Source organism: Eulemur rufifrons, chromosome 8 (genome assembly GCF_041146395.1).
Source record: "Eulemur rufifrons isolate Redbay chromosome 8, OSU_ERuf_1, whole genome shotgun sequence".
Taxonomy (NCBI): Eukaryota; Metazoa; Chordata; class Mammalia; order Primates; family Lemuridae; genus Eulemur; species Eulemur rufifrons.
The window spans coordinates 70,745,465-70,889,643 of record NC_090990.1 but is presented as its reverse complement, the minus strand read 5'-3'; the positions used below and the strand labels follow the sequence as shown (position 1 = coordinate 70,889,643).

The following is a 144,179-nucleotide window of genomic DNA, read 5'->3' as shown; positions in this document are numbered from 1 at the left end:
TTCTCTTTCCTTTTCCTCAAACCACTTGTTCTCTTTCTTGGTTCTCACTGATTCAGCCTTGGGCACAAGTACTGAACTTTCAGTAACATCATAAGAATTAAAATGATGTGGTGGCTCAAGCCTATAATCCTATCACTCTGGGAGGCCAAGGCAGGTGGATCGTTTGAGCTCAGGAGTTCGAGACCAGCCTGAACAAGAGCGAGACCCCGTCTCTACTAAAAATAGAAAGAAATTAGCTGGACAACTAAAAATATAGAAAAAAATTAGCTGGGCATGGTGGCACATGCCTGTAGTCCCAGCTACTTGGGAGGCTGAGGCAGAAGGATTGCTTAAGCCCAGGAGTTTGAGGTTGCTGTGAGTGAGGTTGAGGCCACAGCACTCTAGCCAGGGTGACAGAGTGAGACTCTGTCTCAAAAAAAAAAAAAAAAAAGAATTAAAATGAGATAATATATGGGAGTGCATAGCATGATGCCTGGCCCATAGTAACTACTTGGTTAATGGTAATCATCCCAACTCTTGCCTATTTCTTAAATATCTCAAAACTTACTCCTGTCTGAGAGCCTTAGAACTTTCCACTCCCTCTGCTTACAATGTTCTTTCCCAGTCTGGGTCCTTATCATTCGAGTCTTAGCTCAGAAGGCCCCTCACCACAGATGCCTGCTACAACCACCTATGTAAAGTAACAAACCCCATCCCTTCTTACGCTTGCATGATCTCGCTTATTTCCTTCACAGCAACTGTCACATCCTGAAATTGCTGTTTGTTTATTTGCTTGTTGGCTTTTTATTCTCACTGCAATGCAGATTTGGTCAGAGCAGAGACCTTGTTCTCCTTGCTCCTTGCTCTGTCACCAGCATCCAGAGCAAGGCTGGGCACAGAGAGGTCCTCGGTATTGACTGAATGAGTGATCACTGTTTTTTTTCAACCAACATGAACATGGCTTCACTTGACACTGATCTAGTTTAAAAAGCTCTTAGAACTGGAAGGTCTCTCAGGAGATGTTCCAGTCCTGTCTCTGGGGTCTCCCTTTGTTACAGATCAGGCAAGGGAAAGAGACTCCTTTACAGCACGGACAAGTTAAGACTTAACCACAATGAATCAGACACCCAGCCCCTGAGCATAAGAGGCAGGGTAAATAACTATTCATATAGTCAGCCTCAAACATCCAGAAACATTAAAGAATCTTTTCATCCCTTACAGGGATCTGAGTAATTAATCTGCATAGAGATGAAACAGAAGTAGAGCTATAGCCAAGGGCTAAGAACTTGGTACCCAGCCCACAGCAGTGCAAAAAAAAAAAAAAAAAAAGAAAAGTGTTAAAACCCTATGGAGGATATGCAGAGGCCAGAAATGCCCACCTGGAAGATTTGTCAAATACTTCAGCCTGTCTTGAAGCCAGAGTCTGGTTTGTCTACCTCTGACTTTGATAGCCCCTCGAGAACTGAAATTTATGAACAAATGCATATTGGACACTTTCTATATGCAAAGCAAAGGATGGAAATTAAATGACTATTTCCAGTTGATCTCACTCCTGGATTTACCCCAAGGAGCTTGGAGGGCCCTGTCCTTTCACAGTTGAACCTCTGGCTCTTCAGAGACCCTGGGCCAATTTTTGTAGAAAAAAGCCCAACCGGGCAGGCTGCAGGATGCCTTAATTCTCTTCAACTCTTTGGTTGCTTGCCCCCTTAAGAACTGAGACACAGCAAATATCACTGTAGGGAGAAGAACAAAGAGTTTGGAGTCAGATGGGCACAGGTTTGTGCTCCACCCACCACGGAGTATCAACCAGGACCTCAGACAACTTACATCAGCCTGCCTGTGCTTCAGTTTCCCACTTTTAAAACAGATCTGCAATACTTTTCTTACCAGCTTTACATAAGGACTAAACAAAACTGCAGTGTTTAACATCCCTGTCAAAGGCCTCATGCCAAGTATTCATTTCCTTACATTACGTGGGAGAATGGCAATTACCTCTAAGCAGGGGAACGTGGTGAGGGGAAGCTTCCCACAGCTCTGCTCTTGGAGAAAATAGAAAGGGAGAGACAAGAGGAGGATATAAAAGTGACTAACCTAGGAAGAGATGACATCTGAGTTATCAGGTAGGATGAAATTACTTCGGTTCATCATCATTAATAGAAGTCCTCAGTACAGCACAGTGACTCTTCTTGGGTTTTATATTCAGAAAACCTGGCTTCTTGTCTTAGCTCTGCTGCTTGCCAGTGGTTGGGGCAAGTTTCTTCACTTCTCAGGTTTTTTATAGGTAAGATGGGTTTAACAATACCTGCCTTTCAGGAGTTCTTAGTTATTGAAGTGAGATGTGGGATAGAAGGCACCTGGCTCCCAGCCAGACTTTTTCTTTTTAAAGACAGGGTCTCAATCTATCACACAGACCCTGGAGTGCAGTAGCATGATCATAGCTGACTGTAAGCTCAAAGTCCTGGGCTCAAGCGATCCTCCCACCTTGGCCTCCCAGAGTGCTGGGGTTATGGCCCTGAGCCACTGCACCCAGCCGCCGGGCAGACTCTTATATGTAGTAGCTCTTCCTAATCAGTTGAGATCTGTGTGAGAGCCAAGGGAAAACTTCGCCTTTGCCCTCTGAAGGTGTGCTGAAAATCAACTGACAAAAGGCAGATTAATAGGAGATAAAACATATACATTTATTAGTGTGCACAAGGGAAAGTCACAGAGTGCTTACCCCCCACCCATGTAGTGTGGTACAGCTATTCATATACCCTTCTTAGAGGAAAAAGGGAGATGGGGATGATTTTAGGGATTAATAAATGATTTTTAGGGTAATTTAATGGGTTTGAAGAACACATAATGGCCTGGGACAAAGTCTGTTGGGCCTGCAAAGCAAACAATGATTGGTGACAAAAGTCTATCCAGGTGCGTTGACAGACTTCAGTCTTTTTTCCAGGGATATGAGTTTAGCTAATGAAAACTCGGGGAAGGGATCAGAGATAATTGGTTTTTTCCTTGGGCAGATCCAGATTTTAGACAGACAAGGGAACTTCAGAGAACAACTTCATCCTGTGCTTTGGGAGAAACAGGATTGAGAGGGTAGGGTAGGGTGTCAGAGAGACCTTGAGGCTTCTTCTTCAGTTCAGCATGTGAAAGCACCGTATTTTGGGGCATTGGTTACTGAGCCCCAACAGAAAGAGACGAGCCAGCTGGAGGCTTTATTGCACAAGTCGTCTTCCTCAGTCTAGGCCCCAGGCTGCCAGAGCAACCATGATCAGCAATACTGCTGGTTTCCACAACAGGAAAAAGATAACATGGTGAAGCCTCTTGACTTTTACAGCTTCCACTCACATTTCATTGGCCAAAGCAAGTGACATGATGATACCTTCCAGTGGGTAGGAAATTACAATCCGCCCCATGTCAGGAAGGAAAGAGAACAAGAATATTTGCGGGCCGGGCGCGGTGGCTCACGCCTGTAATCCTAGCACTCTGGGAGGCCGAGGTGGGCGGATCGTTTGAGCTCAGGAGTTCGAGACCAGCCTGAGCAAGAGCGAGACCCCATCTCTACTAAAAATAGAAAGAAATTATATGGACAGCTAAAAATATATATAGAAAAAATTAGCCGGGCATGGTGGTGCATGCCTGTAGTCCCAACTACTCGGGAGGCTGAGACAGGAGGATCCCTTGAGCTCAGGAGTTTGAGGTTGCTGTGAGCTAGGCTGACGCCATGGCACTCACTCTAGCCTGGGCAACAAAGTGAGACTCTGTCTCAAAAAAAAAAAAAAAAAAAAAAAAAAAAAAAAAAAAAGAATATTTGCGAATAACCCTAATGACCACTGTAGTTAGGGAGCAAAGACTTGGGAAAGATTTAATTATCTCTTTTCCCAGAGAAAGATTTGCCATGAATTAGCTTGTTGAGAATTGGCACATTACCAAGGATATGTTTCTTTTTTAATGAAAATAAATGATTAGCGAATAATCTTGCTGAGTTGTTGTACTTTGTGCAATGTTTTCCGTTGCCATGGCCACTGCTGAGTTTAACCACCCTGGGTTAATTTCTGTAGCCTTCTTTATTATAGTCATGAAGAAATTGCATTTTCTTCACCTGTGGATCTCTTCCTCTCTTCTACATGATAAAGGTATACCTCCTTTATACTCTTCCTACTCACATTTTGAAACCCTAAATTTCTGAGAGCACCAAAAAAAACGGAACACTCTATCTGAAAGGATGGGTTTGAAATGGCCAACGTTTTTATGCACCTTTCCCACTGGTTGTTTTTTCTTGTGACCCAGAAATGCAAGAAAATGTTGTTTCCTTTTCAATTTTTAATATGCAGTTGCTTCTCAGATTGTTCCTCTGTAGGGAGCCTTCCTAAAACTCAGGGGTGTGTCAATTAAATTATCCCAAATCTTAGTGGTGTAAAAGAATGATAGACATTGGTATTTCTCACAGTTTGTGTGGGTCAGGAATTCTGGAGCAGCTTAGCTCAAAGTTTTGGCTTGGAGTCTTTCAAGAGGCCGCCGTTAAGAGTTCAGCCAGGCTGCGGTCATCGGACGGCTGGACAGAGGCTGTACGGTGTGATTCCAAAGACGGCTCATTCCACGCGGAAGAGTTAGTGCTGACTGCTAATAGGAGGCCTCAGTTCCTCCCAACAAATGGCCTCTCCACAGGGCTGTTTGAGGCTCCTTTATCCTGAGAGTGACCCAAGAGAAGGGAAGGCAGAGCTGCAATGTTTTTTATGACTGAAGCTCAAAGTCACACACCGTCACTTCTACAGCATTCTATTGCTCCTACAGGGCAGTGTGGAAGGGCCTTATACAGAGATGTGATAACCAGGAGGCAAGGATCACTGGAGGCCATCTTGAATGCTGGCTACTGCAAAAATTAAGGCAAGAATTCTCTCAATTCCTCTCAAGTCTACCCAAATATAAAAATGAGAATTACTGGATGGAGTGGCTCACACCTGAAATGCCAGCACTTTAAGAGGCCAAGGTGGGAGGATCATCTGAGGCCAGGAGTTCAAGACCAGCCTGGACAACATAGCAAGACCCTGTCTCCACAAAAATCTTTTAATAATTAGCCATGAGGTAACACAGCTGTAAAATTCATATACAAATTTTTTTGTGGATGTATATTTTTATTTCTCTTAGGAATAATCTTAGAAGTGGCATTTCTGGGTCATATGGTAATTCTATCTTTTTTTTAGAGTGGAGAATTTATTTATTGAGACAGAGTCTCAGTCTGTCACCCCAGGTAAGGTGTAGTGGCATCATCATAGCTCACTGCAAGCTCAAACTCCTGGGCTCAAGCAATCCTCCTGCCTCAGCCTCCCAATTAGCTGAGAGTACAGGTGTGTGCCACCATGCCCAGCTAATTTTTCTATTTTTAGTAGAGATGGGGTCTTGCTCTTGCTCAGGCTGGTCTCGAACTCCTGACCTCCAGTGATCCTCCTGCCTCGGCCTCCCAGAATGCTAGGATTACAGGAGTGAGCCATCACACCTGGCCAGGTAACTCTATTTCTAACCTTTTCAGGAAATGCCAGACTGTTTTTCAAACGAACTGAACCATTTTACATTCCTACCAGCAGTGTGTAAGGGTTCCAATTTCTCCACATCCTTGCCAACACTTTATATTATTTGTTGTTTTTATTATAGCCACCTTAGTGTATGTGAAGGGAAATCTCATTGTGGTTTTTTGGTTTTTGTTTTGAGACAGAGTCTTGCTTTGTTCCCTGGGCTAGAGTGAGTGCTGTGGCATCAGCCTCGCTCACAGCAACCTCAAACTCCTGGGCTCAAGCGATCCTCCTGCCTCAGCCTCTCAAGTACCTGGGACTACAGGTGCGAGCCACCATGCCCGGCTAACTTTTTGTTTCTATTTTTAGTTGACTGGCTAATTTTTTTTTCTATTTTTAGTAGAAGCAGGGTCTCACTCTTGCTCAGGCTGGTCTCAAACTCCTGAATTCAAGGGATCCTCCCGACTTGGCCTCCCAGAGTGCTAGGATTACAGACGTGAGCCACTGCGCCAGGCCCTCATTGTGGTAATGATTTGTATTTCCCTGATGGTTAAAGAGCATCTTTTCACGTGTTTATTGGTCATTAAATATCTTTTTTGGAGAAATGTCTGTTCAGGTCCTTCACCCATTTTTAGATTGGGCTCGGTGTCTTTTTTATAATGGAATTGTACGAGTTCTTTACATATTTTAGATACAAGACATTAGATATGTGATTTGCAAAATTTTTCTCTCATTCTGTGGGTTGTCCTTTCACTTTTTAATGATGTTTTTTGAAGCTCAAAGTTTTTAATTTTATGATGTCCAATTTATCTTTTTTTTTTTCCTTTTGTTGCTTGTGTTTTTGAAGTTATATTTTAGTGCTGTTTTGAAAACTATTTTTTTCTAGTTTCTTGTTCAGGGTTAGAAAAATAGTCTGATTTCCCTTTCCTGCCCCAAATTACTTAGAAGAGTAGAAACTAGTATTTACTGAGCACTTACTGTGTGCCAGCCTCTTGTTAAGAGTTTAGATAGCTTGAGTAACCAGCCCAAGATCTCAGAGATAGTAGGGATCAGTTCAGCTAACCTGACTCGAGAGCCCATACTCTCAACCACTTCACTCTCCACTGAATGTGTCTTTCTCATCTTGACATTCATTTCATTTTTGCAGGAGGAAAATGGTAACTGCTGTTGGTGTTGGACAAGTTACTCTTCCTCTGTTCTTTGTTCCTTTCCCTTCCCTGAGGTGAGTCCACTGCCCCACCCTTTCTAGGACTGCCAGAATCTACAAACTCTCCAACACACACATGTACTCATCCAAAAGGGCAAAACAACACCCTCATTCATGACACAGAATACTTAAAGCCCTGATGCCCCAATTGCAGTCTCTCCCTGACCCTTGCCCCACCCTAAACTTGCTGAGTCTTTTCCCTGGTTGAGAGAGTGGAGGGCTTGACAGCCAGGGGAAGTTTGGAGTCTCCTCAAAAGGGAATCCCACTCTGTGGCTTGCCTTGGAACCCACACTAAAGCCCTAGGTCAAAAAAATAAATTAATTAATTAAATAAATAAAATAGTTCAACTGTCGAATGAAGCATATTCATTCGGAGCAGTAGGTGACAAAAGCAGTCAGAGTACCCTCTCGGTTCTTCCTTTCACTTTGACAGTGTTGATGTTTAAACTTCAATTTTATCATTGTTGTAAATAAGTGAGGTCAGAATTAATCCAACAGGGCTGGGCGTGGTGGCTCAGGCCTGTAATCCCAGCACTTTCAGAGGCCAAGGTGGGAGGATCACTTGAGCCCAGGAGTTTGAGACCAGCCTGAGCAAGAGTGAGACCCCATCTCTACAAAAAATAGAAAAATTAGCCAGGCATAGTGGCAGGAAACTGTAGTCCCAGCTACTCAGGAGGCTGAAGCAGGAGGATTGCTTGAGCCCAGGAGTTTGCGGTTGCAGCGAGCTATGATGACACCACTGCAGTCTAGCTCAGGTAACAGAATGAGACTATCTCAAAGAAAGAATTACCCAACAGGAGCTCAAGAACTTCTTACCCCACACTCCACCCCCTGTTCCACCATATCCAATTGCCTAACAAATCCGTTTGAATCTACTTCAGAAATGTCCCTCAGCCTGCCTCTCCCATTTCATCCCTCCTGCCACTGCGTCATTTCAGATCCTTATCATCTCTTAGGTGGACTAACTGGTCTCATTTCTCAGTCCTTTCTTCAATCCAATTGAGTCAAATTGAATTATCTCTTCATGGTTGTCTTTCTCAGCAGATTATGAGATCCTTAAGATCGGAGACCAAAAATAATTAATTTCCCTAGAACCTAACATAGAACCTGCCATCTACAGGCATTTGTGAAAGAAATACTCAGTTTCATAATTTTCCCACTGCTTGCAAGTCTTTACCAAAAGGCCTTGTAATAAAAACAGTTAAATGGCATGTGACCCAGGCAGGCCAGAAATGCCTTCCTGGTCTGCTATGTGGATGGGCTTTGCTGGTACTTGGAGTGGAATCAAGGCAAAGTGGACATCTTATCTCTCATGATTAGGAGTCATCTGCTGGCCTGTGTAAGAGCAAAAAGATATAATACTTTTTCATCACCCATCACAAGGGTCATGGCCGACATCTATAACAAAACTCAGGTTAGCAAGAGAAAAGCATACCAAATTTATTTCACAAAGTTTTATGTGACATGGGAGCCTTCCGAAATGAAGACTCAAAAGACCCAGGGAAAGCTGGGTATTTTTATGTTTAGGTTTGGTTAAAAATGGACAGCCGTGTAGAAATGAGATTGGACGACAAGAGTATGATCTAATGGTAATAAACTGAGGGGGGAACCCAGCAAGACCTGTTTGTTCAGATTCTTCTTGGCCATCTGTCTAGCATTTCTTCCTCTGGGTAGGACCCCTGTCAGAGGAGAAGGGAGAAGGTCAAGAGTGACATTTCTAGGTTTTATGGCTTGCTTTGGGGGAGAGGAGGTCTAGTTTCTACGACAAACCTTGGGGAAGAGGAATTCTGGTTTCTATGACTCCCTTCAGGACAGGAGACAGGAGAGCAGGAGAAGGTTAGAAAGACCTTGCTTGTGAGGCCTTCCGATCTCCTTCAGTTCAAAGCACTCAGCACACGAAAGCACCATACTTCAGGGCATCGTGTTCTGAGCTCCAGCACCAGTGAGTTTCTCCTTATCTTAGTTGTGGTGGAGGGTTTGGCCTTAATCCCCCTCAGAGCCATCTCTGCAAGGGCCCAGCAAGTGATCAGGATATTTGCTTCCCAAATACATCCACATTCATTTTCCCAAGTTCAAACACCACCCGCACCCAACACTGTTAAAGGAGTAACCAAAGTTTTTCCAAAAAATATAGGTAAGTATTGCAAAATCATTCAGAGGACAGGGACCAACAATCATAACCCTATCCAAGTAACCTTCTCCCTACTACACCTGAGGACAGGTAGAGGTGAGCAGGCTGGAAAAAGCTCACAATTTAGGCCCTCAGGAGATATCCCAAATAGCTGCTACCTTGCTCTCTAATCCTATCACCCCAGGCCTCTGCTGTCCTCTTAGATCCTTTCTAACATCCTCATCACTTTGCCCTGGAAATCTGCCCATTCTGCCCCATTCCCCATAAAAGGAAGTGGTCCCAGTTGCTGCTGTCTCTTCTTATTAAGTGCAAAGATTAATGCCTTGGGCTATGCTGGATGTTAGGGGAAGATTTCCTCTGCCCAGCCTTCAGCTAGCTCTGCAGTGAGAGGAATTTGGGCCCGTCCTGTAGTGAACTGCTTTAAATGCTTTTCACTCTTGGGCAGTGAATGCTGATGGCTGGGGCAAGTTTCTTCCCAATTTACTTAAGGACAAATATTTCCCCAGGGTCAGTATTACTCTTCTTCCAAAGACAACGGGGGCCAGTAGCACAAGAGCAAAGTATTTTTCAGCCTTTTCTTTCTTTTTTTTTTTTTTTTAAGAGACAGGGTCTATGTTGTCCAGGCTGGCCTCCAACTCCTGGGTGCAAGATCCTCCTGCCTCAGCCTCAAGAGTAGCTGGGACTACAGGCTGCAAGCATGCTCTTTTTCATCCTATTGATATGCTCTTCTCCTAACCCTATTATTAAAACTCTGGCTTTATAGTGGTAAAGGAGTTTATGTTTCCTACCTGGACCTATTTGTTACAAAGGTCCCTCATTAGTTGAGAATGTTTACCTCTTACTGCAGGATTTGTTGATCCCACATCTCTTCCTAGGTGGAGTGCGGTGGGGAGGATCTCACCCTGCTATGGACAGAAACTAAGAAGTTTGCATACAGAATTAGCAAGGTAATTGTAAAGGCTATGTTTACAGATTCAGGGCCTACATCTATAAAGTGTCCTTAGGAAACTGATATCTTCAATTTCAAAGGAAATAGTGAGACTTCTAATTAACATGTGCCTTTTTGCCTAGGACCTAAAGACTCCTCTTCTTCCAGCTCACTATCTGCAAAATGAAAGGAATCAACCTAAAATTTCTAGCAGATTCGTAGAATTCACTGTAATTCAACTAACATCTACTGAATATTTGCTATGTGCAATATTGGGTGATGAAGATGCAATTTTGTGTCATTTAGGGAAAAATTCCCATGGTTTCTACAATGTTGCTTTGAGAAATAACAAGCTAGAACAATAGTTGATACAGAGTATTATTTCTTTTGCTATGTCAACCTAACAGCAAAGGAAAAAAATATTTTTCCAAAATGATTTATCTGAAAAACCCTAAACACTACTGGGGATTCTCATGGAATAGGTCGTTGTGGTTCAGAAGTTAATGGAAAAGCATTCCAAATTCTTTCTGTTCTTTCCTTCAATAGTGACTTCACTTAACCTTGACAGTGAGAAAGAGACTTCTTCAAGGAAAAACAGCTTTGAAAGGAAAAAGGAATTTAAACAGTAATTCAATCTTAACCATCTTTTCAACTGGAAATATGAGCATATAAACAGTGCCGGAAAATTGTATTAGAGGCATAGCTGGGGGAAAAAAATGTAATTTTTTCTTAAACTCCTGCACATGACAGAAATCATTCATGGGAATCAAAAAGGGAACCATCTTTGAGGGAGAAACACTGTATTTTACTAGTGGATCTTCAGAAATACCCTAACTTTCCACTTATCCCTGTTCTAAGAAATCATCTACCTCCATTGGAAAATTCCAGGCATAGGCAAGTCTATTTAACTTGCAGTATAATGCAAAACATCATCTGCCAGAGTATTTCCATCATTTATCCAAATAGCCTTTCTAAAATATGATACATTATTACCAAATATACTCTAAATTCTCAGATGCATTTGCCCATGTACCTTCATTCTAATGGCAGATTCTAAGTGAAATTTGCATCACCACATACAAACAAATGCATTAGAAGTCATTCTTTTTTTTGAGACAGGGTCTTGCTCTGTTGCCCAGGCTAGAGTGCGGTGGCGTCATCATAGCTCATTGTAACCTTGAACTCCTGGGCTCAAGAGATCCTCCTACCTCAGCCTTCCGAGCAGCTAGGAGTACAGGTGTACACCACCACAACCAGCTAATTTTTTAGTATTTTGCAGAGACAGGGTCTTGCTATATTGCCCAGGCTGGTCTCAGACTCCTGGCCTCAAGCAATCCTCCCACCTTGACCTCCCAAAGTGCTGGGATTACAGGCAGGAGCCATTGCACCCAGCCAGAAGTCAGTCATGCTTGATGATTTTCGCTTTTCTATTTACTGAAAATACAAGTGATTGGGTTTCTTTGTTTTTGGCTTTACATCCCAGGAAATGGTGTCACCTGCTAATTGTTGATCAAAACATAAATCTAGTTGGCACCCTTGATTTATCTTTCTCATCTCCCCTATATCCAATTCATTCATTTTTCCTGTTGGGTCTGTCACTAAATCAGAATCTAAGTCTTCTGCTTTTCTCCATCTCTGTTGCTACTGTCCTGGTCCAGGCCATCTACATTTTGCACAAGGACTACTAGTCTAGTCTCCTAAAATCTATTCTCCCTCCACTCTTACTCCCCTAAGATTCATTGTTCCCAGAGCTGTGGTTGATCTTCAAGAGTTTGAATTTGATTATGTTACTCTCCACTCCCTTGAAATCTCACAATGTTTCCCACTACATTAAAATAAAATGCAAGCTTCATGTCATGGCCTATAAAGCCTCATGTGATTTGGCTGACTTCTCTGACCTTATAGCATACCCCTTATCCCTCACTCACTGCTCCTCGCCTCTATAGAGCTGTATTTCTCTAATCCAAACATCATATTTTTCTCACCTCAGCACTTACACAATTGCTATTTCCTCTTCCTGGAACTCTCTTCTCTAGATTCTTTTCAATATCCTTTCTACCCAACATGTGGTCCATGGACTGAGCAACATAATCATCACCTGGGACCTTATTAGAAATTCAGACTCTCAGGCAAGACCCTTTACTTACTGAATCATAATCTACATTTTAACAAGATTCCCAGATGGGATGATTCACATGCAAGTTATAAGTCTCCACGTGATTGTCACCTCCTTAGAAAGCCTTAGCTGACACCCAGTCTAAATTAGCTTCCCAAATCACTCTCTATTGCACCACTTATTTGATTTTTCTCATGGCAAGTAACTTTATTTTTTTTTTATTTTTTTTTTATTTCATCTTATTGTTATGGGGGATACAGAATTGCAGGTTACATACATTGCCCATGTACCGCCTTTCTCCCCAAGTCAGAGCTCCAGGCGTGTCTGATCCCCAGGTAGTGTGCGTTGCACCCATCATGAGGTATATATCCCTCCCTTCCCCACCCCCCCTTCCCGAGTCAGCACCTTCAAGCGTTACCATTCCCCAAAGGGTGCGCAATGCACTCATTGTGTAGGCATACCCCCATCCCCTCCCCCACCCCCCACCTCAGTCTGATATCTGATTGGTGTCGTTCCCAGATGTGTATTTAGGTGATGATCAGGGAAACCAATTTTCTGGTGAGTACATGTGATGCTTGTTTTTCCATTCTTGGGATACTTCACTTAATATAATGGGTTCCAATTCTCTCCAGGAGGAACCATAGAGATGTCGTATCTTTATTATTTCTTATAGCTGAGTAATATCCATGGTATACATATACCACAGCTTACTAATCCAATCATGTATTGATGGGCATTTGGGTTGTTTCCACATCTTTGCTATTGTGAATTGTGCTGCTATAAACATTCGGGTACATGTGTCTTTGTTACAGAATGACCTTTTTTCCTTTGGGTATATGCCCAATAATGGGATTGCTGGATCGAATGGCAGGTCTACTTGAATCTGTTTAAGATACCTCCATAATGCTTTCCACAGGGGTTGCACTAGTTTGCAGTCCCACCAGCAGTGTATGAGTGTTCCTGTCTCTCCACATCCACGCCAACATGTGTTGTTTTGGGTTTTTATGATAAAGGCCATTCTCACTGGGGTTAAGTGATATCTCATTGTGGTTTTGATTTGCATTTCTCTGATGATTAGGGATGTTGAGCATTTTTTCATATGTTTGTTAGCCATTCTTATATCTTCTTTCGAGAAGTTTCTATTCATGTCATTTGCCCACTTTTTGAAAAGTTGGTTCTTTGAAAAGATAAACAAAATAGACACACCTCTGGCTAGACTAATCAAGAGCACAAAACTAAAATCTCTAATAACCTCCATTAGGAACATGAAAGGAGAAATCACAACCGATGCTACAGAGATACAAGATATCATCTATGAATTCTACAAAAATCTTTATGCACACAAACTGGAGAATGTGGAGGAAATGGACAAATTTTTAGAAACACATAGTCTTCCCAGGCTCAACCAGGAAGAAATAGAGTACCTGAACAGACCAATATCAAGAACCGAAATTGAAACAGCAATAAAAAACCTTCCCAAAAAGAAAAGCCCTGGTCCAGATGGGTTCACACCTGAATTTTACCATACATACAAAGAAGAACTGGTGCCCATCCTACATAAACTATTCTCCAATATTGAGAAGGATGGAATTCTCTCCAACACGTTCTACCAAGCCAATATAACATTGATACCAAAACCAGGAAAGGACACAACAAAAATAGAGAACTACAGACCAATTTCTCTCATGGCAAGTAACTTTAGATGAAAATATCTTATTTGTTAAAGTAACATCTTCATTGGTTTTTCCCTACAAAAGTGTGAGCTCCATGAAAGCAGGGGCTATGTTTATATTGTCCAGGACTATTTCACCACCATCCTAGCCTTTCTCATTAATAAATATTTGATGGATGAATGAATTGAATCTTAATGCTCAAAGACATGGTGGAATAAACCAAGTTTTGATTTCTGTCTATCTGGCTTTTTCTGACCAAATTATCAACCAGAAATATTAGGAGTCATATCAGTTGTTTTGGCACAAATGACTTGCGGCACCTTAATTAAACTTAGGGAAGGAAGGAGGAAAAGAAGGCTGGGCTCAGAAGATGAGATGGGAATAAATGAGATGGCATTGCAAAGGACTGCAAAGGCAAGTAAAGTAAGATCACAGTGTGCTCCCCAACAATTGTAAATTATGCTGGTTTCTCACCTGCTAAAGCTTATAAAACACTGAAGATAGAAGCTTTATATTTCCTATTGTATCACATGGAATACATCATCAATTAGTAGCCATTAAGAAGGAAAAGCATGTTAATAACATCAAATTAAGAAAATTAATCTCATGACAGACAACTTACTTTCCTCACTCATCAGCAAGCTAAAGGTGGAGTGTTGGTAGAATGTGCACATATGAACAGGGGAAATAAAAACAGGTGAGTTAGTTTTGTGTAGCATTTCCATTGTTCTGGTATGAACAAAATCCATATAAACATGCTTGAGCTACAAAATACAAATTGGGTAATTTCACTAATTCTGTGTAAAAGTTTATGCTCTTCTATTTGCATTTAAAAAGAACATTGTGCAATATACAGGTGAATGGTAAAATTTATGCTAATTTAAAATTTTAATTTTTCTTTACTTAGAATGACATTAAATAATCGATTAAAAAAACCACCATGACAAGTCGAAAGAAAGAACAAGGGAGAAAGGATAAAACTTTGTATTTCAGAAAATGACTTCTTTAACCTCTAAATTGCTACTAGCTACAGTCTGCAAGGGGCTTTTCTTAAAGGAGCCAAACCTTCCTTATTACCCGCAAAACCATCAAAGCACATTTTAAAAATTTATTTTTTAGAGACAGCGTCTCACTCTGTCACTAAAGCTGGAGTGCAGTGGCATGATTATCACTCACGATAGCCTCCAACCAACTCCTGAGCTTAAATGATCCTCCTGCCTCAGTCTCCTGAATAGCTGGGACTACAGGCCCATGTCACCTTGCCTGGCTAATTTTTCTTTGTTGTTGTTGAGACAAGGTCTCGCTATGCTACCCATGGTCTTGAACTCTTGGGCTCAACCAGTCCTCCCACCTTGGTCTCCCAAAGTGCTGGGATTACAGGCATGAGCCATCGTGGCAGGCTTTAAAGCACTTTTTTGAATGTACTGAACTGAGTATTTTCTTGTGTATGGTATTTCTCTTTAATATTGAGGTTGGCTCATTAATGAAGACTTCTGGGGGGAAGGAATAGCAGTGCAAAGCTTGAGAGGAGATTGCTCTCTGCTTGCTACAGGCTCAGATCAAGGTTAATCCAGGCGAGAACAACCTGGCAACCACTGGTTAGGTGTGTGGCTTTAAAGTTTAACTTGACACAAACAGTGCAATGCAGTTCAGGGGCAAGGTCCATAAAAAAACGTCCTGACACTTCTATCCTCTCATGTCTTTTTTTTTTTTTTTTTTTGAGACAGAGTCTCGCTCTGTTGCCCAGGCTAGAGTGCCGTGGCATCAGCCTAGCTCACAGAAACCTCAAACTCCTGGGCTTAAGCAATCCTTCTGCCTCAGCCTCCTGAGTAGCTGGGACTACAGGCATGCGTCACCATGCCTGGCTAATTTTTTCCATATATTTTTAGTTGTCCAGCTAATTTCTTTCTATTTTTAGTAGAGACAGGTTCTCGCTCTTGCTCAGGCTGGTTTTGAACTCCTGACCTCAAACGATCCTCACGCCTCAGCCTCCCAGAGTGCTAGGATTACAGGCGTGAGCCACTGCACCTGGCCTCCTCTCATGTCTTGATAACTCTGGATCACTGAGACTTTTAGGTTTTGGCCTCCATGGAGAGATATCAAAAAACATAAATGCTTTCTTTTCCTTTGGGTTCGATGGCACAAAACTAGTCAGCTAACTAAAACTATTCACAGAGCTTCCCAAGCACAAAGCCCTGAAGAGGGAAATAGAAGGTGAGGAGGAATTTCACCTGGAAGGTTGCATGATGGCTGGTAGAAAGCTTGGGATGTGAAGTCAGAGCCTTATTCTTATCAGCTGTGTAACTTGGGAACGTCATTCACTCTGTCTAGGCCTCAGTTTCCTCATCTATAAAGTGGGGTCAATGATATTTGCCCTGCCTGCCTAGTAAGGTGTTTTGTTTTGTTTTTGTTTGTTTGTTTTGAAATAGGGTCTCTCTGTTGCCTGGGCTAGAGTACAGTGGCATCATCAGTTCACTGTAACCTCAAGCTCCTGGGCTTACGCTATCTCCTGCCTCAGCCTCCCCAGTAGCTGGGACTACAGGCGTGCGCTACCACGCCCAGCTAATTTTTCTATTTTTTGTAGAGACAGGGTCTCGCTCTTGCTCAAGATGGTCTTTAGCTCCTGGCCTCAAGCAATCCTTCTGCCTTGTCCTCCCAAAGTGCTAGGATTATAGGTGTGAGCCACCACACCTGGCCAAGGTTGTTGTAAAAAGTAAAATGAGATCTTTTATGGGAAAGTTTTTTTTAACAGTGAAAGTATGCCCAAAGTTATAATATTATTAAGGATGAAGCATTCTGGAAAACATTTTCAAGTTGATGTATTTGGTCACTTAACAGATATTTATTAAGCACCTACCATTGGCCAGGTTCTGTTCTAGGTGATGGAGATAAATCTGTTAACAAAAACAGATATATCTATTTGTGTCATTTGTAGTTTGGTTAGCTAAGGATAGACACCATGGGAAAAAAGTAAAAGTGGGGTTGCAATTTCAAGTACAATAGTGTGGCAGATTGTTGTAACTGTGGTTCCTCATAAATCCCATCTTCCTATGTCCACACCCCTTTGAAAGGGACTCTGCTGTTCCTAACTTAACAGTCAGGAGCCAAGGCCCTGAGAGGCCTTGAAGCTTCCACCCTTGTCCTTTGGAAACATTCAAACTGCTGTGTGAGGAACTCTAGACTAGACCATGGAAGAATGAGATACCCCATGAAGACAGAGGCCTTGCTAACAGCAGCACCAAGGTCCCAGCCATGCACATGAGGCTGCCTTACATCCTCTGGTCCCAGTCGAGCTGCCAGATGAGTGCAGCCTCCTGGATGGCCCCAGTGACCCCAGCTGGCCCACAGCATTGTGAGAAATAAAAAATCAGTGTTTTTAAGAGAAGACCAGAGAAAACTTCTCTGAGAAGGTGATATTTAAACAATGACTTGAAGAAGGAGGCTGTTACAGACTGAATGTTTGTGTGCTCCCCAAAATTCTTATTTTGATGCCTTAACCCTCAGTGTGGCTGTATTTAGAGATGGGGCCTCTTAGGAAGAAATTAAGGTCAAATGAGGTCCTAAGGATGGGGTCCTGATATTATAGGAAGAGACACCATCGAGTGCTCCTTTGTCCGTCCCTCCCCCTAATGCACACACCAAGGAAAGCCATATGGGGACACGGCAAGAAGGCAGCTACTGCAAGCCAGGAAGAGAGCCCTCACCAGAAACCCAACCTTGATCTTGGACTTCCACCCTCCAGAACTGTAAGAAAACAAATTTCTGTTGTTTAAGCCACCCGGTCGACGGTATTGTCGTGGCAATCTGGGCAGACTAATGCAGAAGCCGTGCTGAGATCTGGGAGAGAGCATTCCAGGCAGAAAGATCGGCTGCACAGTAAATGAGGCAGGAATTGGAGGACACGGGGTCCGAGAGGTAAGGGGGTGTAAAATCAGTGGGCCATTTAAAGACTTTGCCTTTTACTCTGAGTTAAAAGGCAAGTCAGTACAGAGTTTTGAGAGGTATTATGACATGTTTTCAAAGGACATGCATTTCTGTAATATTTGACTTTTGTGTAATGATGAACATGTGCTACTTTTGTAATCAGGAAAAAAGACATCAGAATACTTAGAAGTCTACATAAGAATAAGCAAACAAGTACAAGCTGTGCCCTTTAATGCCAACACGTGGGTACAGAGGAAAAGGGGAGAGCAAGAGAGGAATAAAAGGGTGGGGGAGAGATTGCAGCTGATTAGAAGTACAAGTCCCTCCAGGCCACCATCCTTGAATTCTTGGAGAACTTAGATACGTGTCCTGTTCTTTGCACTGCACTCCCACTCTTCATTGCACCGCTGTACAATGGTGCCTGGCAAGAGAGGGGGCAGGGGGTATAGGTTGGGCAAGAACAGAAAACAAAGCGTGGATTGAATATTTCCTTGCTAGGAATCAAGTACATCTGATTTACTCCAGCACTTAGCACATTGCCTGGCTTAAACAGTGTAAGAGCTCAGTATTTTTTGAAGAAATGAACTGGCCTGACCAGTCTCCTTAAATAATTCTATCCCCCAGTGTCCCCATTTCCACCCCCTTTATTTGTTGGTACAACTGAATTCTAAAGGGGGTCTTTAAAACAAAGAGTTGGTGGAGTGGAGTAGATATTTCATATAATAAAAATATATAAAATAGCAAAAGTCTGCTACATTTAAGCCCTGCATGCCTCATGTTTCTAGTTTTAAAAATGCAACAAATTGAGCTGAACCTTCAAGTAAGGTTGAGATCTCATAGTTTCTCAGATAACCCTTTGTATCTCATCATCCTTTGTATCTAAGTGTGGACTGGGACTGGCAGAGTTAAAAAGGCAATGGAAAAGTTGTATGAGTTGCATTATCTTGCAAAAGCTAACTTCATACATATTAAGTCATTTACTCTACACAGCTATGCTGTAAAATAAATACTATCATTAACCCCATTTCACAGATGAAGCAAAAGCTTAACACCCATGTTAAGCCTTCAAGGAGGCAGTTCCAGTAGCCACCATACTCTGCAACTTCTCAGTTCCAATAACAAAGGGCAGGTGGATAAGCACTTTTCCCCTCTTTGGTAGGCAAAGGAATGGAAGTATAGTCAAAAATGCTCAATGCAAGCCTAGATGGATAGATAGTACTTTTTAAATGAGCATTCTGTCTAAAGTGTAAGTGTGCTTTGCTGTAACCAATAGATGCATTTCCTAAACAATGTGTGTAAGCCACTTTTTTTCTAAGTTCTAGAAGCTAACATTTTTTTTTTTTTTTGAGACAGAGTCTCGCTCTGTTGCCTGGGTTAGAGTGCCGTGGCGTCAGCCTAGCTCACAGCAACCTCAAACTCCTGGGCTCAAGGGATCCTCCTGCCTCAGCCTCCCGAGTAGCTGGGCCTATAGGCATGTGCCACCATGCCCAGCTAATTTTTTCTATATATTTTTGGTTGTCCAGCTAATTTCTTTCTATTTTTTAGCAGAGATGCAGTCTTGCTCTTGCTCAGGCTGGCCTCAAACTCCTGAGCTCAAAGGATCCACCTGCCTTGGCCTCCCAGAGTGCTAGCATTATAGGAATGAGCCACCTCAACTGGCCATCCAGAAGCTAATCTTAATGAATAGAAGATTCTTATTGTTTTGCAAATAATGATACCCTCAGTCATCTGTTCTATAAACTTGGGATTTTATGGAAAAGGTATTTTAAAAATAGGGCACACACAGATATGTTTAAAATGAATTCTTCAAAGGAAGCAAATGACCAACTATTTATGGTCACAGAGAGGATTTTTCATCTTCTTGAATAGACTAAAAAGGTTGAACACTTTTAGTCCCAGTGACCAGTCTTAGTACAAGTTCCAAGTTAACCAAAAAGAAATACAAAATATTAAGAAGCCCAGCAACAAATTGCTTACCCTGGTACAACTAAAACCGTCAACATTCCTTATTGTGTCCCCCAAATTCATGTGTTGGAAACTTAATCCCCAGTGCAATGGTGTTGAGAGGTGGGACCTTTAAGATGTGACTGGGCCATGAGAGTTCTGCCGTCACGAATGGTTTAGTGCTGTTGTCTCAGGAGTCAGTCCGTCGCTGCAGGAATGGGTTCCTGATAAAGGGCGAGTTCGGCCCTCTTGCTCTGGCTCTGGCTCTCGTGCCGTCTTGCCCTTCTGCCTTTCACCACGGGACGATGTGGCACGAAGGCCCTCACAAGATGCTGGCACCTGATATTGGACTTCCCAGCCTCCAGAACTGTGAAAAATAAATTTCTTTTCTTTATTAATTACCCAGGCTATGGTATTCTGTTATAGCAACACAAAGCAGATGAAGACAAGGACCCAATCCATTAGCCCAAGACAGAGTTCCTTGCAGCTATTCTTTGGAAACCTCTCTTTAGGCCTTTTTCCAGATGGGTCATTGGGTCTGACCCAAGTTTAGGGAACCACTTAGAAACAATCATAACCAACCAAAGAGGGTTCTTAATATTATAGTGTCTGAATACTCCAATTTGCTAAGAAAAATACACAAGTTAATAAATGTATAAAAAGCTGTTTGTGGACATTAAGTCACTGAAGACTTGTCTTTGCTGTCTTTTCTTTTGAAGGGAGAGAAAGGCACAATTAGTTCTTGCTTTATTTTTGTTGATGGACCTATCTCCAAAATATTTTAGAAACATTATTAATGAAAACCACTTAAATGTATTAAGCACTCAACATGCCAGGCATTGTACTGTTTCATACGTGTTAACTCATTTAATCTACACAGCTATACTATGAGGTAAGTACTATCATAACCCCCTTTCACAGGTGAGAAAGCAAAAACACACTCATGTTAGGTAACTTGCCTCTGTGGCGGCAGTTCCACCATACTCTGTAGCTTGTCAGGTACAATGGCAAAGCAGGTGGTTAAGCAGCTGGCAAGAGGCTCTGTTTATATACAGGGAGTTAAGTCTTAGGCTAAGCAAATTTATTTGACTTCATACAATGAGGAGGATTTTAGCAACTAAGAACTCAGTATGTGTTAACCCAGTACCACTTGTAACCTTCTCAAAAACAAGTGCAATGGATGTCAATTCATTGCAATTGAGCACACATGTTATTTGCTATGTCTTTAGCTCCGGCTGGTGGAATAACTAAGGCCATACTTAGAATGTGTCATTGGGCTAATTTCATTCCATAAACAATAAAATAACTGTTTACAATATTTTAAAACATCTCCACCCCTTTCCTGGCCTCTTCTGAGTTCCTTCTTACTGCTCTGTGAGATGACTTTCTTGGTCATTACTGACTCTAATTTTAGTCCTGGCAAATAAGATTCTCCTGCTTATGTTGATTGTATGAGTTACCTTGTAAAAGCTCTACTTACTTTTATACGGGGTCAAAAATACAAAACACACACAAATATTCCTCATATGACAATTCATGTTTTGGTTAAAGTTCACTTTGCCAAACTGAGCTCATTTGAGGTTAGAGGTGTTAGAATAAATTACAGTAGGTAAGGGAGGAAGAAAGACCCCCCCCCCAAAAAAAAAAAAAAACATCAAAACATCCTGGAAGCTTTGAAATGCAAATCTAGAGGAGATACATATGTACCAGCAGGGGTGGAAATGTTAGTTTCCTCAACTCCCTTCTTTCTTTCTCAATTCTAAGCCGTTTCTTCCATGTAAAACTGAGACTTTCCTCCCCACGGACCACAAATATTCTAATTCTTGTCCAAGCCCAGATGGTGGAGTACAGTGACCATCAACAGAAAAAGAAAGAGATCCATATGGCTGAAACAAATACTTTGAAAAAAATAAAAGGAAATGAAAAAAAATTAAAAAAAAAGAAAGAGATCCAGTAAAAATAAAGGGCAGGACGATGCAGGCGCCTAGTGCTGCCTGGGCTGGTAACAGCCTGAGAATCCGTGTTTGAAATGCCATGCTAGAAAAAAAAGTCACATCTGCCCAGAGGGCCTAGCAAATGTTAGTGTTTTCCTGCACCTACCTTTCTGGATCTGCTGAATGTCACTCTCCACCACATTGACTCTGCATCCAATAACTGAGACAGAGCTTTCTCATTTCTGAGTAAATGACCATGAGTAAAGATGGTCATGCCTTTAACATTTAGTGAGGGAAAATAGTTACGTTACCTTGGGTGGATTGCCCTTTCATGACTGTCAACAGCCCAACAGAGGAAACAAGTTGTAACACTAAGGACAGATGCTGAGACACATCAAAAACTTCTAATGCTAAAGAATGAAGAAAAATCATAGCTTGGGGCGTATTTATATAACCAGATGTCAATGGAGATTTCAAAACATCTTTTTGAATTGCTGACCGAGCACCAGTCTGCTGTGTAGTTTAGTAGAAGATCGTCTCTGGTTGTATGCATGCCTACATTTGAGGCAAGTATCTGCTATTGTGGGACTTACAATGTGGGACCACAGATAAGTTAGCCTATGTCAGTTTGTTCATCTCTTAAACGGGGATTATGCCTTTCTGCTAGTGGTCTTGTGAGGATTCAATGAGATATGCATCGCCCAATTTAGCAGTGCCCCACCTCCTGCCAGCTGAATGACGTTGGACAGATTGTCTACCTTCAGCTTCTTCATCTGTAAAATGGGGATAATTCACACCTCCTCAGTTAGCTGTGATATAAGTCAAGTGTCCATGTGGCACAGAGTTGGAGCTATCGCTACTTATGTTGCCCAATCCACTCCTAATGCCTTCTTCCACTTTCAGAAATGGAAACCTGAAAACACATGATCTCCTAAAAAACAGCAGTTACTTAGAATTGATAAATGGAAGGTGTAGACTTGAATTCATGTGTTAGCTACTCCTCAGGCAGGGATGAAAATGCTTTCTTCAACTAAATTTCCTGTCTACCATGATGATAAATTAATAGCAAACTAATATTATGCACCATTTATCTCCAGGGAGCACTAGGCACTGTGCTGGCATAATTTTCACAACATCCTGGGAAGAGGAGATAATGAGTGATTTAATCACCATCTTTAAGAAGATGAAAGGTTACCATTAGAATAATGACCAGATGTTTCTACAACCAAAGCCAGACGGTCAGTAGGTTTTGATTTGGCTTAAGCCCTTGGAGATATATTTTGAAGAGGTTTCCATCCAGGTAGTACCCCATTTCAAAGTTCTGAATTATGTGGCTACTATAGTTTTTCAATGGCAAATGGAAAAAATATATTTCTTTACATTATCTATGCAGCTTGGCTTAACACCTGTGTGATTCCTTTGAGCAGGTCTTCCCCCCAAAACTACTCTAGCCAATTTTCATGCTGGGCTATTTGGCACTTTCCCAGAAACATTCTGAAAAGGCTCAAAATGGGCAGGTTATCCCATGGCTGACAGAGCTGTAAGCAGCTAACCCAGACCCAGACCCAGCCTGAAGGTTAAACAATGGAATGGGGTTGTTTAGCTACTTGGGCACACGAAGGGTGTTGAGGGATATGCACTAGTACATATGCCATTGGGGCAGTTATAGGCCCTTCAAAACCTCACACTTCTGGGAGGATGATACATTGCCACCATCTCTTCAAGCAGTCAACAATGACAGTCTCCCACTCTTCTTTCCTATGGTTGCTATGGTGATGTGAACTGCATGGCTACCAGCAGGAGCAAATGGAGATGTGCAAGTTGGTTTAGGGCAGATGCACCCAATTCCTCTCCAACCAGAGCCCAGCAGAAGGCTGACAGGAGACCGAACTCGGTGGTGGTAGAAATACTAGCTCCTCTTGATGACTGGCTGATTTGTTCTTTTTTTTTTTTTTTTTTTTTTTGAAACAAGAGTCTCACTCTGTTGCCCAGGCTAGAGTGCCCTGTGGCGTTAGCCTAGCTCACAGCAACCTCAAACTCCTGGGCTTAAGCAATCCTCCTGCCTCAGCCTCCTGAGTAGCTGGGGCTACAGGAGCACACTACCATGTCCAGTTAATTCTTTCTATTTTTAGTAGAGATGGGGTCTCACTCTCGCTCAGGCTGGTCTCAAACTCTAGAGCTCAAGCGATCCTCCCATCTTGACCTCCCAGCCACCACGCCCAGCCTGATTTGTTCCTGATAGGTGTGTTATTTAGGACAATGCTCTTCAAACTTTAATATGCCTATAAACCCCCTGGATATCATTTTGTTAAAGATATAGATTTTGATTCAATCAATCTGAGAGGGATTTGAGATTCTGCATTTCTGAGAAGCTCCCATGTGATGGTGCTCCTGCTGTCCATGTATGGCAGTTTGAGTAGCAAGGTCCTTAGGATTTGTTGCACGGTATCACAGTAACCAAGTTAATTGTGGCTTAAATAAGATAGAAATTTCTCTTTCCTTCATGTGACCCTGCTCCTTGAAGTTGTCAGGGGCCCAGACTTCTATCGTGTTGCTATGCCACATCTGACATGTTGCCCTGGCCTGCAGTCTGAATTGGACTCATTTCTCTATCCAGTTTAAGCAGCAGGAACAGGGAAGGAGGACGACGTGTCCTTCCCTTTAAGGGCCTGATCCAGAAACCATTCATTCCACCTCCGTTCCTACTGCTTTGGTTAGAATTTAGTCACTTGGCCACATCTATCCCTAAATAAGTCTGGGAAATGGTTTTTAATACATATTTTATTCTGTTTCAGGTGCCCACTGAAAATTCCATTGCCAAGGAAGGAGAGAATGTTATGTTAAGGAAGGCTAACACTCTGTTGTCATTGAGGATAAAAGTAATAATACTAGTGTCATTGAGTGCTTACTATCTACCAGGGACAGTACCTTAAATGATTCACCTTGTCACCAAAAAAACCATTTGGTAGGCACCATTATTATTCCCTCTTACAGATAAAGAAACTGAGGCTTAGAGAAGCTACTTAGAAGTAGCTTCCTCACAGTTGTGCAGCTGGGTTTGAGGCAGGATTCAAATCCAGACATTCTCACCCCAGAGCTGGAGTCTTAGGAGTAAGGAAGGGCAGCCCATAGTGACAGCAGGCAGGGCTGGGCGGTTTCTACCATCAAGGCTTCCAGAGCAGTGGACAGGGGATAGATGAGACCATGGGATGAAACTTTCCAGGATTAACTCTAAGCAAAGCATCTCATGGATTTCCACAAGAAAGGTGATGCTTACCTGGGAGAATTTATACCTTCTATTTCCAGAGGTAAAAAGATGAAGACAGGACATCTGCCGTTGGCTTTGTGAGTGAACGGGTGTGTTCCCCTGATTTCAGCTGTGTGACTGTCCCGCCGGCTAGGTCAGATACGAGAGGTGGGTGGCTCGTGGCCTGCTGCTCTTCTGTCCCCTTAGCTTCGGCCTTCCCCCTCCCCTCAGCAGACACCACGCTGAATACCTGGTCCACTGGCCCTGCAGAGCCACAGCTGGCCAGGACCAGATGGGGCCGCTACTTTGTGTTGCAGTCACAGGTCAGAGGACATTTGAAAACTGGTTTCCTGGGGTTTGTTCTGTGTCCCTCCCTTCTTCTTTCATGAAAGGGGCTTTTTGTTAGTACAGTCTTTGTTTGGGGACTCGGCTGATAAAGGGACCATTTTATTGGAATGAATTACTAATGCAAGTGCTGCCAGAAACCAGAAACCTTAGGGAGAGAACAGCACTCTGGCTTTCATTCAGCAGGTGAATGAAATAGCTGTGGGGCGTTGGTCTCAAGGGCACTTTGGAGTTTGCTGCCATCAGCAACTCAGAGAGTTTGGTTACTGGTTGAAGTAGAGACGAGGGGACACAGTCAAAAGAAAGTACTAGAGGTAATATTAATAAATTATAAGACTTCTCTTTTTATATATGAAAAATGTCAAACGGTCAGGACCTGCTGGCCAGGAGTTACATAAAATGAACTCTTTCTGCCTTTTATTAAATTGCTAATTCGCTCCTAAGAATGGAGTCCCTGGAACAATTTGAACTCATCTCTCTGAACCCTTGAAAAACCTAATTCTCTCTGCTGCGCCAACTGAATGCTGGAGAAAAAAAGTCAAACAGCTACAAGTAAACCAGGTTCTCAGACTTTGTGGGACTCACCCAGACATGGAATATGCAGAGATACTTTAATTTTCTTCAGATGGGTGTTCAAGAGACTTTGGAGAAAGATAAGAAAATACTACAAAGCCAAAACTTGCACATTCTAACTTGTCCCCCCGTCTGGTGTGTGATGCCAACATAAATTCACAAGGACACACGGGTTGACAGTATATGTGGGTCAACAACTCTCTCATCTATTGTTTTGTTGAGACTCCAAAACCCAGTGTATTTAAAATCTGTTAGATGAATCAGCATTTCTCAGGAAATCTCTTTTAGAATATCTATAGTTCCAAACAGTGGCATGCAATGCGGCATTTCAATCAAGTGATTGTGAACTCTTCAGAACTCACAGAAATCATTAAAGGCTGAAAAGTTGACAGAAATTTGGGTAAGAGAAGATACCCCTTGATACTGTGCGAAGGCATCTAACACCAACCAGTCCTAAGTGACTGAACTCCAAGTACCGAGAAGGAAACAGGAGCCTGGCAAAGCCGCCCGTGGTCCAGCTTGCAGAGTGTTGCACAGATTCCAGCTCCTATAAAATGGCTCTTCTCTGAAAAGCAAGCTAAGCCAAGGGTGTCCTGTCACTTCTGCCCTTCAAAAACAACATGTACTTTTTTCAAGAAAGGAAGACAACTCATGGAAATGTGTATCTTAAATATGTGAGGCTGTTTATATGCCAATCATACTTTAATAAACCAGATTTTTTTTAAAGGAAGATAGGTTTCTTAGTCCTTAAAGCGAAGATCTTAAGATCTAGCCTGCTTATCTCACAATTAAGATGGTGAGGCATCCTTCTAAAAATGCTGTGCCAATTGAGGTGGTGGCATTACTAAGCAGGGAGAACAGTTTCCTATGTGGCTGGCAAAAAAGAAATATCTGGGCTGTTTACAGGCAGAGTTTCTAAGTACAAAACATCCCTGAAGCTCCTCTTTAAGTTCACCCTCACCCCTCCTATTACTCATTCACATAGATTCTACATACCCTCTACATTACAACTGTAACTAAACATTTCTATTATTATATTTGCACAAGTAATATTTATCTCCCCAATTTGCTATATAAAGCTCCATGTGGCCAGGGGCTGTGACTTATTCCAACACTAAATCTCCAATTCCTTCTACTGCCTAGGCACAAAACAGGTACATAATCAATACTAGTTAATATTAATGAAAACTGAGACAACTGAAAGATGTGTATACGGGAGAGAATTTGCTTATATAAAAAAATTGCCATTTTTCTTTGTCTGATTTTCTAAACTTGGGATTTAAAAAAAAAAAATAAGCTGGTCCCTTACTTTAAGCCTTTTGGGAAGAGAGAGAATGCTGGAGCTGGGGTCAGCTCCTAATTCGGCTACAGTGGCTGCAGCCTTTTCTATTAGTGATCGTATGTACTTCTCAGAGAGTTTATAACCTCTACAATAGGCAAAGATTCACCTCCATTGGCCACAGGCCTGTACCCCCAGAGTTCTGTTTTTTTGAAGAAAGCAAAGATATGAGTTTTATGTTTCCACATTCTCTGCAAAATCCTTCAAGCTGTGCTTAGGAGCAACAACAGAAAGTCCATTGTTTCATTAAGTGAGTCCAGTCTTGTACTGAGAAGACACTACTTTGTCATCCAGAGTGCCAAACATTTTTTTTTTTCTTGAAAAAATGCCCCTGAAGGAGGCCTATGAAACACCTGTTAACTAATAGTTAAATAAGTGGCAGGAAATTTTTTAATTTTTTTGAGACTGATTTAGACACTTTGTAAGTTAGATAAAGGACAACTGTCATCTAAAAAGTGTATATTCTGCCAGCATTTCCCTGGACACGACCCTGCCTAGATGCAGACAAACACAGGAAATACAGCTTGTCATTAAAATAAATAGGAAAAGTTAGAGTTTTCCAACTCCATGAACTAGAAGTCCTATTTTCATTCCCCACAAACACTATCACAACAGTGGAAAGGACAAAAAATTAAATACTTGCTTTGATTTTGTATTATCTTCCAAATAGTGATGTTGAAAAGTTGAGTTAATCAATAAGTCATTAAAATTTTTATTTTGGTTATAATTGAATTTATTTTTAAGAAACTTTTTCTATTATTGGCAACCCTATATTATTGGTAGAAAATTATACCATATAATCAGAACTCCAAACTATGAGGAAAAAACTATTATTAAGGGATGTGTTAGTTTTTCTTGTTATTACGTATTCTTAAAAATACAAAAAAAAAAAAAAAAAAAAAAACCCAACCCTCCAACAATCCACATATCTTTACTGCATTCCAGGTCTTCAAAATTATAAATCTACAACATGGGATTCTCAGAAGCAGCAGTATCAGTCAACTATTATAAGAAGTGCTTATTTGAGGTGCTTTAAATTAAAACAGGAAAGAAATCAATTTTAGCAAATTTAAATTTACAAATTTGGACCTGATGTGTCTGTCTTTAGTGGTCTGAATTAAAGTAATATTGCACCAATTAAGCAAAGTAAATCAAGACACCTCAAAAAAGGTGATATAGTAAGAAAATGTCAATTTAATCATTTACTTTAGCAGGCAAGCAATTTGTAAACATTCAGTAGCGGCAGCATCCAAGTTACAAACAATTTAAAAAGAACCAAGATTAGTGATTTTAATTTTTCCTTCCCTTTCCCCAAAAGAAAAAAAGAAAAAAGATTTGGAAATGAATGACTTAAAATCCTACAAACATCGAACATTCAGTTACGTCTTCTATCAGCCTTCTATGCATCATCCTCTGTGTTTTATTTTAAAAGATGTACCTACTCCTAAAATGCATTATCTTGCAATAACTTGTACGTGAGCGTTTGCAATTTAGGAAGTTGTTCCTGCACATGGCTGTGCACACACTATCTCAGTTTAAATCCCATTTGCAAAGGGAACATTTATGTCTTGGTTCAATGCTTCTTTGACTTCGAGTGGCAGGGTGTCAAAAAGGTGATCTTCCACAACAAGCCCGCTTTTCTTGAGCATTCGACACTGGCCCAGCTGGGCTGGCAGGCGGTCCAAGCAGTTCCCCTTCAGCTCTAGCTGAGTGAGCTGGGAGAGCTGACCAATCTTCTCTGGGAGGGAGGTGATGCAGTTTTGCCCCAGATTCAAAGTCCTCAACTTGACACACTTAAACAACTGTTTTGGCAGAATGTCCACTTTGTTCCCAGTGATATGCAAATGCTGTAGGTTCTGAAGCAATCCTATTTCTATTGGAATCATTGAAATGTTGTTGTAGCTTACATCTAAGCATCTGAGTTTCTGTAAACTAAATACTGCCACTGGTAAGGATTCGAGCTTGTTGTTAGAGAAATAAAGTGACTCCAAATTTTTGACATGGGTGATGGAGGGAGGAATGGTAACAATTTTGTTATGCCATAATTTTAAACAAGTCAGTCGTTTTAAATGCTGGAAACTGATGATTTCTTCAATTGTGCGTATGTTATTTGACTTTAAATCCAGTTCCTGTAAATTAGAGAGGCTGAAGATAGCATGTGGAATTCTCTCTAGTTCACAGTTCTGGAGTTCCAGCTCGGCGACATTCATCATTTTCTTAAGGCTGTTCAGTACCAAGAGTTTAGTGCCGTCATTATGAATGACTAACTTTGTAAGATGTGGAGCCACATCTGTAATGTTGGAGGGAACTTTGGTCAAATTGCTCTTCACGTGGAGAATCTTAAGGTGCCGCAACTCTCGGAGAGATTCAAGTCCTATCATCTTATTGTTTTCAGAGTTCAAATTGCCTACCAAGTACAACTCTCGAAGGTTTTTCAGCAAATACACCCAGGCAGGAATTTCAGCCACATCAGTGAACTTCACGTGAAGGCATCTCAAGTGATCGCGAAGAAAGCTAAAAGCAGTCTGTTCAACTTTTGCAGGGCAGTGGCAGAGGTGGAGCTCTTGGAGATTAGTCATTTGAGAAATCTTAGCAGGAATTTTAGCTTCTGGAATCAGTTCAAGCTTCAGCACATCCAAGTCTGTGAGGTCAAAGACAGCATCGGGCACTCCCGACAGCATGAACAGATGTAACTCCTGCTTGTCCTGGGCATTGCGTGACACGTGCTGCCTGAGTTTTTCAAATGTCCACTCGTGGTTCAAACTAATTTCCCTAAGTTTATTTTCACTGACTTCTGACAAGAACACACCAAAACGCTTGGAATACAGCTGGTCATACTGGTCTACCATGTGTAGAAGGAACGCAAAATCGTTTTTGACATCTGGAATGTCACTGAAACTGCTCTCTTCTCTGACCTTCTCAAAAGAATATTCCTTCAAAGGTATCCTGAATAACCAAAAGAGAGTATAGAGGCAGATAAAGCCATAAACACAAATAATGGATATGTAACTGATGAGAAGCTTTTTCAGCATGTAAGCCATATTGTGAGTGCACTCGAATACCTCATAGCCGGTCAGATGCTCGACTTTTGGCTTGCAGACGTGCTCAAAGCTGATTGCGTTGACAAAGTTTGCAGTATAGCAGAGAATAAAAATGAACTTGGCTGTTTTGATAACTGTTTGGACCACATAGAGTTTATAGATCAAGTCACTATCTTCCACATGGGCACGGAACTTCCTGACTTTCTCAAACAGGGCTTTGGCCTGTTCTCCGTCTTTTTTATCCAGGATGGTCATGCTGGGAACCTCGATCACAGGCTTCTCCGCTGAAAATTTGAAGCCGGTTTTGTTGATCATTGGAGTACTGGCACTGGGGCTCCCTTCATCACTGCTGGTAGACACGTGCTTTGGTAGGGTTTGGGCACCTGTTATTCTCTGCTTGTTTTCCTCTGAGTCTTCACATGCTGTCTCAGACAACGCTTTCGTAGTCCAAGGGGATTCAAAGCACTTTCCTAATATTGAAACAAAATGTTCTACTTTTGAGCATGTTTTGGGATATTTGAACCAAAAGTTGCTACTGACCATGAGAATAATAGTATGGATAAGAGCAAGGTATGGGAAGTATTTAGAATACCATGGAAGGGCCAGATGGTAACACATCTGATTAATAAATACATATTGCTGAAAATCCAAGTTTGTTTTTCGGCCTGTTGGATCTTTCTTCTCTTTCTTTGCCTCCTGATTTGGAACTGTGAAATCTGTGCGAGGATATGTGGCTCTGAGAGGTATGTCAGGTGTCACAGAAGATGTGCCAAAGGAAACGTCATTTGTTGTCCGCCCATCTTGGTCTTGGCCGGTGGCTGCTTCTGTCTTCGGGATGTCGGTGGTGACATCGACATTTCCTGGTGGCGTGTGTGCCTTTGAATTTACAGGAGATGGCAATACTGGCAAGCAGACCACCTGATCTTTGGTAAGTTGCATGGTTCCTGCAAAGATGGCTACCATCAACATAACAACAGCCAGGTAATCCATAAACACATCCCACCATGGTTTCAGGATTCGGTAAGTTGGCTGAATGTCATTAAGTGATGCAACTTCTGCAAGGGTAAACATTCCTAGAAAACAAAAAAAACAAAAGACAGTATTACAGAGATGCAAGTGAAAACAGTAAATAAGAAAAATCCTATGCCTGCTCCAAATTAAAGTTTTCTTATCCAGGCCCTATCTTTTTATTCAAGATAAGAGTGTAGTAGGAAATAAACTAAAAGGAACATATATGAGAAAAACGGTCATTTGTTTCTAGTAGCTTTTCTCTCCTCAGTGCAAGAAAAGAGAAAAAAATGAGCAAGAATTGTGTTCTAGGTAAGAAATAGTGACAGCCGGATCAAGGTCTACAGTGGGTACTGGACCTTGAAGAAGGATGACAGCAGGATGGCACTGGGTGTGGACTGGACTGACCTAAGGCTAAGACTGAAGTTCTGGGGTATGAGGATGGGATGACTTCTATTTTGCTTAAGCCAAAATTGAAGGGCCTGTATATCCTTTTAAACTCTGGATAGCCTTTACATTCCAGACTTTGTTCCACCACTTACTAATGGTGCGATTCCCTAAGCCTTGCATTTCCTATCTGTATTATAGAGATGAAAACTTCTAAGAGTCCTTGGAAAAGTTAAATTAAGTTAATGATTGTAAAGCTCTTAGCACACCCTCTGGCCACAAGTAAGTATTTGTCAGCTGTTTATGTTTGTACTAATCACCCTGGTGGAAGTGTCCATGGACAGTTGAAAATTAAGGGTCTAGACTTTAAGAGATATCTTAGTATACATACTTGGGATTTATCAATATATGTAGCTGAAACTCTGGCCTTCAATGCAGTGCCTATGGAAAGCATGTGGATTGACTGAGAAGACCCAGGAGGGCATGAAGGAATCAGTGATGTCAAGTGATGCTGCATAAGTCAGGGCAGTAAGACCTTTCATCTCCACTAAAGCAGGTGACCCTAGCAGCAATGAAGGGAGCCCTGATGCCAGGACGCTTGAAAATGAGGTCACCATTTGCCACCACCTGGCAACTTTATAGTATTGGAACTAGTTTCTACAAATAATAAAGTACAAGGACAATCATTCCAAAGGAACCAAGAAAAACCACAATGTTTATAGGGGCAAGTAATAAGAATGGGGTTCTATAATCATGTCCATCAACCAAATGTTTATCTTTTTAAATTTTAAAAAAGCATTACCATATTCTCCTTCCTCAGGAAGTTATTGGAGTTCCAATATTCATATATAAAATGACTCATTTCTTTAAAAAAAACAAAACAATAAAAGGCAAGGCAAGGACCCAAGATTCTGAGAATGCATTTAATTTTTTACACGAAGGATGGAAGATAGATTTTTTTATCCATTCATGTAAAAGTTGCCTGAAATGCTGTGTTGAGGAGGATTCTGAGCTGACTCTGGCTTCAGTAGGAAACAGCACTGTGACTGATTACTAGTGTCTTTTCTGGACATGATGGATAGAGGTGATATTAGTACTTCAGTTCTGCGCACATGTTTGTGTATGCTCTCTCTTTCTTTCTCTCTCTGTTTTAAATTAAGCTGAAAATAATGACCAGTTTTTATCTTTTCTGAAACACTTCAACATATCTATTACTATATAGAAGCAGGTACATAATATTTTTTAATAAAATACAGTTAAAATTTATTCAATTATAATAGCAATTCCCACATCTGTAGTTAGTTTAATTGAATTATCTCTTATGTAAACAGGTAGACACAAGCTAAGAACTCCAAATATAAAATTGTTAGAAATCACATGCCCGGACTTCAGGGCTTAAGTACGAAATGACTGGTATCCAGTCTTAGTAAAAAACAAAACAAAACAAAACAAAACAAAATTACCAAGGAAATAAAGAAAAGAAAAATAAATATTTGAACCTTAGTAGGGGAAGTGGAAAATAATATGCCCACTTGAACCCCTTTTATTCTGAGCTCCTGTATCTTGTGTGGGTTTTATATTCATGACTGGCTTGGGAATTTAAGCAGGAAGAAAGGGTACTAGAATCACAGCAAGCCAAACCAAATGAGAAACAGCTCAACCTCAGGCCATTTGAGCTCTTCAGTGCCTATCTAGAATGCACAAAATACAGCACTGAGACACAGGTTACAGAGTGACTCTTACTTCCTGTACAGAGAATGGAGAATACATCTCGCCTAAATTTATTCCTGACCAAGAAAATATGGTCACAGCCAGGGACCATGGTTTTAAAGGGCTATTTGCCTGGGTAATAGAAAAGAAATAGATTTTTTTTGCACATAACATTTATTTCTAATAGGATTTTTCTTTACTCTTCAAATACAATCATGCACCACATAACGACGTTTTGGTCAACAATGGATTGCACATACAATGGTGGTACCACATAAGATTATAACGAAGCATACAGAGAAACCTGACATACAGCACTAGATATTGGCATTGCAGATTAAGTAGGAGAAATGACTGATATTCAGTAATGATGCTGGGGCATTTGGTTTTCCATATGAAAAAAATATATATAAGTAAAAATATATATGCCATTTTGGTTTGTGTAAGCACACTCTATGATGTTTCCCCCAGTGATGAAATAGTCAAATGAGGCATTTCCCAGAAGGAACCTCTGTGGTTAAGCGACACATAACAGTAGTTGTATCAGGTTCTAGGGAAGCCAAGATGTTTGGGTTGGAGGATCGAGGGGAAAATGAATGCTGAAAGTCACTGTACTAAGAACACTGGTTACTTGTCTTTTATACCTTGCTTATTACTACTGGTTTCTCTGTCTCCAGTTTTGACCTCTTTCAATCCATCTTCCACCCTGCTGAGGGTCTTTAGGCTAAACTCCACTCCTTTCTTCTCCTGACTCTATGCTCTAGGTCAGTAACTTCTTCCAGTATCTCCAACAAGCCATTCTCTCCCTTGTGTTCAGCCCCTCCTATACATTGTTTCCTCTGGTTTCAATACTTCCTCTACACCCCCCTTCACTAGGCTCTCAGGGTTCTGTGGCCTTTCCCAGAAAGCCTTTCCTGACCCGTCTGGGTGAGGTGCTTCTCCCAAGTGCTCTCCCAGGGCTCTGTACCTTGACCACCCCAGCCCTTGCCATACTGTTTACTTGTTAAAGCTCTTACTAACTTATCAACTCAATGGGGACAGGGACCATGTCCATCTTCCTTCCTGGTCCTATATATCCAATGCCTGACACATAGTAAATGCTCAATCAACAAAAGAATGTATGAGATCTTGACCATCACCATCAGCATCATAAAAATTCCTTGAGGACATTTATTAACTGTATACATATGGCATTGAACAGAATAGCATTTTATTGAACTGAATTGCTACCACAAAGCAAACTGGGCCTATGTCAGAATAAAAACTCTAAGCCAGGTCTTGGCATAAAAATAAATAAAGGACCACACAGCAGAGAAATTGTGGGATCCTTGTAACTAGCCATATTTTACAGCTGTCAAAGTTTCAATGGCAGTTTTCAAGTATCTTGTACTTGGGGACAGCTTTGATCCCAGGAGAGAGAAAAGGCCGATCATTTCCCAGTGGAAGAAGAAAAAGATAAAAGGTAGGAGGCAGAGAACACAGTTATAGAGTACTGTAACTTCACACATGGCTACCAGCTTGGGCCCCACATTCCCTGCAAGCATGATAACAGAGGGTAACAGAACAGCATGCAACAGGTCCAGCCTCAATGACCTCCTCTCCTCCAGCACGTTGTCCACTCTGCCACCCCCACCCAGAGTTTTGTGATCTTGCCATTTCCTCTAGTCATTTCTCTTTTTCACTTCTGTTGTTTCATTTGTCTCTTATTTATTCTCTAAGTCCCAGCTCAAACACTACCTTTTCCTTCAAACTCATATCATATTGTCTAACCACAATAATCTGTTTCTAATCCTGGTGTCTTCAACTAGATCTTGAGCTCCTGGTGGGCAGAGACTATGTCTTATTCCCCTTTGCACCCACCATGCCTTCCTCTCACCCCTGAAGAACACAGAAGGCATTTAATGATAATAATGACAAGGTTACTAACAGTAGTTATTGTTTGTTATCGTCATTCTGTATACCGAGCGCTGCCCTAGAAGCTTTACATCTGATATAATCCCCTGCTTTGGTACAGAGCACATTCCTGAAAATGAATGTATGAACGTTTAGCTTCAGATTTGGGAAGCTAAGGGAATGGCTCCACTTCTAAAATGCTATACAATATTATAAAATCCACCAGAATTCCAAAATTAAAAAGACAGACAGTATCAAGTGCTTGTGAGGACGTGGGAGCAAGTGGACTCTTAAACACTGCTGGTCAGAGTGTGAATTTGTGTGACCACATTGGGAAACTGTTTTGTATTATCTACTGAAACTGAGCATACGCGTGCTCCGTGACCCAGCAGTTCCACTGCTAAGTATATACCTGTGAGAAACATCGGTATATATTCATTAAAGACATGTATGAGAATGTTTGTAGCAGCATTATTTGTAACAGCCCGAAACTAGAAGCTACCCAAAATGCTTATCAAGAGTAGAATGGAAAAATATAAAACATGGTATACTTAAAAAATGGAATATTGGGCAGCAATGAGAATGATCTGGTTACACCGGTGTGTTCAATTTATAAAATGCGGTCTGTACACTGAGGCCTTTTTTGGTATGTATTCTTTCACTTCCATAAAAAGTTCCAACCCCCCCCCCCCCCAAAACGTAAAAGAAGCTGTAGCCAAAACAGCTGCCCTAGAATGTGCTGTGGTAACAGTGAGGCTTTGCCTCTGCCCTGTTCCAAGGCACATCTAGGCTGCCTGGGGGGACAGGACAGCAAAACCTGTCCCTGTCCCTGTCTCTCCTCTGATGGTTTCCCCTCACCATCCATCTTCCTGGCCTGAGAGAAGGGGCCTGCTCTCCCTGGGGTACAAAGGACTGATTCTGTCCTAGAAAAGGTGGCACAGAGGTAGGAACACACAATGTTCAAAAGCTCTGGCTGGAAAAAGTTGAATGTACACAGATGGAACACAAATGGAACATTGCCTGAATCCCATTTAACCTTCATGACATTACTCTAAGCTGCCAAAGTGTTATTCACCCTTGACACATGAAGAAACAGACTCACAGAAGTTAGGTTGTAGAAGTCAAATAATTAGTAGTGGAGTCTAGATTTAAAATCCTATCTAAGGCCAAAATACATGTTCTACCAGATTACAGCATCTCTCTTCTGTATTTCTCATGTTTGCAGTGCCTTACAGTTTGTAAACTACTTTCCTATACGAGATCTTGACTGATTTTCACAATAATCCACTGATAGGCATTGCCATTGTGCCCAATAACATAAGGAAACCCGAGGCACAAAAAGATTAAATGACCTCCCTGAGCTAATTAAGCGAGAGAGCTAACAGAATCTTTCATCTCCACATCTCTTTTTCTCTACCACATGTCATCCAATGGCTGTGTTTTTGGCTAAGGGTTGGCTGTTGAAGGAGGAGGCTTCTCACTGTTGTCCTTGGCTTTGAGGAGACAGAGCAATGAAATTATGTAATCACCACTATCTCTAGGGCAATGTTCTGAGACATTCATGCAGAATTTAAGAAAACCACCAACCCTATGCCAGGCGTCATGGAGGGGAAGGCAGACCTAACGTAATCCTTACCTTCAAGGAGCTCCCAGTCTAGTGGGAGTGATAAGCAGTGAGTGTGCAGTTACAGCACAGAAAGAAGACTGCTCTGACCTGGTTAATACAAAGTATAGGAGATGCGTGGACAGAGCAAGTCGGAGGCAGCTCTGCATGAGGAAGTTGGGAGGATTCCCTAGAGAGGTGGTTTTTAAGCTGAGATAGGAAGGAGAAGTGAGACATAAAGTGGTGGGGGAGAGTAGGTAATACAATTTTGGCTGAAGAAATAGCAAGAGCAACGGCACATACATGAGAGAAACGATGTGATGGAGAAACTACAGATAATTCTAATGCTATCCCAGTATTAGTCTAGTATACGTCTGTGCAGATATCACATCTCAGGAGTAAGCCGATGGATGGAAACCAAAGCATGGATGTACAGTCTTAAGAAAGTGCCCAGGCCACAAAGCAGGAAACCTGTACTTTCCTGTAATGTCAGCTGCTGACTAGCTCTTATCTTGAACACGGGACTTGAATTAATGTGTCTGCTACCCTATTTACCCACCAAAAATGGGGATAATGACACATGCCCTTCCTATCTCCCAGGGGGTGTTTCGCCATTAACTGAATTAAAGATGCAATTGTACTTTGAAAACAAGTTGCTTTTCCTCTATTGTTTATGTGTGTATATAAAGTATATTAAATACATGTTCACATAATAATAGTATATTATGATCCTCAAGTGACTTCCTAAGGTGAAATCAATGAAAAATGAGACCTGCATCTGCTTTTCTGAATTTCACATCTTGCATTTAATTTCCTTAGTGAGTCAGGACTCAGAATCACTATAAATGGTTATCAGGGGATTTGTTTTGTTTTTTAATTTAAGGAAGGCACATTTAGTAAGTACTAATCACATATATTCTTTGGTTTCTCCTTTATACTATGTCTCCTGCAAAGGACTTAAGGAACTGCATTACGAGGAAGTGGATTTCACATTTCAAGGCTTCTCTTTGTTGATGCCACAGATGAAAATCAGCTTAACATTCTTATAAGCAAACATTTCTCATGAAAGTCAAGGAAGCTTTTTGTACTAGAACTGAAAGGGGGAAGTTATGCACTTTGGGTGGACAAAACTGAATCAGAAAGTAACAGGGCTGAATCTAAATCCCTTTGCGACTATGATCCTCTTTTCTTATCTGAATGTATAGTCAACAGTAGTGGAGTAAATCAATAATAAATAAACCAGTTTCAAAAATTAGAAGCTCTGATGGTTGGACAATCCTGTGAATTGTCCAAATCTTTGAATTGTATACTTTAAATGGGTGAATTATATGTTATATGAATTTTATCTGAATAAAACTGCTACCAACGTAGAACCTAGATCTCAAGTCTTTTGCCTAAACCGTGCTTCAGCAGAAACAGTGAAAGTAGATACGTTGTATAGCCTATTGTAGATATTCATGCTAGACTACAGTCTATGTTCAAATGTTTTTAAATGAATGGTATGTTATTATTATTAGATTGAATTGGTTCTGGAGAAAAATCTTATCATTTTACTTGTCCTGAGTATCCATCCAAGCTCATCTTGATAATAACAACTACTTCGCAGTGTCATGGATTAGGAACACCTGGTCTGGCACAAAGCCAGCCTTCAAAGATCAAAGATGTTTGCTGAATCTGAATGCAAAATAAATATATCATCGAGGAGAAAAGCAAGTCTGTCTTAACCTTTACCTGAAGATAATTAGACCAATTTCTTGAATTTTGAACTAGCATAGTAGCACTATGTACACAGAGTAATCCTGAAATAAATGACTGATACAAATTTGTTATTCAATTTCATTCATTCTTTTAGAAACAATTAATTAAAATTACTTATATACTACAAAGAGTACAATTCTGATGTCTAAGAGACCTGGATTCAAATCTTGCTCTTTGGCCAGGCATGGTGGCTCACACCTGTAATCCTAGCACTCTGGGAGGCCGAGGTGGGAGGATCACTGGAGGTCAGGAGTTCGAGACCAGCCTGAGCAAGAGTGAGACCCTGTCTCTACTAAAAATAGAAAGAAATTACCTGGACAACTAAAAATATATAGAAAAAATTAGCCGGGCATGGTGGCGCATGCCTGTAGTCTCAGCTACTTGGGAGGCTGAGGTAGAAGGATTGCTTGAGCCCAGGAATTTGAGGTTGCTATGAGCTGGGCTGACGCCACGGCACTCTAGCCCGGGCAACAGAGTGAGACTCTGTTTCAAAAAGAAAAAAAAAAAAAACAAAAAAACAAATGCTCTTTGCTCCCATTAGCAGTGTAAATGTGGGTAACTTAGTGTCTGTTGGAAAACATATATTAATGAGATTGTTACTAGCAATACAGCAAAATTCTACCATCATAATGAAAGAATACGATCACCTAAATTAAAACTTTAAAAAAGTTAGGTCCATCTGCACTAGGAGGTCTTTAATACCTATTAAAGTAAGGAAGCCAAATGGCTTTGAAATGTTATTTTTAAAAAAGAGTTTAATGTATGAAGAAACAAATGGCCTGATTAATCAATCAATCTAATACTTAATTTTTTACATAGGTATGAATTTCCTACCCAATCAAATCCCAGCTTTCATTTTCTTCCTATAGAAAAAAAACCAATCAGCCTTCTGGGTCAAACTAGGCAAATGGGAAAACATTCAAGAGACCTGTGAGGGTCAAATTCTTAAATCCTTCATTGGGCTAAATCAAAGGAGAACAACTCAAAGTTTATAAAAAGCTGATAAGCTACACCATTGCTACAATAACTCACCCAACACTCAATATACATATAAACACATGTGTAGATATATACAGACTCACACATCACACTCAAATCAGATCTACACTTAAAGAAAATAATACGCTTCAGATGCAAAATAGGAAAGAAGGTACAATTTAGTTTTTTTCCAACAGTCCTCTGTATTATCAGTATTACATAAATGTTAACAGTTACGGATATTACAATTATACAATGTACTCTATAGCTGTTACAATTCTATATACAAATACAGCGTAATTCACTAGTGCCACTCCTTCTTAAAATTATGATAAGAGATTATACTTTTAAAAGTAGTCCCCTTCTAACACTATTTTGGTTTAAAAATAACTGAAACAAGTTTTTTAGGGGGAAAAAATCCTAGATTAAAAAAAAAAAACTTCTTATACAAAACCTACCAATACCAAATTTCACATTGAGCAAAATCCACCCATTTTGCTAACCATCAAAAGCTTTTTATAAATCCATTCAACACCTGAAAGAAGAGGTCTACAAAAAATTCAGAATTTGTGAAATATAAAAAGAACTTTACACAAAGTATACTTTAGTATCTCTTCGGGGGTTTCTCCCTAGAGTACTGCTATTCACAGAGAAAATTTGCTTCAAAGCTAAGGAACAGAACACTGAATACATGTTAATAGGTCTAAGGCAAAATATCTTAGAATTAAAAAAATGTATTAAAATGTTGCGGTGAATTTTCTTGCTTTTTCTTTTAGTTCTCAATTCTAAATGTCAAGGCCCACGTTTGAGAGCTTACAAATGAGATATTATTTATGGAACAATACAAAAGAGGCTCCAAATCAATGGCTTCCACATTTATTCCACCCAACCCCACTTTCTTCTACAAGTTATCATTAGCAGCCCTTTAAACATGAACTCAGGCCAACAGAATTTCACAAGAGCTTTAGCACCTATAGGCCCCACTTAGTCTACCTTCTATTAGAAACTTTATTTAATATTTACAGAGTATTCGCCACATGCTACATATGCAGGTTCTGGGGATTAAAAAAGGGAAAATTTTTTTTAAAAATTAGAAGCTGCCCTTACTGAGAAAGCAACCTAAAGGAAACAAAAGAGCTGGGGATAACGACGATGGTCTGATCATGAGTCCCTAAAAAAGTCCAGCTATTGGACCTTAATAAAGGCTCCAGAGAAAGCCACACCAAGCTAAGAGTGAAGCGTTTGGTTAAACCTTTATGATCCTAACTTCATCCAGTTTACTTACGGATCAGCCAGTAGGATTTCTAAGAGAAGCTTTGCTTGCCATTTTAAATCCTCTGCTGCTTTCCATTTCTAAGATGGACATCTTAGATCAAAACTGACGATTTTCCTCTTAAGTTTACTCCCATTTAATATTATTTCTTTACAGTGTGCCTAAAATTGGGCTAAAAAAGTGAACTAGGATGGCGCTCCCTTGTACCCTCGCAGTTTTCCATTGGTCTCAGGAAGTTTGCGACATTGTTTTACAGTTGTTTTAGGACAGAGCGCCCCTTTGATCATAAACCCATGGATATCTGCTCTGGATATGGACAGCTGGGAACCTGCCAATCCTTATTCCTGGTTTACTACAGATTACTGGAAGGCACCTGAGCACCTTGCCCTGGTGTTTATCTTACTAAGTTCAAAGAGTTCTTAAAGTCAGTATGAGAAAGAAACTCAGATACCGATTCAAATTCTTCTTTTTTTTTGTTTTTGAGATAGAGTCTCACTCTGTTGCCCGGGCTAGAGTGCCGTGGCGTCAGCCTAGCTCACAGCAACCTCAAACTCCTGGGCTCAAGTGATCCTCCTGCCTCAGCCTCCCGAGTAGCTGGGACTACAGGCATGTACCACCATGCCCGGCTAATTTTTTCTATATATTTTTTAGTTGTCCAGGTAATTTCTTTCTATTTTTAGTAGAGACAGGGTCTCACTCTTGCTCAGGCTGGTCTCGAACTCCTGAGCTCAAGCAATCCTCCCACTTCGGCCTCCCAGAGTGCTAGGATTACAGGCGCGACCCACTGCGCCTGGCCCGGATTCAAATTCTAATCCTTTGATAGGTAACTTATTTAGTTAAAAAGGCTATTACAGTTTATTAGAAGATTCTAGCCATAAGGACTAAAAATGAATGCAGAGTCAGACAATGTTTGCTCATAACACTTGTAGAACTGTCAGTTCTGTCTCTCTCTCTCTGTGGATTTGAATTCCTCCACCTAATGAAAGGAGAGTTTTCTTTTATTTGCATATCCCTAGGGTATGGCACAGGATAGGAACTTAAGGAAGGTTTGTTAACAGAATGAATCACATAGACCTATAACAGCACTCAAGGAGAGCACTCAGAAGGCACTGAACCCGAACCCAATACTGTCAGTGAGGTCACTATTAATTATGCTGAAGTCAAAATGATCAGCTGTGACAGGAATTTTCCAATGTCCAGAGGGACAACATATTACAACTCTTTTTAACAAGTTATTTGGAAGCTAACTCATTCTCATTCTGATAGACCATCTGCATACAGTTTGATTCATAATTAAGCATTCCATAGGAAAACAAAGGCAAAGGTAATCTTGGGTATATATCCTCACTAGGAGATAAAACCAAGATCTGATTCCTGAAGGAGGGCAGGTGATAAGCCAATGTGATCTCTGAAGCAGAGGTTAACAAGCACCACCTTAGCATATAACCAGTTGATACAAAAGGGCAGGGAAAAAGGAGTTCCAGAGAGGGAGGCTCCTTGAGACAATGAAGGTGCCAGAACCCCAGGCTTCTTTCTCCTTGTCCTGCATGGGGTTTCCTGCCCATCTGCATGGGCAATGGAGGTAGACATTCTGACTGAGGGTAACCCTTGAGTGAGCGGTGAATGCCATATCTAACCGTTAAAGCAGAATACCGTGTGGAAGTGTTGGGCAAATGCCCAGCACCCGGTAAGCATTCAATAAAAGTTAACTGCTGTTATTATCGACTATGTTGAATAAGGTGTTTTAAATAAAGAACCCTATAAAAATTCATCTTTACCACCTGGTACTAAGAGAAGTTTTTCTTTCATGATGAACTGGTATAAAGGGCCATAGAACCCAGATGTTCTCCCACTTGTCTTCAGCTTTCAAGAAATTCAGCCAAATTTTATACAGACATTATGAACGCTAACCCTTAGTCTAAGTCTTCATTTAATTATTCATTTATCCCTCCAGCCAAGAAATATATACTGTACACTCAAGTATTAACACTATGCAGATTCCTAGAGAAAACTTGGTGAGCAAATTCAGACATATTTCTTCTTTCATGCCATGCATAGCATAGGGGAAAGAAATATTCACTTAGTTGGATATTTAAATTAAATTGCCAACTGTGAAGAGCTACCAAGAAAAGGAACAGGCAGAGGCACGTTTGCTGTGCAGTGAAAGCAACTTAAGTGTCAGGACCCCCCCCCACCCTTGCACAAGCCCCTTCCAAAGCCCTGCACCTACTTCTGTATCTGGAATTTTATGTTCTTTTTTTTAAAGAGAGCTCCCCAAACTGCATAAATTTCAGTTCTCAGAAAGCGTGGACCTTCTCCTGGTTGCACGATATTATGGAAGTAGATAATGAGGAGGGGGGTTCCCTCCACTTGGTAAGATCAGGGAAGAATTTTCTAAAGAAGTTATGACAGAAGTGAGGTGTGAAGAAAGAGTATAGGGGTATGCTGGCCCAGATGTGCAAAGGCCCTGGGAAGAGAGGCAGCAAAGAATACCTGAGGAACTGAAAGAAGGTTTAAGACGCAGGGCCCTAGAAACTTAGTTTGATATTACCAAACTAAGGACAGTGGGAAATCACTGATGTGTTTTTGGTTGGAGATGAGAGGCGGGTGAAAATGGAATTTGTCATTTATCCTCTATCTATCTATCTATTTATGCTGCTGTGGATTTATTTATTTATTGCTTGATTGGTAGAGATGGGGTCTTGCCATGTTGCCCAGGCTGGTCTTGAACTCCTGGCTTCAAGCAATCCTCCTTCTTCAGCCTCCCAAAGTGCTGGGATTACAGGTTTAAGCCACCACACGTGGCATAGAATTGTGCGTTTTAAAAGATTACTCTGGGCCTAGTGTACAGGTTAGTGAGGGAAGATGTGAGATCAGGGAGGCAGCTGTTACATGACTCTGGGAAAAGGATATATGCAGGTAGGTAAAACTAGATTGTGAGTCACAGAAACGGTTGTGAGTAAAATGGATAGATTTATGAACTAATTAGGTCAAAGAAATAACAACAGGACTTAATAGTGGATTGTATGGGGACCAGGGTGAGGGAGAAAAAGGTGTCATGGATGACTCACAGATTTCCTTATAATTCTCCATTTTGTTGTTCCGCTCCCTTATTCTTTCACTCTGATTTACATGATTTACTGTAATGGAATTTTTTTTTTTTTTTTTTTTAGTAAGCCCTTTGAATCCTTTTGAAAAGAAGGCAGAGATATATAAGAAATGAAAAAAAAAATAAAAGCTCTCACATGTTTGGGCAAGAAATATACCATGAAATCTCTTACCTCAGATAGTTGGGAAAATATACTTTAGTGTTATCAATACACAAACCATTAATAACTACCCTTTTGTAACACTTCTGGGGTGAAGCACAATTTTAAAACCAAAAGCAGTTAATTTTGTCTTCACTTAGAGAACACATACATATAATGAACTGCACTGTACAACACTGTGTGCAGCACAGTCTAAAGGGAGCCGGCTTACAATACCTTATTAATCTCACAGTCACAGCCTGTGATTATTCATGCTAATAGAATCTCTTTACTGGAATAAAATAGAAACTAGTAAAAAATTAAAACAAAAAAACTTTCATTATTCCTTTTAGGGAGATAGAGAAAGGCCGTATGGTTTCATTCTCTACTAGGCTTTCTTTAGCTCAATATTAAAGTAAGTTTACATTTTATAAGTAAAAAATAGCCATACAGTGGGGCAATGGTGAGGTGGGCAAAGACATAGGGTAAGATTATGAGAATAAAACCAAATACTGTACACCTGTACAAAGATAATCAACAGATGACATAATTTATACACAAAAAAACATTTTATTGAGCTAATTTAAGATAGAATTTTTATCAAGTTGGTAGGATAATGGATAAGAACGTGGCTTAAGGAATTAGCTTGCCTGAATTTTCATTACATCCCCACCTTTTCCCTGTAAAATGGGAACACAAATAATGTCTCACACCACCAACTGTGCAAACCTGGGCCTTCATTTTCACTACCAACAAAATGGGACTGAAACATCCTCGTGACAAGGTGCACACACCACCCCATGTAATGCTGAGCGCATGGCAGGCCCACTCATTGAATGCTCCCACTCCAACTAGCTCCCCAAATTGGCTCTAGATGTCCAGAAAAATTGGGGAAGAGTGGGGATGCCTGAGGAAAGCCCAGGATTTGGAATGTGGTGGTGATAGGAAAAATAAAAGATCATGAAGGCTTTAAGAGGAAAAAAAAAAAAGCAATGAAGAAAAGAGAAGAGGCTGGGCTTGGTGGTTCAACCTTGTGATCCCAGCACTTTGGGAGGCTGAGGAGGGAGAATCACTTGAGGCCAGGAGTTTGAGATCAGCCTGGGCAACACAGTGAGACTCCTTCTCTACAAAAAGTAAAAACAAATAGCCAGGTGTGGTGGTATACACCTGTAGTCCTAGCTACCTAGGAGGCGGAGGCAGTAGGGTCGCTGGAGCCCAGGAGAGGCAAATAGAAAAATTAAGAAAACCAAAAGATGATAAGACTTTAAGAGAGTAAAGGTATAAATCAGTCAACTGTTACAGAAATTAAGGACAATCAAGACTTAAAAATCATTAATGACCCTTGACAATACATAGTCCACTCTACTACAGTGGAATTCATTATTGACGTAGAAAACATTTTAGAGTCAACTAAAAATTCTCCCAAAGGGTTGGCCTTTTAAAGTAATACAAGCCTTCTTTTAGAATTAGTGATAAATTGGTAAACTCAGCTGAATATTACTTTTGTCCTATTTCAAAGGATTTGATAAAGCAAAGAAATGTTTTATTCATGCTCAATTTAATCCTGTTTCCAAGTAGTTAGCATCTATTTGTGTAGCTCTTGTGAAAATTACAAATGATCTTTAGAGAAGCAGATCTGATACAACATTTAACTGGAAACCCTTCTTGCTAAGGTGTGCTTAGAATTAATGGTCTCTTCCTTTTCCCCCAAATTATATGAACTAGAGGAGTTTTAACAGACAGTCACAGTTATGATGTTATACTTTATAACATTTCCCCCAGTGATAAAGAATTAGGAGAGTTGTAAGCCTGAATCCCAATCGAGCAGTCCACAGTTTATAAAAACTCCTAAGCCTTCCTGTGGTGAGAAGGTACAAAATACAAACAAGCATACTTTCTAATTCAGTATGTTGTTAGTAATTTTAGATGAGTTGCTGCAAAGATTACATGAAGATCTTTGACTCTGCATCATAATTTCAGATATTTACTTTCTGATAAAGCACATCTATTTAACTCTTACAAAAATGGCCCAAGGCAACATTTTTGAAAAACTGTTTTGCATACTTAAGTGTCAATGGTGCCAGTGTATTTACTTAAGTGCCTGCTATTTAATTGTAGGTCATTAACAGTGTTTCCCAACCTGTATCATGTCCTGACCCACAGGGGAAAGAAAGCATAACATTTGTGCACGTCCTGGGGATGAGCACAATCGGGCCCAGGGTCTCAGACCCCTCCCACCCCCAAATGAACTAACATTTCAGCTATCTACTCCCCATTCCTGGCATATCCACTGGGAATTTCAGCCTAAAGTATGAGATATTGGATGTAAACTAAGGTCTAAATATTACAAGTGACAGAAATTATCCATCTGAGATGTGATAATTTTTGGAGTAATTAAATGTTGCCTTCTTTCTTCCTCATAAGAGCATAAAACAGTAAAAACAGATTATTATAACCAAGAAACAAGTTGCTCATTTGTGTAACTTTACATACAACACATTAGAACTATAATTGTAATAACATTTAATGTCTTGATGGACCAGTATCATTACATAGAGGCTGCTAAGGCTAAGAAATACATAAGATTGAAGGTGACCATTCATTAATCAATGCATTCCTATACACTAATTGTATTAGGGATTGAGGATTTGTAATTGGTGATAACTTATCTTGTCCATTATAGACTGCAGCAAACTTTTTTTTTTTTTTTGAGACAGAGTCTCACTCTGTTGCCTGTGCTAGAGTGCCGTGGTGTCAGCCTAGTTCACAGCAACCTCAAACTCCTGGACTCAAGCGATCCTCCTGCCTCAGTTTCCTGAACAGCTGGGACTACAGGTGTGCGCCACCGTTTTTTCTATTTTTAGTACAGACTGGGTCTCACTCTTGCTCAGGCTGGTCTCAAACTCATAAGCTCAAGTGATCTTCCCTCCTCTGCCTCCCAGAGTGCTAGGATTACAGGTGTGAGTCGCTGTGCCCAGCCACCATTTACATTTTCTTTTTTTTTTTTTTTTTTTTTTTTTGTTGAGACAGAGTCTCACTTTGTTGCCCAGGCTAGAGTGAGTGCCGTGGCGTCAGCCTAGTTCACAGCAACCTCAAACTCCTGGACTCAAGCGATCCTCCTGCCTCAGTTTCCTGAACAGCTGGGACTACAGGTGTGCGCCACCGTTTTTTCTATTTTTAGTACAGACTGGGTCTCACTCTTGCTCAGGCTGGTCTCAAACTCATAAGCTCAAGTGATCTTCCCTCCTCTGCCTCCCAGAGTGCTAGGATTACAGGTGTGAGTCGCTGTGCCCAGCCACCATTTACATTTTCTTTTTTTTTTTTTTTTTTTTTTTGTTGAGACAGAGTCTCACTTTGTTGCCCAGGCTAGAGTGAGTGCCGTGGCGTCAGCTTAGCTCATAGCAACCTCAGACTCCTCGGCTTAAGCGATCCTACTGCCTCAGCCTCCCGAGTAGCTGGGACTACAGGCATGCGCCACTATGCCCGGCTAATTTTTTCTATATAGATTTTTAGTTGTCCATATAATGTCTTTCCATTTTTAGTAGAGACAGGGTCTCGCTCAGGCTGATCTCGAACTCCTGACCTTGAGCAATCCACCCGCCTCGGCCTCCCAGAGTGCTAGGATTACAGGCGTGAGCCACCGCGCCTGGCCACCATTTACATTTTCAACAAATGTTTGGCTTAGGTAACGTGCTAGGTGCTGGGCATATATATAGTACAGCATGATAGATATAGTTCTTGCCCTGCTAGAGCTTAAAAATCTATCCATGCTTATTTTAAATATTCTGGAAAAGGTGAAACATGAGCCGGTGGATCGGATTGCATGAACCCAGGAGTTGGAGGCTGCAGTGAATTATGATTGGGCCACTGCACCACTGTACCCCAGCTTGGTTGGGAAACAGAGACCCTGTCTCTAAAAAAAAAAAAAAAAAAGGGAAAAAAGAAAAAGAAAGAAGACATGACGCATGGACAACTACCACCATTCTGTCCAGAATTATTTAGGGTAAACAGTCCTAATATCTAAAATGACAATAAAGTATTTGAATGTCAAGAAATCTGTGATAACTGAGACAATCAACAAAAGTAAACATATAATTTACCATCTAAAGTGGAAAACTTGAGAGTGACAGATGCTAAACAAGGTGAGATGCCACGATAAGGTAGAAATACAGACCCTCCTAGGAAAACCAGACATTATTGGCACCCTAATATAGGTTGCATGGGCTAGAAATATCTGATATCATTATGTAAGGCTGATACCTAAACATAAGTCTAGAAAATAATTTATAGACATATCACAGCTTAGATATTTCAGTTATAGTCCATTCAAAGTAGATGTCTTAGGATAGTCTTTAATTCTTTATGAATAGGGAATGATCTTTTATTATGATAGTATGTTGCATATTACAATTATTTTCTAATAAAAAATCTGTAATACAAAAAGAGATGAAATAGACATAAACCATCAAAACAGCACTTCTCACACATCTCCACATCAAGATATATGCAGGCCGGGCGCGGTGGCTCACGCCTGTAATCCTAGCACTCTGGGAGGCCGAGGCGGGTGGATCGCTCAAGGTCAGGAGTTCGAGACCAGCCTGAGCAAGAGTGAGACCCCATCTCTACTAAAAATAGAAAGAAATTATATGGACAACTAAAAATATATATATAGAAAAATTAGCCGGGCATAGTGGCGCATGCCTGTAGTCCCAGCTACTCGGGAGGCTGAGGCAGGAGGATCGCTTGAGCCCAGGAGTTTGAGGTTGCTGTGAGCTAGGCTGACGCCACGGCACTCACTCTAGCCTGGGCAACAAAGTGAGACTCTGTCTCAAAAAAAAAAAAAAAAAAAGATATATGCAGAAAATGATAGTACCTCTGTACCTCTGTACTGCACATAGTGGGAAACAGCTGAAGGTGCTCACAGCTGGAGGATACCCTGTAGCATGGACTGAGAGGTTTCTATTACCGCAAGCAGGTATTCATTCTGTTACTAATATGCCAGGGTACACCAGTCAGGAAATTGACCCAAATTATGTAACACACTGAAAGACGATGCTTATTTACAAGATGGCAGGAAATGAGTGATATTTAGAAAGAGAGTATGTTACCACTATCATTCAGAATATGTTTTGAAGATGGTAATAAAATGATAGAAAAAGTTGTACTTGAATGTGAAAATGAGTGATGAGACAAAAAATGTAGACAGAAATTTCATGTGATAAGTGTTAGTCTGTATATATGCTCATGTGTGTTATCCTACCAATTTTCATCACAAAAGCATAGCTGAGGATAAGAGCTATAAACTATCTTTTTTATTTATATACCCTTAACTCTGCATGGCATACTTTTCTGGAAGGGGAAGAAAAAAAGTCAGAGGTATCGAATCCTATTACCTACATCTGGCAGCTGCTGAAACTTTCAAGGCAGGTCCACATGGGCTTAAAAAAAAAAAAATCACTCATTTCCTCCCAGGCTAACTGTTTAATCAACCAAAATAGTTGTCCATTCCTGTGATGAAGACTACTAAGTGTCCCCCAAAAACCATTCTTCCTTTTTACTTTTTGGTGACGGACACCCGTCAGCATTGCTACCAGTGTAGCTGGGCGCACTACACTGGTACCCATCTAGAGATAACATTTCCCAGCCTCATTTGCAACCAGGTATGGCCACACAATGAAACTAGGCAAAGAGGATGTGAGAATTTGTTCCACTTTCTGGTAACTCTCCTAAAGACGACTACTTGATTGGGCCTTCCTCTTCCCTTTTTCCTGCTGGTTAGACACGGGGACAGCAGACAACCTTAAAAAGCATTTGTGAAGCTTGGTGAAGCTATCCTGCCAGCCCTGGGCTGCTCACATCTGCACTGTTCTGTGAGAAGGAAATAAGTATCCATCTTGTTTAAGCCATTCTGTTCGGGAGCCTCAGCAGTTTAGCTGATACCATAACTAATGAAATTTCTGACTACCAAAAAACACCTCTTAAATAAAAGCACCTAAACATACAAAGATTTAGACTCATTTTATAGTCAATCCTATCTATAAAGCAAGTATCTTTACAAATACTGAAGGACTTAACAGTGGAAGTATAAACATAAAATAAATAGTACTTTATATTAATAAACAATTAATTTAAAATAATTTATAACTAATACATTATAATTTGTAACTAAATATAATGTAAAAATTATATGTAAATAATATAAATAAATGTAAAATGACACAGCAACTGTAACAAAGTTAATAGGGTGAGGCTTGTGAGAGACCAAATGCACTGGACAATTAAGGAGATGATTTTATTTAGGCTGTTGTAATAGAACATTCATTACCGAGAGCAGAAAAACAAAAGGCTGCCCCAACAGCAAGAAAGGAGGGCAGGTTTGATGGAAGGGTGTATTTTTTTTTAGGATGGGAAAGGAGTAGGGAGGCAGAAGTTGAAAATAGCAGGAGCAGGGCAAGTGCAGAAAAGTTTTTCATGTGGGTACCTGCTTCTCATTTTGAGCATAAAGTCAAATCATACACTACAAACACATTTCTACCAGGAGCTATGACTCATGCTGCTATGACTTCGTAAAGGTATCAAGTTGAAAGAATTCAGAATTCTGTGGAAACTCTTAATCAGAATTTGGATTTATATTGTTTGCTCTTCCATTCAGTAAGCTGGTAAACATTAACCTTGCTAACCACCATACTACTTATCCAGTAGTAAAACGTTAAAGGGTTCGTTTTTTGGAAAGGCTAAAAGGAAAAAAAAAAAAAAAAAAAGGTGTCTTGCAAAATAATTCCACAACCCATATAACTTAAAAACAATAAACAAACAAATCCCCTAAACTCACAGACATATCAGTTAGTAGCTTTGCATATGTTCAAATAATCCAAACAGTGTCAGGCTTTCTCACCTGCTGAAACTCCCTGGGAAGGTCAAACATTCAAAGAACTCAGACTAGATTCAAAGGAAGAAGGTGGGAAAATATTTATTATTCCTAAGGAGAGTGTCAGTGACCTAAAGCAACTTAATGTACTTCTCATTTCCTTGGCCACAGTACAGAGGGAAAAGATGAGGGAAGGAGGGGAGGTGATGTGCATTGCTGGTGTCTTCATGTGGCAGTTTTGGGCTGTGTCTTGCCCTTTCCACACTGAGGCTGCTGCTGAAATACAGGGGAACACAGGAAGAAGACTATCCCTCCTCAGTAACCAAGCACTCACATACTTGAGCTCATCACATTGGCATATCCACCCTGAGCAGTAGTATTACCATATCAGTTTTACTGGGAAGAAATTGAGGTTTAGAAAGTTTGAGTAATTTGGCCAAGATCACACAGCTACTATATGGTTGATCAGGATTCAAACTCAGATCTGACCAACCCTACCAAGCCCACACTTGTCCCCGCTTCGGCTTGTCTTAAGTTAAAGATTAGCTCATATTAAATTTGTTCCCCCAAATTTAAAAGTCATTAGTAGAAACCCTTAAAAGTGAAGGTGACAAAATGCTAGCGACCGAAGGCTGCCTAAGGACACAAGGAGCAAAGCCTAAGAAACCAAACTACAACTTATAAACCAACTGCCATTTAGTAACAGTATCACCTAATGTCTTTATCATCACCTCGGTTTTAAAAAAGCATTTCCGTGGATTCCAACTACTCTGAGTCTTATAAACTTCTATGAGATAAAGAAGTACTATCAATTTCATTTTATAGCCAAGAAACTGTTACAAGATAATGGCAGAACGGAGGTTAGAATCAGAGTTCTATAGCATCACATGTACTGAAACAGGCCTCTGATAAGAGTCACGGTCTCAAATTTTTTACTTATCTTCAGAAGGAGCTGTTAATGAAGTCAGACCAAATATTCAGTATAAGTTCTTTTTTAAATTTAGGTTTTGAAGATTTCCTTTTTATTCTGAATTCATCTAATATCTGTAATATTAAATGAATTCGGAATAACTCACTTAGGCCAGCCGGTTTACGAGTGCAAAATACGACTGATTACTCACAATGAAGAGTATTTAGCTGTGTTTTTAAGAATATTAAAGGAAGGACTAAGCGACTTAAATCAGAACTAAGATTCTTACTCAGTGAGGGGATTTGGTATTAGCATATTTTTACTATACTTTTATAATTCTACTTTATCAAATAAATTTCCTATAGTGCTTCTGAAAAGATGCACCATTGGAACCCCATACACATTATCTGTCTCTTAAATTAGGAAATGAAAAAATCAGCATTGGAAGAAATATATTTCTACCTATTACTTTTAGTTATGGAGTCATTCGCTGCACAAACTCAGCAAGTTGCATCCTAATGGGAGGCATCTCTACCTAATGGCTACTTACTGTAAACAATGGTATGTGAGGAGGTAGTGTGTTTCTGAGATGACTCAGGTCTTTATCCACTAATGACACAATCACAAGCAGAAGAAAAACTGGACTTGAATTGCACAAGCATAGCCTGATAGTAATACCAAGGATATAAATTACAGGCCTCCTCTAAATCAGATACTGTCATCAATCTCACATAGAGCTTCCTGCCCAGTAAAATCTGCCTTAATTGGTTTTCATTCTGTTGTTGTTGAAAAACCGAGAGAGGGAGGGAGGGAGAGCCATCCCAGGCAGCATCATGGGAATTTCAGACACATACATACACACACCCTTTAAACCTCATGCGAGTACAGCTAGTTTTCAAGGAAATTCTAAACAAGGAACAGGTTGAGGGTATTTTCCACTGGTTTAAAAATAAAGCCCTTTAAAAAAATAAATCTCAGAATTATAGAAACAGGAAGTAGCAGCTGGATTTATCATCCTTTATTTCCTCTGAGAGTCACAGTAAGAACTCCCCTCTGAGACAAAAGCATTGGAGATGTTAGCCCCCTCCTGCCTGGACCCACACCATCCACACACTGCTGCTGACTGTCACAACAGTGGATGATGGTTGGCCTCTTCAAAATCAAACAGCTTACTTTATTTTATAAAACTTTCTGTGCCCAAGCCCTGCATTTTGATAAAATGAAAAAATCTGACTAGCCTTTAAATACACACATGTAATCGGCCCTAAAAGAGCCTCGCTCTCTTATCTCATGATACCTCTCTCTTTTGTGGGCTCACTCTGGAGGCTTGAAGGAGCTAGCACACAACAGAAAGTGACAATACACCCTGAGGGACTCTGCAGCCTTGATCTGGTGGCTGTGTTGGAAAAAAGCATGAAAGCTGGGTGGGTTTCAGTCTTCTTTCAGCCTCTTGTGATGGTAGCTGAAATCCCTGGTCCCTCTCCGCCTCAGTTCTGTCATCTGTGAAATGGCAGTAAGACCACCTATTTCACAGAGGTATAATGAAAAGTAAATGAAATGATGAATGTGAAATATTAATACTTTGTAAATTACACATAAATAATAACAGCCTAGAGTAATGGCAATCTACATACTTACACAAGGGGCTTTACCAGTTCCAAAGTTTTCACAGATATTATCATTTCATTTGATCCTCAATATGACACAGTAGGATGGGTAGCGATGACATTATCATCACCATCATTATTATTGTTGTATAAATGAGCCAGTCTAAAAGACCATAATAGGAAAATTGTGTCCTAACTCCTTAGCTAGAATTCAGATCATTTGAAAACATTTCTGGCAACATGTGAATGATAAGTACGAGACTGAGAGTTACCAAAGCCACTCATATGTCAGGCCTGCTACTCTGGGCAAGTCCCTTAACCTCTCTAGGCAATGTGATTCATCCATTTCATTTGTCACCAGGTTGGTGGGAGATAAAAATAAATCAGACCTGGTTCCATCTCTTAAAGAACCCACTGGGAGGCAAGGGTCGGGGGTGGCAAGAAGTAACATATAAACACATTAATTACAAAACAGTATTTACTTAAAATATAGAGAATGAATGCTGTGGGATCACAAAGCAGGAAATGACTAACTTGGGGGGACTCACGGAAGAATTCCTCTAATTTGTAAACTGGGAAAAGAAGGAAATCAGACTACAAATTCATCAAGGTCCCTGTTGAAGCTGAAACTCTGAGAAAACTAGGCTTGGAAAGATCATTTGCAATCTCGATATAAGTGCAATTACTCTTACTCATAGCCAATACATTACTTAAAATAACTTAGTTATCTTCAGTGCTAGAAAATTGTACTTTAGAAAACAATGAAAAATAACATTTGTCAGAATATTATTTCAACACAAATCATACTTGTAAGTCTGTGGAGGTCTGTGGAAGCTGAATCTATAGGTAGCCCTATATGCTGTAATTATGAGACCAGATCCTAGAGCCAGATTGTCTGAGTTCAACTTTTGACTTTGCTAGTTACCGGCTGTGTGAACTTGTGCAACATGTTTGATCTCTCTGTGATTCTGTTTCCTCACTTACGAAATGGTGGTGGTGGTGAGGGTAGCAGTAGTGAGAATAATGGCCACCTACCTCATAGGGTTGTTGTAAGGATTAAATGAGTTAATATATACAAGCACTTAGAACCATTCCTCACACAAAATAAAGTTTACCTGAGTTAGCTGCCATTGTGATTTAAGAAAGTATAAATGACTAGCCTTTTTGGTTTCTATTCTCAAAATATTCTCTTAAGGCTGAAAATTTGAGATTTGGTCTTAACCCACAATTTTCAGTTTTGGAAATTTATAGAAAGTTCAATTAGTCAATGATGAAATGTGGGTTGTCTGCTTCAGAAATACACTTAAGCAGAATTTTGAGGAATATAACATACTAAGTATGGTTTTAAAAATTTATTTCCAATGGCAGATATTACACACCAATACAGGTTTAAGGTGATGGAATCAGAAACATCTATATTTTAGAAAATGATATGCCCTTAAAGTAACTACATCAGGATTCTGAATGATACTTTGGAAATTACAGAAAAACAAAAATGAAGGGGGAGGGATGCCTGTATTACCACAAAATTTCCTTTTTTTTCTGTTGTTTTATTTTTAAAAAATAGTTTATAGTACTTTAAGAATTCAATGTAACATTAAAGATGCAAGTTTGGCCACCCATCAAAAAATATAAGTGTTTAAATGACAAAATTATTTTTATTTTTTCTCCTATTCACATGGAATTTTAGGGAATTATTTGGGTCACTTATAGTATTTTATCATTATTATATAGTAACTGTCAGGTGAAATGGACTGTATCCAGACAAAATTAAACTTCTGTAAATCAAACTGGATGTTTTAATTGGCAACATTAGCAGCACTCACCAAACCGAAAGATTCTGCATTTAATATTTAATATATTCAACATCTTTCATCCATTGGCTCTAAACCAACATCAATACTTACTGACTCTTGGGGCCTATGGTTTTTATCTTAGTCAATAATGCTTAGGTTCAGGCCTCAAAATTAATCACTAAAACCTGCTGCTACAAAAATGTTTACCAGAACCCTAAAAGAATACAGGGAAAGAGAGGCAGGGAGGGAAAAGAATATTTATTTCTCATGTCCTTATTATGTTCTGGAAAGAATGGGATACTTTTTCTCAATACAAACAGGTTTGCTTTCCGACTCTTCTTAATATTTTATAACATATCCATAAGAAATGAAGCAAAATAATTCAAGCTATAATTTACTGAGAGTCAAGTATGTGCTAGGCACACTGGAAGGAGGGGTTTTACAAGATCATTTGATTTAATTGGTTCAACTCCTTGAAGTAAATTATTTCCCCACTTTTTCAGGTGAAAAAATAAATGAAGTTTAGAAATGTTAGGTAATATCCTCATAAAGTCACAGGGTCAAAAAGTGACAGGCCAGGAAGCAAAATGAAATATGTGCCTATAGACACACATGAGACAGAGAGAGAAATAGAGGGGAAGAGGAAAAGAGAGAAAAATTTTTTAGCTGGGAGGAATGAACCCTATCAAAAGAGCGGGCACAGGCTCTCAACTGGCCCCAACCTGTTTTAAATAAATTCGTTTCAGGTATCAAGAAAGACAGCTGGCCTAGAACAAATCTTATAAAACTAAAATAAATAAAAAGCATTAAATTTAAAAAAGAATTCTCCTTCCAACTATCTTGTTTTTTTTCTTTTCTTTTTTAAACATCTTCTATTGGTTTGCAGGTTGTCCAAGTAATCATTTTGGAGAAATATAAGGCAGGCAGGCATTGAAATGTTTTTTAACATTTAGACTAGTCCATAAACCAGGAATTACAAATAATAGAATAAAATAAAATTGTAAGTGTTTGGTGGACATACGATCAAAAAATTGAGATATAAACTTCAGGAACAGAACTTTTAGGCACCCCTGTAAGGTCAAAAGGCCATACTAACTCTCATCTAACCAATCCTTATAATCAGATATAATTAAAAACAAAAAGTATAGTGATATTATCATATTTTGTAGAAAAGGTTTATCTACAATAGGGCTCGACCTTTAAATAATTCAATGCTATTAAGTTTCTATTTCGTACCAGGACCCTGCTCAGAAAATAGATGAGTAAGATTCTTTGATTCTTTCTTTTATCTGCCTAATTCTGTTGTGTGACATTCTGGTTTATTTGGTGCAATAATTTATAGCTCCTAGATTACCTGGGAGCCACAAGCTACCCTTATTAACTGGTTTCCATACTCTCCTGCCCTTTACTGTTTTTGTAATGAAATATTAAAATAATGCAGCTAGACCATGCATTAGGAGAGCTGTTACTTTAGGCTCCTACAAAAGAGAATTTAACAGTTAATCAATCCTTCTAAGACAGTTTTGTGATAAAGGTGACTCTATAAACACAGGCTTCTTAAGTTAGTGACAAGTTGGAAAAAGAAAAAAAAAAAAAAAACACCACAGGCTGTTCTAAGAGAAACTATGTTCAAAGTTGATTCCATTTCCTCAAAAGAATTATTTCTATGGGAAGAACACGAGTGCCCCAAGTTCTACTTCCAGCAGAACTCTAGTTCTGACACTGACTAGTTGTTGGATCCCAAAGATGACAATTAACAACTCAGGTCTCACGCTTCTTATCTGAAAAAGGAGATGGTATTAAATGATTGTCCCTCAGGCCCTTTCCTGATCTAAAATTCTAAGATTGGGTTCACACTCAAAATCCAAACTCGCAGGCATCCTCAAGGAAAGCCACTTGCCTCCTACCCCAAGGCAGAGCTAGCCGGGCCTCCCTGAGTCCCCAGTCTATTTTACCCACAGTTCATTAGGGCAATCATTGGGGTATAATTATTTGTTTACCCAACAGACTGTGTATTACTGATCTTTGTACATTTGTCATTTAACAGATTCTAGCTGCCTGGTATACAAAAAATATGCAACAAATGTCTGTGGAATAAATTCTTTGAATCACGTTATCAAGCATTCATTTGGTAACTCCCTTTGTTGGGATCCTAGGCTACATTCTAAAGATATACCAAATTCTCATCCATAAAGTATCTGCATGTTAGAAATATGGCAATCATGTGTGATCATGAGTAATAATACGAGTTTAGTACATTTTAAGTAATCAGTTTGAGTGAGTAATAAGTTTAAGGAAAAACGTGCTCTTGGAGTTTTAGGATCTCTAAGATCCTTTGATGCTTTAACATTTTGTGATCCACCCTGTAGAGCCTTATCATTTTTTCTTCCTTTATATTATGAGCATGAAACTGTGTCATGTTTCCTTTTAATGATTCAACTGTTCATAAGAAAAAGTGATTTCATAAGGGTAGAGACTGATTCAGAGCTGGAAAAGGCTAAAACACTTAGTGGGAAGGAAGGGAAGGTAGGCAAAAGGAAAAAAGTTTAGGGAACATTAACACAAAATTTTAACGAGGTGGTGTAAGTTAAGAGTGAGGTTACATGAGGCCAGGTCAGGGAAAAGAAAAGATGTATGCTTTTTGGCCTGAAAGTGTTTAGCTTTCAAGTTCCAAAACAAAATTTCATGTAGTACTTGTCTGCTCTTCAGTATTTATTTTTCTTGTTCCTGCACATCCCTGGCGGTTAGGAACAAAAGGGAGTGGAAGGCTGCTGGCACTCATACATAAGGCACAGTGGAAGACAGGAAGCCTCGCACCTAAAAGATGGATGAGAAGCCCTTTGGGACCCTTTGTGTTCTGAATGTGACAAATCACAATAGCCTTCCTGTGTGAATAAATGCTGACGGGTTTGTTTGGAAGATCTTGAGTTACACTGTTTTGTGCTTCTAAACTATGAACCTGAATTAATATGAGCTGGGGTACACGTTACAAATTCAGACTCCTGGGCTCCACCCACACCTACTCCCTTTCTACATGAGCCCCTACAGACCTGCAAAAAAAAAAAAAAAAAAAAAGCCACTGATAGAAGTGCAGTGAGCAGGAAAAGCAAACTAAATGTAGCCTGGTGGCCCCTGCCAGCAAGGCAGAGCTGAGATGACTCAGCAGGATAGAGCTGTGACCCTGAACTTCTGGAGTCATTATTCCAGTTCTTATCCAGTGCCTACTACAAATGCACGCACACGGACTGGTCTTATTCCAGAGCCCATCTGAGAACAACATGGAGTGGCTGACACAACTTGGCACAACACACATGCAGGTTTTCCCGAAGAACACCAGTCCTGGTTCCTGGGTGGCAACCAGCTCCCTAAAGTTTGGCTGAGAACACCAACAAAAAGGACAGGCACAGGGAGCAAGCGGAAACCTGGCCAATCATGGTGTACCTTAAATTCTGGAAAACTACGTTCTTTAGAAAGGGCACAGAAGTTGGAGAAAATAGAGAAGAAAAGGCAGGGAGGAGGATTATGGGATTATGAGGTTCTGTCAGGTAAGTACTACAAGTTAATTTCCAAAGCTATGAACTTGGTAATAATAACAAATTCCCTCCAGTGATGACAGCAGCTCTACTCTTTTCTTGTCTTCAGCAGCTGCAATGCACTGGCTTCTGCTTGAGCTGACTGTTGCCATGCAACACACTCTGCTTATATTGAGGGTAAAAGTCACCGCTGGGCTCCAGTGTGTAAACCACCAAATGTCTAGTAGGCAGTTCTGTCTCGCACGTTACGAAGAGCAATCTTTCTTCTCATTTTAGTCTAATAAGGATTAATATTTTTAAAAGCCTAAAAATGGTGCTTGAAAGAAGCTTCAGATGTAGCATGGGGGTCAAAAGTAAACAGCAATGGGGACCAGTTAAAACTCCAGGCAACAATGTGACTGCCCCATGAAATGTGTTCCCACACCACATTTAAGCCTTAGCCAAAGCTGAGAAGAAGGGCAAACTCAGTTCAGTCACAGTTGCCTTATGGTGAGCAGGGGCCAGGTCTTATCTACCTTTGGAGACCCCACAGCAGGTGTTGAGGTGAAAGGACATCTATTCACTCTCCCCTGTGTTACATTTCCTGGACAGAATGCCTCACTCTCTACCCCTCACTAATTCCTCTTCCTTCCTCTTTCTTTTTTTTGGGATCCTCCTGCCATCAGAGGTGATGAATTCTAGATTTCCCTCCTGCTGTGGAGTAGGCAGCCTTCCCTGGTGGGTTGCCAGCTTCTGTTGTCCTGGTATGCCAGGAAAAGGGTGGGTAAATCTAATGCAGGGATGAAATTTCAGGAGGCCCACTTGACTGCAGACCCAAAGCCACATTTTCCAAAAAGCATTATCGGTAATAAAGATGGTATTTTGCTATCTTTCAGCCTGACTCCTTTATTTTTCTAATTGGTTTTGAATTCGGGAATGGAAGACAGGTTATTCATTAGGCCTTCTCAAACTTCAAAAGTCTCTTTGCCTTATATCTTTGGTAATTTTCAGTGAATAGTTATTAAAGATACATGTACAAAAATGTGGTGAGGCGCAAACTAAAAAGATCTGGTCTTATTTGTTCATGAGTGGATTATTTGACCATATCCTAATCCTATCCCACCAAAGTCTTGGGAAGGTAGTCCAAAACACGGTATCTAATTTCTGTGTGTAAGTTCTTAGAGGGAAGCAATTAATCTAAAATATATCCAAAAGAGAAACAGTCCTAATAAAATATTATTGATGACACATGGAAATAGGTTTTTGTCCCATGTGGAGCATTAACCTCATGGAAAGTTTCTCTCAAATATTTTAAAAGCCTTATGACTCAGGTGAAAACTTCAGCCTTAGGAAGCTCCCTTTGTGAGTGCTGAAATAAACCTAACGGGCACCATGACATTTCTTTCCAAATTCTTCCTTCTTTTTACAACCAAATATTTTAAACTATCAATCCTTTATAAAGGGGTTATGAAAAATCTTCAAAATGAAGTATTTCCATGTAAAAATTCATGCAGCTGGACATTTGCCTGCAGCTAAAAAAGCCATTTGTGGTAGAACCATAACAGCAAGGCTACAGCTTACAAAGTGACTTCAATGAGTGTCACCATTTTAATTCCTTCCTAAAACCAAACAACAATCCTATGATGTGTTATTATCAACCTCTAGTTATGGGAGAAAACTGTGTTCAAGAAGTTCAACTCCTTGCCCAAGATTACTCAGCCAATGAACAGGAGTGGCACTGGGACTCAAACCCAGGTCTTCTGCTAATGAAGCTCTGGCACTTTCTATTAAGGCACGATTCTGGAATGGGATGCTAAGGTATTCAGTTCACTTTCTTCCCTGCAGCTTTACAGTGTCTGGTCCAGAGACCTGGGCACCACAAGAGTGGCATATAGAGCCTCAGGTAAAGCCTGTCAGCAAGGACCAAATGAAATAACCTGGAGTACACAGAAGAAGCAAGTTATTTCACCAAGTTCAGGACCCCACCCTTCACCCTTCTCCTTCTGTATTCCTTTAGCGTCCTTTTAAGGAAAAAAAGTGAGTGAACTCATTTCATTTTATTTCCTTCCTTCCTTCCTTTCCTCTGTGCTGAACCAAAAACGCACAGCCCAGGAACTAGACCAGTGGACAGCTGATATCTTTAAAAACAGTTTCACATCTGTTAAACTACAGGATGCTCCATTAACTCCAAAAAGAACCCGAAGACCTAACTTTCTTGAATTCACCAGTGGTGAACTTATAGCTGCAACGAAAGCTGTAGCTGAGCCTGGGCACTTCTGAAGGAACCAAGCTAAGGATGGAATCCTTTTGGCTTTGACTGAAGTATCGAGGGAATGTGAGAGAGATTCCTCCGGAGTGCTCAGAAAGCTATCTCTAGTATTAGTGTTTTCATCCTGTCCCACCCATGTTAATTCTTTGGGCCCCACCCTCTCCGGTTTGTCCTTGGGGTCACTGCAACAGGCTTGAATCCTGAGTAGAGGGAGGTTGGGTGGTCTCAAGCTAAACTGGAAATTTCATGATGGTACTTACTACTAAGGACCAAACAATGAGTAAAAGGGGCTTCCTAAGCCACTGGAATCATTAAATAAAATGACATGTGAATATTAGATACAAGAGCTATTAAGAGAATCTTAAAAGTATACTTATATTTTAGAAGAAATCAATTCAGAGCCAACTATATAATTTCTGGGCTCAACTTGAGACACCAAATTAGTCTTAACTCCATTCAAGGGAAGTAGCAGCTTGAAATGTTCATAAAATAAGAGATTCCTTTTTATGAATCACAGTTATTACTACAGTTATGAACATCAGCAAACACCCCAAAAGTAAGTGTGGTAAAGCAGCAGATGAAATAATGTTTAATTTTCTCAAGGAAACCCTGCTTCTTAAAATAAACCAACCAATTCCACCAGAATTCAGAAAAAGACATTCCAATGTGTGCAACCGTACTTGCTTGTAAAGGGAGATAAAATAATATCACCCTTTCTGCTAATCCTATGGTTTCTCTTAGTAGTGAGAATTGCATCACCTGACTGAAAATTACATGTGGCAATGTGATACTGTATACCTCATTGAAAAGGCATCCGTATCAGACAGCTTTTATTTTGATCAAATACTAGGCCAAAAAAAAAAAAAAGTGATGAAGTGATGAAGAGAATTGAAAAGATAGCATTACAGAGAAAAGATATTACCTAATATATTCAAGGGGAGGCATTTTCTGAAGTTTCTTCTTGTTAACAATCCAGACAACTTTCATCATGATGGAAAGAAACTCAAAATCAGTTCTTCATCTGCTCAAACAGAGGGTGCTACTGCTTTCCCCATGCTGTCCTTGGCCCACCCTTCCACCCCTATGTCCTCTTCCTTTGATGACATAGTAGGTACAGTGTTAATAGTCAAGAAAAAAGGCTCAGGAGTCTCATTGCCAGAGGGAGACTCCTGGCTTTGCCATTTATTAGCTGTGTGACCTCAGGTGGGTTACTTAACAGCTTTGTCCCTCTTTCCTTATCAGTAAGAGGAAGACAACAGCACTCACTTCAAAGTGCTGAGGATTTAGTGAGCCCATTCGTGTACACATTTAGCACAGTGCCCGGCATGCAGTAAGCACTCAAAGGCAATGACATGGGCTTAACCAGACTACAAAAATAAGAAACTGAAGGTTACTCAGGAACCCAGGCAAAAGCTAACATTCCCCTAAGCAACCACACAAACATAGCCCCCTAGAAAACACCCTCTCATTCTGTGGGCTCAGGGGACTCAACTTGGTCATTCTTCTCAGTGGCTACAGCAGCTTATCTTAGGGGGCAGGCTCAAAAGACAAAAGCCAGGGCAGGAGAGATAGGGAGACAGAGAGAGAATGTCTGGGTCTGGGACAAACTGGTTTGGGGCAGCTCTGAGAATGGTTAGCAGCCAACAGCCCACAATCATGGGATTCAGAGCTTAGAAACAAAGTAACAGGCCATTCAGACAGTCTCATTGCATTAATATGGATAAACTTTCCAGCACCTTTCCTTCAAGGTTCCTCCTGCAGGAACATCTTCCAGAGATCGCTCTGCCTCTGAATTCCTCCTATAGCACTACTTCAAATATTTGTAGCTACTTTTGGCATTTAACCATGGCCGCACAATTTTCAATTATAAACTGTGGAGGAGGACAGATGTGTCTTATACCCTTGTGCCGCTGTCTCTGGCTTATCTCTGACCAAGGCCCTAACCCCCAGCATGGAGATGTTCACCTGGAAAATACACAAGTAGAAGGCTCAGTGAGCCATGCTATAGAGAAATATGTTACTGTACTAAAAGACGCGCACACGGCTAGTACAGAGAAAAGAGAGCAAAGCAGCATGCTTATCCTTACATCCATGAGGCTTTAGTGAAAAAGCTGAGCCCAAGAAGTTTAGAGGGAGGAAGAAGATGAAGCCTTCAGAGGCCCAAAGTGCTGAGAAGACTATAGTGTTCCTTCAAATAGAAATGAAATTAAAATAATGAACCATAAAGTGTAAAGATGTCCAGCAAAGGTCTGCTTTTTCCCACGATCATTGCTTTTTTTTTTTTTTCTAAGCAGTAAGTATCAAATTCTTTTAAAAACATTTACTAGTGGTGTCTCTGCTTTCCAGGTGCCCTAAACACATGTTTGGTTCACCTATCTGGTAATCTAGCCCTGCCTGGGCACCAAAGGATTCCCTCCCGACAGAGAGAGACAGACATGAAAGAATAGAGTTGGGCAGGGGCAGGCTAGGTGTCAAGGGAAGTATGAAGGATACAGTGGGAATGAAAGGGCGGGTCAGAGATGAGGACAGCTGGGGATCGGGCAATGACGCAGTCAGAATAAGGTCAGCAACTTTTGATTCCTGCCAGGTAAAATCTAAAGAGAATGTCAGAGATGGTCTAAACCCAATCTTCTAAGGCCAGGTAAAGGCAGAGTTGGAGCTGAAATCTGGCTTCCCGGCTGTCCCTTTAGCGCTCTTTCCACTCAGTACATCTCCCCATTTACACTTACAGGGCATGGGGAATGAGAGCTCAGACAAACAGCTCAGAACTCAAGCAACCATGAAAAGGCCCTGCAGAAGAGGCAAGAGAGACTAGGCCCCTGGTTACCACACTGCTTTTGATGAAGCCATTTGGTCTTCTGATAGGATTCTCTGGAGTAGGAATGCATGGGGCACAGTCTGTTTCCCAGGGCAGAGGAAGCCTGGCTGGCATCCGGACACACTTGACAATTTATGGCATGGAAGCCTACTGTGCAAGAATTATGCACCCTGACCTTCCCTGACCCTCCTGCCTCCACTCGCCATGGCAGAAGAACTGAAATCACCACTGGATACCTGGCTTTGTGATTCTTGATTCTCAAGATGGTACAATTGTGAAGGAAACAGGGTGAGGATAAGACATATAAACCAACAGAGGCAGGTACACGAAGGACAGTCTTGAAGGGATATAGTTGTGATTTTGCTGGCTGGAAAATTGGGTCAGACACAAAAAATTACTGTGGGGCTCAAAAGCAGCTCCTTCTCAGTGCTCTGTGTGGTTTGTGGACCATCTCTTGGTTTAATTACAATTCAGACCTTCTGAGCTATAAAGGCTTTCTTTACAAAATCAGTCTTCTTTCTCTGAGAGATATACTTTCTGTAAATACCATAGCGCTTCAATGTCCACCCAAGTATTAAACATATAGTACACCTGGCCTGCACAAAGCATAATTTTTAGCCTTGGGATTTTGATGACGTACATAAATCACTCAACCACATTCCTGTTTCATATCCCAAATACCTACAAAAAAAATCAGGCAAAGAAGGAAACAGATGACAACTTTTTAAGACTTTACCCTTTGAATCTTCTCCAATGCACCTTATCTGATAGTCATTTCCCCTAGCGGAAAACAAGAAGTGAATAAAACACCATCAGCATTAGCATCACATCGTCCCTCCTCCAGGTTCTTGTCTATAAGCCTTTGCCCACCCTGTTCCTGCTGCCTGGAGTACCCAGCTTTCTCTAATTCACTTTGTTAACTTCTCATCTTTGTCTACCATAGGCACCTGTGGGAAGCCTTCCTGGAAATCTTTACACCAACAACCCAGTCCTTTCAATCCTTCTCTGATGCTCCCACAGTATCTTGTGCATTTCTGCTCCTCCACATTCTTGGACAATTATCTGGTTTTGAGTCTACCTCTTTCACTAAGCTGTAAGATTCTCCAGGACAGGGATCGTAACTTATTCATGTTTGTTTCCCCAATAGCACCTGATACACAGAAGGTGTGCAATAAATATACAGTTGTAAGGCATTATCACACACATTGGTTAGCTAGATTTTTCAGATTGACACTGTAAGGCAGGAATTGTTGGTCTCATTTTACAGATAAAGAAACTGAGGCTCAGAGAAGTTTCATAGGATCTTTAAGGCCATCAGGCTAGATTTTCACTGGACCACATTATAAACAGTTAACGTACAAGTTCCATACGAAGACAAAAGAGAAAGCACTGATCCTCTGATGTAGGCATATACACTGTGACCCACACAACTGAAGAAGAGATACACAAAATTTTCAAATATGGGTAAAATAATTGTTCTGAACACAGGAAGGCTGATCAGATATGGAGATGGAGTTTACATTAACTCTTTCTTCAAGGACCTCTGCATCCTCAAGTTCTGCAGAAATGTCTGGTAGATATGAATTAGATACAAACAAAGTTTATCTGGTTATAAGGTCATGAAACAAACTGTTAATTGCCAACACTGCCTCTGACACCTTGAAAGAGCTGGACATGGCCAACCTGCAGTGGCTGCCAAACTATTATAGAAGTAACTTAGATATGGCTGATTTCAGCCGGGCGCGGTGGCTCACGCCTGTAATCCTAGCGCTCTGGGAGGCCGAGGCAGGAGGATCGCTCGAGGTCAGGAGTTCAAGACCAGTCTGAGCAAGAGCAAGACCCCATCTCTCCTAAAAAGTGGAAAGAAATTATCTGGACAACTAAAAATATATAGAAAAAATTAGCCAGGCATGGTGGCGGATGCCTGTAGTCCCAGCTACTTGGGAGGCTGAGGCAGAAGGATTGCTTGAGCCCAGGAGTTTGAGGTTGCCGTGAGCTAGGCTAACACCATGGCACTCTAGCCCAGGCAACAGAGAGAGACTGTCTCCAAAAAAAACAGATGTGGCTGATTTCACCATTAGGGCTCAGACAGGCAGGAGCTGGAGGCAGCTGACAAGATGGGGTTGGTTTGGGTCTCTGACCTTCCATGACCCTCTAGAGCACTTGAGCCTCTCCTCAGCCAAGGAAAGTGGTTTTCAGCATAGCTGCACCCTAGAATAACACGGGGTAGCCTCTAAAAACAACTCAATGGTAGGCCCCACCCCCAGAGGTGCCAATTTAGTTGGCCTAGGGTGTGACCCTTGTATCTGCATCTGAATTGTTTAAAAGTTTCCTCTGCAATTCTGGTGTGCAGCCAGAACTAAAGGCTTGGGTATTTTTAAAGTTGAATGGCTCCTTTGGTTGATCCTAAATTAAGATGACAAGTCCAAGTGGAACATCTTTCGGAACTTTCTTTTCCTTATGTCCATTAAAGTTTAAAACACTTAAGTAAACAGTCATTCAGCACTTGAGGGGTACTGAAACTGCTTTTGAGTTACTTAAAATCAGCTTTCATAGAGACAGAAGTAGAATGTTCCTCTACTATATCTAGGATGGTTTTCCAGCCTCTTCTACTCAAGCTTTTCTAATGACAGGAAACTGACTACCTTAAAAGGCACTTTGGAGTCGTATGCTTAGAACAGGTGAATGTTATGGCATGTAAATTATATCCCAGTAAAGCTGTGTGATGGTTCTTTTTGTAAGGTACTTTGTTTCATTTTGAAAACAGCACTTATTACAAGAAAGTTCTTTTGGATCAGTCTATGAAATAAACCTATCTATACTTTACACCCACTGATCCTAGCTTTGTTGCTGGGGCCATGCAGATGTAAGTCTAATTCCTCTTCCACTTGACTTTGGATTGAGGCATACCTGGGTGTGAATCCATTTCCTAGCTATGTGACCCACAGCAAATGAGCTCTCTCTAAGCTTCAATTTCTTGATCCACAGGAAGTGGATCAAGAGAGTATTGGCAATCACCTAATATCTGGAACACTGTAAGATGTTCAGTGAATAATGATTTCCTTCCCTTCCCTTCCTCATAAAGGTGGAGTACAGGTTTTCCTGCCAATTTCTCTCCTTTAGGCTAAACGTCCCATGATGTTCAACAATCCGTAGGTATTTTATGATTCCTGACCAGGCTGTGATTTTCCATTTCTCACCTAATTCTCCTCCTACGAACTGTTTTTAGAGTTGATAAATGTCTGTAGTGGCCTCACCTCCATAGCATCAGCAAACTCTGGTACAGCGGCTGCAGTATACCAATGACTGCTTACTGGCTCGTATTACATGTTTTAAAAGTTTTGGGAGCCCAAGGTTTTCTCTCCCGGTATCAGTTGCCTGTGGGCACTAAACCATATACGGAGCTCAGCCACATTTCAGAGACATCTTTACTCAGCTCCTCAGGAGCAAGTATGGGGATTCCTTCTGTTATCTGCCGTGCCAGGAGAGGTGGCCTCCAATTCCTACATCATGACAATGCTGTTCCTTCACTGCACCAGACACACGCTGTGTGTACCTCATCCCACTCCCAGCCTCTGCTGCATTTGACCAGCCCTTTTATCTGTAATTCTAGCTTGGCAACAAAACACTGCAGAAACCAAACGAAATTAGGCCAAGGCAGATAGATTCAATTCACAATGCTCTCTCAGAGCAAACTATTGACTTTGAGCAAACCATTTAATCCCTGAATATCAATCAGTACCCTCCTCTGCAAAGATGGAAATACTGCACCTTTCTAAAGTTATTATTATGAAAATTAAATGATTATGTTAGAATAAAGTGTGTAGCTTAATGTCTAGTATACAAGGGTATCCAATAAGTAGTAATTATCAGCATAGTATGGCAATTTCCCATTCTTAGACTGGACTCTGTCCTGAATGCTAATCTATTTGGCTAGGGTCCTGACCTTTCTGCTCAGTTCTTACCATTTCTGTCCTCAGGGATGGTCAAACCCGACCCTCGTACAGGAGCTTCCCCTACCTCCTAGCTTGGCCCCCCCCCACACCTGTGTTAGTTCCTCACTGCGTCTCTCTCCAAGCCCCAGGGTGTGTATTTCTCAGCTTTTGTCAGCACCTGGCAGGGTATAAAGTGTGCTGGCAGTCAGAAACCTGCATTTTAGGTCCTGCTAGCCACTGGCTATGTGTCATGGGGCAAGCACACAAACATTTTGGATGGCTGCTTCCCCTTCAGTACTATGATGGCGTTAAAGGAGATAATCTCTAAGGTATCCTCTGGATCCAAAGTTTATCACCCCTCCCTTCCCCACCTCCTGGCCTTTTTCCAGCTCTCCTTTACTGCCCCATCCACACCCTCCCCTGCCTTCCTACTCACCCACGGGGCAGTCCTCAAGTACTGACCCTCCCCCAAGCCCTGGAAATATGCCACTAGTGGCCACATATTTATACAAAGCCACTTAAGATATAGATTTTGGGTGGTTAGTCTGGAAAACTAAAACTCATGTGTCATATCTTTTAGAGAATGTGTTTGTAAATGACACTTAGATAACATTATATTAAGACTACAATACCTAACAACAGTTCTAACACTTGCCTGTCAGAAGAAGATGTAATATATATACTACGTAAAATGCTTAATAAACATTTGCTGCCATACCTTTCTTTTCCTAGTGTTTCCCATGGAAAAGTTACCCCTGTAGAACTGGGTATGATATCTGGAGTGTCAGACTCAGAGACATTCTACCCTGGTCCTTACAATTATACACAGATATAAACTGCTTTAAGAAACACGATAAAGAGATCATTAAAATCATTTAAAAAACTGGTGTGATTATTCATTTTCTCAGAGTTCTTTCAATACATCTAAAAATAATTTAGCTTACAAAAGTTCAAGGTCTCAACAAATTTTCAGAAGCTCAATTGCTATATAAAATGTCATATATGAATAGAAACTTACAGATAGGAAGATATTTTAACGATTTTAAAAATAACATAAGTCAAATTTGTTCACATAGGAAATCAGAAACTAAAGATTTGAAAAAATAGAAATGAACGGGTGTATCTTTAAATTTTTCAATGAGAAAAAGAAAAAAGCAAAGTAAGAAAATAAAAAAAAATCTTCAAATCAATATTATGCTACTTAGAAGATACATATACCACACAGAAAAAAACCTTATTATACATATATTTATACTCAGAGTTTTTTTTTTTTTTTTTTTAGCTTGTATAGGTCTAACTCAAGTTGCCTTTGAAATTAAGCACATGTTTGGGATAAAATTACCTAGTTGGAAGTTTTTCTAAGCTATTTGCTTGTTTACAATGATAGCTTGAAGAAAACATACTAAGTGTGCCAGATCCTGTAAATACATAAGGATTTAAAACTTATCAAGAAAAACAAATTTAGGCTGGGCATGGTGGCTCATGCCTGTAATCCTAGCACTCTGGGAGGCCAAGGCAAGCGGATCATTTGAGCTCAGGAGTTTGAGACCAGCCTGAGCAAGAACAAGACCCCATCTCTACTAAAAAATAGAAAGAAATTAGCTGGACAACTAATAATATATAGAAAAAATTAGCCGGGCATAGTGGCGTATGCCTGTAGTCCCAGCTATTCGGGAGGCTAAGGCAGTAGAATTGCTTGAGCCCAGGAGTCTGAGGCTCCTGTGAGGTAGGCTGATGCCATGGCACTCTAGCCCAAGCAACAAAGTGAGACTCTGTCTCAAAAAAAAAAAGAAAAACAAATTTAAAGATCTAACAGACTTCATAATATATCCTACAAATACAGAAGGCGTATCTTTGATAGTAATGTAGAAGTCCTGCATGTGCTCCCAGTGTATTCAGTTATATTTTCAGGAATATGTAATAATTATGTTTCTCAAAAACGTTTACTACAGTATCATAGATGTTATTAATTATCCAGCACACCTATCTGTCTTTGGAAAAGTACAAAAGTCAATTAACACTGTTCACTGTAGTTCACACTGTTCACTGAAACATCAGCCAATTTGCTCACTGGTGATGGGTAGGTGGAATGGAGATGGGAGACCCTCACCTACAGACACATTTGGGTCCTGGAGCTAACAATGAAAGAACGCAAGCATGTTGCAAGGAATATAGGTTTTTTTCCCTTTCAACTATATGGTTCTTCCTGAATTTGACAGAACTTTCCAAACCATGTAAGTAAGCCAATAACTTCCTCACCTTTAAGATATGGAAGACTTGTATCCTAAGAAAAGAGACAACTATTTGAGTGGTTACTTATATTGCCTTTACGAAATATATGTATGTCATTCACATCTAAATAGTGGTAAGTATACATTATTTTTCTATAATTCAGCTTAATATTGTGCTGATACTGTACACAAACTTTATCTTTTTGGTTTACTCTGTGCTCAATTTACTTTTAGCCAATTCATGTCACCAGGCTTGATTATACTACCTACCTCTATACCCAAGAGAATGAGATTCTGTCTGATTGAGTACAGGATTTATGTTCAACTTACCTCTCCAAATTGCTATCTAAAAAAATGTTTAAGAAAAGCAACCATCTGAATTTCCTATGGTCTGAAAGTTAACACTCAAAGAGAAACAAGAATCACACACTGTACATTCCAGTCATCTTCAAGCATTTCCTTTTGTACACTTGTGCTACTGATTCCAAGAATGCTTTGCACTTGGCTCACTCTGAGACAAAGAATAGAAAAGTTAGTGATATGAGGCTGTCCTAGTTTGGACCGCTGTAACAAGTTACATAATCTGGATGGCTTTGACAAACATTTATTCCTCACAGTTCTGCAGGCTGGAAATATGAGACCAGGGTGCAAGCATGGTCAGGTTCTGGTGAGCGCTCTCTTCCAGGTTGTAGACAACTGGCTTCCCCTTCTATCCTCACATGGTGGGAAAAGGGTAAGAGAGCTCTCCGGGGTCTCTTTCATAAGGACATTAATCCCACCTTCGAGAGCTGACCCCACATGACCTAATGAAATACCATCATATTGGGAGTTAGGATTTCAACATCTTGTGGGGGACATAAACACTCAGTTCATAACAAGAGCCCTCTGTTTTCTGCATATATTGCTCCACTGACAGTTATAAGATAAGAGGTGGGGAACCTGTGGCCTCAAGGCCACATGTGGCCCTCTAGATTTCCAAGTGCAGCCCCTCAACCAAACCCAAACTTCAAATCTAAAACAGCTGGATCCAAAACAGTTCGACTTCTAAACAACTGAAAGTGCATTGAAAAAAGACTAAGGCTGCAATCATCAAAAGTTCGTACGTCTAAAAACCAACTGCATGTCTCAAGGCAATATTTTATACTAGATATTAAAGCATCCAAAATCATAATATTAATATATGCCCCATTACAGTACAGATGGGTTTTCTACTTATGGAGTGTCATTGTATCTAACTCCAGGGAAGAAACATGTATTTGAAAAGACAGGAGCATTCTTACCAACCCTTGAGAACCCATAATTTCTAGTATTTTCTTTTGTTTTCAGATGATACTTTGGTCCTGGGGAAATGTGCTAATTCTCTTCTTGTAATTCTAGTCTACCTCTTTTTCTAGCTATCTGAGCAAACAAGGTCAAATTTTAAGCATGAAATTAGATGCTTCTAGGGAAAAAAGCAGTAAGTATATCTGTCACGTAACTGAAAGCTACGACTACATTCTAGCCTACTGACTGCCTGTCTGTCCTGTGAGTATGCCACGCTCACATGTGCCGTAGGACCTCTGCACTTGGGCGTCCCTCTGCAGGACTGCTCTTCCCCAGATCTCCTCATTGCTCCTTTCTTCTGATCATTCTCCACAGGTCAACTGTCACCTCTTCACTGAGGCCTTTTCTGATTAGTCCTCACCCCATTCCACTGTCTTCATAGCGTTTATAACTATTTGAAATTATCTTATGTTTTTGTTTGCTTATGTATCCACAAGCTGGGACCATGTCTACTTTGTTCACACTACATTCTCAGCATCTAGAATAGTGCCTATAATATAGATGTTCAGTAACTACATGTTTAATGAACGAACAAATGAATGAATGAAAGCGTCCTTTCATTCATTAGCCAGAAGTCAATGAGAGGTCATAAAGAACACGTAATTTCAAATGAACTTTGTCTAATCGAACCTTACCTCTCTCTGCTGTAGTTAGGAACACCAGAGACTGTCATACCTTGATTTCAGGGGACTACTTAACAAAGCCAAACATAATAACCTTGTGAATTTGATAGAAATATCAATCTGGTAACAGTTTTGTATATTCCCTACAGGTTGAATGACTGCACCTAAAGAGTGCTCAATAATGCTGGGGGTGGGATGTGGGGGGCGGGTCTCTCTGTATACTTGGTCCTTCCTTATCCCACCCTGCTATCAATCATTTGGAACGTGAAAAATCTCAAACCGCACAAAGCTGAAAAGGATAGAAAGTGGGCTAGAGAACAAAATCAGGTGTCAAAAAGATCTCCACGGGTTGAAAAGACAAGCTAAAATAAAGGAGATGGTATTAAATAGGGATTACCCTAAAGCTTTGTACATAATTTAAAAACTCAAGCATAGAGAGATGGAGTTCAGGACACCTGGCTTAAGGGCAGCAGAACCTGTGAAAAAGGTCCAGTATTTGTTTTTGTCATTGTGAGTCTGGTATGGGGCAAACACGTGGCTTGGCTATGAAAGAACCATCACAAAGATGCGAACAGGACAATATAGCATAGTTAGGGAGGATGAACCAAGGTTGTAAAAGCCCTAAAAACAAATCATTTCATTCAATATAACAGTTTTTGAGCACTTACGATGTGATCCGCATTATAAATGGAACTGGAGATGCAGGGGTAAGAGACTGAAGGTCTAGTGTGGGAATGAGAGGACCCAGAGTTACCAAAGACGGCAGGAGGACGATGCCAGAGGTGCAAACTGTAAGTTACAGGAGCAAAGAGAGTTATTCGATCCACACAGACATGTTGGAGAAGCTTTTCCAGGAAATATGACTCTTGGGGACAGATGATCTAATTTAGAGGGTATCGTGAAAAGAAAGTGAAATCAATAGCCTATCACACTGAAAAAATGCATGCACCTGGGCAGGGAACCAGAAATTCTGCCAGGCGATAAAAAGAATGAGGGGAGGCTGACTCAGGTCTGAATTCTGGATATTGAGACTCCTAGGCCAAATTATGCCATGAGGAAGACTGAATGAATAATAGAGTGTACAGAACCTGGGGCTGTAAATACCAAAAACTTGGCTCTAACCAGGAAAATGAACTGTTGGTACTTAGGGTATAGTTGAACCTGTTCTTGATGACTCAGCTCCAATATCAAGAGCATTCATCAAGACACGGCTTTGTGACAAGGAAGCCCCCAGGCTCCTAGGGTGGGGTAAACAGACCTCTTCTGCAAAGTTTTGGAGCCCTGGAGCTCTGTTTTTGTTTGTTTGTTTGTTTGTTTTTTTAAATAAACACTTTTAAAATATAGCTTTAGATTTACAGAAAAGTTGTGAAGCTACTACCAGGAGTTATAATCTACCCCACACTAAGCTTCCCCTATTAATAATATCATACATTAGTGTAAGTCATTTGTCACAATGAATGCATCAATATAAATACACACTATCCACTAAAGTCCATACTTTTTGCAGATTTCACCTAAGGAAAACCAAGGAATGGTTCCAGGATCCCATGCAGGACACCATATTACAATTATTAGTCACATCTCCTTAGGCTCATGATCCTCAAGACTTTCCTTGTTTTTGATGAACTGGACAGTTTTGAGGAGTACTGGTCAGGTATTTTGTAGAATGACCCTCAAGTGGGATTGGTCTCATGTTTTTCTCATGATTAGCCTCGAATTATAGGTTTTTTGGAGGAAGATCCCAGAGATAAAGTGCCATTCTTATCACATCATATCAAGGGGAAATACTACCAGCACTACTTATCACTGTTGATGTTAACTTTGATTACGTGGCTGAGTTGGTATTTGTCAGGTTTCTCCCCCTTTCCACACTACTCTTTGGAGAGAAGTCACTTAAGGAGTGGCAAGGTATAATCCACCTCCTTGAAGGGGAAATACCTATATAAATCATTTGGAATTTTTCAATCTCCCTATTTATTGATTCAGTCATTTATTTACATCAGTATGGATTCATGAGTATTTCATAATTTGGGTTATAGTTCATTACTACTTTATTTTGTTACTCAAATTGCTTCATCTTTGGCCATTGGAAGCTATTTCAGCTCCTGTGCTCCTTTGATAAACTCCCATTGTTGTGGATTTTTTTTTTTTTTGAGTACTTCCTTACTTTCCAGCACTACAAGATGCTCCAGGTTCATCTTATATATTCCCTGCCCCAGCTCTAGAATCTAGAATCAATCATTCTGTCAGGAGTACTGATTCTCTTTATAGGAGAATGGCATTAGAAACCAAGATCTGTGTGCTGGGTATGCTTGTTGCTACTGGGGCATTGTTGACGTTAGTGTTCAGTCTTTGTATGGCAAAGTTTAACGAGTTTTGACAAACACACTGTGTCACATATTCCCCGGTGCCTTTTTATATCTTTTCTGTTTCCTCCTGAGGCATCACACTGTACCTAATCTCAGGCTATGGTCAGTCCACCCCTTTCTAAGGAATCTCTCTCCCTGAGGCCCCCTAATGTGTCATTAGTCAAGAAACTCAATGAGTTTTGCTAAGGTTATAAAAAAAATAAGAACAATAATGCCATACCTTAGAGCTCTCTGTCCTATCCCACATTTTAAATCCTTGATATTGCAGAAAGTTTTGACTGTACAAAGCTTAAGAGGATAGCAAATGGGAAAGAAAGAGAATTAGCAATAAAAACACCTCAACAGGCTGAAAGATGGGCCCAAACCAAGAAAGGTTAGATTAGCAGAGATCACGTTAAACAATTTGATTAAAAAAATTCAAGAGTACAGATCAGAGTAAGGGAATTGGTTTAGCTGCTGCTTCTATGAGAAAGACTTCAGTGTTTTCATAGATTGGGAGCTTGGTATGAGGCAAAAAGGAGACTTGGTCACCAAAAAAACCATTGCCAGGACAATGACCAGGACAGTGGGAGATGGCTCCACTAATCTTTGTGCTTGTCAGATCACGTCTGCCTTTCTGTGTTGAGCTCAGTTCAGCTCAGCATCAAAATCCAAACATAACACAATTATTCATACTAGATGAACCACAGTTGTGAAAAGTCTAGAAAAATTAACAAGCATTTAGTGAATACTACCATTTGTACAAGGTATTATAAAGTGTGCTAGTATCTAGGGGTGATGATTAAAATAAAAACAATTAAAATGACTTACCGTATCCAAGCATTGCTCAAAGCACTTCACATATATTAACTAATTCAATAACATAAATTGTTTCTTGGCGACTCTTCCAGATATGAGTTTTCCAGATTTATGCCCATGTGAACAATTACTATATTCAACAGTCATATTTAATTATTTATTCTCCCACATTTTACATGTTTTTTGCCCATTTTTCTTCTTTTAAAAAACAATTTAAATAATGAATCACCAAATCATACCAAATCATCACTTAGCATCACTTTTTATTTTTATTTTATATTTTTAAGACTAGTGGCATCACTTTTTAAAAGTGCATTTTTTTAAAGGAACTTTTTGATTATAAAGTTAACACTCAACAGAGAAAATCTGGAGAACATAAGACACATAGAAGAAAAAGAAACAAAAACAAATCAGGTAAGTTTCTGACCATTGTCAACATTTATGGTGTTTCCCTCTCCACTCTGTTATGAATAAGTTTGTGGTTTTCACTGAAGTTATCATTCTGTATATACATATGTGTATTTGACCTGGTTAACCTCATCAGCATATTTCCCTTTTATTAAATAGGCTGCAATGTATGGGCTGTGAATATACCATATGTTTTGAAATAAAAACCAAGGAAAATATTTCCTCCTCTCAGCCCATTTTAATTGCTTAATACTAAGTGCTTTAAGGTTTCTAACAAGATGTCTTTGTCCTCATAAATGGATGCTAACGAAAAAAGAGAAGCAGCCTCTTAATTGCTACTATGATTTTATGAGCACTTACCTTATTGGATAAGGAGAAATTTTACTGAGTAAGCTAGACTACAAGAACTATTACAACCTTCTTCTAATACTTAAACTTCTAAGAAGAAACCTGGAAGAAAAAGAAAATCCTAAATGTGACTTCTACCTCTTAGGTAGTTACAAATTACCACCACTGTCTGGGACTCTAGAGAAGAGCACCTCCTTGTCTCTCCTGTTCTTCACAGATTAAAGGAATTGGCAAAATAAGAAATCTTAGGATATTTATGTTCTTACTAACTGAGGCACTATACTCTAGAAAATGGGAGAGAGAATTTTTATTAATTTTTTTTTTTTTTTTTTGAGACAGAGTCTTGTTCTGTCACCCTGGGTAGAGTGCAGTGGCATTATGACAGCTCCCTGCAACCTCAAACTCCTGGGCTCAAGCTCAAGCGATCCTTCTGCCTCAGCTTCCAGAGCAGCTGGGACTACAGGCATGAGCCATGACTTCCAGCTAATTTTTCTATTTTTAGTAGAGATGGGGGTGTTGCACTTGTTCAGGCTGGTCTCGAACTCCTGACCTCAAGCGATTCTCCCCCACCCAGCCTTCCAGAGTGCTAGGATTATAGGCATGAGCCATGGCGCTCGGCTCGGAGAGAGAAGTTTGAAGATTAACAAAATTCATCATGAATGATCTGTGACATGGAACAGATGCTCCCATTACTATTCTTCTCCCTTTCCTCACCTCTTAACTTTTCTTTATGGAGATAAAGGGATGGAAGGAAAAATGCAGGTCAGCAAAGTATCTCAGTAAACCAGAATAATTTTACATTGTAGAGACCAAGCAAAATAGCATTTGTCTATATTTACAAGAAAGATTAGGGTGTGAACTCAAAATGACTCTTTGTCTATTCTGTCTCCACAGCCTGTGGTGTGAAGCCACGCCTTGAGGAACTGAGGATGCTGTGAGAGACAGGCAGCAGGGCACTCTTGCCCATATGGAGCTCCACACTTCACTAATGACCAGGCATAATATGTTTATTCCATCTAAGTAAACAGAGTTAAGGAAAGACAGTAAATATCAGCAACAGCAAAACAAGGATTCTCTGGTGGGTCTAAAAAGACATGTCTTAGTGCACATAAATAGGAAACTTACTGTTGCCTTCTTGCCCTTTCCAAACACCCTAACCCCAAAACCTCTTCCTCTGGGCAATTAAATACTCAGGTACTATCCTTACTAGGATGCATTGATCCCATTATGAAATTAATGTATTTCAACACTGTCAGAAAATTATCAAGACAGAAATAAAATGGAAAGCAGAGGGATATGCATCCAGAAACAAATTTCCTCACCATTCTTTAGAAGGAAGATGTGTTTCTGGGTCCTCATATTTCTTTCAAGATTAATACATGCACACATATGTGCATATTTTAAATATATACAATGCTATACACAGCATTTTAGGCAGGAAGGGCAACATGAGCAAAGGCACAGAGGCAGGAATGAGGTCACTGTTTGTCTCAGGTTAAGACATCTGGTGAATGGAGCAAAGATCTCATACTAAGTAGTCACGAGAAACAAAGTCAAAGGGTAAGGTTTAGCCAGATTTCAGGACACTGAGATCCAACGGGAGTTTGATTTTATTTAGCAGGTAACAGACAGTGCAGATTCACACTGACATGAAACAGCTTTAGAAAGTATAGCCACATCGTGATATATGACATCTATGGTTTGGGGGGAGATGGCAGAATGAGAGATACCAGCGATTGCAAGGCTGTTGCCATGATTTATTAATAGGTGGACGTGTGGTGAAGCACGGTATCAGTGGGACTGAGGCAGAAAATGCAAATGTGAGGTCTCAAAAGGAGAAATGTAGGTGGGAACTGGGACAGTCTGGGTATGGGCAGAGAGGTGACAAAAGGTCACTGATGTCAAGATCTAACAGTACACTGTCTCAGCAAGTCATCTTTGTTAATTACAGTTACCGTTTCCTTCTCCAGTTTAGGCTGTGTCTGAGAAGTTTTATAAACCTAATTTCTATCCATTGTCATGTCAATTCTGAGGAATTATCATTCCAGTTTACAATGAGGAAGCTGGGACTTGGAGACCTGAAGCAGCTTGCTGAAGGTCACCCTGCTGCAGGAGTTGGGAATATGAACCCATGTTTGTCTACCTAACTCCATGATTCTTATCCACTCTATTGCTTTCCCAGTGTCAAGGCTTGAAAAAACAGAAGCAGCCTACTCTTCACCACAAATTCTTACCTAAACACACACCCCTAGATACCCAATACCTACCCTTGCTTTCATCAGTTAGAGTATAACATCACATACATGATTTCTGATATTTGGATGTGAATATATATGGCACTTGGGAGCTCTAAAGTGCTGAACAGATGTTAGGTATTATTTTTATTATTATGTGGGTGTTTTCCTTCAGTGACTAATGCCATTAAATAGAAAGGCTCCATTACACACACAGTCTACCTCGTCTACAGCCCACCCTAAGGCTTACTGTGAGATCATTTTCCTTTATACCAAGATATAGAACAAACAAAGAATCCGTGTTCACGTGTTTGGGATTCTTGCAGAAAAGCCCATCTGCAATTTTAGGTACAGGCTGTAGCATGACTAGATGCTGTTCAAACAACATGCCCTACTTTCTTGAGCAACGAGAAAGGGGAAAAAAAGGTTAATGTGAAACACTCTAAACTAGCTGGTTTGTTTTCCTATCAACGTAACCTACAAAAAGTCAGTAATAATGAGTAGGAAAAAAATAGATCAAAGTCCCCACACTGCTAATATTGGACACCCTCCCTGGGCTGGATGCTGGCAGGGGGCAGCTGTCTGGGCTTTCAGAAAACACCCAGCTTCTCTAAAGTCCCTATGTTTCCCCTGACAGATTCAAAGACTGCTAGCGCTGAACAGGATCTGAAGGATTATTTTACAAAGGAGGTAATTAAGGTCCCAACTCTGAATGCTCAGAGTTCTGCATTTTCTGTCCAATCGTCAATATTCCAATTACACCACTTGTGCAACATGTTAGATGCTGTGGAGCGTACAAGGGGGCTGTGGAAGCGATCTATCATTAGCCTCTTCTGGTTGATCTTTCTCATTCCCCATCCAGCTGAAACCCCACAGTTAGTCATTATAACAGCAGCCTCAAAGGCCCAGAATCCATGGCCTCGGCCAGCTCCTCCAGAGCATCTCCCTCCAACAGGGATGCTGCTGAGGGTGTCCTGCACCTGTGCTGACCAGGCCCCCAGCAAGGTGTCCTGTTCATCATCTCAGAGTGACCTTGCACCAAGAGAAAACTGGTTCCTTCCCTGCAGCCTCCAGGCATGCTTGGGTCTCCCCCATTCTCAAAAATAAAACCCTATTTTGATCCTGCAACCCCTCCAATCTGCCCACAATGCTGCCATCAAAAGCAGTTTCTGAAAGTACCCTCTGCAATACCCCTCTCAAAAGTCCACTATCTGCTAAATAAGGTCTATACTTCCTTGACTGGCAGTTGAAGCCCCACCCATCACCTGCCCCTACCCTTTCCCCTCACCTCTCCACATGGCTCCATACGCCCTGTGCTCACCACCAGGCAGAACCCCGCATTGTTTCCTGGTCTTAATGAGTAGCTCAGGCCACTTCTGGCACCTAGCATGCCTCTTCCTCTCTTCTCACGTGGCACTGCCACCTAACTTCCCAGGCCTGGCTCAAATGTCACTCTTTCAAAAAAAAAAAAAAAAAAAACCCACTCTCTATTATTGCAACATGTCAACTTCTGTTTTGCAATACAGTTATTTATCCATTAAGTCAACCAACATTTATTAGCACCTGGGTACCGGCACTCTGCTGGGAATATAAAAACACCTGGAGTCTGAAATACAAATAATCAAATAATGAAAAATTTAAATAGCAATATATATGTGCTTCTGGAGGTAGTATGGTTTTTATTCTCCTAAGTAGACTGTAAACTCCCTGAGGACAGGGACTGAGCCCTTTTCTGCAGTATCTCCCACAGCACTTACCATCTGTGGACTCACAGAACTCTCAGGATATCTTAGTTACAGAACAGACATAAATGAAGGTACTGTAATTTCTTTGCTTATCCTTGAATAGCTTCACATTAATTATAATAATTTTAAAAATTTCCAACAGCCAGCCCAGTGCATGGCATGTAGTAGTTATACAGTAAATCTGATGAATGAATCAAAAGAAGCAAGAAATAAATTATCATGACAGAATGGATATGTAGGCCTTGTTCACTTTTGTGTCCCTGGGGCTCAGTATACAAAAGGGGACATAAGATATGCCAAATAGCCACAGCCACTGTTCTAAAGGAACTTGTCTCTCAATCAACTGCCAAGGTTTCTAGTCTCCTATCCCAGTGCACATTCAAAAGAAGCTTGGTGGGCAGGCTTGTAACAGGAAATGGAGGTACTGGTCCCAGCTTCAAGGGAATGAGGCCTCATCTTCACCTCCCTGACAGCTGCTCTGCTGGGCAGGGCCTTAGGACTCCCAATCCCTCCCAAAGGCAGAGGGCATGGATGAAATGCTTCCAGATAAAGACTCATGAATAGCTTATAAAAAGACTTAAAGTTAGCAAGCCCAATTCCCTCTCTTAGTTCATGGCAAGGGCCACCCTCAGCATGGCCACCAGGCCAATGACCACTTCACTCCTCTATCCATTTGGAAATGAAAAGCAGAAGCTAAAAATGAAGTTTGGTGAAACTGTTCCGGGTAAATGGAATGGAAACCACAAAGAATTCATGCCTGAGAGCAGGGCTGGTTCTGGGAGATAGCACGTGCTGGTCAGCACTTAGGACCTCTCACACGCCAGTTGCCAGAATCATTCTAGTGTCTGTGGCCTGAATGACCCAACTCAGTACTTGGTTTGCCTCCATCTCACATGGCTTCAAATTCTTTCTTGAATCTATAGATACAGTTTCATGTATAAAAATCTTGTTTCCCTGGCGGGAAGAAATGTCCTCAAAGGGAAAAGTGGTCATTTGGGGTCTAAATACAACTTGACATTGTGTTTCGTTTTTTTTGTTGTTTTTTTTTTTTTTTTTTTTTTTTTTTTTAAGTATTTATAAATGGGGAGGTGCACATTAAACTCCTGACTCTATTTTTAAGTACTGGAAGATCTAGCAGCCTGGAAGCCACATACCGCATGGTAATAACAACTATAGCTGAGCTGCCCCGCCCATTCAAATGAACCAGGTGGCTGCTGGTTTACCAAGTCCTTGGCCAATCCTTATTTTCTGATACTCTTACCTTCCTGGCCCTGTAAAAATCTGAGCTTGAAAATTGTATTTATCTAGTCAACCCAAGCTAAAGTCTAAGCATCATCCCTGATTTCATTCTTTCCCTCTTTCCTCGTATCCAGTCACAATTAGAAAGTTCTACTTATCTTTGAAACATTTCTGAAAACTCTTTAATTGTCCAAATCATTTCCTCTGGTATTCACTCTAATAATCTATTAATCCCACTGAGACTAAATTCCACTGATTCTATACTTTTTCACTGTCCCTCAGTCCCTCATTTCTTCTCTTCCACTGCCCTTTTTCCTGATATCAAAACTCCCCTTGCCTCTTCTCTTCGTTTTACTAATCTGGCATACCACAGTTCTTGTTAAATCCAAATTTCTGTCTATTCTGCACCTGTTGCCAGGCTGCTGAACATGGCTGGAGAAAAGCACTCATCATGCTGACTGACAAATCCCATTTTAAATTTATGACCACTAATCCCAGGTGGGTCCTGGCAATCCTAGTATATTTCCCTAGCCCATCCCTCTTCCCCTTTCCTAAATGACAATTTCATATGTTGTCCTCTCTTTAGAAATCTCCTCCCCACCCTCAGCTGGAAAACCTTGGGTTTTGTATTTCTCTGAGAAAACACAATCGAAGGAGAATTTTCACATGCTACCACTTCCATTTTACTAGCCTCCCTGTTGGCTGAATAGACGATTAGATGAAAAATGTCACAAGAGATGTAAAGAGCAACCAAGGAAGGAGAAATCAGTTTGGAGTAGGAGGATTAGGGATAGAAATGGAGCTGGAAGTAAGAAATACACAGGTAAGCAGGGGAGACTCAAGCTGGAACAGTTAGAGCAAATAGGTAAGAAACTGTTTTTCCCTCTGTGGGAAATGGAATGCCACTGAAGATCTTTAAACAGGGCAATAATATGATACATATTATACTTGAAAAAAATTAATCTAACATACTATATTCAGGATAGCATGCACAGATCAGTTCAGAGACTACTCTATAGTCCATGCAAGAAGAAATAAGGTGTTGAACCCAGAAAGCTGAAGGGTGATGAGCTGCTGCCTTAAATCCTACTTTCTGATTTGGATTCAACCAATATTTACTAAGTCCTTCCTATATACATGTAAGACACCAAGCCTGGAACTTTCACAAACTCATGGGGCAGTTTTATTCCTACTCCTCATGTTATTGGATAAAGGGCCTAAGTCTCTGTAGGATACTCAGCAAGTAAAAAATGGTAGACACAGCACCCTCCCACCCCAATCAAACCCAGGTCTTTTAACTACCAGTAGTCTGGTGTTCTTTCTGGTTTAGGGCAATTTCCAACATGGTGAGATCCCCCATATTACAGTCTGGCACTGGAATCTAAAGCTCATGACTCCAACAACAATGTACTTCGCATTAAACACTTTGCCTCTGATGGTCCCTAGAAGTGACTCTAGAAAGTCTTATTTTTCTTTTGGATTAGATAATTTGACCCCAATCTACCTTTCCCATCTCTTACTCAGTTCCCTGTCCTTACACCATACTATTCAACATTCCCTACTTACCCCTAACCAATTCCCTCATTTGCAAAATGAAGATAACAGCACCAAACCTGACAGAGACAGACATGCAAAACATACAGAAAAATGCCTCGCATATTATACATACTAAACGTTTAATTATTATTATTATTGCTCCTTCCAACCTTATTTCTTTTAAAGTTCAGTCCTTACCACTCCTCTGGCTTGCTCCAGGAAGAATTAAATGGCTTCTACTACGCTTTTCAAATAATTTGATTGTAATACCTTTCACAGTTTCATTTACATTCTGGCTAATGTACATGTATCTATTTCCCCAGTTAGAATGCAAAAGTAGCATCTCATTTATATTTTTATCCCCCATGAAGTTAGCACAGTGTAATGGGTAGAGTAGGTACCAAATAAATAACTGCTGAAGAGAGTCAAGTATATTATAACTAGTAAATCATTAATTAATTTTAAAATGAATTTCCAGGGCAGATAAGATTATACAACGCACACAATTAGAACAACGGTATAAAACCAGAGTGCTACATTTGAAAAATTAGTCTCATTCACCTACAATTTAGGAAAAAATAGTTCTAAGACCACCTCACCTGCTTCTTATCCATTTCAACATCCCTAACAGAATCTGATTGAGCATGTCCATGGTCTTTCAATAGCAGACTAACAGCCAGCTCTTGTTCTCAGCAAACATTTCCTTATACTGAGCTTAAGTCAGTCTTCTCATAACCTCTACTCATTAATCCTAGCTCTGCAATTTATATTAATAAGGTTTATACCCACCAGGAAATTGATAATTGGAACCAAGTCTTCTACACTGTAAGTTGCATCCTCTCTCTATAGTTCAAACAAAAGGAGATGAAAAAATATTGAATTTATAGCAGGAGGAACACTTTTACTGCTTACTGTCTTTCAGCTGAAGCAATACAATGGGTGCCAATGGCTGTAGCAAGTGTGCTAGAAAGGCAGTAGATAAAGTCGAGCAGGCAAATGCAGTGGATGCCAAGCAGGGAGGTGTAGGGACGTGCACAAAAAAATAGAGCCTGAAGCCTAACACCTGTGCTTACTAGACAGCCAAGTCCCTCATGGGCCACATCACATCAGAGACTTCCATACTTCCGTATCCCCCCTCCCTAAGATGACCAAAGTTTCAGGCTGTACATGTTTCAAGCTGGAGGATACTAACAGTTGACATTTCTCATTTCTGTTATTTGTAAAATGAGCCCATGAAAACTCGGCAGTTTCAGTGCATCTCAGATACATTCAAACACGATCTAGAACGGAACACTATGGCCTAGGATGGGACTAACTGCATAACAAAACAGCTCCTGCCACGTAGGCAAGGCTTTCTCCTTATATTATTTGTTTATAAAGGAGTGTTACAGTTTCTCTGAGAGTTCTCCTTGAAAAAAAAAAAGTGTTACAACACAGTCCTACAGACAGCCTTGAAGAGCAACTGTTGAGCACATAATATCTGCTAAACACTGTTGTTCTAGCCTTGGAGAACAGATCTAAGGACTAAAAAGTATTATCACATCATCACTGTCTCAGAAAACCTAAAAGCAGATTTCCAAGAGGCTGTGTTCACTGGAGTCTGGGAATTCTTTAAGTGATACCGCTTATCCATGACAAGAATATAGCACTGGATTATTAGTACATAATATTGAAGATGAGAGTTAAGTAATCACTGAATTTTTTTAAAAACCATGGTTATATGATTCTGAATATTTTTTTCACTTTTTTTTTTATTCCTATTACTGCTATCATTTACACAAACAATTGCAACTCCCACCTCCCAATATGTTCCTGCCAGCCCTGCTCAACTTCTATAAAGGGAAGACACCAAGCTTACTCACATTAGGAGATTCTGATGCGAGTAAAGATAAAATAGAAACACACTTCCTTTCAAATATTACTAGGATTTGTTCTGCTTAGGAACAAGTACTAACATTAAGAAATGTCCTGCTTCTAAATAAATATGGCTAGTTTATTTCTGAAGAGTTTCTGCAAAATAATCTGGCCATCTATCAGTGTTTGCAGTGACCATCAATAAAACCCATACAATACCACACCACGTAGGCCACATGCGGGACCCAACCCGGTTCCTCGTTGTAATGGACCTACACGGAAAGATACAGAAACACAGCTGGTCTCCAAACTAGGGACAGACTGCATTAGCCAAGTCAATACACAAATTACCCTGGAATTTAGAACCCACTTTCCTTAAAACAAAAAGGGGAGGAGGATTACTCTCTTATACTAGGCTATGAAAAACTCAAGAAATAATATTAATAAGAGCAGCAAACCATGACAAAGTTTAACTACGTGCAAGGCATTTTTTAAGCACTTAGATACTTAAACGTCATAAAAATCTTAGAAGGTAGGTATTATCACTATCCTTGTTTTTACAAATGAGGGAATGAAGGCAGAAACAGACCAAGTAATTTGATCATGGTCAAAAAGCTGATAAGTGGCAGAAATGGATCCTAACACAGGTAATACTTAATCACCACAAGGGGGAAAAATGAGGATTGTTTAATATTTCTTCTCAAATGCATCCTTTCTAGATGTTCCTTTCCCTGGTCTCCCTCTTCCCAGAGGCCTGAGGCAGACTCTTGTCAGTATTTAACACTTTACAGCCAACCCCAATCTGAAACCCTCACTCTAGTCCCGTATTATCCAACACGGTAGCCACTAGCCAAAAGTGTCTATTTACATTTCAATTAATTAAAACTAAATAACATGAAAATTTCCGTTACTCACTCACATTACCCATACTTCCTGTGCTCAAACACTCAAACTTCAAATGCCAGTGGCTATGATATTGGAGAGAGCAGATAGGAACATTTCTATCTTTGCAGAAAGTTCTACCCACAAACTTTTTCTATAAAGGGCCAAATACTAAATATTTTAGAGTTTGCAGGCAGTGTGGTCTTTGTAGCAATTACTCTACTCCACTATTATAGTGCAAAGCACCCACAAACAATACATAAACCAATGAGTAAGGCTTTGTTCCAAAAAACACTTTGCAAAAACAGGCAGCTGTCCCGAAAGCCACAATTAACTAACCTCTAATTCCAGCCGACTCTGAAGTTTTTATTTGGATTTTCCCTTAATATTTGATCTCCCACTACCTTGATACCTCTCTCTTCCCTAAGAATTGCAGCAGGATTACAGAATCTCTTTACTCTCTCTAAAAAAACTTGTCTCATTTAACCCTCTCTTCTTATTTCATTTCTTTCCCCTCACAAGGACAAGCGCACATCCTCTAACCCAGAAGTTATTCAGAAGCTTAAAATACAGATTTTGGGGTCCCATCTGTAGAGACTGATTTAGTGGGTCTGAGGTGGAGACCAGAAGTCTGCATGGTCAATGGGCCCCATGATGTTTTAATCCTGGAGGTCTGTGGACCACAGTATGAAAAACACTGCTTGCCTTTTAAATACTAAGTGAGAGAAGCGATGGAGAGTCAGGTGGTAAATTCCCCTCTAGTAGTTGCTAGCCCCAAACCACACAGAGAAAACTATCACTCAACCTCAGTCAGCAGCCCCAGGAAAGTGCAAATCTCAATGGAGCAGATGGGGGCAAAACTGAAGCTTCAAAGGGGTCCAGCAGGGAAGAGCTCTAGGTGGAAGGAAGCCTGGGGAAGAGCTGTATCTGCCTAGCCTGGGAGGTAGGGGAGAAAGCAGCTTTCAAAAAGGACCTCAGAGGCTGACACGAGCCACCCCACCATGCTCTCAATACATGATGTGCCACACTACCTGGTGTTCCTGGAACCCAGAGGTGGCACGAAGAATCTTCAAGAGTTTATCTTTCTTTACATTATTTTTTCTTCCTTTATAAACAGATTCATTCATTATTAGCTGTGACCTTGCACAAGGTCCTCAACATCTTAGTGCCTCAATTTCCTCATAAAATGAAACAAAAAGGTTCTTGTGAAAATAAAATAAATATTTGCAAAGCAGTTGGAACACCATTTGGCACAGAGTAGGCGTTCTGTGTTTGTTAAATAAATAAAAATGCCATTTAACATTTAATAAGCACCTTCTACGTGTCGGGTACAGTGTTAGAAAGATATAGTAGTAAAGAGGACATCAAAGGAGATGGAAGTTAAAACACTGTTGTATATGGAAGGCTTTTTCTGACCACCTAACACTCTCTTCTCCCATTGCCCTGTCTCCTTATCCTACTTTATTTTTCTTATTAGCACTTATTATAAGATATCTAATAAATGTCCATGAAATGTATGCTTATCAGGTTTATCTACTACATGGTCTTCATGAGGATAAGGACTTTGTTACAGTCACGACTGTATACTCTAGCTTCTATATAACAGTGCTTGGCATTTAGCGGGTGATCAAAACCTATGAATAAAATGAACAAATGAGTGAATGAAGAACACTTAATGGACACCTCTTATGATGCTTTGTAGGTAGCCACATGTTTTAGAGCCCCTCACTTTTAATTGAATGCATATTTTAAAACTTGAAATCTAGCAAACTCATCCCACATTTAAAAAAAAAAAAAACCAAACAGCAACATCTGTCAAAAGGGCCTTTATATTTGAATCAAGTCCAAAAGATTCTAACTGGCTACTTAACCTGTATGAAATAACATTAGTCTATAGCTTCATTTAGGTAACTTTTTTATCCTCATAATGTTCTTGAGGGATATGAATGGGATAGATATTTCCCCCACTTAATAATGAGAAAACAGGCAAGAAAGGTTGCCTTATTCACACAGAATCAGATAAGCAATACCAAATGATTCAAATTCCACATAATGAGATATTCCCATTATAGGAACTACTACATGACAGTCACCGCAAAGTCTCAGTAGAACTAAGAATGAAATGGATATATAAATAAACATTACCACTACTCAATTCCGTCTGCCTCTTCTTCTACCAACCTCTTAACATCTTTGAATTATTGCTTAAGGTATTATTCTTACTTTTATATATGAACAGCGATTGTGCTCTTTAAATGCCACCTTTTGGCTATAAGTCAAATTCAACATCTACAATTCAGATGATTGTATACTTCATCATTGCTAGATAACAATGACATCCTTTGTCAATACACACTGAGTGGAGAGGAAGGCAGGATCCATAGATAAATGGCAACATGTGTCCTTACTGGGCATGAGTTTTTGTTCCTTTTTTTTAGGCGATTAAGCATTAAAATATTACAATAATCCTTATTACTCCTAATATAAAGAGACACATCCAAATATTACACCCCTCTTAATATACACACAAAAAATAGTTTTCTACTTCTGAAGAAAAACAGACTCATCACTTAAGGGTCATATAGTCCAACTCTATTAATAGATGAATAAACTGACGTTTAAAGAAGTTAAAAGATGTGTCCAAATCCACATAGCCAGTTTCTGGTAGCACCAGATCTAAAAGCCTAGTCTTCTGCCTTTCAATCTAGGCGTCTATAGTTATAAACTCATAATCCATACACACTGGTACATTTTCCTCCTACTTTCTCCCTTTAGTGATCTTTCTGGCTTTGTGAGAAGAAATGTAGTCATTAAACAAAGTACCCACAGACCTTTTGATCACAAGTGCCCCATAAATATTTGAGTGAACGGAACCGAATCTGGATACAACTTATCCTCATAAGAAACAGAATGCTTAATACTTAAGACTATCCCATTTGTGATTTTTGGTTTCCATAGTGATAAATAACATTTATTGCTACATGTGGTCTGGCTTACATCTATGAATAAGCATTTCCTGATTAATGGCAACTCCCACAAGATACAATTTCCCAAATGTTTTAGACAGCTGATGAGGAAAGAAACATTCCCCATAGAAAAGATTAATAAACGATTAGGTCATTCAACATCAAAAAGCACTCTAACTTTGCTGTGATACAGCTGATTCTCTGACCTTACAAATTTGTTTTTAGGAACCTAATGGAAAACACTTGGGCTTTATTAACAAACGTAACAGGATTATAAAAGTTAGGATTGTTAAAACATGCCATACATTTGATTCAATAGCTTAAATTACGATTGTTTTTGCTCCTACACAATTGCAAATATGTATTTCATATTTTAATTCTTTAATCATTAGTTTTAGTTTTATAGAAGGGTCCTGTTTTATATGATAGTAACATTCCTCTTCTAATGTGTTCACAGCATATTTGGAACATTTCAATATTGTCAGTCCATTCTGGACATAAACGGGGAGCCATTGAGGAACAGGAAGAAGCCACTGAAAGAAAGCCATGAGAAAGTGCCCACCTAGCCCTTCGCTGCCTCCAGCTGGCTTTTGTATCGGGTAGTTCTGTAAGAACTAAACTTACCAAAATATTCAGGGTCAATATGAGGTCATTAAAAATACAAGAACCTAAAAAGGGTATATATGCAATTGTACATTTAGAATTTTTTTTTTTTCCCTCCTAGCATCCTCTTGCCAGAGGGCTGTAACACAGAAGCTGATTGTGATCTTTTTCCTATTTTGCAACTTTGTGTTGATAGATTTGAGAGGTTGCTGAGTTAGAGGGGAGGGGTCAAATATTTTCCAAAGAGGACAGGTTGAATCAGTATCTTGATGTTCCCTGGATCTCGATGATCTTTCCCCTGTACAATTACAGAAACCTGTACACACTGTTTCTAAGAACATTTCAACAAAATTGCCTTTCATGAGAACAAGACAACTGTTCACAGTCTGGACAGAATTAGTAAGTTTTTGGGACCCAAAGCCTGATTATAATATAGTTTAAAAAATGAATCTTTATTCATCTTTGGCCATAAACTATTCTCACCTAAAATTCCCAAGGTGCTATCCCAGTTTCAACTCTACATCAATCCTCTCCAAAATTTGTGGAAATTAGACAAAACAGTAAGAGTTAAACTTCTTAAAAATATTCTTTCATGCAAGCTTTGGACACACATTGCTAAGCACTTACTGTCTACCTGGCATGGTGTAGGAGGCCCAATGGTGCAAGCTCTCTGGTTACATACTTTCATCTAAAAGGGGAGCAGTAAAGTTGGGGAGAGACAACAAAAATGCAAGTATTCAATTTAGGGATAGGTAGCTGCATTAAGTAAGCAACAGAACTCAGAGGAAAGTTAAATAGCTAAGTATAGACACTTCATCATCACTCAGATATATTTCTGACCATATGGTTATCCTTAAGGAAATTTTCTTAGAGATATGGAATAGAGAAACCAAAGCCGGGGAAAATAGAAGATACCACAAACGTGGCCGGGCGCGGTGGCTCACGCCTGTAATCCTAGCACTCTGGGAGGCCGAGGCGGGTGGATCGCTCGAGGTCAGGAGTTCGAGACCAGCCTGAGCAAGAGTGAGACCCCATCTCTACTAAAAATAGAAAGAAATTATATGGACAACTAAAATATATATATACAAAAAATTAGCCGGGCATGGTGGCGCATGCCTGTAGTCCCAGCTACTCAGGAGGCTGAGGCAGTAGGATCGCTTAAGCCCAGGAGTTTGAGGTTGCTGTGAGCTAGACTGACGCCAGGGCACTCACTCTAGCCCGGGTAACAGAGTGAGACTCTGTCTCAAAAAAAAAAAAAAAAAAAAAAAAAGAAGATACCACAAACGTGTTTGATACAGAGTATGAATGGGTTAGTTCATGTCTTGCCTCTTCTGTAACAAACAACAAAACACAATCCTGTCACCATTGTACAAAGACCCCCATCGTAAAGAATAAAGAAAGCATCAACAACTAACTGCCTTTACTCCCCACCCTACTGGGTAGTTTTAGACTTTCTGTCTCAGTAATGAGTGGGTTGCCCTGGAATGGATATGCAACATTTCTGAAGACAGCTAGCAGAACACTCTCTATGTTCCACTTCTGGATAAGAAGTGTACCTAGGGCAACCCAATCAAATGAGCACATTTAAACTATGGCACTTGTCCCAAAAGAACTTGCATTTAAGTTGGAGATGGAATATACTCTCAGGAAAGTGATATTCCAATTTATAAAATATATACTTGAAATTCTGCAAGAGATTGTTAGGTACTGAGGAAGAAGACATCATCCAAGGAACTGAGCAATACTAGGTCAATAGAAATATAATGACCCCAATTTCAATTCCAAATGAAGGTAAAAGCTACTAATGCCCAAAAGCAAAAAGCAAAAGTGGAGAAATATCAGGCAGCAAAAAAAAAAAAAAGGCGGCAAAAGTACAAAAAAGACCAAAGACCTTATAACCTTGTAAGATTTACTGGTTTTCTTTTACTACAGAAAAGAAGGTAGTGAAATACATCTATTCAGCATCTGTACCAAAGCATAGGTAATATGAGTTGCCAATATTTTCTAATCATAAATCATGAAGTTTTATAATGAAGTCTATTTTTATTTTGAGATAATAGTTAAGGTACTTTGTTAGTATTCCTGTAAGTAGTAGAAAGAAACAAGAGTGTTAGTGAATAATAACAATAAAAAAGAAACTCTATTACTATCAGAGACCGAAGAGTAATCATGCCCTATGTAAATTAACATAAGTACAAATAGTCTAAGAATCATAAACTTTGTATTCTGTTCAAATATATTTTAAGTCTAAGAGTAAATGCATATTTTTAACAGTGGTAAGAGGGTATCTCCTAAATATCTGAATCCCAGAAGACTGCTACATACAGGCAATTACAAGAAGAATACTCTGTGTTTTCAATTAATCATTAATGAGGTTCCAAATACCAATTTAACCTCAGGTAATCATCTACTCACTTTCTTTAACAAAGCACAAAATATAAACTTTGTTACATTATATTACTCATGACACTGTGACATTTAACCCTAGATAGACATTAAGATAATCTGACTCTATAAACATAAGACAGCTGCAAGAAAGGACCAAAGATAGTCATCAAACTAAATGCAACGGGTCTGTGGCAAATGAACTTTTCTTCACTAGCATTTTACTATAAACAACTTACATAACTTTGCAACCTGGAGGCACAAATGAAACAACAACACAGGAAGTAACTTCATTGTCTACAACTTCAATACTATATTACTAAGTACCTCATCCCAGGAATACATCATGAAGCAGAATTATTTAAAATTGAATTATATGCCTAGGTTGAAGGCATGGAGTGACCTATAGAAACTACCCAAACTTAAATCGTCAAGAATAAAATGCTCAGAATACTATTAGTTCGCTTAAAAATTACCAAATGGAACAAATGTTCATAAAGCTGAATGGGGTATGGCAGGGTGGATAGCTCCAGGCAGTCACTGATTTCTACATGTCTGTTTTCCTTCAACTAAAGATATATCTTCAGGCATCTTATCGTCAGTGTTGGGACTGGATGGCTGGGAAAGCATATGCATATCAGGGTGAATTTGGGGGAAGGTGGGGAGTGAGCGTCAGTATCTCTCCTCTCTTCAGTGACAAAATACTTCCTGAGTTTCCCTTCTAATTGCACCTACTTAAGAGAAAATTTTGCAAAAACAGAAACGCTGTGGTAAAAGTACTTACAGTTTAAACCTTTTTCTTGTCTTAGAAAACTACCTGAAGCCAGGAGACATTTTAATCTTCATCAGTTTTCTAGAAAAACTAAAAGGCAGGCAAACTTACTTCTTTTGTCTTCTAATTAATTGACAAAAGCACGCAAAATCACATGAAACACAACTGTTCTCAGGCCATCAGAGTAGAGCTCTGAACCCAAGTCTACCACTGGCTTTTCCATTCCTCACCCCATCTCTCCCCCAACCCTACAACTCCACGTCAATGATGGTGCCTCTTCCATGTCTCCCAAACTAGAATTCTTGAAGCCATCTTCAAGCCCTCTATCTCACTAGCAGGTTACCAAATCCTAATGGTCTCACCTTAGAAATCTTTCACACTGGTCCTCCTTTTCCCCACTGCCTAAATCTAGGTTTTAACTTAAATTGAACTCCCTGCCACCCACCTCAACATGCTCCATTCCATTCTCCTCAATGCCACAAGTTGTGTTTTGATAGAAAAGAAAATCTAATCATGACTCTCTCCAGGTAAAACTCCTCTGCTGCTTCTAGGATCGAGTCCAACCTTCCCAGGTGTGCACAAGACTACAACTACCACTACAGATGCAGGCACAGCCACATACCCTGGGAGGTTGTGGCCACATTCAACTGCACCTGCACTGAGCAGGCCAAGGTAGCAATCACAAAATTTCAGTGGAAATAATACAGTGTCAGTACGTATAAAAGTTTCCATTCTACATCTTCCCAATATCCCGCTGCAAAGACTAAGAGGGGTAAGAAAGAAAGACTTTTTTGTATTGAGTACAGCAGTTGAGAGCACTGGCTGGAAGCCTAGAATCCTCCTATATTGCCTCTTTACAGCTGGTGTGATACTGGACAAGTTACTTAGGCATGCTGAGCCTAAATTTCCTTTTCTGTAATTTGAGAATAAGAGTAGGACCAACCTCACTGAGTTGCTGTGCCAGTTAAATGACACAATGTATACCGCTTAGCACAGTGCCTGGTATACACTGAGAACTCAACAATTAACTCTTTATTACTATTAGAATTGATTTGCCTTATTTGGGGAAAAATAAGGTGAGGTATATTACATGAATAAGCCTCACTGGCATCATGGAATTCACAAATACCTTTCATGTGTGTGTGGTAGTAGTTGTGAGAGAGATCAGTTAGTTTTGATGAAATCTGCATAATCTGAGGGGGCCTGGTAGCTTTTAAGAATTTAATCCAAAGATGCTTTACCTGGCAACCCCTTTTTATTCAATATAAAGTTCCCTATGGAAATCAGCTTCTAATTCTTATATTGTATGATTCTAAACTCTTGGTGTGTCAGCTGCACTCAATTTGTATCTTCTTCAAAACCAAGAATAAATAAATAAATTTGGTGTTCCATACACCAAATAAGGTACCGCAGAATATAAAGATGGCTTTTGTATTTTCCCATCATTTGAAGGCCATTCTTTGGTTGATTGTGCTAGTACTTTAGCACTTGAAAGGGAATCTCTTACATTTGGCCTATCTTCCACCTTTTCTCTTCCCCCTTTTGCTTATCATAGAAAAGGATTCCATTTACTAGGTTCCTGAAAATGAGACTGTTAAACCGCTTCGACTTAAATCCTGACCTGCCAATAGTCATTTCTTACAATGAGGGCAGCCATTCTCTCTTCATCTTTCACAATCCTTATTTGTGTCACAATTTGTATTTTTCAAGAATTCCCAGAAGATATGCTTCCTTCTTGAGTTATAACCCTGAGAATCTAGGAAAACTTTAAGAAAATAAATTTTAATTAAATGCCTTCACATGAAAAGATGCTCTACACCCTTAGTCATTAGAAAAATGCAAATCAAAACCCACAAGGAGATTACACTTCACATCTAAGATGGCTATAACCAAAAAAGATAATAATGTGGTGAAATTGAAACCTCATGCATTGCTGCTAGGAATGTAAAATGGTACGCCACTTTGGAAAACACCTCAGCAGTTCCTCAGAATGTTAAAGAATTACCATATGACCTATCAATTCCACTCCTAGATATACACCCAAGAAAAATGAAAACATACCTCCACCTAAAACCTTGTACACAAATGTTCACGGCGGAATTATACACAACTGCCCAAATATGGAAAACAACCCAAGTGTCCATCAACCAATAAAAATGGGTAAATAAAATGTGGTATATCTAGTTTCAGTTTTTCAAGATGAAAAAGTTCTGGAGATCTGTTTCACAACAATGTAAATATACTTAACACTACCGAATGGCACACTTTAAAAAATAGGGGCATATTTATACAACGGAATATTATTTGGCAATACAAAGAAATGAAATATTGACACATGCTACAACATGGCTGAACCTTAAAAACATGTTCAGTGAAAGAAGCCAAGTCACAGAGTGACCATAAGAATACATGAAAAAATATCATATATTGTATGATTTCATTTATATTAAACGTCCAGAATAATCAGATCTACAGAGATTAATGTTTGCCAAGTCCTGGTGGGATTGGGGAGAATGGGAAATGACTTCTAATGGGTACAGAGTTTCTTTTTGGGTGATAACATGCTCTAAAATTGACTGTGGTCACCTAATTCTTTAAATGTACTAAATGCCATTGAATTGTACACTTTAAATGGGCCAATTGTATGGTTTGTATTATATCTCAATAAATCAGTTAAAAATGCATAGGCAAAAAAATTAAGTGACTTAATTTAGCTAATTAAGTTAACCCCAATATTATGTTTGGCTTAATAAAATGCTTTCAACTTTAGGGTCTACATCAACACCAATTTTTCCTTTTCATGTTAAGTATAAGGATGGATATACTTGAAACCATCACTGCGTCCCCTAACTCCCCTGTTGCTCTGCTGTGCTCTCGCCACACTTCCTCCTCAACAGGTACTCCATGCTCCAGAGGAGGTTGCTCCTGCTCCTGCAGGGTTACCTAAGTAACCAGAAATAGCCAGAGACTCCAACAGAAAGCTTATCTGGCCTTAGTGAGACCAGAAAACAAAGCTTGCCATCCCTCTCACCAAGAAGGGGTTTTGTAAGGTGCAGAAGTAGACTAGGAGGCTAAAGAGAGGTAGAGAACAAAAGGAATAATGGCCTACATAAGCCAGAACACTTCCAGAATCACAACGATCTGGATCGTTATTTGTGCACAGTAACTACGAGTGCTATAAGCAAGTGTTCTCAAACAGGGGTCTGAGGACCTCTAAAGGACCACTGGCAAATTCAAGAGTCTATGACTTCTCCAGAATAATCTTTCAAGTTTGTGTTTTCATATCAAGATTAATCTAAAGGAAATGGATATAAATGCACACTGGACCGTGTGAATGACCCCCGTACCAATACAGTGCCCAGGTTTGCACCTACGATTGCAGTGGCACCGTGTCTCTCATCAGCAACAGTACTCGTGGGGCGCTTGCTGGTAAGTACACATGGCAATGATAAAAAAAATTCAAGATACTTTCATTGACTGAGACTTTGATTTCACGGCACCATAAAATGACTGCAGTGGAGTAATGTACTACAGAAACTGCAACACGCTAATGAGGAACGGACAGAGACAAATTTGATACATAATCCATACAGTCACACCAAGGGAACGTCAAATAATATGAAGGTATTGCAGAACAAAGGTTGTGTTTTAGCAGTTCAAAAATTACAAAGAGGAGGCAATGATAAGAGTTACCTTCAAGTTGTTTTCAAAATAGTGTGAATGAGTCATTTCTATTATCTATTGACTTCCTTCAACAGTCTGACACTTACCTATTAATATATGCTGAAAACTGTTAAAATTTTCCACATTTATAAGAAATAAAATTAAGAAATATATTCCTGCTCCTAATTCTAGCAATAGCCGAATTAGGTATATATTTGATGTTGATTTCAGTAACTCTGAAATGTTACCTTCTCTTTGAATGAACAAGACATTTATAGCTCTAACAAGAAAATTATAAGCCATAAAAATCATTCAAATTGTAACTCAAAGACTGCTCACTGGAAGAGTTGTGGTCTGATATAGTCTGATAGTCCTGAGCCAACAAGCAAGGACTGCAAGTCCATAATGTGCTCCTGAATAAAATATTTATGGAAACGAGTATTCTCTGCATTACTATTATCAAAGTCAAAAGACTCATATGCATTAAGTGTATATTCATGGATTCAACGTAATAGGCTTTTTTTTTTTTTGAGACAGAGTCTCACTCTGTTGCCCGGACTAGAGTGCCGTGGCGTCAGCCTAGCTTGCAGCAACCTCAAACTCCTGGGCTCAAGCGATCCTACTGCCTCAGCCTCCCGAGTAGCTGGGACTACAGGCATGTGCCACCATGCCTGGCTAATTTTTCCTATATATTTTTAGTTGTTCAGCTAATTTCTTTTTATTTTTAGTAGAGACGGGGTCTCGTTCTTGCTCAGGCTGGTCTCGAACTCCCAAGCTCAAACGATCTACCCACCTCAGCCTCCCAGAGTGCTAGGATTACAGGCATGAGCCACCGCGCCAGGCCCAACGTAATAGTTTTACATTTTAAAAAAACAACATAGATGATTTAGCTTTGGCAAAAGAGCATTCATCATATTAATATTGTTAAATTTTAATGGTTTTAAAATATTGCTTGCATTTGTGATTTCTCAAATGTTTTAATAGTTGTGTAAGAACTATAAGCATAAAGAGTATATATCTTATTTCATGTTTGTTCATATTTAGTACAATTAAGTAAAGTTAATATAGGCCAACAAAAATGGTTTGCTAAAAACTCCCTTTAAAGGAGAGAACTCAGGCTGGGTGCAGTGGCTCATGCTTGCAATCCCCAGCACTTTGAGAGGCTAAGGTAGGAGGACTGCTTGAGGACAGGAGTTGAAGACCAGCCTGGGCAATATAGCAAGATTCCATCTCTACAAAAAATTGAAAAATTAGCCAGGTGTGGTGGTGGTGTGCACCCGTAGTCCTAGGTACTTGAGAGGCTGAGGCAGAAGGATTACTTGAGTCCAGGAGTTCCAGGTTGCAGTGAGCTAAGATCAAGCCACTATACTTCAGTGGGGTTGGGGGGAGGAAGAGGAAGGAAAGGAGGGAAGGAAAGGAAGGAAGGGAAGGGGAAAAGGGAGGGAGGGGAGGGAGGGAGAGAAATTCATTCACCGGCTGTTTGGTAAGCAGTACTACTATAAGCAATAATATGGGAGTGATGTAGAACATGCTTAGTCATTTAAAAAACATTCGGGATCCTACATGCTAGGCACTAGGATATAGTGGGGAACAAGAGATATATATTTGTGCTGTCATGGGGCTTGGAATCTATTAGAAAAGGCAAGTAATTGTAATAAGTGAAGTGTTGAGATGTACAAGGTTCTATGGAAACAGAAGGGAGACCTAATCTAGTTTAGGCATTAAACAGGGCTTCTTGAAGGATATGGCATTTAAGTTAAGACAAAAGGAAGAAACAGGAGTTAGCCAGACAAAAGTAAAATAGCAGAAGGGGAGAGTGTACTAAGTATGAGACACAACCTGTGTCAAAGCTTGTCATGAAAGCTTGGCCAATTAGAGGTATAGAAAGAAGTCCGTAAGGCTGTAAATGGAGTATGTGTCTGGAAGACGGTTGGCGGAGGGGTGGTAAGGCAAGAGCTCTAGACTGGAGATGGAAGCAGGGCCTTCTTCATGCAAGATCTTGAAGTCTTCTTAAGGAGTCCAGCTCTTAACTACTTATTTAGGAGTTCTCAGAACAATGAAAAGTCACTGGAGGATTTTAAGCAGATCACTGACATATTACATTTCTGTTTTCTAAAAACTCTCAGGTTTTAATGTGTAGAGAGCGTTGGAGTTCAGAAACACAAGAGCAGCTAGAGGCAGCTGCAGCGGTCCAGACAAGACAGGATGGTGGCCCCAGCTGGAGGTGTGTACTGCAGCAGCATACTGGAGAGCTTCAAGAGATATCAGATACAATTTAAGAATTTAAGGCTGGGTGTGGTGGCTCACGCCTGTAATCCTAGCACTCTGGGAGGCCGAGGCAGGTGGATCCCTCAAGGTCCGGAGTTCAAGACCAGCCTGAGCAAGAGCGAGACCCCATCTCTACTAAAAAAAAATAGAAAGAAATTAGCTAGACAACTAAAAATATAGAAAAAATTACCCAGGCGTGGTGGTGCATGCCTGTAGTCCCAGCTACTCGGGAGGCTGAGGCAGAAGGATTGCTTGAGCCCAGGAGTTTGAGGTTGCTGTGAGCTAGGCTGACAGCACGGCACTCTAGCCCAGGCAACAGAGTGAGACTCTGTCTCCAAAAAAAAAAAAAAAATTTAAGACAGAATTGAGAAGACTTGGCAATTCACTGCATGTGGGAGTTAAATGAGAAGGATATATTATGGAAAATGCTCACGTGGTAACTGGTGGATAGTGTTGCCTTTCACAAGATGAAGAATTATAAATCCTTACAAATCGAAGACCACCTGTACTTGAACACTGCTTTGTACAAGTTGTTTGAAAAAGTAGTTTTGTTTTCCTTGCAATTTCATACCTCTGTCTCTATTATGAATAATTTTTTTTTTTAAATAAAAACACTACTGACTTGCATAATCACTCACACCCAGAGGCGGCAATATTCAAAACAAGTCTGTGTTCTTTTTGGAAAGTCTTGGTTCAAAGACAAAAAACAGAGAACAGACAAATCTTTTGATCCTCACTATTGACATGGTGCTTCAGTGCAAACCCAAGCACTACTTAAGACCCGTCTTTGAAGGGACAATGGGGCCAAAGCTCAACATAACAGGCATTTAGGTTTAAGAGGCTGGGGCTCTGCACTTTATACCACAGGAACAGGGATTTAAGTATCAAAAGAACTAGGCTCAAGTTCAAATGACCAATGCACCTGGCAGAATGTAGCCCAGCATAAAACCTCTCCATGAAAATTCACAATTGTCTAAGAACAACCCTGGCAAATTTTTCCCATGGGACACCCCCCCATGAACATTTTTAATATTTCAAAAATGCTTAAAAACCGGAATAAAGCAATTTCAAAATCTCAAAGGGTCAGAGCAACTGGAATTAGTTTAAGAATGCATTATACATGAAAGACATCAAGGCTTTATAAACAAGGCATCTTCTTTTTTCACACCAAAGCACAAGAAAACAAAGGAAGAACTAAACTAACACAGACCACAGAAAATATCCCATGAAAGGAAATTCATGTCTGGCCTAATGTGCAACAGAGAAATCTGAAATAAACAGGCTTGGCTTTCATGGACTCTCTGAAAGCAAGGAGTAGAAGAGGGAGAAACACAATCATTTTTCGCATCTTGAAAGTGAGAAACAGAATTTTATTAATATTTCAGGTTACTAGGATTACTAAGGAAGTAAACAGAAACAGAGGGTCCCAGGCTACCTTCACCTGCCTCTGTTTCCACACAGCTCAGCCTGTCACCCACTCACTGCCCTGCATGACCTATCTACATTCTGGGTCTGCCTCTGCTTCTTCCTCCCAGGGCCGCAGACCAGAGGACTACTTACATGGGCAATCATTTACTTTATTTAATCAACACTTGGGTTGCACATACTATATGCCAGCCATTGTTCTAAATGCTTCACAAGTAAGAACCCACTTAATTCTCATAACCACCATATGAGGCAGGCACTATTATTATTCTTGTTTTACATATGGGAACTGAAGCATGGAAAGGCTATAAAACTTGCCCAAAGTCAAACAGCTAGTAAATGATACAACTGAGATTTGAATCCACTCTTTATCATCTGACTATGGAGCTACAAGGTTATTTTAATTTTCTCTTTCCCTATATTTTCTTTAAGTGAGGATTTATTACTTTTATAATAACAAAGAACTAAAAGATCGTTTTTATTTTGAAATAGCAAACCAAAAAATAAATAAAAACAAGACCTCAAATACCTCATGCATGCAATCATAGGAAAAAATGCCTTATCTACAGAAGCTAAGAGGCCAGGCCACATGATATTCCTTAGATCATCTGTCACAATAAAATCTTCAATTCCACACCCTGACCCCCCATTATTCAGATAGTAAGGGAAGCAAAAAACAGAGAGAAGGGCAGCAGTTATGAACATGGATTCTGGAAAACTGACCTGAGATCTAGTTCCAGTTTACAGCTGTATAACCTAGAACAAGTTGTTTAAGCTTTGCAAGCCTCAGTTTTCTCACCCGACAAACGGGTCCAGTTAGATCTGGCTCTTGGAGTTACCTCTCATACAAAGTACTTAAAACCATAAAAATGTCTGGCACAGAGTAAGAGGTCAAAAAAGTGTCAAATATAGGAGAACTAAACTGTCCAAATATTTGCCTATTTATATTATTCCTGGGCTAGAGCAATGAAATAAAACCAAAAGTTCATAAAATCATTGAACACAGACAAAAGCAAGAATCTGAGTAAGAACAAAGAAAGTTTTTCATTAATGCCTTAGTTAGGCAATGAGGGCTAATAGGGTAGAGACTATCTTTGAGCCACAAAAAAATGACTCCCAGGTCCAGAGGCTGGAGTATTGGTGCTGTACTGGAATGTAAGAAAACAACTGCAATGTTAGGGACTGTATCTCTCCCTCATTTGCCTTTTTTAAATTTCAAGAGTTATGCCTCAAGGAACAAGTCACTTCACCTTTCTTGTTCTCAGTTTTGTTATTTATAGAAGAAAAATCACTGCATGGAGTGGCCTGAAAGATTTCTTCTAACTCTTACAATCTGTATTTCTCTAATTGTATAACTAGTTCTCTTTTAGTCATGAAGTATGTACTAATGAGATTCTGTCACATTTCTAAATGACATCACTCTGTCAAGCAAGTGGATCTTCAAATAGCTTGTAATTTTTTACAAGCTTGATATATTTTTTATGTCCCCTCTTTAGTACCCATAGCTGCTCCCCAAAGTTATATTAAACGTTCCTCTTAAAGAGAACGAATGCTTCTGGTCCTTCTGGACCTGAAATTCTTCTTCTCTCTCTAATATAACATTTGCAATTAGAAGCCTGGCTCCAAAAGAGAAGCTTAAATAAAGAGAAAAAAATGTTACCAACATAGATTTCTACATCCATAAATCCTTGTACAAATTTTTTTTTATCTATATCCAAATCCTACCTGATGCTTTCATAGCCCTCAACTATGGAGCAGAAAGTGTTACAGTACACACACAGGAAAGTTAAAGCAGCAAGGTATCTTGGTTTTATCTAGGGCTGTCCCATCACGGCAAGTCCAGAGGACACAGAGGATCAGTACCTGTTCACTGACTTGCCCAGGTATCAGACACGGATGGTCATGCTACCGAAGGGGCTCAAGGCATCGCTGGTAGGCCCTAAGATACAGGTACAGAAGAGGACAATAAAAGGTGATGAAATCATTAAAGGCTCTAAAAGAATGAATGAGAGGGCAGAAAAAGGAGGAAGAACAGAGTGAAAGGAAAAGGGGCACAGAGCGAAAAACTACAGAATCACAAAGTCAGGTGGAATGAATAACTACACTAAGCACTTTGTTAAATTCATATGATAATCCTCACATCATGCTGTCTTCATTTTAAAGAGGAGAAAACTGAGGCTTAGATAATTTAGCTTACTGTCCTAGGGTCATACAGCTAGCAGGGAGCAGAGATGGTACTTAAGCATGGGCTTTTCTAGCACAAAGCCTGTGACCGAACGATACATACATACTCAGTGAGTGACCTTAGAGAGCATCTCTGCCCCACCCTCCCAGGAGGTTTCAAATCTCCTCTACTCCTTTGGCCAAGGATGGACAGCCTCTCAAAAGTGCTCTCAGTGCCAGGGCCCTGCACAGCGTCAGGCACTTCAGTCCAGCTCTGCATGGCTTTGAAGGAGATTTGGCCCCTGTACTAACCTAAAGTCCGCCTCCCTGCAACTTTTACCTGCCTTTATCCCAGAATATCATCACATGTGCAGCAAAAGAGGCTTCTTATCAAACCCCTCATTTCCCCCTTTAAAAGGGGAAATGCAGACTATTAAAAGAATTTCAAGGAAAACCTCAAAGAAAGACCTATGAAATAAATATTTTTTAAACTGAACTTGTAAGGGAAAAGTAAAGAGCCCTGGGATTAGTAAACTTACTAAGGAGAAGGATGTCTTTGCTTAGTTATTTCATGGAGGATGTTGTATACCCATTTCTGTTAAGAAAGAAATGAGTTACCTTAATTAAACTTTAGCATAAAAGACTTAGTTTAAAATGTTCTTGATTTGACAGAGATCAGAAAGTGCAAAGGTTTTTATTTCTTCCACAAAGCTTAAATGGTACATTTTCTTTATCTTGGAATGGTTCAAGATATAAGCCTGCCTTAAGTAGATCTGTAAGCTTTCTTGCCCAGCACTGATGACAACTTACTTAAAAACGAGAAGCTCCTCTAATGAGTTACCTTCAACTCAAACTACTTGGCTTTTTGGCTCCAATCTCTAAAGTGGGAATAACACTTGGCAAATAGGTAAGCTGAGATTGTTGTAAAAATGATGCTTTTTGGCCTTACTGTTACTGCCATCCAAAATATACTAATTACTCATTTAGAATTAAATACTTTAAAAAGGCAGGGAAATTTACTTTTGCAAATATACAAAATATTTCACATATTTTACACATTGTATGTAAATGTTTATAAAATGTATATCAATTTAGCAATTATATAAATATTATTTTGGTGCTCAGTGTTTTTACAGGGTACTGCAAAGGTAATTTTTGTCATTTTAAAATTTTCACTTCACTGTTTACAACCACCTCTCGGAAGCACAAAGTGGGAGGCAGCTGCTCTGTCAATGCGCTGCTCAGCATTTGGATCTCGTACTGGCCTATGTGGCAGGACTGACCACACACTCTTACTTCTTTCAGCAAGCAAATCATTAGGAAACATAAAGGCATTATCATGAAATAAATGGATGAAAAGGCAAGTAGACACTAGTGCCTACCAATCTTTTTCTAAGAGTAGTTATTAAAGCATTATGGTTTACATTTGTAAAAGTAAAGACAACCTATTATACTATCTATTATTTTGGGGTGAAAGCTCAGTGTTATAGATAAGCCTCTTTCCCTGTATTGAAAATAATAACAGGATTATTTCTTTCTTCATTTGTCACTCAAGTAATTTCCTCACAGCTGAGGAACAAACAGGCAGACAATAGTACAAGGAAGATTTCGACAAGTTAAAAGCAGAGGAAGGGTCCAATGGCAGCAGGTTGAAGGCACCCAGGCCAACACAGGTAAATGCTTAAGATATGGGCTAAGATAGTAATAACCCCTAGAAGTTTCATCATTGTTCCTCCACTAACATTAATAGTTTTCAAGTATTCTTATTCTGCTTATTATTTTTTTTGAAAGATAGTGAAGAGGCATAAAGACATCCCATTTAGATGAAAACCTCATTTATGCAGAAATAGAGGGGTCTGGTTATTTTAAGTAGAAAATTTTTTACGTCAAACCACAAGGTGGACTGATTCCAAGTCATTCTGAGGATTCATTCTCAGTGGGTAGGCAGGGAAGGTATAGGACAGGGGTTGACAACGGTCCCAGTACACAGTAAAAAGCAGCCAACCCTTTCCTTTTCTCTACTGGTGGAGGGCAAGCAGTTATGTGACAATGTGCTCATCTCAAGGCAAGAGCAAAGAAAGGATATATCAAAACCATAGATTTTCAGCTTGTTTTGCTGTGATTTGCTTCTTCTTTTCTCTCCAAAATGAAGAGCTTTGTTGTTTCTGATTATAAAAGTACTACCTGCTTTTTATTAATATTTTTAAAAAACCAGGTAATACAGAAAATGCAAAAAAGAAGATAAAAATCATCTATACCTAAATGCAATAGAAAACAGTTACAAACATGATAGATATTAATCCAACTATATATATCAATAATCACTTTAAACATGAATTATCTAAATATACCAATTAAAAGACACAAATATGTTATCTATAAGAGACTTATTTTAAATATAAAGATTTAGATAGATTAAAAATAAAGGTATTAAGAGAGAAACTGAGATCATAAGAGGTATATTGCTTTGAAATCTGCTTTTTTACCTTTTCTTCAAAGACAAATCCACAGAAAAATCTAGTCTATTGAGAAATTCTAAAAAGTTCTCAATGTATACAGAATTTTCCCAATATAAACACTGTCTAATATTTCAAAATTTTGACCTATTTTATACCATTTGGGGAATGTAGAGTTACCCATTTGATACAAATTAATGAAAGATGAATACTGAATGCATATATTTCTCCCTCATCTTGCTTGTATCCTACAAAGAAAAATCTGGCAAATAAAACAGAATTCACTTCCTTTCCCTAAAACAAACTCTCATACCTTACTTCTGGAAAGAGAGAAATATTAATAAATGCCCTTATTCTTACCTGAGTGTGCGTGTAATTCTTACCTCTGTGTGTGTGTATAATTACTGTAGCAGATTCCTTTTTCAATGCCGTTCAATGTTCATGAGCTGCTATACTTTTCCTCCTAGCACAACTATGAAATAACGTACTGATCTAATGAGTTTAATTTCAAGTTTAGATGCTATATCATTGCAGAAAGTCAGTTGGTTTTTCTCTATTCTTCCTAAATTTAATGCCCAAGAAGGATATTTTCCATTGCTACAATGTGTAGACTGTTCACACTGATCAAATATATCTTGAAAACGGACTCTCCTAGACATACTAGATATATTTAGGCTAAGACAATTTCAAATGTGCCAAAGGTGCATTTCTGAATTGCATATACATATCCTAACGCCTCATGCAAAAAGACTAGTATTTGGCTTGATTTTCTGAGGTTAGAAAATGACTGAAATTTTCCCATTGTGTGATGATGCTGGAATCTTTGATCTCTACTGCTCTGAGTTCATAGTCAGGCTACTTAGTTTATTTTGAGAAAGCAAATCCTTCCTGTTGTTTCTCAGGAAATGGAATACATTTATAGATTGTGTTTTAACTTTGAGTTTAAATGGTTTTAATTTTTTAACTATGTTTCACTTTGAAGAGTATTTAAATTATATGGAGAAATTATGACTTTCAGAAAGAAGCTAGATCAGTGGGGTGGAGAGAGATTAGTATTCTCAAACTTAAGCTAAAAGAGTGAATTTTTAATAAACGTCTCACAAAAACTGTTACACCCTGTTTCTTCCTGCGAAGAATTTTCCAAGCATTAAGTTGTGTAATAGCTTAATGGAGGAAAAAAAGGAAATGCCTTTTGGGGGTTTCTCTCAAATCTTTAAAAACACAGAGAAAGATGAGAGGCTTAATTTTAAAAGGAGTGTCCTATCACCTGCTTAGGCTTGTTAAATTATTACAATAATCTCTGGAGCCACTTACCTGACTGGATTCACCTTTTAATGCTAGCCACACCTTTAGAGCTTTAAGATGTTATTCCTGTTCTTAAAAGGAATCACAGACAGTTAAATGGCTTTGAAGAATAAACTTTCCATGGGAAGAACATACCCCACTCAGAGTGATGAAATGCTTTAAACTCTATGGGCAACGAAGTATCAAGGGGCAGTGAGGGTGGTAGAAAGGAGAAAGGACTCTTAAGGTAAGAAAGATGCTGTTAAGTACCTCATCTTCTCCAACTATTCAATTTTCTTCTGCAATACCACACTTTTAACTAAGAAGGTGATATGAACCCAGGGAAAAGAAAATGCAGTTAGGGAGAGAGAAACAACATAGAGAGGAATGCAAAGAGCATCCCCTCCCTATGAAATGACCAAATCATCTGCTACCAGTGATTCCTCAGGGACTTGTGGCACAAAGCAGGAGGGGCACATGGTCAATCCGCCCTGTCCACCTCATGCACAACATCCACTACAGTCCATGCTCCTGTCCTCCCCTTTCTGACTTGCTACCGTTCTCCCATTTCCAGCATGGCCACAACAGCAGACACTCGGGGTATGGGTATAGGACAGCTGTCCTGGTCTCATGTTGTCAGCTCCCCAAAGGTGCTGGCATTAGAGTTGCTATCAGAAGAACCCATAAATGATAAATGACAGGAATCTAGCTACTCTTATTCTCTGATACACTCATTTTTATCTAATGATGTGCAAGTCTCATAGACATTCTGAGAGCTACAGAAGACTTAAGAGGATATTAAGTGTAAATTCCTCCATTAAAAGCTGGGGAAACTGAGGCCCAGAGCGATTAGCTGACTTTCCTAAGGCCATCCCCCATTAATGGAAGAACTAGAACTCAAGCTCCCTAGTGTTCTATCTAATGCTTCTTTTGTCCTACTTTTCTCTCTCTCTCCCCACCCCCCATCCTTAAGCTTTCTTAAATCACCATCTAAACTTAACGTTGCAGGCAAGGCCTGTGTGTTCTATTTTAAAAGGTCATTCATGTTATTCATATTACAGTACTCTATCAGCCAGAAAAAAACATCCACCATCAGCACCTAACTCCCATTGACAAAACCCCAACTGGGCCCTCAATGATGCACAACCATTACTCATCCTACATCAGGGGGCTCCTTTTTGATAGGTAACTATTACTAACTTTCAGCTGTCTCAAGGCCCCTCACTCTCAACAGATTTCACCTCCTCTACTGAGAATACACCAAGCCATCAGGAATGGGCTTTTTCAACTTCCTTCCCATCCACTTGCATGTTCTATAGTCACACATCTCTTTCCTCCTCCCCTGTCCCAGTGGAATGAATGCCCTGATTCCCTTCAGTGACAACCCCTTTCAGCATGCTTGTGCTCCAGAACTGGGCCCCCTGATCTCTTCTGGAACCTAACTCCATTAGTTATTCCCTCTTTTGACTTTAGTCTCTTCCTCTCCACTATTCTCAACCAAACTCTAAGCTTTAATCACCATTGAACACACAGAAAAATTCCTTCACAAATTCCATTCACAGTCACACTCTTTCTCTCTCCACTTGGTGCCCCGCCCCCCCACCTCAATTCCTACTCTATTTTCTCACTGGTCACAATCCAGTTTTATTTTATTTTATTTTGAGACAGAGTCTCACTCGGTTGCCCGGACTCACAGCAAACTCAAACTCCTGGGCTCAAGCAATCCTTCTGCCTCAGCCTCCCGAGTAGCTGGGACTACAGGCATGTGCCACCATGCCCAGCTAATTTTTTTCTATATAGTTTTAGTTGTCCATCTAATTTCTTTCTATTTTTTTTTTTTTTTTTTAATAGCAGAGACGGGGTTCTCGCTCTTGCTCAGGCTGGTCTCGAACTCCCAAGCTCAAACGATCCACCCGCCTTGGCCTCCCAGAATGCTAGGATTACAGGCGTGAGCCACCGCGCCCGGCCGACGATCCAGTTTTAGACTTTTGAACTCTTCTAACTACCAAGAATACCTAATTGTCAAATCCAATCTCCGACCTGGGATCTTCACTTTCCCAGACCATCCTGGGGCCTCTGACAGACCTGACAGCTTTTCCCTATTTACTATGTGGGCAACTTGGAGAGTTGCTTACCTGAGGTTTAGACAACTTATCTGTAAAAGACAGTAACAATTATTTCAGAAGGGACTGCTGTGAGGATTGTATAATATAATATATGGTAATAACAAACAAAAAAAGCACCTGGTGCTCAATATTTTAATTTTTGTTTTTAGATTTTTCTGAATTTTTCTATCTTCTCTTCTGTCTGCTCAGTCTTTGATCCTTTGGCCATCCCTGCGGGATCTTAGCTACATGCGTGGCTACAATAATCAATTCCAGTCAGTCCCCAACACGTCTCCAGCCTTGACTTCTGTCCTGGGCCCAGGCCTCTGAAGGCCAGAAGAATGCCCTACAGACACCCCAGTGTCATTTCAACTTTAACTCACTATTGTCTCCAAACTTGTTCCTCTTACATTTTCAATCCTTACTAATGATACCCTCAGTGACTCTTCCCAACCAGAAAAACCAAGAGTCATCTTTCTTCTTCCTTCCTCTTACTCCCTCCTGCCACTTTTCATCTAATCAGTAACCAATCTCTCTCCTACATGATTCTCCAATCCAGTCTCTCTCTCCCATTTAGTTCAGGTCCTCATTCTCTCTGCTGGGATTATTGGAATAGCCACTGGACTTCTCCTTTCTTCCTTTACTGTCTTAAGACAGTGATTTATGTATTTATTTTGGCTTTGATGATTCCACAATACTGTCAGGATACGGTCCACATTTCCAGAAATGACATGCATGGCCCCCAAAAAATCCAAAGCAGGAGGCACCTCCAGCCCCTTCTCCCCTCAGCACCACCATCTCTCTGCTCCAATCACTCATATTCCATGGTCCTCCTGCATTGAGCTCTCTGGGGCTCTGAACTTGGACTGTTTCCTCCGTCTGGCTTTTCTCCTGCTCAGCCTGGTAAATAATATCCCTTCAGTATTCAGCACCAAAATCACCTTCTTTAGGAGTTCTTTCCTCACAAACAAGAAAGAACAAATCCTTCCCTCCTATGTGCCCCACTCCCTATTACCATTTATCACAGTGTATTGCTGTAAAGAGACTTCCATTCTAAGTTCCAGTTAATGGTGTATGTGTCTATCTTTGAGGTTAGGCACCCATGCCACATTCACACTGCATCTGCAGAACTTAACAAAATGATTTGCACATAGGAAGTAGGGGGAAGACAGAGAAGGAACTAAGATTTAATAGCTTGGAGCTCAGCAAATGTCTGTTGAATGGTGAAGTGGGTTGGCTGCCAATTATATTAGAATAATTGAATAAGAGAGGCTGAGAGGACAGGTGGATCTGACAGCTGTTGAGGGGAGCACAAAGGAATGTGAATGAGAAATGGAGAACACCCATACTAAGGAAGTCCCCTAATGAGCATGTAAGTTCAGTTAGGTCACTAGCTGGGGCTTTTATAATCAAACCCAGGAGACTACCTAGTATTAATAAATCCCATTTAAAACACAATAGGAGAATAATTACAATAGCCTACAGACATTGATCTTATCTGTCTAAGCAGGTTTAGACTCCAGAACATTCTATACTACAATTTTATCAGACTATGTGCAAGCTTAGCAAATCTGAGTAACTACAAAGACTACAACTCTCTCCTATGACCACAAAGCACCTTAAGAACTACAGACAAAAGAAAAAAAAGACATATAGCCTATCACCCATCTTCTAGTGGATCTACTTGGTTGTTAAAATAATAATAGTAATCCTGTAACTGATGGCCAAGGGTAACATCTTTGTCCTAGACTAACCTTGTCATGAAATATCTATTTTGATACCATAATTTGTTCCCATGATTTCAAATTTATTTATAATAACGAGCCATGTTATGTACAACATGGTTTCATCACATTTTAGAAACTAAGGGAAAAGTACATCGTACTCCGCACAGGCACACAAATACCTGCTTATCAAATAAAGTAACCTAACATTCAGTGTGACATAAATTGGAGACAGGAGGAGAAGTGAGACCCAGTGAACTGAGAACAAACTGGAGCAAACTAAACTTGGAGAAAATCAAGTTGGAACTGGTTAAGTTTTCCCAATAATAAAGAGACATCTATAATTAACAGGCTTCCAAGAGTATTCACCCATGTATTACAGCATCACACCTCATAAAAAATTCATTCAAAAGCCATACCAGGAATGCACATCATAGCTCTACAAGCACATATAGAGCACTAAAGAAGAAAGACATGCCCTTGAAGTAAGATGCCACTGCCCTACATAGATGACTCAGCGTGAAGGGGAGCCTTACTTGCTTAAAAAAAAAAAAGAAAAAGAAAAAGAAAAAACAAACAATGATGTAATGTTAGGAATGTTAAAATTAAATTATGTTACCAAGTAAGTAAATTAAACAATGTTCCTACATAAGTAGACATATTTCCAGAAAATTTATGGGTGCAAAGAGTTAACATGTGCAAGTAAGGGTAACGAATCTGCCTAAAAATAATCTTAAACATTTTTGAACTTTTTACATTAGTGTTATCAATCACGCCAATAAGATCAAGTTACATAAATGTATATGTAACAATTAAAACAGTGTATCAAAGGCCAGGAACACACAAATAAGTCAACTGAACAAAACAGAAATCTCAGAAAGAGCCTCCCATATATGTGTACCTATATGCTAGAGGTAGCATCAAAAATCTGTGGAGAAAGAGTGTATTATTTAATAAACAGTGTTAGAGAAACTGGTTTACAATTTGACCAGATTTTTAACACATTGCCACAGTAGAAAAAAAATTTTTTCCTTGGGGAAACTATTTTTATTACAAAAACAGAATAAAAACTTTGAAAACAAAACTATCCTTTCTAATTTAATGAAAAATTTGTTATTTTTTTATTGTTTTCTATGCATGAATTGTATGCAATTAAATTGTCAATATTAACTATAACAATAAGAACATCAACAAGTAAGATTTTCACGAACCAACTGCAGGGTTTCACCCAGGGGCCAGCCATCACGTTACACGTATGCTACAGCACAGCAGTGTGAGTTGCCTGCGAACCACTTGGCTCCCAAGGTAGAGAGACACGTGAGAGTTATACATGCTTCACAAGGCCCCGGGCTCAAAACTAGCATGAGTTAAATATAACTCACATGGAAATTAATGTGTTAAAAATAAAAATTAGATTAACATGTATCTCAAATTCCAAATGATTTAAAAAGTCAAATGATAAGAATAACCTATAAAGTTAATAAAAGAATCTGAGGAGAAACTGTATTGTGAGCCCAGAATAGGGAAGGATTTCTTTCCTTTTTTTTTTTTGTTTGTTTGTTTGTTTGTTGTTGAGACAGTCTCTGTCTCTCTGTTGCCCTGGGTAGAGTGCCATGGCATCATCATAGCTCACTACAACCTTAAACTCCTGGGCTCAAGGGATCCTCCTGCCTCAGCCTCCCCAAGTAGCTGGGAATACAGGTGTGTACCACCACACCCAGCTAATGCTTCTGTTTTTTGTAGAGACAGGGTCTTGCTCTTGCTTAGGATGGTCTCAAACTCCTGACCTCAGGCAATCCTCCTCTCAGAGTGCTAGGATTACAGGTGTGAGCCACCACTTCCGGCCAGGAAGGATTTCTTAAATGACTAAATATACACAGACCATAATAATAATAAAAATTCATGGGTTTAGCTATATTAAAATTAAAGATCTTGTTGTTACTGTTGCTGAAAGGCACCACAAAGTTATCAGAGAAGTGACAGAATAAAATATTCACAATATCTAAAGACCACGAGGGATTAATTTCTTGAATATACAAGAAACTCCACAAAAATTCTTTCAAGGAACTTCTTGCAAGAAGAAGGCTAGAGACCTCAACAGAAAAACAAAAAAAAAAAAAAAAAAAAAAGGTGAGGCTAAAGATACAAAGAGACAATTCATGGAAAAGAGAAATTTTTAAATAAATGAAGAGAGAGTATACGGGAGAGTGAGTGTGAGCATGTGCGTAAAAAAAAAAAAGAAAAAAAATTAATGAAGAGATAGTCAATCTTACTAGTAATCAGGAAAAGGCAAAATTAAAGTATTAGGACAATTAACATCTATCAGGTTGGCAACAACCAGGAAATTTGTTAGTACAAAAAGAAGTCATTATGCAGCACTGGTGGAGATATATAAACTTAACAATAACCTGTGTAGTTCCTAGTAAAATTAGTATGCATATATCCTACAATCCAGCAATGTTGCTTGTGAGCAATACTGCCTCAAGAAGCTCTCATAAAGGCCAACAAATTTCATACATCTGGGCTCCTTAGGAAAAAGAATGAAGACATACTACATGGAAGCCAAAAATATTTATAAAAATGTTGACTCTTTCATGTCCATATTCCTAATGTCTGCATATTCTCTATGGTTTTAACTTAACCTTTGCTTATAAGGCAGGTAAGACTAAACAAACCATGATTATTTCTTCTCATGGGCTAGGCTAAGTACAGAGAAAGCAGGAGATGCAGTAAGGGAAATACTGTAGCAGTGCTGGTTGCAAAATCTGGATCCAAGTCTAGGCCTGAGCTTGTCTATGTGACTTGGATAAATTACAATCCCTTCCTGCCTCAGTTTCTTCACATAAAATAGGGATATTACCTACTCTGCATAATACCAGGAGGATTAGAGGTAATGCATGTAAAGTGTCTGGGAAATACAAGGTGTTCAATAAACAGAAAGCGATATTTTTTAACCAAATAAAAGACCTTCACACATTAACCGTGATAGATTTCTGTGCCCTGCTTAACCCACCTTAAGTAGAACACCGTAGTCATAACAACAGGTACAGAAACTAGAGAGTACGATTCAATATGAACTTAGTTTTTCCCTCTAGAGAACAAGGATAAATAATATTTACCCTTCCATACATTTACCACAAACTGTAAAAGTTAAAGTTGGGAAGCCTCTTTTAGCTTCCAGGAAATGATATAAGCTGGTGGTAATGGCTATGACTGTGGTGATTCTGCAACTGGTGCCGGAATCCTGACTCAACAAACATGAGGAAGATATAGTCACCGAAGTACTTGTACGGAAAATGGTCTAAGAAGGAATCCAGTTATCCATGACTAACTGCAAGGATCTCAAAGCTGATCATGAAAAACAGTTAACCCAGAAGCACAACCAGATGCAAAGGCATGACTTTACGCATCACCTATTCAATGTACAACAAAGAGGAAAAATTCTACTCAGGAATCTTTATAACCTAATTGCCAACATGCTATGCATTTTCATCACCATTTCAGCATTTTCAGCCTGTAGCAGTTATTTTACTTTGAGCCTAACTCCCAATCTGTGGACTTCAGGGTACTGAAAGAGAGGTCCATAAACTGAATTTCTATCTCAACATATATGTACTATTATTTCACAAATACAGGCAGATGCTGAGGTTATTACTTACAATATATATGCAGCTGATATTAAATAACTTTCTAATGAAATATTTGCAATCATCAGAGTTAAGAAAAACTCCCAAAAAGTCAAGATCTTTGAAATCTTTTAGCATTAAGCTTCCTGATTTTTGTAAGGGTTGACAACCACTGCTTTACAGTTTGTAATCTGACTAAGAAGACAGTGTTTTTAAAATAATACACATGAAAGAAAAAAAGAGAAGGTTTTGAAAAAATCAAAATCTTGATTCACATTTATCTCCATTCCTAGTCCCCTCTTGGCCATTAACTTCTCCTTGGCATTTAACATCAAAGCTAGTTACCCTTTTATTTTTAGCCTTTCTGTTGGAAGAGACATGAGGCTAGTTCACAAGCCATTGCAACTCACCAATAGACAAAGTGCAGTGCATTGTGTATTAAGGAAATATACACGCGGCATTTCATTCCTCCCTTATAAAAGAATGAGCCCTCATTTTATCTATTTTCCTCCTCTCCTCCCCCCTCCCCCTGAGGTTGTGGCACAATTTTACAGAGCGGAAGTTATAGACCATTACACATCCTCCAATTATTTAAGAGAAAATAAATATTCTATCCAGCATTTCTCAGTGTAAAAATGTATACCAAATTTTAATTTGAAGTACAAGTTAAACTATAATTTTATGGTTTAATTAATGGTACAACATTAAAACCATAGCTAAAGAGAGCCTCAACTTTCCACACTGCAAAGATAAGGAAATAAACTTATTTCCATATGGGGAATATTACAAAAATATTTCATCTATAATTTAAAGTTACATGGGTTTGTCTATGTTTTTCTGTAATATGAACTTCTCGGTGGGTTATCCTGAACTGGAGTGAGAGAGCAGGGGATATATATGATGGCAGTAACAGTGGGGTGTAGGGAGGGCCACCTGCATCATATATTAGTTAATTTATTTTCTGGGACATAAACTTTCCTATGGGTAAATCAGAGGTGGCTTTCTCTCAGTTCTAAAATGTTAAAATATGCTAATCTGACCCCTCAAAAAGATATGTGCTCACTAAGACCTGACAAAAAATATCTCTGTAAATTAAAATATTCCATTAGAATTTTGGCAGCAGAATACAAATCACATTGATGCAAACATAGCTAAATCTAGTCACTGACATGGAGGAAGTATAAATTTCAAACATGCGGGGGGACCCTGAGCTCTAGCATGAGTGGAGTGGGCAAAAAACCTGGAGATTTGGTAAAGCTAATCTCATTTATCAGCTCTCTTTTGGAATCGTAAAGGACCACCTGAATCAGCACTGCTATCTCTTCCTTAGGCAGCAACTTTCTAGACCATAAAAAAAGCCAAAGATTATAATCAAAAGACCCTTGTTCAAGTCCTAGCATCACCATTTCCTAATATGACCACTGACAACTCCCATCTGATTGGCCTCAGTTTCCTCTCTCCATAAATTGGAGAAAATGAATCCTATTTCATCACACTGTTGAAAGGAGTAAAGAAGATACAGAAAAATATGCTCCGTAAATAGAAAATGACAATCTAAAGGCCAGTTATTATTATTCCTGAGTTTAAATTCCACTGGAGTGGAAGTAAATCCAATTCCTAAATAGGAGACAGGTTTGGAGGGTCACAAAAGCGTTCTACTATATCTTAGAGCAGAGTGACAGATGCTAAATAAAGTCCTCAAATGTTAATAAATTAACAAACTGGAGAGAAAAGAGTATAGCGGGTATAAAAATAGAGGCAAAACACTATGGTTGTACAAGTCTTTCAAGAATCTCTCTTGATGACTTGTTTTCACTTTTAATCTCATAATGTATTTGGCAAGAGAAGACGCATAAACACAGACATCTCACAATTAAATTCAAACTTTAAAAAGTCCACATCTCCGTATCTAGTAAGGAGGAAATTGCTCAGTTCTCATAGTGTATCTCGGTTACTTACTGCTAATACAATTATACCAATTATTGATATTATCACAATGCTCAAAGCAGCTGCATTTTAAAAGATATTAAAGTCCTGAAGGATTACTGGAATAATGGGGTCTTATAATTCAAATTACTTCCATACTGCTGATATGAGAAAAAAAGGAAGAGGAGGGAGCAGTATAAATTTGCCTGAGTACAAAAGATTTTCCTTTCAAAGCAAAATTATGTAGTAAATATACATGATTACAAATTTTTCAGCATTAGAATGGTATAGTCAGCATCCAACATCATGAATTTAAATTCTACAACTAATCCTGAGAAAGCCTGGGTGCCCAGTAAGGCGAAAGAGCCAAGTGTCCGTGATACTGTGATCATCCACTTTCCCCTGTGCTTTGGAGACCCTCCTTTGGCACCGTCACTTTCCTCCCCTCATTTGTTCACATCTCTTCCTTCAAAATACTTAGAAGATGCTACTGGCTTTAACATTGTTCAGACATTTAATTTGAGGCCATATAATCATCCCATCGCACTGATTCTTCTCAACCATCCCACTTCCCTTAGCGTCCCTCCACAAGACCGGAGTTTCATTAGGTAGATAAACACAGGCAGTAAAACAAGGCCAGGCTTTCACTGCGGGGAGAAGTCAATTTGACTTCATTTGTGGAGAGAGGAGCTGCTACAGAAATGAAGAAGCAAAAAAGTTTGTCCCATAAAACAAACCTTTTCCCCCGCATTTTGCTCTCCTCCTATGAACATGTGAGAAGAAGATACGGATATGAAATTATAATCTACCTGGAGAATCTGAGAAAAGTCACTGCCAATTTTACTTTGATGACTAATGGAATTTAATAAAGATGTCTCAGCCAGGAAACCTGGCTAAGAAACCACAGTGGAGTTACCAAGGCAGACACCAGACTAAACACCTCAGAACTCGCTGCTGTCCCTCACTCCAGGTCCCTACATTTCCGGTGGGTGTCTGCATCACTAATTCCCTCAGTCTGTGATGACCTGGTTCTCCCAAAATAAGAAGGAAGGAACCGGGTTTCCTTGTCACCAGCTGAGGTGAGACTTCTGAACCCAGACTCTAATCTCCTATCCATCTTGCACCTCAGCCTCCACTCCTCTCGCTCCTCACCCTCGCACCACTCTGCCTCCCGGAACATTTATGTAGATACCCCCCACCCCACCCCACACCCCCCACACACACCCGCAAGCGAGGAACAAAGAGCTGCCGCTTCAGGCAGCGGGAGAAGAGGGCAGCTGGGGACTCCCGGAAGACCCCCGGACAGGCAGCCCAGCGTGGCAGAGCCCGGCGGCAGGTCCGGGAGCAGCGCGCTGCCCGCAGCCGGCCCATCCGGGTCCGACACGCCCCGGGCGGCAGCTGCCACCGAGCGCGGCCGAGACCCTCGGGTGAGAAAGCAGCGGGGTGGGGGGGGGGCGGACACGTGAGGCTGCCGCGACCCAGCCCCGCCGCGGACTCCCCGACCCCGACCGGACCGCGCACCTGGACCAGGCGGCCACCCTGTTCCCTCAGGGCGCTCTCTGGGGACTCGGCTTCGGCGGGCTCCGGAGGCTGGAACCGCAGCAACGGGAGACTTCACTCCTCCATCCTGGGACCCGGCAGCACGTTACAGACAGTCGTGCACTTCCTGTTTGAAAACACAGGGGAGAGAAAGAGCGAGAGAGATCCGAGTGTTGGCAGCGGGGAGGGAGGGACACGGGGCGGTGGGCAGGGCGGGCGAGGGGGCTGCGGCTTGCACAACTGCCATGGTCGGCACCGGGCACTCTCCCAGCGGGCGACCCCGCCACACTGGCCACGCGTGGTGGCTCGGCCTCGGCCGGCCCGGGCCTCCCCCTGCCGGCGGCCTCGCTGCCAGCCGCTGCCGCGCAGCCCTTCCGTTTCCAGCCCCTGCCTGGGCTCTCTCCTCCCCACCAGTGCCCGGGGCAGTGGGCCTTCTTTTTCCTCCTTCCCTCCCACCCTCCCATCCCCGCACCCAACCCCTAACCCCAGAAAAGAATCACCTCAGGGAAGGTGTAAAAACTGAGCCTTTCCGGAGCAGTGGCAGCTGGCTTTATGCAAATTTTTAAAGTTAAGAGCCACATCCCAGTATATCCCCTATAGCTCAGAGACTAAAAAGCTTCAGGATGGGAAATTACTTGTCTGGTGCCGCTGACTCAAAAGAAGCAGCGTGCACACAGCTGCCACAAATGAGCTACCATGAACTGTAAAAAACACAGAACAAAACCACCAAAACAGCCACAACTATGCAGTACTTTAGGTTCCTCCTAGGGTCTCTGCTGAGATCAACATCACCATCACCATCCACCAATATTTTCATATAGCTATGTCACACGGAGTATAATCCAATAGTGCATTCTTCCAGAAAACAATTTCGCATTTCTCTGTGATCACAGAGAAATCCCAAAGTTCTGGGATTACGTTCCTTTTGTTGAACTCTGACTTAAAAGAGGATTTCAGGGCAGTGTTAAAAAATAGTAAACAAATGGTTTAAGAATCTGCCACACACAAAGTGTGCGGGCTGTGGGAGTTGGCATTTATAACCTGCTTACCCTTGCACTCAGAATCTCTCAGGTTACAAGGCACTTCCAGGACTGTCTCTGACAAACAGTTCCTTTTATCATCAAGCTGTTGGCTTAAATAAAATCATTCATGTTTCCAAACTCAAAACGGAGAACAGAATATAAAGAAGGATTATTCTACGTACAAAACTAAATTTTGACTGAAGTAGAAAGGAACTGATGCATATTAAGCTGCTACTCAATGCTAGGCAGTATCTCATTTTACTCTCTTCCTGGTCTTCACATTTCCCAACAGATTTGCAAAAGTCCATCCCCATATTCCCAAATGAGGAAACAGGGTCAGAGAAGTAAAGGAACTTAGAAAGTGGTCAAATAGAGTGCTGAATGAGGTCTTTCCTATGTATAAAATCTGCACCATTTCCTCTATACCCTGTTGATTCCTAAAACACTAACAAATTCTAGGAGAAAAGTCAAACCCAACGACTATCTGTGATCCATTTCTTCATCTCTGAATGATCCTGCAATTTATAACCTATCACTGTTGAGCTGGCGAAGTTCTTTACCCACCTGAATAATAGGTACCTTGACTTCTTGGGCAAAGGCCTGTGCTCTTTCCATTATCTTCGACTGGCTCCGTCAGCCTTTTCAGAATTACTTGATGGCAAAAGTTCAAAAGGGTCTAGGATGGCCATTCATATGCCAAGGTACAAAGGTCTGTCCAGTTCAAAACCTCACCAGCTGACTAATATTTGTTCCCTAAATTCTTTTTTCTCTAACTGGGCCTCTTTAAGAAGAAGGTAGATGCTGTTCACAAAAACGCACGCATGGCCTCAACTTTTAGTAAAACTGTTGACATTCTCTCATTTTCTGTTTCCTTAGTTCACCCTCACCTGTCAGTAGCATGCTACTATTAACCTGATATAGCCAAGAAATAGAGTACATACTAAAGGGTGATTAAGAGTCTTGGCAATGCTGAGACCTCTAGATACTTGCAGAGAAACTGAGTGCATCTCCCCCACCCTTCCCCACCACCTCCCCAGAGCTAGAGCAGCACAGACTCAAGCTGTAGAGCACACAGAAGAACTACAAGGCCTGCAGATTTCAAGTACAAAGGCAGGAGATGGGCAAAGGGGCTACTAGGTCTGATGAGGGCTTATTACTAAAATACTTCCTGAGGAATCTTAGCATTCTTTTAGGGTCACGCTCTGTCCATCTTTTCCTTCTCTCAGTCCATTACTCACCCTAGACCTAGCAACTCTTCACCTCTTCTCACAAGCTTAATGCTTCTTCACAAAGAGCTACCATTCCTTTCTCACAAAGTACCCAGTGAGAAGGAGATGGCGCAGGACACACTTAGCTCAAAACTTACTTGATTTTAAAACCCTGTCAAGGCCGGGTGTGGTGGTTCACGCTTGTAATCCGAGTACTCTGGGAGGCTAAGGTGGGAGGATCACTTGAGGTCAGGATTTTGAGATCAGCCTGAGCAAGAGAGAGACCCTGTCTCTACAAAAAATAGGAAAAAATGCCCAGGCATGGTGGTGCGTGTCTGTAGTCCCTGCTACTCAGGAGGCTGAGGCAGGAAGATCAAATGAGCCCAGGAGTTTGAGCTTGCAGTGAGCTATGACGACGCCACTGCACTCTAGCCCGGGCAATAGGAGACCCTGTCTCAAAAGAAAAAGGAAAGAAAGAAAGACAGACAGACAGACAGAAAGAAGGAAAAATCCCTGTCAATAATTAACATGTTTTTAAGGGCACAATTCTATTTTAAAATATCTTTTGAAATTTTCTCCTTCATTTCTGTTACTATAAGCCTAAGAGCACAGAAGGAAAACCTTTAAAGAAAAATAAAATTCTCAAGGCAAAGGAAAACTTAAATTAACCTGCATAGCCTTCATTTCTATATTTGGGAACTCCTGAGATTAGACTATCTAACTTCTAAAAGTCTCCCTTAGTTCTGAAAAATTCAAAGTCATTAATGCATAAAAAGTCAACAGCAGACTATTCCTATTTTGTCTGAGTACTGTGCTAAGAGATAATTTTATGATATATATTAAATTTTGTACTGTTTAATAGATGATAAAATATAGAAGAGCATCTGGTAGGAGTCTAGGAACCACATTTACCTGTGCTGCTGGGTCACGCCTGCATTCATAATACTGTCCTCCAGAGCAGTGGCCAGCTGTGGGGGAAGGGCAACCACATTTCTCTCTTAGGCTCCCTATAACTAAAATCCTCCTCCTCATCAAAAATACTGATTAACATTCACTTTGTGCATGGATTCCAAAGTTGATAGTTTGGAGAATACAACACAGTTCCTGACGTGTCTCCTAAGTCTAACCACAAGGCCTGAGCATCGTCTCATATGTCCCTGTGGGTCAGCTAGTGTCCTATGTTTCATAGAGAAGTGTTTCTTCCTTACCACTGCTGTGTAGGGGAAAAAATACTAAAATCACAACCTCATAAGAGAAAAAAATATGCTCCCAGGTAAGCACAAATGATACCACAAAACATAAAATTGATTTTGGAAGGATATGAGGAGTTCACTTTGAAAGTCTCCATTCTCTAAGTACCACAGTTCTTAGATGAAAAGAACAACTGTGAAAGCCATTTTACAGGCTCCAAATTAAGTTACAAGAAATAGCTTTCCTGAGGACTAATAAATGTGGAGGAGGAGATGATAAACTCATCTCCAAAAATAATACTGCTTATCTTTCTTTATCTTAAAAAGGGGGCCTTATTTTGGTGGTTAAAAGCATTTGCCACAAGCATTCCTCTGTGTATCAGGATTCGTGGTGATTATTACACATGGATTTTTCAAACAAGAAAATGAAAAATGACAAGCCGTCTGGTTACCTAAGAGATGACCTCTCTGCGCTAGCAGCCTTCTTCTCAGCAGTGTCCCTTTCTCTGTCTTCATTTCCAGGGTAGCACGTGCAACAGGATTTTCTGGGAAGAAGGTCTCTGGCACTCACGCTCACCTCCTGGCTTCAGCAAAACCCAGGCCATGGCTTTCAAGGAAGCCTTTCTCAGAGCCAGCTGGCTGGCCTGACTGGCAGTTACCCATAGAGGGCTATTAGCCATCTTCAAGGAGCCAGAGTAAGTGTCATTTCAAGGCAAAATGTAGCAAGGGGGTGAAAATCATCTTTTTTACAAAGTCTGCCTGCAAGATGCTTTAGGCTACCTTGGGTGCACAGAGTTTCCTGGTTTTGAACAAGATTAGGAAAGCACTACTTAAAAAGCACCCACAGCATGACTTGGAAGACCCAGCCACAAAGCAGAAAGACAGGGCCAGGGTGACTACGGGCCTGAGCTGGTATTTTCCTAAGCTCGGTGCCTCAGTTTCCTCAGGTTCCAAACATATACCTCATGAACCCACATACCTTGCACAAAATTACTAACATTACATAGGACAAACGCTCACATGCTCTGCCTCACTGAATTCTCAGAATTGCTTTTGCAGGGAGGAGTCATCATCCGCAGAAGACGCAGTGGGGGCTCACAGATGTTAAGCGATTTTCTCAAAGCAGTAGGTAATGGAGCTGAAACCCACCCCAGGTCTGTTCTTCTTCCGTTTAATTGAACAGAAATGAGTGGGTGCATTTTGGCTGTGGAGTGATCATTCTGCACTACATTATCTTTTACTTAGAAAAAGCTCACTTTTAAAACATAATTTGTAATGTTCTCTCTCAACTGCATTATGCTACCTCATTACCTTGCCAAATTTTGGTAAAGTGTAAAGTCTAAACATGTATTTTGCCACAGGCCAACTGATTTTAAGCCATAGCAATATTAGGTAAAATATGCTCTTGGGCTGTAGCTGAATATAATTTTATCCAATAATAAGACATATCCACTAGTCAAACTGTGATAGACAAAACCTTAATATGTTTTTTCCAAGTTTCTCCTTTAATTCTTCAGTTAGCACGCAAATATATATGTAAAGTGGGCCATGTTGGCTGATGTACTGTGATTTAGTGAACATAATATGAAAAAAGGATACGATACCATAAAAGTCTGACTAAATGTAAAAATACCTGTATACAAGGGTGTTCAAAATGTTCCCGGCACAGGCTACTGGCAACGAATAGCCTTGGGTTATTTACTGACTGCTGATCGTGATGTGTATTGTGTAGACTAAACATTGTCCTAGAATGCATTTTTCTTTGGAAGGCATGTTTTGTCTGTACATCTTCTGTGGTGGGTATTTCTGCTTCCTTATTTAAAAAAATTATTTCAATTATCTTGAACATTTTTATTTTTAAAATAATATATTAAAAGACCTTACAACTCAAAAGGATTGGTCCTAATAAGTCAAATAAATACAATGGTCATTACTAAGAAAAAAATGCTCTTAAAAATGACTTTAAAAATATGCAATTCTTATATTTTACTACTTCCAGATGTATGAAGTAGCAAAATATGAGTTGACAGAAAATAAGTCACATATATCATTATCTTAAATACATCAACTGTAAATTATACATTATAATGGAGTCCAAAAAGAAGAAAAACAATTTATGAATAATTTAAGGTTGCAAAATTAGATACTTTGAGTTTTATCTCCTTTCCTTTGTCTGTAGAATGGCCAAGGCAAATAGCATGAAAGAGAAACAAACGGCCTGGAAAATCCAGAAACGGGCTGAGCATGGTGGCTCACATCTATCTATAATCCCAGCATTTTGGGAGGCCCAGAAGGGAGGATTGCTTGAGGCCAGGGTTTCAAGGCCAGCCTGAGCAACAGGGTATGGTAGCATTCACTTGAAATCCCAGCTACTCAGGAGGCTGAGGCAGGAGGATGGATGGAGCCCAGGAGTTTGAGGGTATAGTGAGCTAAGAAAATCCAGAATATCCAGAATCTTTATTATTATGAACTTTTGAAAACTTATTCAACAATTTTTTAACTAACCCTAGTTCAATAAATGCTAACCACTTTGTATATATTCCGACAATAAACTTGAGGTAGGAATTATCTTTATCTTCATATTACAGATCAGAAAACAGACACAGAGATGTCTATAACCTGCCTAAAATCACACTGCTAGTAAATACCAGAACTCAGGCAGCCTGGAAGCCACCAAGTCTAATTTTGACCAACATATTTTATTACCACTAAGGCACAACTGGATTAGGTTTGCTTTCTCTAGCGTGGAAGTTCACAGGGTACGCTGGGGTGAAGGGCTCACAGATTTTCCTGTTTGCAGCAAGAATGTAACCACTGGCCGTAGGGACACTGGGCTGCTGCTGCTGCTGGAGGTCAGAGATGTAGAGCCTGGGACACATTGCTGAATAAATGAATATTGAGAAGAAAAGAAAGATATCTGCAGAATGAAAAAGCCAGGAAGAAGGGCTGCTTCCTCACCTTGACCAGAATCCTGGATTTCAAGGCTCCAGGATTGCCTGGCTACAGTACAACTGAATTGGCAACGGAAGGGAATGCAATGAACCCCATGTACTTTGATCTTGGTAAAGCAGTTGATACAGTGTCCTGTGAAATCAGGATCGCTAAATCGACTGTAACTTATGTTGCTACAACCACCACACAGGATTTAAGCAGGCTAGCAAGAAAAACACTGGCAACATCTACTAGTATGATGAAGAAAAAAGCCACAAGGAACAGAATTTGATCTGTATTCAAAAGTAACCTTAGAAATTATTCATACTGTTATAATCAAATTTGCACATAACATTAATTTGGTAGGTGTGAAAAGGGCAAATAAGGGCAAGCCAATTGACTTAGTTAAATTAACAGAGACGTGAAGAAAAACAAGAAGTTCAGTTGCATTTTTGTCCTCCCTCTAATTTGCAGGGAGTGGCTAAGGATGTCCAGTGGGTAGTAACCACCTCCAGACCTGAAATGCCAAGACTGAACTAAGTAAAGTGAGCAATAGCAAATAGACACATGTTTAAATTTTTAGGACCTCAGGTCTGAACCTCACAAAGTATGATCCCATTATTCCATACACCATCAGAAATAACATTCCTTTCAACAAGATGATTTTGTTAGGAAAACCCAAAGAAAAGAAGGGGCTCAAAGGCTAAATTTGGAAGTCAGATGAAAAAGTCAGTGGTGTACATATAATCTGGTCCCACTACAAATGTGCTGCACAGGCAGAAGGTCATGAGAATGGTTTGCAAACACATGGCAGGATAAAGAATAACGGAGAAGGGGGAGAGAAGAGAACTAAAACTTGGACTAACATTATTATTTTAGGCATAAATTATAATTTTTAATTTCTTTAATGTTGAGAAATAGCTTCTCCCATGGGAGAACTGTTTGTCTTCCCATCAAAAATTTTACTTGAAAAGTTAATAGTTGATTTAGACTCAAGAAATGAGAGTAAGAGAGGTCTGTAACATTTGGAAAAAAATTGCCTATGTTCAGGCTGGGTCCCAGGAAATGTACAAGTGAGCGTCATTTCATGCAACTCCTAAGAGACTGAAAAACTGAACTATTAGCTCTGTAGCCAACAGGCAAGGGAAGGTTCTTTCCCAGATATGGGCTCTAAGTATATCCTAGCAAGCTTGTTTATGGGAGGAAAACATATGTTTCTAGAAAATAAAAAGCCCTGAAAGGAAAGAGGGGTCACTACATAATTAAAACTTCCTATCCTAATATGTCACCCTTACTACTCACTACTCTTACTTGCAATTTGTATAGTCATTTCTTAAAAGTAAAGTTCTTAATATGTGAGCAATACAGGGAAGGAATCTTTGGGTTATCTGCAGAATTAATGGCAATAACTGCAACAGTAGCTAAGTTAACACCTGAGTGTTAACTGTGTGCCAGGAACTTGTTCTAAGCATTTTACATAAACTATTCTTACAACTAACCCTAGCAGGTAAATACTGTTAAATCTTCACTTTATAGAAAGTTAAGTAACTTTCCTGTGGTCCCATGACTAGAAAGTGGCAGAGCAGAATGAAAATCTAGGCAGTACACGCCAGAGCTCATGCTCTGGAGACAGCCAGCCAACAATGAAATCCTATATATTATTTTCTTCTAAATAAACAACAAAAAAGGATAAATTTAGCACAAGGGCATAAAGATCAGAGCTATGCTATATTCTAGATACAAATGAAAAACTCTGTGTGAAAAATTTCAGTCAAATGATAATGCTATGAGACTATTGCTTAATATTTATAGAGAATAAAAAGTAGGCTGGGTGTGGTGGCTTGCACCTGTAATCCTACCACTTTGGGAGGCCAAGGAAGGAGAACAGCTTGAGGTCAGGAATTTGAGACTAGCCTGAGCAACATAGAGAGACCCTGTCTCTACCAAAAAAAATAGAAAAATCAGCTGGGTGTGGTGGTTGCGCCTATAACCCCAGCTACTCAGGAGACTGAGGCAGGATGCTCACTTGAGCCCAGGAGTGATCTATGATGATACCACTGCACTCTAGCCCAGGTGACAGAGCAAGACCCTGTCTCAAAAAAAGAAAGAAAGAAAGAAAAGAAAAGAAAAGAAAAGAAAAGAACAGAACAGGACAATAAAAAACAAACTATAAAACCTCAATAAACAGATCTTCCCTGAAGTTTGATGATTGGCACCTTCCCATGGTTTAAAAAATCATTCACACAGTGACAAACCCCAAATTAGCCTCAGCTTAGATTTTTCTCCCAAATGCCCCAATGCCCTCAGGATCCCTTCCCTGACCAGGCTGTACTCAGAATCACTTGCTGGGCCTTCTAAACACAGTTTCCCAGGCCCCACCCCAGATGTGCAGCATCAGAATCGCCGGATGGTGTGCTTCCGGAATCTGTACATTAAACAATCTCCCAGGTGACCCTAAGGTGTAGCTCAGTTGGGGAGTCCCTGCTGCAGACATTCTATTCCTTTCTCCACTGTACCACCAGAATCACTGAAGTCACAGAGCAGAGCAAATTACGTCCCTTCTCAAGAACCTTCGAAGGCAATGAAATGAAGTCCAAATTCCTTAACAGGATACTCTAGGCTCTCCATAATCTGTCCCAAACTGCTTCTCTGGTCTCTATTCTTCTACATCCTTCACTCTGTCACAACAGCATTCCCTAAACATGTTCCACACTTTTATACCTGCACATTTTGCTACTCCAGGGTTCCCTCCCACCAATCACCTGCCACCCTCTTTCTCCTCCTTCAAAAGACCTGCTCCAGTTATTTTTCCCTGTGAAACCTTCCCTGATCTTTACAGTCAAAAATCACTCTCCTTCTGAACAAATGTCCAAAACATTTAGCTAATGTAAGAATTACAGCATATATACTGTACATTCTGCTGAATTATATTATACTAACTGTTTACATGCAAGTCTGCAAAGCAGGGGCATATCTTACTTATCTTTCATATTGTGGATGAGATACAAACAGACCTAGGTTCAAAGTTTAGTTCTTGCAGTTACTTACTAGCACGGTAACCCTGGGCAGGTTATTTAAACACATTGAGCCTCAGTTTTGTAATCTTTGAAATGGGACTCCAATGACTGCAACCTTCAGGGCTGACATGAGGATAAAAGATGAAAAGTGTCCCACTATGGACCACCTAAAATGCACTAACATGATAGCTGTTGTTATTATTATTATTAATTGTTAACTTTTGTTTCCCATTTTACTAGAGTACACCACAGATACAGTAAGTGGTCAAAAAGCATTTGCTTTTACTTTAAAAAAAAAAAAAAAAAAAAGCATTTCCTTTCAAAGTAGTAAACAGTGATATCTTAAAGTCCTTTCTCCTTACCCAATTTTGTTGCATAATATTTCTATTCCTATTTTATTTCTATTCTATTTCTACTCCCCTTCTTTCCTTTAAAAATCAATGTACAAAATTCTAGTGAACAAGCCCTGCCAGTGTCCCTCCTACTCCAGCTTGGCTTTTTGCTTTGAACTACAGTAACTGCCTGCAGCCACAGCGTTCCTGCCCAGAGAATTGCCTGCTTCACCCTTACAACAAACAGCACTTTGTAAGCAAATTGGAGGCAAGCCCAAAGTAGGAGGGGGAAAAACCAAGGAAAAGGAATTAGGACCAGAAACTGCGTGGACACCCACACTACCCTTCACACTGTAACACAGGTAAGGAGGGAACAGGAAAGGGAGGGAGTTCAGATCAACACAAACCTCTCCCAACCACTCCCAAGCACCTACCTCACCCACACTCATGGAAAATGGCTCCAAGACTCACAAAGGTCATGCTGGTCAACTCACTGCCTAACACACAGCTATTGTTGTTAATAAAATACTGTCATATATAATAGCTTCTTATCTTCACCAAACCAATCATATTGCCATTACTGTCCCCTCTCCCATTAACAGGAAATGAAACCCAAGGTCACACGAGTCCACCGAAGAGAGGGCTGGGACCAGAACTCAAGTCTTTTAAGCTTCAAATCCTAGGTCCTTCCCACTGCCCTATAACAATTGCAAAAAGCAATTTAAAAAACTCCCTTAGCAGCTCACTAAATCCACCAGTTGTAAAGGTAAAACAAGATAGGTTTTGTGCTCTTAAAAACAATTCTGGTGCCAAGGATGAGGGTTGTCACAGCAACAAGGCTCCAACTACAGCCTTTAGAATATCAGTCCAGTATTTTAGTACAGTGTTCCAGGAAGATCTTTGAGTCAGCTTTCTGTTCCTAGATGGAAACTGTCTTGATGATTTCATTTGTTCATTTGGCTTAGGGAGGCAGTATTAGGGAAGGAGTATGCTTTTCTTTCTTTCTTTCTCAATCAAACTGTGATGCTGACTTTAAGACTGAGGTGATGTAAAAAGCCAAAGTTTCTAAAGCAAATTTGTGATTGTTGTTGTAAGAGAGTACAGAGGCAATAATGTAGTCCTCAAAAGCACAGATCCTAAGGCCATGACAGCTTGAGTTCAAATCACAGTTCTGCCTCTTACTAGCATATGACCTTGAATTACTCAACTGTTCATGATGACTGGGAGAGGCAGCCAGACTGGAGAACTCAGCCCCGGCCTCCTCTGCTACAAAATGGGGCTGCTGTGAGGAAAAAATGAGCTAATATATGTCAAGTGCTCCAAATAGTGCCTGGCACACCTCGAGGACTCCCTAAGTGTTTCTTATTACTACTTCCAGATTAGTCACTAGGATTGAATTCTTTTTTAGGTGTACTTTTATAAGAAAGTTAAAGAAGACTTCTTGTACAACTTGTTAACTCATAATGCCCAAAACCAGTACAAAGATTATTTACAAGTTTCACTTCCTGATAGGATCTTCCAGGATTTCCATCTGCAGACTAGAGCCCCTAGAAGGCTAAGCAGTGGAATCTGAAGAATTTTCTTTCTTCCCAACAGCAGTGTAAGGAAATCTGCACCCATTCTTTCAATACCACAAATGAGCTTCCATAATGAGGAAAAAAAACAAAGATCCTAATTGCATTAAAGCTATATGGAGGTACATTTTTAAATGCATTTACTCTGAGAGCAACCAAAGTGTTAGAAATTTAAAGTTACGCAGTTAAGAAAGTGCAGTTCAGATCACACAGGGAAAACAGTCCTAAGGACTGGAATAAAACCTGTGGATGAATCAAAAGGGTTTTGTTTTTTTTTTTTTTTGCCCCAGAAAATGCTGAAATTCCAGAAACTGTGCACTATATGCTTGGAGTTATTAAGAGAAAAATGCTTTTAAAAATCCCCTCAGACTAGGATTTGAGACTCAGTTGGTAACAGAGATCTGTTAAAATATTATCACTCTCTTCTCTTTCAAAGAGGATGTATATACAACAAATTACCCTTAAACAACATTAGATTTTCTCCAGAAGAGCAAATAAAACTAAAGACAGGAGCACTAGTGGGATCAGAGTACAGGGAAGGTTATGTGCTGCACAGGGACACTCAGCCAGGAGAGGGCTAAAACCCAGTGGATACTGTCCTCCAACCAGTGTGCCCTAGAACAGGGCAGATGCAGCCCTGCTGACACCATTGCACACAAAGGGACCATGAAGGTTGGTCCATGTGGCCCTGAGCACACCAGTTCTCCATAAACAAAACAAGCTGGTGTCCCAAACCATCTTTTCTCTGGGGTCTCCTGTATATACTTCCTCAGACAATGTTGTAGTTTGGTTTAAAAAAAAAAAAGTGTTGGTTTGTACTCTGACATAGCCAACTTTTCCCAATTCAAACATTTTCCAGCTTTCTTGGTTTACTTTTTGCTATCAGCTGTTCCATGGTCTACTCCCTTCTTTTCCTTACTTCATATTCTCCTTTCTGAGATCAACCCTTTTCCCTTCCTTTTCATTCCAATTTCCCTTTTGCATAAGCCACGACATAAGTTAACTTGAATGCACTAGGAATGGCAAAATAATAGCATTCCTTGCCCTTCCCACACAGATTCTACACTATTTCTAAATATTCATCAGGTCAAGTTTTTCCCTTTCTCATATAAGGACTCCTCCTTTTTTCTCTCTTCCCCATTTATCCCCAAATCAATTTTAAGATATGAAGAAATCTTCCTCCCTCATCATCTGGGATAGATTCTTTCTTTACTCAACTCCAAGTGGCTTGTACCCCTCCCAGTACCCCTGTCCCACCTGTCCCCTCCCCTCTTATACCTGTACTCTACCTATTTCTCCCTGAACCTATTACTCCTCGGGTAGGACAACCCCTTCAAGTACATTGACTTCAGACTGTGAACTAAAATAAAATCTTAAGTCCTGCCAGCTGATTGACTGGACTCCCTCTTGACCAAGAAGAACCCCAAAAAACTGTAACCCTGAATTGGTGGCCATGAGAACGGAGGTCAGCCATGCCTTGTCATGCACCTTCCCTTTCAGAACTACTTTTTGTAACAATAAGATAATTAAATCTTTTTTTTTTTTTTTTGAGACAGGGTCTTGCCCTGTCACCCAAGCTAGAGTGCAGTGGCATCATAGCTCACTGCAACCTCAAACTCCTGGGCTCACGCAATTCTCCAGCCTCACCCTCCTGAGTAGCTGGGACTGCATGCACATGCCACCACACCCAGCTAATTTTTCAATTTTTTTGTAGAGACAGTTCTCACTAAGTTGCTTAGGCTGGTTTGAACTCCTGGCCTCAAGCGATCCTCTGCCTTGGGCTCCCAAAATGCTAGAATTACAGGTGTGAGCCACCTCTCCAGCCAAAATTCTAAATCATTAACAGGCCTAAAGCCATGCAAGACATAGCTTAAACCACACCTTCAGGCCATGAGTTTACTTAAGAGATCACTTGAGTTTCCATAAATGATCGTTAGTCTCTGATTAACAGATATCCTTACCTTAAGTTAAAACATTCCAAGTCTTTACACCAAGCTTCATTTCTTTAATCAAATACAAATCAAAGAATCTTTAAATCTACCTATAACCTATAAGGCACCCCCCCCCTTGAGATGTCTCACCTTTTTAGGCCAAACCAATGTATGCCTTCCATGTATTGACCTATGCTCTTATGTGTAATTCCTGTCTCCATGAATGTATAAAAACAAACCGTAACTCAGCTGCTGTGGGCACATTTTCTCAGCACCTCTTGAGGACATGTGCTCCGGGCTAGGTCACACACATTCGGCTCAGAATAAACCTCTCTAAATTACAGTTTGGGGTTTTTTTTTCCATTAACAAGATGTAATTTACCAAATTTAAAGGTCAGAGGCCAGGCACAGAGGCTCAAGTTTGTAATCCTAGCACTCTGGGAGGCCAAGGTGGGAGGATCACTTGAGGTCAGCAGTTGGAATCAGGCCTGAGCAAAAGCGAGACCCCATCTCTACTAAAATTAGAAAAATTAGCCAGGCATGGTGGTGCATGCCTGTAGTCCCAGCTACTCAGGAGGCTGAGGCAGGAGGATGGCTTGAGCCCAGGAGTTTGAGGTTGCAGTAAGCTATGATGAGGCCACTGCACCTAGCCAGGGCAACAGAGTGATACTCTGTCTTGAAAAAATAAAATAAAGGTCAGAAATTGTTATCACTATAAATATGGGGTTTTAGGTTTGTTTTGTTCTGCTTTGTGTATATGGGGTGGCACAAAAAGATGAAATCAAGTTTTAATTTGTTTCAATTTAAACTGATTCTTAAAAGTGTGTTGTGCTTTTATTCAAATCCCTTACTTTCATTTATCTGGCCACTAAAAGGCTATCTATCTCTAACGGTCTAAGCTCACAGGCTGTTTCCAGCCCACAAAGGTATTTTGCTTGGTCTACAGGAAGTTCTTATTTAAAATGTTGAGTTAGCTGATTTTTTAAAATCAGATTTTAAATAGTAATCCAGATTCCTGGCTAACAGTGAGAAATCAGAAGATCTGGCAACACTGGCCCAGATTGGTGGCTAAACAGACGCACTTGAGACAGAACTTCCATTTTCTAGTTCAGCCCAGGCCCAGCCCCCACTCCCTCCTGATTACCCTACTCTGAGGGTGAGTACCAGCTGCCACAAATCATCTTATGTGAGGCCCACTTCAGGCAAGGTTTGGTATTTGCCTAAGACCTCCAGGCTACAGCTAGTATCCAATTCTAACTCCTCCCTGATTAATGCAGAAATTACAGATGTACAAAATTTCTGCTTGGAACAGAATTTACCAAGTACAAATAACTTATAACGAAAAGAATTTAGAACCAAATGAAAGAGAAAATGTTTTGTAATAGAAAAATATTTTAAAAGAACTAAGTTAAAGAAAAAGCGTACCTTTGTATGTAGAAGGGGGTGTAGTTGTGTGAGACGTATAACACTGCAGCCCACTTCCCAATTTGTACTTTATTATTGCCTAAATGTTAATATGAAAAATAAACTGTTAAAGCAGAAATTTTAACAGAATAAATTCACTCCACTAAAGCTGTTATACTCGAGTATAATAAATGTATAAATGTATAAATAAAACAGACTATGAATATGACATAGATACATGAAAATTTATTCATTCTTTTTTACGTTGAGGATATGGGTGATTATTTGTTTTTATTGCATATATTTGTTATGACATTTATTCAGCTAAGACATAACACCTTAGCAAACATTAGCTACATTTTTACATAATATTTTTATGTAGTTACTCTAGTGTCGAATGTGATCAGGAGGAGGGTGCTTACTGTGTACTATTACAACTGGCATTCTATCATCAATATTGGCGATAAAAGAGAATAGGGATAGAAAAAATATCAAAATCTGACTCTCTTCTTTGTGTAACAGAAATATTAATAGGTATTATAAAATGAATACAAAGGAATCTAATTAGAGAAATAAGAGTACAGTAGATAAGAGAGAATGGGCTTTGATATAAAACAAGTCTGTCTTCAAATTCCAACTTCCACCACTTCTGTATGATGTTTTTGCAAATTCCATGACCTATGTGACCTTGCCTCATTACCTCACCTATAGAGTAGGAATAAGTCCACTTTTCACTCAGGATTGTTTTGAGGATTAAATAAGAATGCACGTAAATTCCAGGGTGTAGGTTTGAACAATCGGTAAATGCCTAATAAATGGTAGTTGTTGTTGTAACTTGGCATATTCCATACTTGTCCAACTACTTCTTGGCCAACTAAGTTTTTAAAAAATCATAGCTGAGAATAAACTGATTTTAAAAGCCTATTCAGTGGGGTGCCATTACAAGCATCATGGGGACCATTTTCCTGAGACTTTTAATTTTGAAACATTACTTAGATTTGGGTTGGGAACAACCAGTGAAGAGAATGTTGACTGGTGGCATTTCACACCTGTCTGATGGGTTCTGTCCTGTCTTCACAGCTTGAGATCCAGAGGGGCAGCTTTCTCTTGGCCAGCAGCCTTCGGAGAGAAAGGGGTCTGCACCTCCTGTCTTCTCCCTGCTCTGCAGAACTCATTGCAGTGCTGGCTATCTGTTGATCTTAAGATGTAGCAATGGGATTTATGTGTTGCTGGGGAAGTGAAGCCTTCTGTGGCAATGTTCCTAATTATCACCAGCAAGCAGAGGAGGAAAAAAAAAAAAAAAAGGTAAGAAAAAACTGCTTGTACTGGAATGTACCACCACATTGATGAGCCTTCCCCAATAGCAGGTGTCAAGGGGAGAATACAGACATCTTGCAAACCTCATAGCAGTGATAGTTCCCAGACTTTTGATTTCACAGGCCAGTAAAATTTTTAAAAAGACTGCCATAAAATTGCCAAGTTAAAACCGGACCAAGAAATTACAGCAAAAAATAAACCATCACTATTCTTTCATAAAATGGGGGAAAAAAAAAAAAAAAAAAAAACAACTCTCAAAGAACTCCCAAAGAAGGAAGGAGAATCCAAATTCTTTTTTTTTTTTTTTTTTTTTAGGCCCCTTAAATTGAATAAACATAGCACTAACATTGAAACTGAAAAGCTTACTGCATTGCTGCATTGTCTTTTTTCTTCTCATTTCTCCATGGGCTGGTGAAACTGTCATCATGGACCCACTCTGGAAACGACTGCTCAGGAATGGACTGAGAGTTGGTCCCATCATGCTACCCAGTCCAGGATGCACTATCTCATGGAGGCGCCAAAGGCCACACTGTGGACAGTCTGCTGTCTGGGTCACCACCTTCTAAGGAGACTGATATATCCTTGAAGCTCCTTGTTTGTCTTAACCAATTATGGGCTTATCAGCCACTCAATGTTTCAAAACCTGGTACTGCAGTCAGTACCCAGCCTTGGCTGCACATCAGTATTACTTGGGAAGTGGGGGGTATTTTCTAAACTAAACTCCACCTCCAGAGATTCTGACTCAATAGGCATGGGGAAGGGTCTGGACATACGTATTTTAAAAATATTCCCCAGACTGATTCTGATGTCAGCCACGGTTAAGGAAAACCATATTTAATTGCATTCATTCTGAATTTATGTTTCATAAAGCTTTAAGGTATGCCTCTTCATTCATTCCTCTGGGCAACAAATACTAATGAAGGGCCTGCCATGCATAAGGCACTAGAAAATCAGCGGAGAACAAGGCAGGTATATCCCCGCCTTCACCGCAACGACGGAGTAATGGAGCATAAAGACAAGGAGGCAAACAATTAAAATACCATATTCAGGCTTACTGGAATTCAGTGAGCATCAAGGCTGTCTCTATCCCTATCCTTGTTGTTTCATGGGCCTCAATAACATCTTTCAGCTGACTCTTTTCAGATGCTAGAAATCCTAATATTTTTATCAGAGAAACAGATGGACGAGGGACCCTGTGCTCATGAAGCTTCCATTCCAGCAGGAATATCCAAACTTTCTAGATGCCTTTGCATTTCTCATTCCAGCTCTAGTGGCTTTCCTAAGGGTAGGTGCCCTCGACTTTGAACAAAGCACAGTGGAAACTCAATTAAGACAGTTTTCTGGGGTTGTCTTCAAAATCTCTTTGATGAAGTCTAGCATTTCCTGTCCTTTTTATCTACAAAAGCAAGTTCGGACAACATTGTGAAAATATCTGCAGAGCACTTCCCTGGGTTTTCCCCAAAAAACACCATCCCATGATAATTCCATAATTTCCCTTAATACCCAACCTCATATTGACCCACAAAGAAACTCACCTGCAAATCTTCTGATGACTAATACATCCCCTAGTGTGGTTTCCTTGGAGTAAATCCCCATTGATTAGATATTTCATAATCCAAAAGAGCTTACTGTCATCTGTAAACCTAGAAATTCCACTGTGTGCTCCATCTTTTTGATCAATTATGTAAATAAGACCTAAGGGACCCTACTGTTTCCACATCTCTAAGCAGAGAAGAAATCTTCATCTTTAGCCTTTATTTGTGGTCTCTAAGGCAGATAGATTCTAATGCCCACTCTGTCACTACACGTGTAAACTTCAGCTTATCACATCATTTTCCTGTGCCTGGATATTCTCATCCATAAAATTCAAGGGTTGATCACTTCCAGTTATAATATTCTATCTTTTTATTCAAAATGATACAACTACATGCTTAATTCTAAGGTGACTTCAACTCTGACCCAGCCTTTGAAAATATAAAAGGACAACATCTAAAGGTTTTCAATGATTACCCCTCAAGAAATCTTACATATTCACAAAACATCCCTTCTTCTCATAGGAATTGCCTCCATCCCCAGAGGATATAAACAGATTTCCCATGTGGACCAGTGCAGAAGCGAGACCAAGCAGACTGTGCCATCTGGACAGACAACACATCAACAAGGGATTAGGGCACAATGGACATTCATAACAAAGAGGCTGCACATGTTGGCTATGAGATTTGGAATTTTGCTCTAGCACTCCTTCAACACTGAGATAGCTACCACCCAAACCAAGTAATTTATTTAAAGCTAGTTTGTTGGATAGATCTAGAACATTTGGAGAACTTGGCATTAAATCATCTGGGATGTCTAACCTGCCTGCTTCAAAAGACATCTGCGAATGGTAATTTCCTAATATCTTCTCAGTGAAAATGTGAAATCCAAATTAAGCATGAAATTACACCAATGACAAGTTAAAGCCCAGCTCTGGGAAAAAGGTTTGTTTCTAAGCCTCAATCTTCTCTCCTTCCTTAAATGTAAAGCCATAACTAATTAAGTATTCGGGGCATACGAGCAAAAACGAGAAGAAAACGAAGCTTTGCCTGAGTGGGAACCAAGTTCATATGTGGTTTTTGCCAGTTATCCTGTCTACCTTCTCACAAATTTTAAAAGCAACTCTGATTTGGCAACCTTTAAATTTGCATAAAACATTAGAAACTCTCTTTCAATATCCACACAGAATTACAAAGACTCCAGAGGATGCAGTACAGATTTTAGAAGGTTGCAACAGACACAAACAATTTCAAAACGGCATCTCAGATGCAAACATTTCGAGAGCCAAATGTAATGTGGTTTGGCCACAAATACAAGACTCCTCAAAAGCCCCCAAATTAAGGGCTAATCAGCCCCTGGAACTCACCTCCATCACTCAGCACCCCCAGCTCTCAGAGGATCAGCAGCGCCCCAAACTACTAGGTTACATGTAGTAATAAGTAAGTGACTGAAAGTTTCCAGCAAAGTCATTCTCCATTTCTCTCTAATATGTATAATTAAAAAGCGGAATCAAAATTCAAAAATCTCAAAAGGCCAGAAGACTGGACCAACATAAACAGGATAATGTTGAAAAGTAACAACAACAAAAACTTCCACTCAACTTCTCAGAAAAAATTGCCCAACAAATAGAGGATGCAGCAGTTCATACAGCAAATATCTGGGCGTTTTGAGTATCCATAACCTGACTATCTAATACATAAGTCTGTGCTAGGTGCTGCTTTGAAAAAAAAGGCAATTGTAAGCTTAAGCTGCAAGAAATATACGTTAATGCCTAGGTCTCAGTAGACAGTTGTCCCACTGTACCCTTTTTGACCAGATCTATCTCAATTACCATATTCAATTCCAGACTCTCCATGAGAGATGCTGACAAATGGAGCCAAACCATGTTCCATTCATGACTGAAAAAAATCGGGACTAGTTTGCATTAGAAAGTTAATCTAGAGGAAGGGGGCATCATACCCTCTTTGTGCATTCAGAGGGTAGTCCTGTGGCAGTGGGGAGCTCCAGAAGAACAAAATCAATGGAACAAAGTTTCAAGGAGACAGTTTCCAGCTCAAATAATAGTAATACAAACAGTCCAAGGATGACACATCTTCATAAGTCGAATTTACTGTCCCTGGGTTATTTAAACAAAGGCTACCTCGCAAGTATGAGAATTTACTAAAGTAAACAAGTTAAGGCTGGGTAGTGGTGTCTCACACCTATAATCCTAGCACTTTGGGAGGCCAAGGAGGGAGGATTGGTTTGAGGCCAGGAGTTCAAGACCAGCCTGAGCAAGAGTGAGACCCTGTCTCTACAAAAAATAAAAAAATTAGCTGGGTGTTGTGGTACACACCTGTATTCCCAGCTACTTGGGAGGCTGAGGCAGGAGGATCTCTTGAGCCCAGGAGTTTGAGGTTGCAGTGAGCTATAAGGATGCCAGGGTGACACCCTGTCTCCAACAACAACAAGTTAGACCAGGGCCTCTCTAAAATGCCAATATTACACTGTCCTACTAGCTCATCTGCTATGATTTCCCTTGAATCTGTTTCTTTCTTTTGAAAGACCCTAATCACTCAGGCCCGAGCCTGAAGTCCTGAAGTCCCCTAGATTGGTTTTCTAATCTCAATGTTATTGTTTCTCAGATGTCAAGAACCTCCTCCTTTCAAGGCCTATTCTGAGATGTAACTTTATTCTCAGAATGCCACAGTGGCATTCAGATTCACTGTCTAGGGCAGCATTTCTCAACCTTGGCACCGTTTTTTTGTTGTTGTTTGTTTGTTTGTTTTTTCTTTTTTTAAATTTAATAAATAGTCTCCTGGCTTATTTTTTCTATTTTTAGTAGAGACGGGCTCTCACTCTTGCTCAGGCTGGTCTCAAACTCCTGATCTCAAGTGATCCTCCGCGCTTGACCTCCTAGAGTGTTAGAATTACAGGCATGAGCCACCACATCCAGCCAACCTTGACACTATTGACATTTTGGACAGGATCATTCTTTGTTTGGTGGAGGTGGGAAGGATGCTGTCTGTGTACTGTAGTATGTTTAAGTAGCATCCCTGGTCTCTATCCACTAGATACCAGTAGCACCTGCCCCCAGCTATAATAACCCAAAATGTCTCCAGACATTGCTAAATGGCTGCCAAGAGGCAAAACCTCCCCCTGCTGAGAACCACTGGTCTTGATGCAAGTGATTAACACCACTGACTTGTGGTTAAGTTTTCCCCTAACTAGGTTCCCTCTACTCTCCTTCATTAGTCATATTTTCTGCTCCAAATCCCTGACTACTGTCAAAAGTCAATTCAGCTTTACCCGTCTCTCCCAACACACACAACACTTTCATCTGGATCCAAACACCCGAATTCTTAGACAAGTGTGATTGTTTGTTTCTGGTAGTGTCCTTGCGTGTACCTGTCTTATCTGCACCTGTCTTATCTGCTCTCTGTGATTACTACAAAAATCTTCTCCTTCCTTGTTAAGGTCACATAGCACCCACTCTAGTACTCTACTCACTGCTGGTACTAATGAATATTAACTGGTGCTACTTACAATGTCAAACACCAGCTCCAATTAAAAATAAATGAATTCCCTTACAAACTATCATTTCAAGTACATGTGATCATGAATCCAAAGTTCTGGCAAAATTTTGGCTTTTTTTAATAGCTAGTGCCAATTTACATACAGTACTGAGAATGGAATCTAGTCTAATTTCCAAAATATAGCTAACAAAACAATTTAACTATTTGGACATGATAAACACATCAGAATTTTCTAAAATTAATTTTTTAAAAAAAGCTCTGCATAACATTAAGGGGAAAAAGGCCAAGTTTTGACACAGTTTTTTAAATGCTGGAAAATAGAGCAGGGAGAAAAAGATACAAGTATGGCTCAATACTTTAACTGTTGCATCATAGGCTTCTCCACAGGGTAAGAGAAGGGGGGGTCACCTAAGGACAGTTTCCTCTCCAACCTTCAAATCTGTTTTAATCAACAAAAGTTATACACACACCCACTCAATAAAAAAGACACAAATCTAAGATAAAATGTTCCAATATATAAACAAACTGTGCCACTCCAAGATTTTGGAATTTTTTTCCAGCTCCATGGATTACCTAATCATTTTATGGTGGGGCTCTCTAACCTACAGAGCCCAAACACTCCAAAGTCTGACCTCTATTTTAACCACCTAATTTTAATTTCAGGTTCTTTCTTATCTTGTACTTGAATTTTAACAGGGATTTAGTCAGTTTGTGTCAAGACAGGAGAAACAAGGATTCCAGCCCTGAACTATCTGACAGCAGCCATTTGTTCAGTATTTCTGGACTGTAAAAATAAATGTCTGAAGACCCCAGTTACTGGTTACCATGCAAGATTCTTCCCCACAGGTCTGTAGGAAGCAGAGGCCCCAGAAGCTTTGGCAAGGAAGGTCTGAATAACTGTCATTCTTGGCACTTGGAGGTAAACAGCCCTCACCATTACTGCAGATGGGAATTCCCTGCCTGTCCAGACTTTACCAATGTCCAGCACAGAACACGTAATAGGTGTTCAATAAATGCCACCTGAAAGGAATTTTATTATTAAAGCTGCCAAGCAAAGTTTCCAGAAGTCAGCTCTTTACTCCTGTATCTCTTCCAAAATACATCCTCATAGCTTTCCTTGTCCAACAAAAAATATTTTTCAAATTCAAGGAGCAGGAAATCTGCAAAGCAACAGGAGCCAAGTAAGAGCCCAAGTGGCTCACGTTGGGCCCCACATTTAGCTAGGACTCCCTAATACCTATTCCCCACCTCTCTGCCTACCTCCTGAGTGCTCTCTCGCTGTCATCTTCGCTGTTTCCTTCCCACAACCTTACCTCTTCAGGTTCGGCCACACACACCCCAACTGTGTACTCCTGGGACCTCACACCCCACCTCTTCATCACCAACAGGGACCTACCTCTCCTCCCCTCGACCTGCAGCAGTTCTTCTTCACTGCAGCTGGCTTTTTAAAAAATCGAAAAATCTCATTTCTTTACCTGCAAGGGATACCCCAAATAAAGCGGAACAGAAAGGGGAAAGGCCCTATCACCCCTCCAGTGGCCGGAGGTGACGGTCCTCTGGGCAACCACCCCCAATTCTCTTTTCCAAGCCCCTGGAAAGGATTCGAGCAGAAGTCCCGTTCCCAAGAGCCCACGCCTCCAAACAAGCTAGAAGCGGATTATACCGGTACCCAACCCGGAGATGGCCCGCGGCGGGCTGGGTGCACCTGCGGGCCGCCAGCTCCCTCCCACAGGCGCGGGGGCGGGGCGTGGGCCTTCACCTCCCCGCCCCCGCCCGCCGGGCTCCCAGCGCAGCCCACCCGGCGCGGGAAGGAGGCGAAGGGGAGGCGTTTCTGGGGAAGTTAAAGGGCTCACCTTATGGGCACCGGGCCAGCAAGGCCAAACACCAAACACCCACCTCCGGGAGGAACCAGCCGGGCTGTAACCGGCTCTCCCCGCCTTTCCGATGGGGCAGAGGAAGGCGAGAGAAGGGAGCGCGCGCAAGAGGGTACAGGAGCCAGTCCCCTCTCGCAGGGCCCAGAGCCCGCGGCCGAAGCGCCGGCCACTCAGATTGCCGAAAGCGGAACAATCTCCCGGGCCCAGGCGGTCTAAAACAGCAGCCCAGCTCCGCTCGTCGCCACCTCCTCCCGACCCCCCTTGTCGTCCCCAATCGAGTTCTCGGCCCCAGCCTCCGCTCGGGCCGCGGGGCCGCGCGCGGAGGGGGCAGGACGCCTGCGCCGGGGTTGCGCGCCCCGAATCCGGCGCCGCTCCACCTGCGCGTCGCCCTCGCTCGCAGCCCATGGCCCCTGCCCGGAGAGATGCACACCAACCTTTTGGGGCAGCTCGGCCGCCAAGCCAAGGCTTATGCTGAGGCGGGAGGTGGCGGCATCACCTGCGGCGGGCGGCGGCTGCACCGGGACGCGCCGGGGCGGCGAAGGCGCGCTGCGCCCTGGACCCTGCTCCCGCGGCCCCGCCCGCGGCTGCCACCTCGAAGCGCGGCGGAGGAGCCGGGGCACCACGGGCGGCGGCAGCGGCGGCGACGGGAGCAGCAGCACATGACTCTGTAACGAGGGGAATTAGACAAAGCGTAACATGGACTCCGGGCCCGTGCAGGCGCTGCAGCTCTGGGACCAACCGCAGCCGGCGAGCGCCGGGACTGGCCCGGCCGCAGCCAATGGGGCGGGCCCGGGCCTCCATGTGATTGCGAGCCCTTTCCCCGCTTGCCCTGCCAAGCAAGCCCAGGGTCGGGGCGCTTCCGTAGCCGGGCGGGCCGGCCGACCGGAGGGGGGCTGTGTGGCGAGGGAGGTGGCTCGGGGCTGGGAACTGGCGGCGAGAGGCTTCTAGATGCCGAGCAGGTGCCTGGGGCGGGGAAGAGGGGCAGCCGTACATCGCCGTCGCTGTAATACCTGTGTAACGCCCACCTGAGCAGGGCTCGGTGCCAAGCAGGCGCTGTTGCCAGTCAGGTGCGAGGCAAGCTCAGAAACTTTGCCCCTCCTGGGCGAAGGAGTCTATGCTGTCGATTAAAAACTCTGATCTTAAGACTTGGATTGGGGGGGGGGGTGGTATGTTAAAAAGTCATTTAAGCGCGCTCCAAATCTAAGGAGAAAGTACTTACCTGGGATTTGGAGCACACAACTATATCTTGGCATGAATAGTTTCTCAACTTCATTTGTTCTGCCTCTGGTATTAAAGCTATATTGTAGAGTCAATTCTTGTTTTCATCTGAGTCTGCCCCTTTGTCCCCATTAATTTTCGTCAAAGATGTCTTAATAACTGAAGCAGGCAGATGAAAATGTTATTCTCAGCTAAGAGGGTTTTCCAACCTGATAGTTTCCCCTCTTTTTGTTGTAAGATTGAAGTTTCTGTGCCGTCTTGTTCGTGGGTGGGGAGAGGCAGGGGCCAAGACCTTAAAGTAAGTTAGGATGTTTGGAATTACTTGGTTCTAACAAAACAAATGGTTCAGCCCAATACTTCATTATCTCCTTTCGTCTGAATCCATGGGTTTCTGTGAACCATGGGCAGTCTCATCTGTCTTCTACCAAGATCTCTCCATGTCAGCAAACATTCAATCAACATTTACGCAGCTCTAAATGCTCTTAATAAGCATGCCGCACAAAATGTTAGATACTCAGGAAGGTGTCGGTTCAGATACAAAGAGGCATTAAAGAGAATGGTTTTCTTTTCTTTTTTTTTTGAGACAGAGTCTCACTTTGTTCCCCAGGCGACCGGGCTAGAGTGCCGTGGCGTCAGCCTAGTTCACAGCAACCTCAAACTCCTGGGCTGAAGCGATCCTTCTGCCTCAGCCTCCCAAGTAACTGGGACTACAGGCATGTGCCACCATGCCCGGTTAATTTTTTCTATATATATTTTTAGTTGTCCATATAATTTCTTGCTATTTTTAGTAGAGACGGGGTCTCGCTCTTGCTCAGGCTGGTCTCAAACTCCTGAGCTCAAACGATCCACCTGCCTCGGCCTCCCAGATTGCTAGGATTACAGGTGTGAGCCACCGAGCCCGGCCAAAAGAATGGTTTTCTAGAGTTTTAGGAAAGAATTCACAGAAGCAGTAATAGAACTGACGCTTGGCTGATGGGCACCTCGTCGTCAGGCACTGGAAGTAAAGAAGAGGAGCCCAGTAGGAGCACAGAGAGGTCCAGAAAACAGTCAAGGGACTGCCCTGGACCAACAGAATGACACCAGCTTTGGAGCCCTCTGCCCTCCTCTTGCTTTCTCACTTTCCTTCCCCTGTCCCTCATGCCAGCAGCTCCTACTTTACACGCCCCGCCAAGGAGGAGGTGTGTGGGCAGGACGTGTGTGGCACTGATCTAATCAGTCTCGGATTTGCTGATCTTGGAGGTTAAAGCCATTTTAAAACTGTTGACAACTAGTGTGATATTTTGATTGAAAACATCCCAATATTATAATTAACTTGGAATATTAGGCTGTTTGTACAGAACAGTCTTGTGTACTTTGCTCCACTTTTTGATCTTCCCTGGGTTTTAAACTGTGATTTTTAGATTTGAAAAAAAAATTATTTCGAGATTGGTATAAATTGAGAAAAGAAAAAATAGAAAGCAGTCAAATGTGGAGAAACAGACATTCTCACACACCTCAAATGTGATAGTAAATTGGAAAAATCCCTTTAGAGGACAATTTGAAAATTGTTGACAAAACAAGTAGATGTGTTCTCTTTGAACAGACAATTGCACATCTAGAAATTGATACCTTAGGGACATTTTTGTAAAAATTATTAATATATTTCAGAAATATTTACACATGTGGACAAAATATATGTACAGGTGTATTTATTGTAACAGTGGAAATAAGTAATGGTGTAGAAGTCTAATAACAAAATCCAAGTAAGAAACTGGTTAAGCAAATTATGCTAGATCTATAGAAGGAAACCTTTCACTGCCATTAACCAAAACAAGATCTATTTGTACCTACATGGAAAGATGTTCAAAGTCATAAGTGAAAAAAGCAGGCTGTAGAATAATATGAATAATATCCCTTTTCTGTGTTAAGATATACATGTTGGCCGGGCGCGGTGGCTCATGCCTGTAATCCGAGCACTCTGGGAGGCCGAGGTGGGTGGATCGCTCAAGGTCAGGAGTTAGAGACCAGCCTGAGCAGGAGCGAGACCCGTCTCTAGTAAAAAAAAAAAAGAAAGAAATTAGTTGGACAACTAAAAATATATAGAAAAAATTAGCTGGGCATGGTGGCACATGCCTGTAGTCCCAGCTACTCGGGAGCCTGAGGCAGGAGGCTTGCTTGAGCCCAAGAGTTTGAGGTTGCTGTGAGCTAGGTTGATGCCACGGCACTCTAGCCCGGGCAACAGAGTGAGACTCTGTTTCAAAAAATAAAAAATAAAAATAATTTAAAAAATAAAAAATATATGTATACATGTTGTTAAATGAATGCTTTAGAAGAAATCTGGAAGCATATCTAACAAGTTGTTAATGGTGTGGTTAATGGTGGTTGTTAATGGTGATTATCTCTGGATGTGGGATTACTAGGGCCTTTCACTTTCTGTTACCAAGTTCTGTATGTCTGAATTGTTTTTATATTGAGCATATATTACTTGGATAATCAGAAAAATAATAAACATTTTTAAAGGATTATCTTATGTTCAGGCTGATATAACAAAATACTGTAAACTGGGTGGTTTATGCACACAGGAATTTATTTTGCACAGTTCTGGAGGCTGGGAAGTCCAAAATCAAGGCATTGGCAGATTCAGAGTCTGGTGAGGGCCCTCTTCCTAGAGGATGCCTTCCTTAGTGTGTCCTCACATGGTGGAAGGGGTGAGGGGTCTCAGGCCTCTTTTACAAGGGCACTAAATCCATTCATGGAAGCTCTGGTATCATGACCTAATCACCTCCCAAAGGTACCACATCCTAATACCATCATCTTGGCGGTTAGGATTTCAACTTATGAACTTTGGGAGGATACAAACATTCAGATTATAGAAAAGATAAAATTATTAAGAGCTCTAACAATGACAAGTAATGAAAAACAACCGATGATCCGATGTAAAAAAAAAAAAAATGTCACCTTCCCCTTTCCCACAAGGAAAACAACTGGGAAGGAGGCAGCAAAGGGCAATAACTGGTTTGACGTTGGATTCAAATATGATAGAAAAGGAACCTGAGGCTACTCTAGACATGTCTACAAGGAAAAACAATAAGACTTCAAGAAAGTTCTATTCAACAAAAATTTATAGAGCATTCACTATCCTTTGCTGAGTGGTTATAATCAGGAATTGACAACTGTTCCAGCATATGGTAAATCTGTGTCCAAATACACAGATACCGTTCTAAATTCTTTACATATATTCACTTTTAGTCTTCACAGCAACCCTATGAGATACTGTCCTTGGCCGGGTGCAGTGCCTCACGCCTGTAATCCTAGCATGCTGAGAGGCCGAGTCGGGTGGATCGTTTGAGATCAGGAGTTCAAGACCAGCCTGAGCAAGAGCGAGACCCCATCTCTACTAAAAATAGAAAGAAATTATATAGATAACTAAAAGTATATATAGAAAACAATTAGCCGGGCAAGGTGGCGCTTGCCTATAGTCCCAGCTACTCGGGAGGCTGAGGCAGGAGGATTGCTTGAGCCCAGGAGTTTGAGGTTGCTGTGAGCTAGGCTGACGCCACGGCACTCTAGCCCGGGCAACAGAGTGAGACTCTATCTCAAAAAAAAAAAAAATTTAAAAAGTTGAGATACTATCCTCATTTTATAGATGGGAAACAAAGGCTTAAAGAGGTTATGTAACTAGCTCAATACTACATACCCTTTAAATGGCAGAACTAGACTTTTAAGTCAGGCAGCCTGGCTCTAGCGGTCCAAGCACTTAATCACAGTACTGTCCGATAAAGCCATTATTTGCACATCTCTTTTTACCAATACTATAATTCTAAGTTGATTTGTTCTTACATAAACTATAGCATTTAGCATGCTCTAAGTCATTTAATAATACTTTTGAATGAAAGAATGAATGAGTGAATAATTGACTTTCTTACTAGAGAAGAGTCAGAGCTCCTTGGAGGAGTGACTTTGCACTCTTCCTTTTTCTGTCGCCTAGGTGAGTGCCTACCATATAGTAAGCAATGTGAGTTTCGATAATCTGTAAACACGTTTTTTGAAAAATTGAACAGTAATCAAACTTCATAAATTGACCCCAAATGCACTGGGGCAGCTTATGAGTAATATCACAATGAATTCCTTCTAAAGTGAAAACTAGCCCTGGGGAGAAGGAACTGAATCTGGATACACCTGCATAACCA

The 144,179-nt window shown here is 40.4% G+C and overlaps 1 protein-coding gene across 2 annotated transcripts; it reads right to left on the bottom strand.

Moving 5' to 3' along the window:
- Positions 1-27,706: 27,706 nt before the first annotated feature.
- On the bottom strand, positions 27,707-139,502 carry LRRC8D (leucine rich repeat containing 8 VRAC subunit D). 2 transcript variants are annotated; one of them, XM_069480175.1, is made up of 3 exons: positions 139,227-139,502; positions 115,927-116,071; positions 27,707-30,949 (listed from the first exon to the last, which is right to left on the bottom strand). In XM_069480175.1, the coding sequence occupies exon 3, from the start codon at positions 30,945-30,947 to the stop codon at positions 28,371-28,373; it is 2,577 nt and encodes an 858-aa protein (XP_069336276.1). In that variant the 5' UTR covers positions 30,948-30,949; positions 115,927-116,071; positions 139,227-139,502; the 3' UTR covers positions 27,707-28,370. The 2 variants fall into 2 exon arrangements, with proteins under 2 accessions (XP_069336276.1, XP_069336277.1); XM_069480176.1 differs by lacking the exon at positions 139,227-139,502 and adding an exon at positions 138,315-138,589.
- Positions 139,503-144,179: the final 4,677 nt, after the last annotated feature.

Bases quoted from the DNA above. Each gene is read 5' to 3' on its own strand.
- LRRC8D (XM_069480175.1), bottom strand. From the start codon at position 30,947: ATGTTTACCCTTGCAGAAGTTGCATCACTTAATGACATTCAGCCAACT.